The sequence below is a fragment of the Ascaphus truei genome, chromosome 4, assembly GCF_040206685.1.
Source record: "Ascaphus truei isolate aAscTru1 chromosome 4, aAscTru1.hap1, whole genome shotgun sequence".
NCBI classification, from domain to species: Eukaryota; Metazoa; Chordata; class Amphibia; order Anura; family Ascaphidae; genus Ascaphus; species Ascaphus truei.
The window spans coordinates 258,673,646-258,817,824 of record NC_134486.1 but is presented as its reverse complement, the minus strand read 5'-3'; the positions used below and the strand labels follow the sequence as shown (position 1 = coordinate 258,817,824).

Genomic DNA, 144,179 nt, shown 5'->3' with positions numbered 1-144,179 from the left:
GCAATGTTATATGTTGGAGGGGAGTTGTTCCCTACCTGTCTTCTGGGTTAGGGGGGATTCCGATGTCTCCCGTGTGAAGCTCGAGAGTCATATCTGGAAGAAAGCAGTATAGGTTATTTCGGTGTAGGTATAGGGCAGTTAAGATATACAGGGTAAATAAGATATCCAGATCCAGAGTGTGAGAGAGTGTGGGTGACAGAGAGAGAGAGAGAGGGGGTGACAGAGAGAGAGAGAGGGGGTGAAAGAGAGAGAGAGTTGGGGGGAGAGAGAGAGTGGGGGAGAGAGTGGGGTGACAGAGAGAGAGAGAATGGGGGTGACAGATAGAGAGAGTGTGGGGGTGAGCAAGAGAGGGGCGGTGAGAGAGAGGCGGTGAGAGAGGGGTGGCAGAGACAGACAGAGAGAGGGGCAGAGAGAGGAGCAGAGACAGACAGAGAGGGTGACTTGGTGGGTGACTGACTTGACTGGGTGGGTTACTGTCTTGACTGGGTGGGTTACTTGGGTGGGTGGGTGACTTGACTGGGTGAGTGGGTGACTTGACTGGGTGGACTTGACTGGGTGGGTGATTTGACTTGGCTTGTCTGGGTGGATGGGTGACTTGACTGGGTGGGTGACTTGACTTGGGTGACTTGACTGGGTGGGTGGGTGATTGACTGGGTGGTTGGGTGGGTGACTTGACTGGGTGGGTTGGTGGGTAGGTGGGTGACTTGACTGGGTGGTGGGTGACTTGACTGGGTGGTGGGTGACTTGACTGGATGGGTGACTTAACTGGATGGGTGACTTGACTGGGTGGGTACGTGACTTGACTGGGTGGGTGACTTGATAGGGTGGATGACTTGACTGGGCGGGTGGGTCGACTTAGGTGGGTGGGTGAGTTGGTGACTTGGGTGGGTGGATGAGTTGGTGACTTGGGAGGGTGGGTGTGTGACTTGGTTGGGTTACTTGGGTGGGTGGGTGACTTGGGTGGGTGACTTTTTGACTTGGGTGGGTGACTTGGGTGGGTGGGTGAATTGGGTGGGTGGAACACACAGACACACAGACACACACACACACACTCACAGACACACACACTCACAGACACACACACTCACAGACACATACACACTCACAGACACACACACACACTCACAGACACACACACTTACAGACATACACACACACACGCAAGGGATGTCGCACTTTAGATAGGGTGACTTGACTGGGTGGGTGGGTAACTTGACTGGGTGGGTGCGTGACTTGACTGGGTGGGTAACTTGACTGGGTGGGTGACTTGACTGGATGGGTGGGTTGACTTGGGTGGGTGGGTGAGTTGGTGACTTGGGAGGGTGGGTGTGTGACTTGGGTGGGTGACTTTTTGACATGGGTGGGTGACTTGGGTGGGTGGTTGACTTGGATGGGTAACTTGGGTGGGTGACGTGGGTGACTTTGACTTGGGTGGGTGGAACACACAGACACACAGACATACACACACACACAGACACACACACACACACTCACAGACACACACACACACTCACAGACACATACACTCACAGACACACACACACTCAAGGGATGTCGCACATTAGATAGGTACTGAGGGTTTGATCTCCCCGGGGGCCCGGCTGTAATTACCTGCCCGGGGCTCTCCTCTCTCCCCTTGTCCTCCTCTTCAGAAGCACTTCCATCTGCCTGTGTGATGCTAGTGCCACGAGAGTGAAACCGACCCCCCAGGCAGCCGCCACCGCTGCAGCCCCCACCCACGAGGTGGACACCACCGCCGCAGCCCCCCCCCGAGGTGGACACCGCAGCCGCAGCCCCCCCCAAGCGGACACCACCGCCGCCGCCCCCCCCCGAGACGGACGCCGCAGCCCCCCCGAGGTGGACACCGCCACAGCTGCCGCCCCCCAACACCCGGCCCGCTCACCTTGGCCCAGGCCGCCAGACGCCCACCACCTCCTGAGAACTAAACGGAGCCGTGGCGGGAGAGCAGAGGTGCGGCGGTGAGGGTGTCCGGAGCAGTGGGCCTGAGGTGTTGCGTCCTGTATCAGCCACTAGGCTGAACGTTCCGGTCGCAAGGGGGGCCGCAAGGGTTGCCACATGGGGGGCAAGGAGGGGCCGCGGGACGCAATGGAGGCAGGCAGTGTAGTAATAGTAAGGCAGTAACATGAGCAGGAAGGAACAGGAAGGGCTGATTCAATGCGCGGAAGGGCTGGTTCAATGGCTGCTGGCCAAAAATATTTTTTTTTTAACACAGAACCGCGTGTGCGGCAGGGACGGCCACGAGTGAGTCGCCAGGGGGCAATATCCAGTCGCCAGGGGCGACCAGGGAGACTGGATTTGTCGAACACTGCTTATTTGTATTTGACACCATGTGAGTGTATTTTAACTTTTACTTACCTTAGATAAAAAGCTTTTATCAGTCTGCACCATTTGGCTTTGTTTACCTTATTCCACAAATGTTCCTACACCTGTGGATCTACAGAGTAATGATATACAGACACCGCAAAGACACATCATTGCCATTAATTTTGGATATGCAATAAAAACTTTGTGTGGAATTTGTGAGTACAAACTCCGCTGGACTCTGAAAATCAAGTTTCACACATTACCTTAGTCATATTGCACTATTTTGTATGTTTCTTTCTTTTTCATATATCTGCGCTCCCCAAAAACCTGGACTACTAAGGTTCATTGGGAATGACAGTTTTATTTACCTAGATTATAAACCTTCAAAATTGGGTGGCAGTGACCCACTGTTGATGCCAGGAGTGTGAAGTGCATATATGCTCTAGTCGATCATGTAGTTAGGATGAAGGTTCATCTCGTTGACGGAGTTTGCTGGTAAGGATAATGGGACAGGTAGCCAGACAGAAACAGATAATCAGCTTGAGGCAGGTACTCAGGTTGGGGCATGGAGCTGGGATGTAGGTTAATCTTGTTTTCGGTGTTGGTTGGCCCATACTGGTAATGGTATTTGTATTGCAGCAGACACTCAGTTTGGAGCTGAAAACTGAGTGCTTGCAGATTGGAGGGACCGGCTCGGGAACTTTTATTATTCAATCTCTTCATCCCAATCGCTATCTTTCTCCTTCAAAAGTTGCCATGATTGAACATACCCACCCAAGATGGGTGCAGTGACCAACAACCTCCCTTCTTGCTACAACGCGGAGGTGTTTGAATAAAATTATTATTCAAATTTACGTTATGGTACTTGCTACATGGAGTGACAATGGAGTTCATGGAGTCACCGGGAGCACTTAGATATAAGTCAGGCTACAACTGTATAAGGGCCACAAAAGACATTCTGAGACCAACAGAGGGAATAGCTGTAAGCAGAATTCCTTTTGGGCCAGTATTGTCATTGAGTACCTTAATACAAGTTTCAGTATCATATAAAGACCACTCTACATTTTTTTTTTTAAATAAAAGGGTTCTCAATTCACTAGACACAAAGACTTTGTATGTAAATTATTACAATTTACACTATTAAGAATTCCTTAGATATCCAATGTAGAGTTTTTACAACAATTGGAATGTGATCCTATAAATAATATTGAATTAGAAATCACACATACCAGTATTTTAAATAGAGCTATAGTGAAAGAAGAGAAATCAAGTGCCAGCAAATTGGAACAACCACACAAAGGATCTAAATACTGGAATGAAATAATAGACAATATAGACAGGGTGCTAAAGTCTTCACTATAATGGTCAAGACAGAAAATCATATAATAAAGCTAAAGTCAAGCACACCAAGGTAAATGACAAGTCAAGTTATTCACATCATAGTCAATTTAATGACAGAATCAGAATACGTAGCATTCAACATTTCGGTGCATACATTCACTTTCATCAGGGAGATACAGCTATAGAAAATAAATGGTTAACTACAACCATGGCAAATAAAGTGTGAGTAAAATACCCAATAACGGTGGTATTTTATACTGTACCAAAGGGACGGTTCTCCCGCTGGTGTGGGGGCTACTAGACTTTTACAACTATGCTAATGATAAGTTTGCTGGTCTAAAATATTTGTTACAATATGATACTAAAGTACTAATGTCTGGATATTACAATTACACTAAAGGATGGTATATGAGAAATATCAATTTATCGCAAACCAATGACAATAAATTCTGCATTACATTTTGATTCAGCGCATCCACTTCATTCTGGATGAAAAATAATATCCCTAAAGTGTAATTCAGCAGATTAAGATATATCTGTAGTATAGAGGCAGAGTATGATAAATAAGCTTCAATCCTCTCGTGGATGTTTATAGAGAGGGGATATCCTTCAGATTTATTCAAGAAACACAGAGCCAAATAGTCATGACTGCAAGATAGTCCTTATGGGTTAAAAAAGTAAAAACATGTTTGCATACACAACATTTGGTTAAGAGAAGTGATTTTCTTTCTATCTATACAAATGATTCCCAATATTATAAAGCTATTCTTCTTAAACTCTGGGACCTTTAACTGCCACTGGCTCTGGCTGGAACCGGTTGGAACTGGCTCTGGCTAGAACTCCCACTAGAAATAAGTAACAGGAACCTCCCTCCCCACTTTTTTACCCCATGGCAAAACATAGATACATATGAGGGAGGGTTAAGGCCAGGTGCCTTCAATATGACCCAGCCCCTGATTGGTGGGTTAACATGCAACATTAAAAGAGTTACATAAAAAGTATTACATTGAAATGGTCACTGGCAACTTTCAACATTTCTAGCTGAACACAGAATTAACCCCTGTTCCCTGAAGTGCTAGAACCAGGTTTCACAACACAGAAATATATATATGCAGCCCTCCGTTCCGTCGCCCGCCCCTCAAGGCTCCCGGACGGCAATCCCCCCCCCTCCACCCCCGCTCTGCGGGTAGGTAAGGCATTCAGCTGGATAGCTGGATGTTTTAACGGTTATACTGTATCTCTTATTAAACATATATTTTGTGTGTCCACTAGATGGCACTTTTTTAGCTGATCAGTGGTTTTTGTTTAACCTGTGTTCTGTTGAACACTGGGGCTACCAGGCATTCTCTGAGAAAATAATTGTATTTGTGGATATTTTACTTCTTAAGAACATCAACAATATATATAGTTGTTGCCATATTGTTTAATTTAATCATTCAAAGTTATTAAATATTATAAAGCCATTTATTGGGACTGGAGTTCTATGGAGTCATAAAAATATTTTAAGGAGTTCCCTGAAGTCCACAGCTCTGAAAAGGTTGAAAACAAATGGCACATTAAATCTTGATGTGTCAGAGTCTTCCTAGACATCCTGCTCCCTGCCACAGTTCCCTTGTCTGTCAACCGGGTATGCTGCTGTTTCTGTCTGCTCTGAGGTTCCTATGTCTGTCCCCTCTTGTTGCTCCTGTCCTCTGTCCTTAAAGTTTCCTGTTCCTCCCATGCCTTTGCTTTGTGTCCTGACTCCACATGCCCATGCTTCTGCGTCTGCTTCTGTTCCTTGTGGAGTCCTGATTCATATTAAAGGCCCTTGCTAGTGTTCTGGCTTGTCCCCGTTTGTTTCCTGCTTGTGTGTCCCGAGTCTCAGTTCCTGCTCCCCTGCCCTGCTCCTGCCTTCCTGCTGCAGACCCCTGCCTGGACCCCGACAATCCTGCTTGCCACCTACCACCGACCTTAGCCTGTGACCCCAGCAATCCTTGCCTCCCCTGTTGTTCTGGCAACTGAGGTCCTACTGGCTCCTGGAGTCCCCATGACAGAAAACAAAGACCATCTCTGGACCTCGCTGGAACAGATTATTTTCCTTCCTGTTTCAGCAGACCCCATCTGTTTGTATTGGTGGAAGATAAGTACTTTTGTTTTGGTTTTTAGGGAACCCCATTTGGGATCTTGAAGGTTTTTTTTCCCCCGCAAATGTTCTACAGAATTTGTTGTGCATTTTCTCCCTGAGAAGAATTCCCTTATTAAAAAAAAAAGTACCTGGTGTCACCAATTTAGACTCTCAGACTTTAGCCAAGGCGTGTCTCTCTTTGCATTTCCGGGTGGGCCACTGCAGATTTGTAGATTTGCATTTCTTAAAACAGACTTGCTTTTGATTTCTTTGCTTGGGTATACCACTGCTGGTTCTCAGAACCATTTCAAAAAGACAAAAGTATTTCAATTTGTTTGTATTTTTTTGTCAATGGTTTCCCCATGCAATTATGATATTTCTATCACTTATGCTAAGGTATCAAATCTAAAAGTCAGCTCTCCTAACATTTTGTCTCCCTGTTTATGTCTATTTCTGTTGTTTATTCATATGCTTCTGCTTTAAAGACACATTTACTCTTTACTGGTTTTCATGGGAAGTTTGGGGAAGTTCCCCATGTCTGAAACTATGGCTCCAACTTTGAAAACAGTCTTGAGCAATACATGTGAACACAGTACCCCTTATTCTTCAGAGTTTCTCAAGGCAAAGAGAAAGGTAAAGAAGAAGGGTGGCTGTTCAATTATAGTGGAAACTGCAGAAGGAATTAAGGATGTCTCTTTAACCTCAGGAAATCCTGCATTAGAAGGGAACAGAGATATGATGCATCCTAAGGCAACTCATAGAATTGTTCCAGAGATAGTGGAAAAGAAAAAGGATGCCTTTAACCAAGGTAAAGATGCCTTAAGTCAGGCACTTCAATCTGCATGGAACTAGATTGATTGCCTCTATGGATGACTTGATAAAGAGCAAGAGGCCAAGGCTGCACTACAAAAGTGTCTGTCCACAGCAAATGCTAAGTGTGTACTCCAGGAGAAAGAAAAGGATCAGTTGGAGAGTGACAGGGTGATCCTGTCAAGTAAGCTGGAGAAGGCATACACTGATTCTGCCCCAGACCAGAGATTCATTGACCAAGTTGGCACAGTGCTGAAACCATCTCAGAAGGAAGTTCACAGGCTTAGTACAGAGCTGGAAGCCTCTAAGAAGAGGAGATGCCACTTCACCACAGAACTATGTTCAATGAGAGAGATCTTCGAAGGGTTAAATAGTGGTTTTGAAACTGTAACCCAAGAGTGCACACATCTCCATTTCCGAGTCAGTGAAAGAGATAAAAGACTCCATGAATTAGAAGAGGAGAAGAAACAATTGACCCAGGATAAGTTAGACGTACAGGCAGGCAGAGAGAGTTCTGCAAGCAGAACGTGTATCCCTGGAGCAGCGCACACAAGCAGAGGACATGCTGCAGAGCCAGCTGCAAGAACTGCGTGTGAGACTGCAGGACGCCAATGAGAAACAGGTGAATGCTGAGGAGAAGCAGCAAGTTCTGCAGAAAGAAAGTGTCCAGACTGCTAACAAAGTAAAAATGCAGCAGGAGCATTTGAGTACCCAGTGAGTCCCCAGAGAGCAACAGGAGGAGTTGAAGGCCACACTGAGTATAACCAGAGCCTTGCTGGAGGAGGAGCTTAGAGGCCAGGTAACTCTGTATGAGAGGGAGCACAAGGCGGTCCAGAAACTGAAGCAAGAGCTAGAGGATCAGAGACACTGCTTCATCCCCAACAGTCAGTATACTCAGTGGAAAGACACCTGGAAAATGCAAGCTGCTGGGACCCTAGTGAAGGAATTGGCAGAGCTCCAAAATGTAATGAAGGATGCGTGGAAGCAAGCTCAGAGCAAGCATAATGAAGAGATGAAGTCCCTGAGAGGAGAATTGCAGGATGAACTCAAGAAACAGTGGTCTCTCGTTGAGGAGTGGAACTTGTAGCAAAGCCTAGAAGTGGAAGCGCTAAAGCTGGCAGCTGAACACACATCCCAGAAACTTACAGCTCTGCAGGCACAGATCACTGAGCTCAATATACAGCTTGCCAAAAAGGAAGAGAGGGAGGTGTCCGTCGGTCAAATGGCCGGTCTGACATTGAGCTATGAGGCCAAAATGGCTGATGCGTGCAATTTTCTGGACCAGACAGCCAGTGAGAGGGCTGGGCTGCTGCTGGCTGGAGCTGGACAAGGTACGGGATGAACACCGGCAGCTGTAGATCAGAAATAAAGAAAACAGATTTAAGCCTTGATCTGAGTCAGCTTGGGAGATATGGAATTGCGACTAAACTCCAAAGAAGCTACACTGGCAACTGCATTGAGTGGGAAAAGAAGTGCAGAAGGACAGCTTCAAGAGCTGAAAACTCAAATAGCTGGTCTTAAATGCACTTTAAATTATACCACGAAACAGCACGAGACTCGAACAGTAGAAATAGATTCCGGACATCAGACAGAATTCAAAAGCAAGCTGGCAGAGACTTTGCAAGACCTGAGAAAGTGTTACAAGGTTACAATTTAGTGCTAAATTGGAGTCTGAAAAGATGAAGTTGGAGAAAGAGATTCCAAAGTTGGTCACAAAAGGAGACCATGGAAATTGAACTCAATTCCCTCACTGATTTTTATGAAGAGCCTGGTGGACCAGTTGCTGGTTCCTGTACCATCACTGTGAGGACAAGTAGTTTGCCCATCAACAAACCTCCAGAGGTAGGTCACCCCGAGTCTATCTTTGACCACGGTCTCCCTGAAAAGCCTAGAGGATCGTCCGGAGAATGCTCCTGTGAGGGGGGAGTAGTGTCAGAGTCTTCCTAGACATCCTGCTCCCAGCCACAGTTCTCTTGTCTGTTTACCGGGTGTGCTGCTGTTTCTGTCTGCTCTGAGGTTCTCCTATTTATCTATTTCCTCTTGTTGCTCCTGTCCTCTGTCCATATAGTTTCCTGTTCCTCCCTTGCCTTTGTTTTGTGTCCAGACTCCTTATGCCCATGCCCGTGCTTCTGTTTATGCATTTGAATTTGCAATGCATATTGAGTTTTTAAAAAAATATTTAGCAAAGCTAATCTCACCTGGCCACAGTAACTCATAGCCCTCAGTACATATTATTACTTTGTGCTTGAAGTTCTTTCAAGGTTCAATAAAGTTGATATCCCTTGGAGATATGGAAATAGACTGTGACAGTGCCATCAGCTTGTTTAGGTCACGCTTCTAAAGTTTATGGCCAGAGTAGCAGAGGTTGTGGGATTTAATCCTGTTAGGTCTGATCCAGTACATCATTCTAGTCACTAGGTGCCTTAAGCTTAAGCTTGTCAACTCAGTATAGTTGTTATGGAGAGACTTTTAGGAAGTATGGGATCATGTGATGCATTTAAATATACATTGCTTATCCATAAGCATATCTCCCAGGGTACCTCAGGTTTGCGCCTTTTTCAGCACAGACATCTCCCGCTAACTTATTTGGAGGGAGGTTTGATGGGATATATATACAACTGGAGACACTACTAAATTGGAAGTTACTCCTCCTCCTCTTACTTTTTAGTACTCAATCCGCAGACAGGTTTTGGTGTGCAGATCGGATTGGGTCGGGTACATCTGTGGATCAGATTTTGACAGGTTCACACATCTCTAACTATAGTCATATTGCCAGCGGTGAAACAGTGATAATGGGCTTTTTACTGCAGCAATATATCTGCAATCATTTTATACGGGTGTATTTATTTATTTATAAAATATTTGACCAGGAAGTAATACATTGAGAGTTACCTCTCGTTTTCAAGTATGTCCTGGGCACAGAGTTAGGACAAATAATACATGGTTACAAATACAGTTACATAAATGAACAGGGTATACATTATATACAAGACATTGCATGCACAGTTAAAGAAAATATATATTATGGGCGAATGAAACAGTTACAGACCAGATTAAAATGTGAGACAGCCTTAGATTTGAAAGAACTTAAACTGGTGGTGGATGTGAGAGTCTCTGGTAGGTTGTTTCAGTTTTGGGGTGCACGGTAAGAGAAGGAGGAACGGCCGGATACTTTGTTGAGCCTTGGGACCATGAACAGTCTTTTGGAGTCTGATAAGGGCTGCATGTGGTAGGAGTGAGGAGCTTGTTCAGATAGCTGGGTAGCTTGCCCATAAAGAATTTAAAGGCAAGACAGGAAAGCTGAACTTTGCGCCTAGACTCTAGTGATGACCAATCTAGTTCTTTGAGCATTTCGCAGTGATGTGTGTTGTAGTTGCATTGGAGAACAAAACGACAAATTGAATTGTAGAGGGTGTCAAGTTTGCTAAGGTGGGTTTGAGGTGCCGTGCCATATACTATGTCTCCATAGTCAATAATTGGCATTAGCATCTGCTGTGCGATACCCTTTCTGACCAGGAGACTTAGGGAGGATTTGTTCCTGTAAAGTACCCCTAGTTTGGCATAGGTCTTGGTTGTCAGGGTATCAATGTGCATTCCGAATGTTAAGTGGGAGTCAAACCATAAGCCCAGGTATTTAAAACTAGTGACAGGGGTTAGGGTGGTGTGGTGTTAGCGTTGGTTCTAATCTGGAGCTCAGTCGCTGGAAGCTTTAAAAATGTAGTCTTGGTCCCAAACGCCATTGTTACAGTCTTGTTAGTGTTTAAAAACAGTTTGTTTTGGGAAATCCAGTTTTCCCCTGGAAATGCAATGGAGATCAACAACACATGATAGTACAAATTACCTGAAAAAAACAATATCTACACAAACCCAAGTAAACACAGAAAAAAGAGCAACAATGAAAATATAATGAATGAATACCCTAAATGCTGTGTAGCCAGAAGGTGGTGGCTAAACCCTGGCAGTTATAATAAAGAGCCAGAGAAATACAGAAAATAAATGTCTAAAATGTGCAGAGGTGGGGTCCCCTCAAAGTCTGAAATGTAAACAATGAGTCAGCAGCGAAAACAATGGAGAAAAAAACATGAGAAAATGACTCCCTAATGCCAAAGTTAGGGGTTACTGATATAAGCTATGGCAAACAAAAATGATAGTGTCCAAAAGGCTACCGTGGAGCAAGGAAATGTCCAGATACTTGCTATGACGCTGCACAAGACATCCAGAGGAGAAGGGGAGTCCAAGACAGAGGTAAGTAAGAGGCAATGAATGCCCCCGGGATCCCGCTCACTGTTAGCATAAGGCAGCGATCATACAGCAGTCACAGAACCGGACAAAACAGCTTCAGCAGTAAAGCTCCAAACAAGGAGATGGTCAGCACGGTGCAGCAGTGGGACACAGGAAAGTGAGTGGTATAGATACTCCGACGGCCGAAGCCTTACGGCGAAACGTATGCATTCTTGTAACTTTTTGCATTTGTCTTTGTCCCAGTATTATGGCTTTGCCCTCTGTCATACTTAGTGAATTGCTCAGCTTAACTCATTAGTGTTCTTATAGTGGAAGCTCTTAACTTTCTGTTAGCACTGGCAGTTTATTTGTTAGTGGATTTTTTGTGATTCTATTGACACTGGCAGTGTTGCATTATTCCCCCTCTTTCCTTGTATGTCCATATCCTTGGTTTGATTTTAACATTCTCTCTCATATGTTATAAATAAAATTAAATTTCAGTAGAGGTTGAGTGCTCTAAGTAGGGATCTTTTGTATTTGTATGTCATGTTGCCCCATTCCCTCATAGCACCCCTCTAGTACGTTAAAATATAATTGAATATTTGCTGAGAGAGGACTATTCTCCCCTTACTAATACAATGTACGGTTTTGCAAATATAATATTGCCTTAATGATTGTTTCAAGAAGTGTGGCATCCCAGAACTGAACGTGGGGAAGGGACATAAATCCCTAATGCATATATTGTATTTTCAGGTTCCACTTGCGTTTCACATTTAGCAGCCAATTAAATGCTTCCTCTAAATGCTGCATTTTAGGGTGTATTTAGTAATCTTTCAACTGGAAAACTAATAAAATGGCAAAGACGACAATTTTCTTTATCAAAGGGAAGGAATATTATGTAATTGTAACTTTTAATTTAATAAATAGGGTTCTGCTTCATAGTTAGGAGATTTTGATAAACAATCCAGATAGCAAAATAATCAGCCCATAAAAGAACTAAACTAAAACTAACAAACAAAACTTTGCAAGGTTTTCCATGATAGTTTTGTGTGGTGTCATCCCCTTTTGCATTATACTACAGTAGAGCATACAGTACTGTATAAGAAGAGACCTAGCCCACAATCATGGTTTTTGTTTGTAGTTGTTGATGGGATGAAGAGGCAATAATACATTGGGATCTTACAACGGGCATCATCTATGGAAGCTCTGGAAAGTGTTAAACAACATTTCTTTGGGTTCACTGTATGCCATTTAAAAGGTTAGTAGTAATGCACAGTATTGCTTTATATTACAATTTCCCTATTATTGTTGATGATTACTGTAGATGGACGTTCACAGAGGTACACAATTGGAGACTTTATAAGGTGAAATTATAATTGGCTTTATTGTGCCTTTTCCTTTTCATCAGGAAATCATCCAAACACAGGGGGGGGGGGGGGGGAACACAGCTTCCATTCACTTGGGAGTATTTCTAGTGAAATCCTATGCAATTAGTTCACATCTCCATTAGTTAAGCATGTCTCGCAGCCCCAAAACATATAGCATGAAAATAAGCAGATATAAGCAGTCTCTTAAGAATAAAAGTCTTATCTGTTTCTTGAAGGGAAAATCTTCCCACTTCCTGGTTCAGCTTCAGGTGTAGTAGTTTTCCCTGTGTCTTGAAATCAGCTCTGCTGTGCAGAGCTCAAGACCGGTCAGCTCCAAAGGTCAGCTCTCAGTCAGAGCTAAAGAGAGTCACTTCCTGTCTCAAAGGCAGGCTTTTGTAAGCAATCAGGCAGGTGGTGTTTAGTAATTAACTACCACACTGCTAGATTAAAGGCACATTACTGAACAGGAATAAGTCCCTGTTACATACCTCCCCTGTTTGTGGGAAGCTCGGGCTTACCACGGCCAGAGCCCATCCTTCCACTCTCATTCTAGATATCTTTCTGTGACTTGAATGAGAGTGGATGGAGGAAGAGAACCCTCTGTCCCGCTGGGATTGGAGCCCTTTCTCCAATTTATTTTTGTCTCCTCCCGAAGGTGCTTGAGTTCAGCACTCCTCAGTCGCTCGAGGAGGACTTTTTCCACGTAAAGTCTTTTTATCGCGTGCGCGGTCATGAGATTTCTGTTGCGTCGGGCACTCCGCTTTTTGTAGACAAAGTGTATGGCAACAGTTGTAGAGCAGATAGGACTAGCCCTTAGAGTTTTCTGCTCTTGACGCGGTCTTTCTGCAGTTTCTCCACACCACGGAGTCGCCAGTTCAGTTTCTTTGGGACTGAGTTGCACCTCCACCTCCTTTTCCAGAGAACTTCCTATTTTTTCAGCTTCCTCAGCTAAGGATTCTTCTGGCTTTGATTCTGCACTCCTACCTCTGTTTGTTGCCTGTTGGGCAGCTGTAGGTTTGGCTAGTGCTTTCTTAGGTGGCTCAAACTTCGTAATTTTGTTTAGAAGTTGCTTGGAGTCCCCAACTCTCACTGTACCCTTGTGCTCACGGGCATTAGTTAATGTGGGATACTGGTGCTTGGGCAGAGCCAATACCTTTTTCCGTATTGGAGGAATCTGTAAGTTACTGGCCTGCAGAGTCTCAACCTGTTTGAGTGCGTCTTGCAAGTCTCTTCTCAGGGAATCTATCTGCGCACTTTGCTTTATCTGAGTCTGTATCAGAGTCTCCTTCATATTCTGAAGCTCTGTAATTTTTGTCGTCAAGGTTGCCGCTGCGTCTGTTTTCTCCTTGGTGTACTGACTCAAGGGAATGGAACAGTCTCTCTGTCTCTCCAGCTCTTGCTCCAGTTTCTGAGCCTTCTCATGCTCCCTCTCATACAGAGTCACCTGGTATCGAAGCTCCGCTTCCAATGATGCTCTGAAGACATGCAGCGTGGCCTTTAGCTCCTCATACTGCTCTGTGGGGACGTACTGGGTATTCAGACGTTCCTGCAGCGCTTGTACCTCTTTAGCAGCCTGCAGTTTTTCTTCCTGTAGTGTTTGCTGCTTCTCCTCAGCATACTGGAGGTGTGTACACAGACCTTGCAGTTGGTTCTGCAGTCGGTGCTCTGCTTCAAACTTTTCCTTGACTTCTTCTGTCAACTGAAAATTTTCTTCTTTCAGTTTTAAGTTTTCTCTTTTTAATCTTGAATTTTCTCTTTTTTCAGTCTCTGTATTCTTCAGGGCTTCTTTGCAGTCCTCCTTCCATTTACGCACATCTGCTTTGAGAATGACACTCTCCTGGCGTGAGACTTCCTTCTCTAGGTTGAGGGTCTGAAGCTCCTTCTGAGAGACTTTGAGATCTGTATCAAGATTACCAATAGTTTCTTTGGCAATGTCCAGCTCATCAGTGAGACTGTGTAGTTCCTTTCTGGAAACTTCCAGGTCTGTGCGGCAGCTGTTGGTCTCATGATGTGAGGCATCAAGTGCTCTGCGGAGTGTCTGAACCTCTTTCTGAGATACGTCCACTTCTATCCGGACACTGTTGACCTCCTGTTGTGAGGCATTCAGCTCTATACGAAGAGTGTGAACCTCTTGCTGGAAGACTGTCATCTGCTTCAGTGCCTCCTCATACTTCCGCTTTAGCGTAGCCACCATTTTATCAGATTGGCTCTGCTTTTCATCCATGGCGGAAATAGTAGCCTTTGCAGTATCTAGCTCAGTCTTGAGATCGTCCAATTCTGTCCTGGCTAAAGAGTAAATTGTGAGCACATCTTTTTGTAGCCTCACGTTATTTTTCTGTAGCTCTGTGTAACCATCTTCCTTTTGTTTCAATTGTTCACAGAGCATCTCAAAGTCATGCCTGACATTTTTCAGGGCATCTTCAGGGCTGGTCAAGGGATCGTCACTCACTGGTTCCGGCTCCACTTCCCTGGGATGGTTGGTTGAGGGTTCCTCACTGTTGGCACCGGACAGACACTTCTATGGGGTACACGACTTCTATGGGGTACACGACTTCTGCCTTGGGCGGGACTTCTGCCTTCTGCGGCGGGACGAATTCTCCATTTTCTCTAGGCTGCAGGGCAACTCGGTCCCCCTTTTCCTCCACAAGATCTGCGGACGTGTCTGTTCCTTCCACGGTAAGTGAAGAACCGCTTTTCTTTTTCCGCCTTTTTGATTTGGATGACACCGTCCCTTCAGGGATATTGGGGTCTCCATCTTCATTTGAAATTTTAGCAGCTTCATTATATACGCCAGGCTTTTCTTGCAGTTGCTTTAGCTGACAGAAATATTGGGTGATCTGCTGCTCCCGCTCTGTCTCCTGTTGATCATATTCGTCATCAAAGGGAGCGGTCTTTTCTGTTCGTGCCGAGTTCAGGCACCCCCACCATTCTTGGGGTGTTTTGTGGGTGTGACTCGGTTCGGGTTCCCCTTAAGAGATGTCTACCTCTTTATTGGACTGGAAGGGCCACTCTTCCGTGGGGTAGGGTTCATTACAGGAACACTGCATCTTGTCCTCCATTTTTAGGCTGTCATGTGTAATTTTCTTCCTGACCTCAGGAGGCACTATTGCAGCTGTTGCCACTGTATTTGCTAGAACCCCCCTTTGTGGTAGTCCCACAGATGGGCATATTTTGCTTGTAGAGGTCGTAGCTCTCACAGGCATCTCTGTAGACTTTTCTTTCTTGGGTAATTTTTTTTTTTTTCAATATCAGCAGTACTGTGCATGCATTTTCTTTTATCAGGTATTCAAGTTGTGCAGTTGCTAGGTAAAAAAGTCTATTTGCTATACACCATTTACTCTGGAGGTGTGTGACTGAAATAGTTAACAGCACTGTAATTTCAAAAGGCAGTTCATCATAATAATTTGATGAATAAACCCCCAAAGACAACCCCCAAATACAGTACATAAATGGTTAGAATTGCTGTGCACTTTAAATGTTACAACATTGTACAGTATTTGTAAATAAATGTTTTTGTACTGACTCCACCAATAAAAGAACATGTTGAATTGCCTCACATTGTTTCCATTTGCTCATTTGACAGTGTAACAAATGTAGAGGCTTGCTGCACTGTTTTTTTACTGCCTGGTCGCGCAATTGGCGTAGGAACTACGGCAATTGGCGTGGGAACTAGGTCAATTGGCGTGGGAACTTCTGTTCTAGGGCACCTAAAAATAAAATTCATTTTGCCCCTAGATGTTAGGAACCCCCTCACTTGACCCCAACAGGGTCCGAGCAGTAATGGCGGCGAAAAAGGGTCACGCCGGCGAGGAGGGTCCTACCATTGAGCGTAATGGCGGAGAAAGCTTTGAACCGGCTAAGTCAGAATAAGCAGAAACCTGGAACCCACAACTCCGGTTCTGTTCGACCCAGAGGGCTCCGATTGGTCACCATGTAATCCTAGTTGCGGCAGGATTGCATGGCAAATTGTGACCCTCTCGTGGAAACAGAACGGAGTCAGGGTGATGTTAAAGTTCAGGTTTCTGCCATTGACTTGCATGGCAGAAAAAAAGCCACTTTGGTAATGTGCTTTTAAACTGTCTTTTGGTACCTCCGGTTCCGGGGGTCGTGCAAGGCTGATATTTTGCCACTATTGCAAGGGTCCTCCCGCATGAGGACCAGGCAAATTTCAACCCGCTCAGACCCACAGAACGGATTATGTTACATTATATTTACTGTATATACAGGATTTATATATTTTTATTTTAAAGATATTAAAGAATGTACTGTATTGTATTTAAAACATGTGACTGTAAACCATAGTGACTGACAAATATTTTCACACCCTGATGAAATACAGTATCAGTGTACTCTCAATTCTCACAGTGCTTTGCACATCAGATTTACATTTCAAATTTGAGAGGGGATTTTCCAAAGCATTACCGTTCAAACAACAGGCCTCTAAGGGTTGGGGGAGGGGGGTGGTGTGATTAGACGCAGGCGTACTGAGTGTTTGTAGCTCGGCTATGGGCGGATTAAGAACACAATGGCAATATGCAGAAGGTTAACGACCCAGTGGAGAGAGGGGGTTGGTAGGATAGGGTGACTCAGCCGATTGACGCTTGGCTAGGGAGGGATTAAAAACTCTGGAGGTGTGTGGCTGAAATAGTTAACAGCACTGTAATTTCAAAAGGCAGTTCATCATAATAATTTGATGAATAAACCCCCAAAGACAACCCCCAAATACAGTACATAAAAAGCAAGTCACTTTAACTCCCTGTGCCCCATGCACCAAAAATGTTTTGTGGCAGAAGAATTTAATAAAGGCTGCAGTATGTATTATTGTGTGTTGATGGTTAGAATTGCTGTGCACTTTAAATGTTACAACATTGTACAGTATTTGTAAATAAATGTTTTTGTACTGACTCCACCAATAAAAGAACATGTTGAATTGCCTCACATTGTTTCCATTTGCTCATTTGACAGTGTAACAAATGTAGAGGCTTGCTGCACTGTTTTTTTACTGCCTGGTCGTGCAATTGGCGTAGGAACTACGGCAATTGGCGTGGGAACTAGGTCAATTGGCGTGGGAACTTCTGTTCTAGGGCACCTAAAAATAAAATTCATTTTGCCCCTAGATGTTAGGAACCCCCTCACTTGACCCCAACAGGGTCCGAGCAGTAATGGCGGCGAAAAAGGGTCACGCCGGCGAGGAGGGTCCTACCATTGAGCGTAATGGCGGAGAAAGCTTTGAACCGGCTAAGTCAGAATGAGCAGAGACCTGGAACCCACAACTCCGGTTCTGTTCGACCTAGAGGGCTCAGATTCGGTCACCATGTAGTCCTAGTTGCGGCAGGATTGCATGGCAAATTGCGAACCTCTCGTGGCAACAGAACGGAATCAGGGTGATGTTAAAGTTCAGGTTTCTGCCATTGACTTGCATGGCAGAAAAAAAGCCACTTTGGTAATGTGCTTTTAAACTGTCTTTTGGTACCTCCGGTTCCGGGGGTCGTGCAAGGCTGATATTTTGCCACTGTGGCAAGGGTCCTCCCGCATGAGGACCAGGTAAATTTCAACCCGCTCAGACCCACAGAATGGGTTATTTTACATTATATTCGCGCAATTGGCTTGGGAACTACTTAGGGCCGCGGTCAAGTTCACGGGCAATTGGCGTGGGAACTTCTGTTCTAGGGCACCTAGGAATAAAATTCATTATGCCCATAGATGTTAGGCACTGTATACCACTGTACAGTATACTGTAGAAGACACATAATGACACGATACTGAACATGTAGAATAAATGCATAGTTTTATTTATTCGGGATTATTACACAGTATACTGTATGGCCGGAAAACATCAGCATACAGTACAATATTATCCATCGAAATCCCCCTATTAGCCGTTTTCTTTTCTGATGAAAAACAAAAAGAAAAGTTTTAATGTACAGTAATGGTCAGCCCCCTAAAGAAGTACCCAGCCAGCCCCACCAAAATAATACGGCAACTCACCATTGAATTTCCCATTCAGCTGGCGCCGGCGCCGGTCCACTGCCAGTCCAGCTTTCTTCATCATCCACGTCGACAGTTTGCAGCGGGACTAGTCCACTTGTAGTCAGCTGGTGAGGCTGGAAATCGCTTAGGTACATGCAAGCTTCATCAAAACTGCACGCCAAATCTGACTCAGGCTCAGGCTCAGGGTTGTCACTGACAGTGGGACCATCATTGGAAGCCGGTGCTGGTGCTGGTGCATTGCTTGGCAGCGACTGTCGCTTCTTAGTTGGTTTTAACATGACCCTTCGCCATTTGCCGCCTCCATGATCATAGATACGGGAAAAATCCGGTGACACACACCAATACCCCCCAACAAATTGGGGCTCAATACGGTAAAAACAGGGGTAGCTACATAACCTTTTCCTTACTGCACGCTTCCACGTATGAGGAGTTGGCGAAAATTTGTAAAAGTCATAGTTTTCGATAAAATACTGATAAATTTGAGCAACTGTTGCCATCTTATCATATGTTGCATTAATCGCGGCCCATATTAAATACGCGTAACTTCTGTCAGGTTTTTGGAAAGCGGGCTGCACTTGAACACTCATGGTGGGTCTCTGCAGAATAGTGTAACACAAACTGAAACTGGTCTTTGTCTTTCTTTAATATGAAAAGCCTAAATTGATACATTTTGGCAACTCTTCCTTCAGTCTCAAGGCCAAGGCCAAGTTACAATGGCACACTGTGGTACAGTATCTTTTTTAAATGAAACACCTGCAAGCCGACACATTACTGATTCGGCGCATTACAATTCATGAATTTCTGCCATCTGGCGGACACGCGAAGCATTGCAGCCTATTTAAATCTGAACCATTATCAATAAACCCATCAACCGCGCGTCAGCCGGGCATGACCCCTGGCTGGGAATGCAAAAGGAGTGCGGCATGCTCCAGGTGAACAGCGTGGCATTCCAGGAACAAGCCAGGTAAAAGCCGGTGATTTGTAAGAATAAAAGCTGCCGCAACAGTAGTTCTATTTAGGTGTAGCCATGCTGTAAAATGGACTACAGTCATCCCTCCTGCTGGCAGTAAGGCCTGGTAAGTTATGGGAATGCCAGCAGTAATTATGGAGGTTTGCCCTCATACTCTGGTGAGGTGCCCTATGTATGGATGGGAGTGGCCACATACTCTGAATCCATAATTAGTGATGTCAGAGTTGTGCCTGCCCCCAGAGGATACATAAGGCACAGCACTGCTAAAAAGTTAGAGTTGGTTGTAGTAGTTGGAGTAAGGAGCAAGTCTGAGTACAGACTTGAGTGGAGGCAGCTCACTAGACTGTGACCAGGGACCTGGCACAGGGAATATCTCCCTGAGGGGAGATAGGGAATCCACCAGATTGGGAAGACATACCTTTCAGAGGGCAGTGCAGTGAGCATGAGCGGCTGAGCACAACCACTGTGAGGGGCAGCTGGCCCACCTCACTTCAATAAAGATGACCTTGTTCAATCATACCCTCGTGTGTAAGTGTGGAATGATTACACAGAGGGGTGCACCACAGAGGAGTTCCTCACCAGGACCATCCACAAGCGGACGCTGGGATCCGGATGAGGTGGAGGCGCTGAACTGGAACTATGTAGGACTCAAGTACACTACCTCAGCTGCCTGTCTGGGTTGGCAATCCCCACACATCATCATGCGGGAGACTCAGGAGTCCTGTTGCCAACAGGTGCACCACCAGACACTACACTGTAATGGGGACTGGTTAGACCACAGGGGCCAATATGAGATTGGGTGGGTCAGGCTAGGCCACAAAATCCGTTACATAGGTACAAACATACAGTATTCCAATTGTCTGTCTATCCTGATATCCTCCCCTGCTGTGTATTTAGTTCTATTTAGGTAAAAACATATTCCAATTGTCTGTCTGTAAATCATCCCCCTAGTGTCTTAATTTAATTCAGCTTTCACACTTGTGCAAGGCAAGGCAAGGCAACACCCACCTTAGAAAAACCATTTGCTTTAACTACCCTCACATGTGCTAATTAAGTTTGTTGTGCCAACCAGGTGACTTTCTAAAAGTATATAAGTAAACTCCTAACAGCCATTGCTGCTAGCAGCCATGCTTTAAGCAGATATGCTTTTAAGTAGAAATGTTTCAAGTAGAATATGAAGTTTAAAAAGGAAGTTCAAAAAGAAGTGGAAAAGTGGACATCACCTACTGCTTCTGATTCCTGCTTTTGATCTACGTTGGAAAAGAGGATATCATCTATCAAAGACTGCACATCTCAACACTTAACTATTGCTGTGATGCCGCCTTTATTTTTTATATTTGCTGCAACCTCACTTATTTTCAAATTATGCACTTCCTTCCACCAGTCTCCTTTTGTCTCTAACTCTATTCATATAGCTCCATCTCAACCTTTCTTCCCCACTTCTCTGTTCACATGAACTCCTTTCTTACCTGCGCCCTCTGACACCACACAGCTATATCCCCTGCACTAAAAAACACCCCTATAAATCATCCTCACACATCCTTTTTCTATCCATGCTTCTCCTCCTTGCTTCTGGGGATATCTCTCCCAATCCTGGTCCCTGCCTTATTTCTACTTGCTCTCGTCCTCGCCTCCCACATACAATTTCTTCTCCTTCTGGTGTTAACCCCTCCAACCTCATATCCATCCCCTGCCACCCTCCCTCCTCTCTCCCTTTCTCCTATGCCCTTTGGAATGCTCGCTCCCTCTCTAACAAGTTCCTCTCTGTGCATGACTTCTTTCTCTCTCACTCCCTGCTTCTCTTTGCTATAACTGAGACCTGGCTCACTCAGTCTGACTCTGCTCTTGAAGCTGCCCTCTCTTATGGTGGCCTTTCCTTCTCCCACACTCCGCGCCCTGATGGCAGGGGTGGAGGTGTGGGGCTCCTGCTCTCCTCTCTCTGCCGTTACCGAACTCTTCCTATTCCCCCCTCTCTTGCCTTTCCCTCCTTTGAGGTTCACACTGTCCAGATCTTCTCTCCTCTCCCTGTTCATGTGGCGGTCATCTATCGCCCACCTACCTCTACTCATCCCCCTTCTGCCTTTCTCTCTCACTTTGAATCCTGGCTCTCTTTCTTCCTCTCCTCAGACTCCCCTGTTCTTCTCCTTGGGGACTTCAAATGCCACATTGATGACCCCTCTCTCCCTTGGGCTTCCCGCTTTCGTTCTCTAACCTCTTCTTTTGGCCTTCAACAGTGGACTGCAGCCAGCACCCACAAGGATGGCCACTACTTAGACCTGGTTTTCACTAAAAACTTCTCTCTCTCTGATTTCTCCATTTCCCCTTTTCCTCTCTCTGACCATCACCTCATCTCATTCTCTCTATCTCGCTTCTCCCCTTCTCCACCTCCATCTACCCCCCGGATCTGCAGAAACCTGCGCTCTATTCACTTACCTGACTTTGAGTCCACGTTACACTCCTCCCTCTCCTCTCTTAGCTCTGCTACAGACCCTGACAAACTGGTCAGGAACTACAACTCTGCCTTGTCCTCCTCTCTTGATCTACATGCCCCGCTTTCTCTCTGCCGCACTCGCCCTTTTAACCCTAGACCCTGGTTAAATTCCCACACGCGCATGCTGCGTTCCTCCACTCGTTCCTCTGAACGCCTCTGGAGGAAATCTCATACTCTCGAAGACTTCCTTCACTACAAATCTGTGCTATCCTGTTTCAACTCTGCCCTCTCGCAAGCTTCAGCAAGCCTACTTTTCTTCACTAATCAACATGCACAAGTCTAACCCACGCCGACTGTTCTCTGTCTTTGATACTCTACTCAAATCACCCTCAGCTGCCTCTCCTTCCTCCATCTCCGCTCAGGACTTTGCTGACTATTTTAAGTAAAAGGTGGAATCCATACGTCAGAACATCCCCTCTGTTTCTTCCTCCCATCCTACACCTCTTCCTAACTCTCCTCCTGCCTTCCTTGACTCTTTTTCCACTGTCTCAGAGGAGGATGTGTCACTGTTGATCGCCTCTTCTCCCTCTACCACTTGCCCTCTTGACCCCATTCCCTCCCATCTCCTAAAACCTCTTGCTCCTACTATAATACTCACCCTTTAATTATAAATTGCTTTTATAAATATACTACACTATGAGGTTTTTGTTTTTGCGCTGTTCTTTCTCTTTTTTTCTGTACTAGCCTGGAGTGCTGAGCCTTCCACTTGAACAGCTGCATCAAACCTCATCCCTATAAGGTCGTATTCACTTTTTTGCTTTAGAATCACTTCACCTATTATTTTATCCATATATCAGCGCAGATTTTTGTTATTTCACCTTATCCTACTATAATCCCTACGCTCACGCACATTTTTAACTCCTCCCTCTGTTCTGGAACCTTTCCATCCTCCTTCAAGCATGCAACCGTTATACCATTACTCAAAAACAGCAAGCTTGACCCTACCTGTCTTTCTAATTATCGGCCTGTCTCCCTCCTGCCTTTTGCCTCTAAACTCCTTGAACGTCTTGTATTCGCTCGCTTGCTCCATTTTCTCAACACCTATTCTCTCCTAGACCCTCTACAACCTGGCTTCCGCACTGCTCACTCCACGGAAACAGCCCTCACTAAAATAACTGACGACCTCCATGCTGCCAAAGACAGAGGTCATTACACTCTGCTCATATTACTCAACCTCTCTGCAGCATTTGACACCGTGGACCACCCTCTTCTCCTTCACATTCTCCATACTCTTGGCATTCGGAACAAAGCTCTATCCTGGATCTCATCCTACCTCTCCCATCGTACTTTCAGTGTCTCTTCTGCTAATACCTCCTCCTCCTCCTCTATTGATCTCTCTGTGGGGTACCCCAGGGCTCTATCCTGGGACCTCTTCTCTTTTCTCTGTATACACTCTCTCTAGGTGACCTAATAACATCTTTTGGGATTAATTATCACCTCTATGCTGACGACACACAAATATATTTCTCAACACCCGACCTTACACCTGCTGGACAAACCAAAGTTTCTGAATGTCTCTCTGCTATATCATCCTGGATGGCCCTCCGCCGCCTTAAACTCAACATGGCCAAAACAGAGCTCCTCATACTTCCTCCCAAACCTGGCCCTACTACCTCCTTCCACATTACTGTTGGAACTACGATCATTCACCCAGTAGCCCAAGCACGCTGCCTAGGGGTCACACTCGACTCCTCTCTCACATTCGCCCCTCACATTCAAAACATTTCTAAAACCTGTCGCTTTTTCCTCCGCAATATAACAAAGATACGCCCTTTCCTCTGTTGCTCGACTGCTAAAACTCTGACTCAGGCCCTCATTCTCTCCCGTCTTGATTACTGTAACCTCCTACTGTCCGGCCTTCCTGCCTCTCACCTGTCTCCCCTACAATCTATCCTTAACGCTGCCTCCCCTACAATCTATCCTTAACGCTGCTGCCAGAATCACTCTACTCTTTCATAGATCTGTCTCAGCATCTCCCCTCATGAAATCCCTCTCCTGGCTTCCAATCAAATCCCGCATCTCACACTCCATTCTTCTCCTCACTTTTAAAGCTTTACACTCTTCTGCCCCTCCTTACATCTCAGCCCTAATTTCTCGTTATGCACCATCCAGACTCTTGCGTTCTTCTCAAGGATGTCTTCTTTCTACCCCCTTTGTATCTAAAGCCCTCTCCCGCCTTAAACCTTTTTCATTGACTGCCCCTCACCTCTGGAATGCCCTTCCCCTCAGTACCCGACTAGCACCCTCTCTATCCACCTTTAAGACCCACCTTAAGACACACTTGCTTAAAGAAGCATATGAATAGCACTGTGAACATTCTGAACACATGGCACATAAAGCTTGGCCCCCTGCAGATGCACTTACCAGAACTCCCTCCTGCTGTCTCTGTACGTTCTCCCTACCTACCAATTAAACTGTAAGCTCCTTGGGGCAGGGACTCCCCTTCCTTAATGTCTAAAGCACTTATTCCCATGATCTGTTATTTATATTATCTGTTATTTATTGGATTACCACATGTATTACTGCTGTGAAGTGCTATGTACATTAATGGCGCTATATAAATAAAGACATACAATACAATACAATACAATTTGTGAAGATATTAAAGGAGGAAGCCAAGTCGTTTTTTTTTAATACAGGTTGGAAGCAGGTGGTCTCCGGAGCTGAACCCTGTTACTTTCAGCTCCGGGGCCCCTTGTTTCAAGAGATACTAACCTCCGAAAAGGGTGCCGTTATCACCTGCAATTTCTACCCCGGTCACTTGGGCCAATAAGAAGCCGCATCAGATGACATCACAGATTCCCATTGGCCTGCAGGGCCCGGGAGCATTGAAAAGCAGCCATATAGTGAGTCCTAGAGTGGCAACCAGAACCCACCATGGAGGTAAATACCTCTGGAATTGGGGGCCAGAGAATAAATAAAGGGGGTTCACAAATACTAATTATGTTTTTATATAAATTAAAACACTACAAGAAAGTCTTGGATTGCTTCATTAAGCCACTGTTTAATATTTATTCACCCATGTCCTAAAAAGAACAGCATATGTTTTTCTAATGCCAAACAAAATACAAAAATGCCTTGAGGTGTGTCAACAAGGGTGATAATGGAAGACATTCGTGTATGTAATCACTACTACTCTAATACACAAAGCAGCATTATGGAGCTGTTTGCATAATATGCACAGCTACAGTACTCTAACATTTACAGATCATATTTTGCTGCCAAAACTAGGACTCTATGTACCAGAAAAAGGATTGAACTCTTTTTTATTGAAGGTACATCTCATTAATTTCCAGTGAAAGGTATTACAAAATGTGTTCCGTATTCTTTCTTTATTTTTAGTGACATCTAAAAATAAGTATGTTAATCTTAGAGACATTTAATTTCATCCTGTTCACAGTTCCAATAACTCTATCTCTCCATTGCTAATCCACTCAGATATAGTAGAAACTCCTCTTAAAGCATCTTGCACTGTAGAAGAGTGCATGTCCTGTATATTGTACCAGACTTATGGATCTTGCTCTGGCACCGTAGGCCACTGGGCTCTCCAATAACATTGTATTTAATAAATATTTCTTAGATATATTAATAGTTAATAATATTTATCATGTATATATTATCTATCTATCTATCTATCTATCTATCTATCTATCTATCTATCTATCTATCTATCTATGGTTCTGCTTCATAGTTAGGAGATTTTGATAAGCAAACCAGATAGCAAAATAATCAGCCCATAAAAGAACTAAAGTAAAACTAACATACAAAACTTTGCAAGATTTTCCATGATAGTTTTGTGTGGTGTCCTCCCATTTGCATTATACTACAGTAGTACATACAGTACAGTACTGTACAAGATATATAGAAGAAACATAGACACAAGCGCAAATAAAGAAACAATTAGATGGGATATGCATCTATAAACTAGCTGAAATAGCTATCTGAATGAAGCCAAAAATCAATGTGATAAAATACAATGTAACTGTAGCCATGCATGTAAAATGGTCTGCAGTTGTCTCCCCTGCTGGCAGTAAACCTGGTAAGTTACAGGGATGCCAGCAGTAATCATGGAGGTTTGCTCTCATACCCTGGTGAGGTGCCCTATGTATGGGTGGGAGTGGCTACAAGCTCTGAGTCCGCAGTTAGTGACATCAGAGTTGTGCGAGCTCCTGAAGTATATAAGGCACAGCACTGCCCAAAGTTAGTGAGTTGCTGGGTTGCTGAGTTGTTGGGAAGGAAGGATCCACTAGTGCAGTAACTAGTGGTCCATTTCTACATTAATCTTGATAAGAGCCACACTGTGTCCAGGGACCTGGCACAGGGGTGATCTCCCTACGGGGAGAGGGGATCCCACTCCATTGGGAGGGCGTACCTGGCAAAGGGACAGCAGAAAAATATGTGCAGCTGAGACAGCTGGCTGTGAAGGGCAGCTTGCCCACCAAGCAACAATAAAGATGTCTTGTTCAATGATACCCCCACTGTGTGAGTGTGAAGTTACTCTCCAGTGGACGGCACCACCAAGAAGGAGTTCTTCATCAGGACCATCTCCCTGCGGATTCATAGACCCTGATGAGGTGGAGGCGCTGCACGTGATATAAGTAGGACTCGCACACACTACCTCAGCTGCCTGTCTGGATTGACAATCCCCGAATACCATCATGCGGGAGACTCAGGAGTCCTGTTGTCTACAGGTGCACCACTAAAACACGACCATTTTATGGGGGCTGGTTAGACCACACGGGCCAATATGAGATTGGGTGGGTCAAACTAGAGGGAGTACCCATTACATAACATTAGCAGGAAGGCCTGCCTGGATGTATGTACCAGTGGTAGTAATGTAGGATCTGCAATCGTGGTAAAAAAAGTCCGCGGCCATGGGCTCCATGCTGCCGAGCTCTGTAACAGCTGACAGAGACCCGATATCAGGCGCGTTTGGTGGTTCCCCTTCATCATCAGCCGATGATGTCAGAGGAATTGAAAGCGTCCATGCACCATACTCTCCAATGGAAGTCCCACAGCTGTGTGTGCCATGGAAGCCGGCAGGATTCTGCAATTCTCAAACACTGTGTCAATGTGTAACCTCACAATGGGTCTGAAAGGCAACTCAGCAGGCAGCCCAGTTAACCCTATGTGTTTAGTCTCAATGGAGCCTTCATCAGGGGTAGATCTGGATGGTCGCATAGTTGTCCAGTAAACTGCAGATGGCAACTTCCTGACAACTGACTGCTCCTGGAATCCTAGCGACATGACTAATGGCCCATCAGGATTAACACAGCGGGGGTCACTGCATCTAAATGTGACTGATTCTGTAAACTCTCACTGCACGTCTCTTCCAGACTGATGCAGCAAGTAGGATTCACACTGCGGGAGTTCCATTCAGAAGCAGAGACCCCCGATGTGGTAATCCTGATAGGCCACCCCCATCTGCTATGCACTTTGCCGTGAACGCTCCACGTTTGGTCTGTGGCAGGTTGGAGATACAACTAACTGCATCTGTATGATAAGACAAACAGTTAAGTATTTAACTACAGTACCGTGTATCTTTTTTGTCATATCGGATGTACAGATGCAGCGGCCATTATTTTAACAAATCACGCGTTGTATACCTCAGAATATCAATGTCATGACGCGGGATTGCTTCCAACCGTACCGCCTTTAGACGCGAGTGCAGGCGAGTGCATAAAATTGCATTTTAGTGTTCTGGCTTTTAAACACCTGAAATTGACACAGTAGCACAGTACTGTACACATTGCAATTCATTCATTTCATTGCATTTAATTGCACACAATCCTTGAAATTCAAACAAAGTAACCGCAATAAACATGTGTGCCTGGGGCGATTGGCCGCGTTAATGCAGCGTGGAGTACAGCAGCGCACACGAAAACAGCGCTGTGATTTGTTCGAATAACGGCAGCTGCATCTGTATCATTGGGTATTTTTGTCTTTTGTTGTATACATTTGGTCACATCTACAGTAGCAGCACTAATTTTGACACCAATATATATGATGTGGTGGATGTTAGGGTTAGAGCTTGCAGAGATTGTGTGTGTAATATATATGTAAAACAAAAAGAACGATTCCTGCGCTCCTACCAATTAGGCTAAAATAAAATAATAATCTCATGAAAAAGGGTATTTTGTTAAACCCTTTGACCAAAGCATTTGTAAGCCTGCATGCCACGTCAAGGCATACCCGTTAATGCAGGTACCTACAATATTTATAAAAAGTGTAAAAGCCCTAAATAAAGCATGAGCTTATGTGAGTAGTGCAATTAAAATCTGGCTAAAACCAGTATCATACTTACCTTTACTATAGAGGTAAACTGGGTACATAAATTCTCTGGTGTGAATATAATAAAACTTACACATATATATCTCTCTGTCAGCCTTACACATTCACCTACCATTCAATGGAGGGTGATGTCCAGACTGACAAGAAAGCTATTGCTGCTCTAAGTCACCCTGAGGCTGGTAGTCGGGATGCCTAGTAGGGGGTGTAACTGGAAAACCCAGGAGCCTCTGAAGGAAGGGTCTACGATGCTGGCAGCCAAGAGGAGGTGATGCTCTGTACTGTATAGGGAAGAACCCAGAGTACTACTAGCCTTTAGCCAGACTAAAGAACCAGAGAGTGCTGGTGATGGACTAAAATTGTGTACAGCATATCGAGATGGAGCTTTGCTAGCCGGGGGTACAACCTAATCTTGGTTGACTGCTAATCTATGTGCTGTGAGGAACCACAAGGAATGGGTTCTTTCCAGAATTGTGGTCACGGCATGGTCTGTGAAGGAATTGTGCCCAAAATGGAGGTTCCTTTGCCCAGGAATCCGCCACGTGAGTTACAAGTAAGATGGCATCTCCCGCCAAGCCTGGGGAGCTCACGTGCTTCTTGCAAACAGGCTGTACGTGAACTTTTTGTAGAGTCCTGCAAGGGTTTGGCGCAAAAGCCAGAACCCCAACCCAAGCGATGTGACTGGCTCAGCCAGGAGTCAGAGTCATGCCCCGTCTACGTCACTGAGTGTCCCTCCTCTAATCTCCACCAGAGAGAGGGAACACAGTGACAGCCAATGCCTAAAGACTTCAGGAAATAAGGGAGGTACCGGATGCAGCGGACCGCACCCTCAGTTATTCGGAGCCTGGCGAGTGAAAGGAGTGAGCAAGCCTTTGATCTTGTGCCCTTGTGTTCAGAAAACAGTGAGTATGTCAAGTGACATGGAATTTACCCACTACCGCCTACCAGGAGGACTCCTGTTGGTAACCGTGGAGCGAAAAGGTACCTCAGATGCCTATGTCCCAAATGCAACTTCCAGGTGGTGACCTGGTCTGGGGAGCCCAGTTTGCCTGCTGCGGAGCACCATTCCTGAGGCCCACGCTGTTGAGGCCTATGGAGTTTGCTCAGAAATATGCAACTGACCCCAATACTTGGGTGGTCAATACAGCTGCTAACCCAACTACCTCAACTATGGTGGCTTTGGAGGGCCCATGTGCCCGAGATGAGGCCCAAGGGGTGTTCCGATGACAATTGAGTAGGTTGAGACAAAACCAGACCCGGTCCCCGCAGAAGAACCAGAGACGATCGGTGAATCGGAGCCAGCCCATGAGATGTCGGGTAAGGTGACTGTCTGGGGTAATGAGGCACTGTTGTTCTCAGGGGTGCATGAGCCGGGAACGGCCTTGCCTGCAGCCACTGTGAACGCAGAAATGATCCAGCGCCTTTCCCCTGCGGACGTGTCCCTTCTCTCTTCCTGCACCAGTAGCCACTGATCTTCGGTGGTGTTACCTGCTCTAGAGAAATCCATTCCCATTCTTTGGGGAAGAATCCCCTCCAATGCACAAGGTACTGGGGTCTCCCCCTTGATATCCTAGAGTTGAGGATAGCCTGATCCTCAAACTCCTTTTGGCCGTCCACTAAGATTGTTCGAGGTGTTACATCCTGAGCAGAAGATTGAGGATCTGGAATAAACGGTTTCAGAAGTGAGACATGGAATGCTGAAGGAATCCTCATCATTGAGGGTAACTTTAGCCAGTAGGCGACTGGGTTAATCTTTTCTAATATGGATAAAGGTCCGATAAACCTTGGCGCCAATTTGGGCGAAGATACTTTAAGTTGGATATTTTTTGTGGAAAGCCAGACCTTCTGTCCTGGAATGTAGGTCGGAATCTCTCGGCGGTGGCGGTCTGCCTGTCTCTTTTGTACCTATATGGCACGTCTCAAGTTTCTTTGGATATTTTCCCAAGACTTCTGGAGAACTTGGACTCTCTCTCTTCTGCGGCAGGAACCCCCGAGCTGATGACTGAGGAAGGAAAAGGGAGGGATGAAAACCATAGTTGATAAAAAAGGGAGATTGTTGCGTGGATTCATTGTGCAAATTCCTCCCACGGGAGAAGATCCACCCAATTGCCCTGGGCGTCGGATATGAAACAGCGGATAAACTGCTCCAGCGATTGATTCGTTCTCTCCGTTTATCCATTGGTTTGTGGATAGAAACCGGATGAAAAATTTAATTTGATACCTAGTTTTAGGTAGAAAGCCCTCCAGAACTTGGATACAAATTGCGAACCTCGGTCTGATACAATGACGTGCAGAGTCCCGTGAAATCTGAAAATATCCATGAGGAAAATCTCTGTTAAACTGGCGGCACAGGGTAAACCCCTGAGTGGAATAAAATGTGTTTGCTTCGAGAAGAGGTCTATTACCACTAGAATAGTATCCTTCCCCTTGGATTTGGGCAGTTCCACAATGAAATCCATCGATAAATGGGTCCAAGGCTGTTCCGGAATAGGAAGGGGCTGTTGCGGGGCGTTTTTCTCTGTGCGCATATAATACAAGATAAGACGAAGTCCCTGATGTCCTTACGCATACCAGGCCACCAGAAGGTGTGTTCCACTAGGTCGATAGTCCTCTTTGTGCCGGGGTGGCCTGCCATCTTGGATGCATGAGCCCATTCCATTACTTGTCTGTGGAAAGTGGGAGGAGTGAACAGGCATCCCTATGGTACCCTGAGGCCCTCTGGAATACTGCTCTGTGCCTTTGTGATGTCTGGAAGAATACTGAAGATGTTAGCTGAAAGGATACAAGCTGGAGGGAGTATAGTCTCCTGGTGATCCTCCAATTTATCCTCCACCAGGAATGCCGAGAGAGTGCGTCCGCTTTTATGTTATTGGAACCAGGTACGAAATTATGAAATTAAAAAGGGTAAAAAACAAGGACCATGTGCTTGACGTGAGCCCAAGCGGCGCGCACACTCAATATAGAGCAAGTTCTTGTGGTCCGTCTAGATGGTGATGGGGGTCTCTCTGCCTTTGAGTAGGTGTCTCCATTCCTCCAAAGCCATTTTAATAGCGAGGAGCTCTCTATTTCCCACATCGTAGTTTTTCTCAGCGGCGGAAAATTTCGTCGAAAAAAATGCACACGGGTGAAGCCTAGACTGAGGCTCTCTCCTTTAGGAAAGTACTGCCCCTGCCTCCGACATCGGAAGCGTCTACTTCGAGAGTGAAGGTTAGTGCCAGATCTGTATGTACTAGTACAGATGCAGATATGAAGGCTTTCTTAAGTTTTCAAAAGCGTCTACTGCCTCGAGAGACCACTGGGCCGGATCAGCTCCCTTTTGGGTCAATGCCGTAATGGGCGCTACCTCTGAAGAAAAACCCTGGATGAACCTCCGGTAGTAGTTCGCGAAGCTGAGGAATCTCTGCACAGTCTTGAGTGATAGCGGGCGTGACCAGTCTATGATTGCCTTGACCTTATCTGGATCCATGGCAAGTCCTGTGTTAGATATGATATACCCCAAGAAGGTAGTAGAAGTCTGGTGAAACTGGCAGTTTTGCAGCTGAGCGAAGAGATGATTCTCTCGGAGTCTTTGGGGGACTTGCTTCACATGATCCGGGTGCTCGGAAGTGTCTTTTGAAAAAATTAGGATATTGTCCAGATATATGACCACTTGTAATATTCGTAGTGGCCATCCTGACTGTTGAAGGCCGTCTCCCACTCGTCCCCCTGACGGATCCTTATCAAATTGTATTCTCCCCATAGATCTAGTTTCGTAAAGATGGTAGCCACTTGAAGCCTATCGAACAGCTCAGAGATTAAAGGCAAGGGTAATGGAACAGACAAAGGATAGGAGCAACCCCTGGGTTGAGTAGCACAGGGTAGAAAATCTATAGGACAGTCGTAGGGCCGGTGAGGTGGTAGTTCCTCAACCTGCCTTTTATTGAAGACATCCCGGAAGTCTTTGTACATCTCTGGCAGCTGATTCCCTGCTTCTGGCAACTGTACTCCTGCTAGGTTTTTGGAAGAAGACAGGCACCTCCCTTGACACTGGAAGGTCAACGGATAGGCAGGGCCCCTGTCCAATCGATTTGGGAATTATGACGCTGGAGCCATGGTTGTCCTAGGATAATATCCGCAGACGGGTGTGAATGACATCAAATTGTATGCTCTCGGAATGTCCTCCATCGGTATGCAGGGAAAGAGGTAAGGTCTGTAGTGTGATAAAGGCAGGTTAGAGTGGGTGACCATCGATGGCTTCGAGACCTACAGGACGATCCTTATCTGTTAGGGGTATATTGTTCCTCTCTGCAAACCCCTGGTCCATAAAGTTGCCCCCCAACCCGGATTCCAGGAAGGCTCATGTGTCAGACTTAACGTTGTCCCCGCATAGTCTGATGGGGATGTAGATTCTGGTTGGGAGTTTGGGGGGAGGAGAAGTGATGGTTCACAATGTGGTCCTCCTGACTTTCACTGGGCGGTGGCATTTCCTGTCTTCCTCAGACAAGTAGCAACCAAATGTCCAATGTTACCACAGTACAAGCACAATCCAGAGAGACGTCTCCGCAATCTCTCACCTGTGGACAAATGGGTGAGCCCCAGTTGCATAGGTTCATCCATAGCTGTTGGTGGAGGATTTCCGCTTGTGGGTGGCTGGGAGAAGAATGCGGGTGTACACTGTTGGCGACCTTCTTCTCTCTATCCTTCTCTCCTGGATACATTGGTCCATCTAAATGCAGAGGGCCACCAGGGCTTCCAATCCAGCAGGACACTCAAGGGCTGCCAGCTCATCTTAGAGATTCTCGGAGAGGCCCTGCCAGAACGCCGCCATTAAGGCCTCATCATTCCAACTCGTCTCAGTGGCGATGGCGCGAAACTCGAGTGTGTAACGAGCCACGATACGATGCCCCTGTGAAATGTTTAAAAGAATAGAGGCTGCCATTACCTTCCTCCCCGGTGTGTTAAAGACTCTTCGGAACTCTGAGGAGAACCGGTTGAAGTCGAAGGTCAGCTCAGGTCTCTATTCTCAGATTGGCGAGGCCCATGCTAAGGCGTCATCTGTCAGAATAGTAGTGATGAAATGTCCGGGAAGCGCAATATATGTAAAAAAGAGAATAAAATACAATGGTGATAGTGCAATATTGTTAAGGTGAAATGGATAAACTCAAATAAAGATGACACTGCTCTCAATATATATACTCACAAACGTGTGAGGTTATGCAGGCACATAAAGGTATCTTTTAGGATATTCTTGTTAGTCCCTCAGTCATCAGGAGATACAGCAGTCAATGCAGCCCCATATAGATGTACTCCCAGGAACCTTATTCAAAGATACAACTGGACATAGTGCATAGTGCAAAATGTATAATTTATAAAAGGTAAGTAAAACGAGTTTACACTCACATAGTTTCAGATAAAGGTAAGCATTTGGATCTCAATGGATCTCTCCGGCCGGGTGAATGGTATCTCAGCTCCCCCTCTCTCGTGGCGTGCGTTCCACCGGTGCGTTCCAAACACCGGAAGTGATGTCATCTGCCGCGTCCACTTCCTGGGGTTCCGGCCGTCTCAGGGATAGAGCGTCACTCTACGCGTTTCACCACATAGGTTTCATCAGGAGTGACATTCTATTGCTTAGTAGGGATATATATACCCTAAATTGTGTTCTCATTGGCTGATAAGTCACCTGATTCTATTAGGGTTGATCATACATGCTTAAGACTATAATAAGACTTGAACCGGACTCTCTTCATATTACATATACTATAGAGTCATCTACTAACAGTGTTCTAGTGTGAATCACAGATTATTATTACAATTCATCATAAAATACACATCTTTTATACAATCAATTGAAAATACATATATTTATTTCGTCCTCAGACCACAATCAATGTTAAAAAAGGTGTTAAAAATATTTGTTAATAAAATCAATTTAAAATTCAATATCAAAATTACTATATTAATTTAAAAATAACACTAATCAAAATATTAAAATATTAAAAACAGGTATTAGAAAGGGGATGTCCCTATTCTATATGGAAGGATATAAAGTGCATAACATTATTTGGTTTTGGCAGAAGGCAGTTTCTAAAATGAAATCGAAAACAAAGTGTTAATTCATTTACAGTCACAGAAAAGGTTTCAAATCGAAATCTAGATTCAAACCGGACGGAGACATGGTTTTTAATTCGAACATCCAGAATGATTCTCTTTTAATTAATGCTGTGTGTCTATTTCCCCCTCTCCAGTGGGGCATAACTTGCTCTATAGCTTTAAATTTTAACCCTTTAGTATCTGCGTTATGTACCATCAGAAAGTGGTTTGGAACACTATGGGTTGTCATTTTCCTTTTTATGTTACCTATGTGTTCCAAAATGCGTGTTTTCAAGGGTCTTATAGTTTTCCCTATGTATTGTAAGCCACACTCGCATTCAATCATATAGATAACAAAATTGGATCTACAGTTTAAATTAAACCGGTGGAACGCACGCCACAAGAGAGGGGGAGCTGAGATACCATTCACCCGGCCGGAGAGATCCATTGAGATCCAAATGCTTACCTTTATCTGAAACTATGTGAGTGTAAACTCGTTTTACTTACCTTTTATAAATTATACATACAGTCTGCACTATGTCCAGTTGTATCTTTGAATAAGGTTCCTGGGAGTACATCTATATGGGGCTGCATTGACTGCTGTATCTCCTGATGACTGAGGGACTAACAAGAATATCCTAAAATATACCTTTATGTGCCTGCATAACCTCACACGTTTGTGAGTATATATATTGAGAGCAGTGTCATCTTTATTTGAGTTTATCCATTTCACCTTAACAATATTGCACTATCACCATTGTATTTTATTCTCTTTTTTACATATATTGCGCTTCCCGGACATTTCATCACTACTATTCTACATGAGGATTGACCGAGCAAACCTCAACTGGGTCACAGCTGCATCATATATCTGTATAAGTATCACTGTATTATTTATATCATTATTAAGGGTCATTATCTGATTATCTAGAGCGCCACATTTTGATAAGTTTCCTTTGTATGCACGTCATCTGTCAGAAGGAAGATTACATAGGCCACCTTTGAGCGTTGTGAAGGAAAATGATTTGGTAACAGTTCAAAACGAATCGAACACTGGTTGAGAAAACCCCGACATCTAATGGGGTCACCCCCCATAGTGATTCGGGGTAAGTTAGCATGGTTCGGAATTGGGGATCAGGGGAGCAATGGCAGGGGCTGATGCTGCAGGTGCAATGACGATGGGGTTTAGGGCTGTAACTCGGGTATCCAGGTCTCCTAGAGCACGTTGGGACCCTTCAATACACTGGTTATTCTGATTCAGGCACCCTTCTACCTCTTTGAACATTGCCTCAATTTTTTGAAGTTGTCGACTCACCTAAGCGGAGTCCAGGTTTGTTGGGCTGAACATAATGCCACGGATGCTCATTTCCACCTTGACTAGACCACAAGGCCTAGATGGGGATGTATATATACCGCCGCCCTACAACCACGGGCCAGGTCCGGATAGAGGAGTTAGAGATGAGTAGCTGGTTCAGGGTAGGTGCGTGTAGGTAGTTCAGATTACTTGCCGTTGTCCGATATTGAAGAGAGGAGAATAGTCGTAGTCCGTAAGCCATGGTTGTGGTGTGGAGAGAGCAGAAGTCCAATAACACGCCGAAGTCCAGGGATGTAGAAGAGACAGGTCAGGTACAGGCAGGGGTCACAATGGAGATCAAGACAGGTTCAGACACAGGCAAACTCAGGCTGAAATGAGCACAGTGCATAGACAAGGGTCTATGCTCAGCAACAAGACAGAGAACTGGGTGGATACAAATAGGGAGAAGAACCAATGGAGAGGAGGCAAGGGGGAGTGTACTAGCAGTTGTAAGAGAACTGATAGGCTGTAATTACCTTAGATGCAGGTGTAGTACAGCTGAGAATGGTCCCGTCCCTGATTCTACCTCTTGTGCACGCACGAGGAGCGTGAGGTGCGCAGGAGGCACGTGATGCGTGGCTGGAACGTGGCGTGTGGTGGGCGAACCGCCAAGGTTTCGTTCCTGGCTGCAGTGGCTGGCGCGCATCCGGGAGGCTCATCCACTCTGCGGACGTGCATGCGCTGATGGGAGACTGTGCATCCCTCCGGAGGATCGGGTAAGCATGTCACGTGTGATCCTGACACACTCTTACTTATCTGCTCCAGATATATGGGCCTCTTTGTGTAACTTTAAAATAAATTCTGCTTATTAAAATTCAGCACAGATCCTCAAGATAGAAGTACTTGTTAATTTAAACCATTACCAATTCATTCTTTTAAAGTTCATTACACCGTATATTTTAACTATAAGATGGAAGGCAATAGTTAACACTAGTTTCCAGATGCCGTGTTAACAGAGTATTTAAGAAGTGGCACAAGGCAAGAGCAGAGATTAGTGACTGTAACTGAATACAGGTCTAGTGTGGTTTAAGGGCCACCATATAGGGTGTTTGCAGTAGATTATAAAGTGCACCTGACTGCAGACCACAATAACGAGGAAAACATTTGTCAGATAGTTATAGAACTTCCACAACGCCTGCATGTCAGAACAATAAAGCAGCCTTCATTATAGTTTGTTCGAAGGCATAAAACTATAGCCTTAGCCACCATCAAAAGTTCACATACAGTTGTGTAGAGTTACATGTGTACGGCAGTGTACCAGCAGTTGTGTCATCTGTGTAGCTGATTAAATATCCTCTGTAGTTCAAACTGGTACAGAGGCGTCCCAACTAACAGGTTACACCTTTGGACAATAAAATTATTACATTCAAATGGACACACTGTATCTATTTAACCTCCTCTCTACCAATGCAGAATGTAAGAGTCAAGCAATGTTAATCTGAAAATCTGTTGATTACTGTGTATCCCCCTTCGGTGACAGTGTGTAACGGGTGCTCACCACAAACAGGACGGAACCACTAGGCTGAGGTGGGGATGTTAAGGTACACCGACCTCCAGCCGTGAGAAGGCATCTGGAGTGCAGAGTGATAGTCGTGTGGCCAGGTCAGGGTTGGAGAAGGTAGAATGGTCGTGATACTTGCCGTGGTCAAGGGTTGGAGAAGTCAGATGGTCGTTGAGGGTAGCCAAGGTCCAGGGGTAGAGAAGGTAGAGGTCCAGATGCAAGCCGAGGTCAAGGATTGGAGAAGTCGGGGGTCCAGATACAAGCCGTGGTCAAAATACAATGAGAACAAGACAGGAACAGAATGCACAAGGCAACAGAATGTTTGGGTAAGCACTACGTTATGAAATGAAGATTATGCTCAGCCAATTTGCAACAGGGATTCATGAGCATATAAAGGCCTGATAGCCAATGAGCAGGGTGCATGCAGCTGCCACTGCTAACATCCTCTGCCCACTCGATTTTCATTAGCCCAATTGGTCATCAGGGGGCGGAGTGTGGAGCAGGTTCAAATGTTGAGGTGATCCTGGGTCAGCGTTGCATGTTGGAATTAACCCCACGCATGATCCTGGTAGCGCGACGTCTGCGAGTTGTTTCCTCCATGTGTGGCACGTCACCCATGTCGTCACGGGACGTGTCACGGGGCGGAGCCTAAGCCTGAACCCTATGGTATCCCCTTGCCTGATAGGGCAGCGCTTGTGCATATCTTTCTTGGCTTGAGGTGCGTCACCTGTGTCGTCACGGGACCTGTCACAGGGGGTGGGACATAAGACTGATCCTAACAGAGTGCACTCAGTCAATGCTATACTGGTGATGGTGTAGTAGTCGAGTACATCACTATAATAAGGAAGCATGTTCCAAAAGAGAAATGTTGTCAGAAGCAGGATACTAAAAAAATTGGTTTAAAATGTTATTAAAGTTCAGCAGAACATACTCTGCCAATTCTCCATACCATGTTTTCTTTATAATTTTTGTCAGAGTACATATATTGCAGTCAGGTTATGCTCCGTCCGTGTGTGTCAGTGAAAAGTCTGAGATTGCACTATACACGAGTACAACCTGACTGCATTGTCCTTCTGTGATGGTGCTCGTCTCCGATCAGGAAGCGGACCCGCAGGGCTGAGGTAGGGATGCCAATTAACCGACCAGAGCCCAGGGACAGAGTCCTGTTAGAGTATCCGTAGTCGGTAAGCAGGCAAAGGGTCAGGGCAGGCTGCAGTGGTGCAGAATCCAGGCGACAGGCAAAAGGTCAGGGCAGGCGGAAGGCAGCGAGGTCGGTGTCACGGTCTGGGGTCAGCAACAGGGATTCCAAATGAACAGGCTAGTCACAGTATCAGGCTAGCCTCCAGAACAGGGAAGCCACAGGGATAGGCTAGCCTCAGGGACAGGCTAGCCACCGCAGCAGGAACAGGGAAGGCTCACGAACAAGGAAGGTTCAACAACTAGAACACAAGGTGGCCAGGAACACAGGGAAACATATACAATGCTCAGGCCGGGGCTGTAAGTCACTGGCTACTATTTAAGCCCTTGAACAGGTGCAGCCAATAACAAAGTTCAGGAGGAGGCTTGCCAACAACCAAGATGTCAACAGCAGCCAGGTAGGGTAGACTCCAGCCAAATCCTGGACTTGAACCCTTACACCTTCTCAACCTTCCCTAGTCTCTCTCTTCAAAAACCATGACACACATGGGAAGGCATGAGAGAAGGTGACACATAGGGAGAAGGTGACACATAGGCAGGTTCGCCAACAGGGGGAGTCTTCCAGGGTTAGCGTCCCGGACCTGGTGAGTCGGGGGGCCGTCCAGCCGGCAATACAAGTTGGGCCTGACCTCTGGCCAGGCCTGTCTGCCGGTCCTATCACGGCCGGGCCCCGGCTTTCCCTTAGCAGCTGCCTGCATGACTTTATCCCTCTGTCCCACGCCAACAGGCCTCTCTGACGTCAGTGCGCTGGACGTGCTCTGATGGTAGCACTATCTGCTTCTGGCGCGCGACGGCATGAGAGGGAGGCCTGTCAGAAGCTCGGCATGGGACAGAGGGATAGAGGAATGCAGGCTGAGGGGAGAGTCGGGGTCCGGCAGCGAGATCACTGGCAGCCGGGCCTGGCCAGAGATCGAGCCCAACTTGCAGTGCCGGCCTGCCGGGCTCCCACATCCACTGGACCCTTCCTGATCATCCACAAGGTAAGTCTTTTCCTTATATGTATTGTGGGGGTCTTTTTAATATGTTTTGGGGGGTGGGGGGTGGGAGTCTTTTTTTATATGTATTGGGGGGCTCGGAGAATTTGTATATGTATTTGGGGGAATTGTTATATGTATTGGGGGAATTTTTATTTGGGTTGGGGTATTTTTTAAATGTATTGGGGAGGGTTGTTTTTTTTTATGATGTGTGTGTGTGTGTGTGTGTGTGTATATATATATATATATATATATATATATATATATATATATATATATATATATATATATATATATCTATATATATATATATATATATATATATATATATATATATATATATAGATACATATATATATATATATATGTATATATATATATATATATATATATATATATATATATATATATATATATATACAACAAAAAGCAGCAGCCAGCACTCCAAGCAACAAATGTAAAGTCAAGGTGCATGCTCCATAGAAATCAATATATAAACCCTGTCTTCCCATAAGAGAAGGCACAAAAGCAGCAACACTCAGATAAAGCAAAAAGACACGTATTAGCAGTTACAAAACAGCACACTATAAACCCAAAGTTTCGGTCCTAGGCAGCCCCCTGAAGAAGGTCCTGCCTAGGACCGAAACGTTGGGTTTATAGTGTGCTGTTTTGTAACTGCTAATACATGTCTTTTTGCTATATCTGAGTGTTGCTGCTTTTGTGCCTTCTCTTATATATATATAATATATATATTATATATAAATATATATATATAAATATTATTGATATAAATATATATATATCTATATATATATATAAAACGAAAATAAAGAAAGCGCCTGAGGTCGTTGGTTCCTTGCAGAGAGCAGCCGGTATCCAGACTAGTGGGCCATCATCTATATTCCTAATATATCAACAGGACTATTTATTTTTCATGGTTTTTTATTGATTTGTATTTTTTAATTGTTTTTTTTGTCTGCAATTTTAATCATGCATATTTTTGGACACTAAGTCATTAGCTCACACTAATTTACTTATTTATTAGTAATATTTTTTAATTGTGTGTCATTTATATAATTTGGATAATTGCTACTGATATTCATTTGGTAATATATATATATATGAGTTTATTATACTTATTATATTTACCACTAATGTGTTAGGTGAGACGGACACCTGAGGGGCGCAGTGTCAGGAATCGGCGTTCTCCTCGCTTCCCACACAGATCACTCCCTCTCCGCAGGGAGCCCCTGGACACACAAAACAATCCTGCCTTACCGGCCTCCACGGCTCCTCGCCCCTGCCGCCTTCGCGGGATCACTCCCCTCGGCGATTCCTCTGCTCAGCGCCGGGCGCGCCCACGCCCTCCTGCACGCACACCTACACGCACGCCAGCCCCAGACGTTATGTGCATGCATTCCCAGCTTACAGAGCACACGCCTAACAGAGCACTTTTAACCACTGCTCCTGCAGTGAGGCGTCGCCCCCAAGCATCACACAGTTCCATGCAAATCAAGGATTACATTCAGCTGGGCTGTAACACCTCCCTCCTATCAGGGAAGACTCCTTGCAGTCCTCCAGGCCTGCCCCCTTTTCCCATTGGCCTGCCCAGCTTTATTATGCCTGTGCTTCCCATCACTCGTCGCTCGACATAGTCTCTGTATGGAAGCATTTGACTACTCTCTCAGTGACTCCTCAGGTATTGACGCGGATTGGACGACTACCCCCTCTAGCTCTCGACTTCGGCTCTACTTGGACTTCGTGACTTCTGGCTTCCCTGTAACACGGCTTATACCTTCGATCATCTGCAACTCTCCTATCCCTGATATTGGCAACGGCAATAACTACTACTCCTCTACTACCGGTACCGGCAAGTATTGTCTTCATTACTATACCTGGCCTGGCAACACTAACACCACACTCCGGACGCGCTCCCTTTGCTGCGGGTGCGTGTATCCTTACGTCCCACCTCAGCACAGGGGACGGGTCTGGTCTGCGGGAAGCACCGGCGTAACACGCAGTCTTTTTGTTTGTTTAATTTTATATATATATATATATATATATATATATATATATATATATATATATATATATATATAAAAAAAGACAGAATACAAACAGCGCAAATTCCAAATACTTAGTGGGATGCAGTAAAAAATATATTAACTACACCTGGCCAATCAGTCAAACAGGAGGTGTTATACCTTACAATCTAATCCTGCTTGGATGCTGCCAATTAGGTCTGCGGCTCCACACTTGCCGCAATGGATAATGTAGAGAAGAGATGACCTAGGCGCAGATAAGCCAGGAAAGAAACAAAGAGAAAAATATCATAGGGCATTATGTCTATAACTTTCAGAGTCAGGGTGGTGAGATATACACTTACACTTAGTCTGCCAAGTAAAGCCTTTAATCCACCACTGGGATTCAGGAACTCTGCTACTGGTTTACTTTGCAGTTTGTATAGGTCTCAGACACTCCACATGTATTGCTTGCTCCAGAGGTCTTCTTTAAGATCACCATCCGTCTGCTGCTGCACGTCACCTTTACATAGGATGAAGCTCCCCGGGAGGGGGGGGGGGGGAAGGGACAGTAGAACAAAAAATAGTATAAAACCTTTTATTGTAAAAAACTATCTAAAAAATAACAAACAATATCTCACTCACATGTTGTGAAATATTTTCAAGCAGTTGAGAGTTTAAATTGAGTCTCTCACACTCGTAGAGCTGGGTCTCCGGTCCACTGCACTGATGCTGTCCTGGTTTGCTTCCGCGTCACGTGCTCCGGCTCCAATTCTCGCGAGACTCCGACCTTCGATGACGTCAGAGCGCTACCTCCACTCCGTTCTGCAGCGCGTCTCGGACTGCTCGGTCTGCAATGTCTGCAGTGTCTGCCCTACGCGTTTCTCCTCTAGGGCTCTTATGCCCCTGTGGAAGAGATGGCCTCTCGCTTTCTAGAGAGGGGATATGATCCCAAAGAAGTCAATAAGGCACTCATCAAAGCCAGGATCCCAAAGAGGGAGGAGCTGCTGTCACCAACAATGAGGACCACTGATTCTGATCGCTGTAAGGTGGTCAGCACTTATAGCACTGCATCTGGACATATTAAAAGGTCTATACAACAACATTGGCATATATTGGCTAATGATCGCAGGATTGGGAAAGACTTTAATGCTCCACCCCTTTTTTGTTACAAAAGAGGCAGAAATCTGGGAGATCTGCTTACACATTCTGATCCCGTTGACAAATACATGCCAGCAAAGACCTGGCTGGCGAGAAAACCGGGGTCATACAGATGCCATAGCTGTACCAACTGCCAGTTTATGCAAACAGGAAGTACTTTTGCTCACCCTCAGACTGGCAAATCTACAAAAATTAAACAATATTTAAACTGTGAGTCTAAATATGTAGTGTACTTCATCAAGTGCCCATGTGGGCTCTACTACGTCGGAAAGACGATGAGAATGTTAAAGGAACGTATCAGTATTCATCGATGTACAATCAGGAAGGCACTTCTGGGTGCTGAAGATGACGATGATTTGAAACACCAACCGGTGGCACGACACTTCAGGAAACACAGACACAGTTTAGCAACTCTAAGATGCATGCCCATTATACAGGCTCGTGCCCCTACCAGGGGTGGCGACAGGAATAAACTACTATTACAGCTGGAAGCTAAAGCTATCTTTGATTTAAGTACAATGACCCCAAAAGGGCTTAACGAGGATTTTAAGCTAAGTTGTTTTCTTTAGGTCAGATCCTGATGATACCTATGGACATGTGCGTGTGTGGACAATCACATTAATTTCACTGATGTGCTTCATGGTATAATATCCTCTGTTGCTCTCCTTTGGTTAGAAGTATATACATATTTATTCATCATTTGTTTACATGCAAGTTCTACTTATTGTGGTATTCCCATATGCACTTATGGTTCATATGACATAGTCTGGTTCTGCCCTCTAGTTATGTCAGTACATGCCATCATGATCCCCACCACTCCCCCACACTCCCCCACACCTATATGTCCCTGGTTTAATTATGTTTCACTTATGTATGGCACTACCTGCTTTACTTCTTTAAAAACCCTCTCCCTGCTGCCCCTGACATATCAATCAGAGCTCAGACCCATTGGTAACCATGACAATGGATGCAATACACAGCTGGGTGATTAGCAGTATGGAGGTATCTTATGTAAGTGTAGCGGTCATGTAAAATGCCTACAGTCATCTCTCCTGCTGGCAGTAAGGCCTGGTAAGTGTGGGCATGCCAGCAGTAATCATGGAGGTTTTCCCTCACACCCTGGTGGGGTGCTCTGTGTATGGCTGGGACTGGTCACATGCTCTGACTCCATGGTTAGTGATGTCAGAGATGTGTCAGCCTCAGAAGCTTACATAAGGCACAGCACTGTGTTCTAAGTGGTTGGTTGCTGTGGAGTTGTTGTTCTGCTGAGAAAGGAGTTCCAGCTCTTGTCAGAGCTGAGGAAGGAGTTCAAGTTCTATCAGAGTGTCAGTTATGTTATAGTAACTCCATGGGAGGCTGTGTCCAGGGACCTGGCACAGGACAGTGATTCCTGCGGGAATAGTGAATCCCTGATCTAGGTGATATACCTAACTAAAGGGAGCACTGGCGAGATGAGCGGCTGAAGATACTCCTTGTGGAGGGCAGTTGCCCTGCCGTGTCAATAAAGATGAGTTCAGCCAGAAACCCTCTCGTGTATCTATCTGAAATGAGTGTACAGAGAGGAGCACCACGGAGGAGTTCCTCGCCAGGATCATCCCCTTGCGGACGCAGGGACCCTGGTGAGGTGGAGGCGCTGCACTGGAACTAGGTGAGACTCAGCACACTACCTCAGCTGCCTGTCTGACGGGTCCTCCCCACACACCATCATGCGGGAGACTCAGGAGTCCTGTAGCCAGCAGGTGCACCATATGACATATCCACACTGTAATGGGGTCCGGTTAGACCACAGGGGCCAATGTGAGATTGGGTGGGTCAGGCCGGGCCAGAAATACCGTTACATAAGCTTAATCAACACATGACATCAGAGCTGCAGGTTTCTTGTGTTATTTTAATTGAGTGATGGTGATTCGTTAATTGACTTTCAGTGTTTGATATATATGTCCCTGGTTTTATAATGTTTCACTTATGTATGGCACAACCTGCCTTAATTCTTTAGATATCCTCTCCCTATTGCCCCTGCCATATCAATCAGAGCTCACACCCATTGATAACCATGACAATGGATGAATGCACAGCTGGGTGATTAGCAGTATGAAGGTATCTTATGTAAGCTTAATCAACACATGACATCAGAGCTGCAGGTTTCTTGTGTTAATTTAATTGGGTGATGGTGATTGGTTAATTGACTTTCAGTGTTTGATGTATAAATATGTGGTGAACTGTGTCATTCTCCCTTTGTATCCCCCTGAGGAAGGTCCCATTCTGTAGGACCGAAACGTTGGGTTTCTGGATGTATTTTTGCTTTCACTAATACACTTTGATTTTCAACATTGAGTGCTGTCTCTTGTTTACCAATCCTTGGAACGGCAACATATAACTACATTCTCTATATGGGACTTGCACCTATTGGAGTGCCAACTGCCTTATCTGACTATATATATATATATATATATATATATATATATATATATACTGTGTATATATATAATGTATGTACAGTATATGTATGTATATGTATGGGTGGTTATATGTATTGTTTTTTTTATATGTATTGGGTAGGTGGGTTTTTTGTATGCTTTTTGGAGGGTGCGGGAGGTTGTATATTTTTTGGGGTGGGAATTTTTGTATGTATTTGGGGGTGGGAGGTTTTTTTGTATATATCTTGTGGGAGGAATTGTGTGAAGGGGAGGCAATGAGTGAGCGAGGGGTAATTGACGGAGGGACAGGAATGAGGGGGCGAGTGAGGAAAAGAGAGAGTAAGAGTGAGAAGCAGGGGAGAGAAATACATGCGAGGCGGGAGAGTGAGAGAAGGTTAGACGGAAGGGAGAGCAATACTTGGGATGAGGGTAAGGAAAGAGAGGGGTCTCGTGAGGTGTGAAATGGGGGGCAGCTTGCAATACCATCGACACAGGGTGGGGGGCTGCTAAAAATTTTTATCCTGGGCCCCATGATTTCTGTTGGTGGCCCTGCACATAGGGAGAGGGGGGAGAGAGAGGGTGACACATGTGGAGGGGAGGAGAGGGGCTGACACATGTAGGGGCAAGAGAGGGTGACACATGGGGAAGAAAGGGGGGATGAGAGGGTGACATGGTGGGTGACATGGTGAGGCTTGGGAAGAGAGGGTGTCACATGGAGGGGCCGGGGGGAAGAGAGCGTGACACATGGGGAGGGAACTTATTTTGGAGCCATATCATTAATGTATTTATTTTGAGGATTTATGGAGATCCTCTAAAAACAGATCCTGTAAAATGTTCTTTTATAGGTTATTAAAAAGTAGTTCCATATGGTAGTGTTGGGCAATAACGCATAGAGGTGAAGAAATACAGTTCTACTTGTTTTTATTCTTTGGACATATTGCCAAGATAAACATAACCCATCTGTTAATATTGTTCTAATCAAAGAAGACCTAGACATTACTTACAAATCACTCCTTCGTGGGAAGCTTAATGCAGCAGTAAATACTGTAATAAATTCAGCAATATATGAACATCAAATAAATGTTATTAACAAATTGCCTTGTTGGCATGCCATAGGTTGGTTGTAAACCAGTAGTATTTTGACTCCATAGTATCAATAAAGAGTAAAGTATTTTTAATTCCCCTTTATATTACACCTAAACATTATTATGAACATTTTCTTTTTGTAGTAGTAGAAAGGATTTGTGACACAATTGTTTTTTTAATTAAAATGTTTCATTTGTGAAATATTTAAAAAATACAAAAAACATGACTAAATACAAATGCAGTATTTATGGGGTTGTCTGTAGAAAACAATACATTTTTCAGATATAAGGTTATGGTGGATAATAAAGCAATAAGCAATAAAGCAATACAACGCATTCTCTCTACAAGGTAAAGTAAGGCAAACAATAATGAAGTCCCCTTGGGCTACTAATTCTCTGGCCCCTCTAGCAGTGTGAGTCCCAGTAAAGAGTGGGCAGTGTTGGGAGCATTCCTGCAGGGCCTTGTTGTATTGTTATATGTGTGTTACAGTACCTAATAAAGTTCAGGAGTAGCCTGGTATTACAACGGGGGCCTATGACTGATAGGAGGCCGGCTTACAAGCCACTCCCCTGGGAAGGAGGGGGTTTCCCTCTGGAGATTAGAGCAAGGTTTCTAGGAGTTAGTTCTGTGCTGCCCTCCCTGCTATGAGGACGCAGCAGTAAGCCTCTCCTGGATAGGAGTAGGTAGAGTCCTTGCCCTGTTAGGGGGTAAGGCATTCTGAGGAGGGGTGCTCAGGGACTCAAGCCAGGGATACTGCCTTCAGGGAATAGAACCTGTACTGATGTGCTGAACCTAATAAACTCCAGTTATACCCTCTCTTGTGTGATATCTGGAGTGTGAACACTAAGAAGAATTGCCCCTGAGGTTCATCCTGGCTGCACCAGGATCCTCCTGAATTGGAGGCGCTGCACTGACCAATGAGCCATCCCTGATAGCCTGTCCTGATGTCTTCCTATACTACGCGGAGATCTTGGGCCTTCTGTTCTACCAACCAGGTATGCACCAGCACCAGAGTACACCAGTAGCTATACAGCTCACTTAGGGTGGGGGGAAAAGGTGCTACAATTAAAATAAATTAAGTTTTTTTGTTTTAATAAATCAATTGTTTTTGTTCAAATTTAGCTTTACAGTATTTTACAAATGGCAAATGTTTATCAAAAGCTAACTTGCAACAACAAGACAATGTTTCCTTGTGCCGGCTTTCTCAACTTTCTTTAGTGCAATATTTAGATTTCTATGACAATACGGTTTTATTTCTCAAACATATTTACATGCTATTCGATAATCTGTGACGACTTGCACCATTGAAAGTTATAGATAAAATGTTGCAGTTTTACCTGTGTATACAGACAAGCTAAGCATAAAGCTGGAGTTGAAGAAAAAAAATAGTTAATAACACTTCAACATCAATAGAGAAGGAGTGGCATAGTAAAGACACCGTCTGGCACTGAGTTTGAGCAGGGTTCAATTCCCAGTGTCGATTCCTTGTGACCTTGGGCAAGTCACTTTATCTCCCTGTACTGTACCTCAGGCATCAAAAACATAGATTGTAAGCTCCACGGGGAAGGGACTTGTGCCTGCAAAATGTCTCTGTAAAGCACTACGTAAAACTAGCAGCGCTATACAAGAACATGCTATTATTATTAATATTATTATTATTATTATAATAAATATTTGCACCTACAGTAGATTGAAATCTTGTTGAAGGATAAAAAACAGAGAGTTGTTGTAAATTTAACTTTTCAGGTTGGGCTAAAGTTGTGAGTGGATTACCTCAAGGATCGGTACTGGGACTCTTGTTTCTTAACTTATTTATTAATCACCTTGAGGTTGGCATAAAAGGCAAAGTTTCAATCGTTGCTGATGACACTAAGGGGCTTATTCACTAAACTTCGATAAGTGGCTTATACTGTAGAACTATAAATGCCCTTAAAGTGCGATATTGTCTGTGTTGCTATTCACAAAGCTCTGATAACAGGGCAATATCGCACTGAAACGGTTTTATAGTGTAAAGAAAAGCCGTACGATAAGCCAAAAAATGCCTGAAATCGCATTTTTTGCCAGAAACTGATATTCACTAAGCAGTGATAAGCATATCGTACTATAAAAACGTGCAATATTTTGGCGTCATCAACACGCTGTCACTAAAGATATTGCAAGATGCATAAAAGCAGTTTATATTAGTTTTACTGCACATGATTGATACGGAGGCTGGTGGGGACCCACCAGAGACCTGTGGGGACTTCAAGAGATCCGGGGGTCCCTGCGTTTTCCCGGGAGTTCCCGTGGGTCACTGCAGGTCCCCGGGGGTTACCGCAGGTCCCCACGTCTATGGGGTGCCCTTGGGTCCCCGGAGGTCCTTGCGGGTCTCTGGGGGCCCCACCGGCCTCCGGTATTAATCATATGCAATAAAAATTAAATTGCACCCAGTTATTTTACCTTAGCGGATAACTGTTAAGGTATTGAAAGGGTTAAATAGCAGGCACTGCTTTGTTGTTGGTTCAGGGGGTAGGTGAAGCTTATTGTTGCTCCAGGGCGGGTTTTTAGGCCTTGCGGGAGGGTGGCAGTAGAAGGAAATGAAGGGGTTAACCCTCCCACAAGGCCTAAACACCCACCCAGGGCAACTACCACCCTCACTGACCCCCTCTACCAACAACCGGAATGGGTAAAAGTTCTATTAACCAAAGATACCAATAGCACCAATACCAATAGCACAATAAAACCAATAGCACTTTTTCATTAAAAAAACATTACAGTAAAATACATAAATACAACCCCCCCAACCCCAAAACATACAGTACAGTAATGGGTACATTATAATAGAAAATAAACTAATGGCCACTAACCTCTTAATTAAGGAGTTAAACTTCCTCCCCTGCTACCCACCCGGGTCACCTAACCAACCTCCCCAGGACAACTACCCCGACCCTCCACCCCCGCTACCCATTGATTGGCACAGTGATAAACATTATAGAAATGCATGGGCAATCTAACAATAAAAAAAAACAAACACCGAAAAAAATTTTTATCTTTCAATACAAAAGAGCCAATAAACCAATTGATTGGCACAGTGGTACACCATGCTCATATAATATGGGCATGGTTTGCCACTATGGCAGTCAATGGGCAATCTAAAAAAAAAAAACAAGAACCAAAAATAAAATACATTACAATTAAATAAAAACAAGCACTTGGAAACAAATCATTGCTTGTCACTTTGCATATCTATATCCCAAAAGGGGCATAGATAAGCGCATTGACAGTCAATGGGTAACCTAAAGAAAAATACAACAACAAATACAATACATTGCAATTAAATAAAAACAACATTTGAGTAAAAATACATTGTCACTGTGTTTATCTATACCCCGAAAGGGACATTGATAAACACATTGGAAGTCAATGGGCATCAAAAAAAGGGAAACATCGCCTTCCTAATTGGCTGACTTCCCTCACTTTGGATAACATCACATCCTTTAAAAAATAAAAAATAAATCTGTCACATGGTACACCAGCCAATTGGATTGAGGGTGTACCCTTTGACACTCAAATGTGATGTCACAGGCCTTAGGCTAAAGCCCCGCTGCCTCAGACCACGCGCCCGCACTGCAGACAGGCGGCATGTGGAGAGGGACTTGACCGCTACCTGCGGTCCGTAGGGAGCAAAAGCTGGAGCGGGAGGGGGGGGGGCGTGGTTTGAGGGGGGCGTGGTTTGAGCGGAGGGCTGCAGCAGGGGTCTCCCGGGCTGCAAGAGGGTGCAGCGAGCCCCCACACATGCCCTCTCCTGCTCCCCCCTTCGTCCCCCCCGCCCAACATATACATACACACACACACAGCCGGAGCTGGCCGCAACCACCCCAGCACACGAAGCCTGAAAGCCGAGCACCAGAGAGAGAGGGAGGGGGTGGGAGGGGGGGGATGCTGCCGTGGAGTGCAGATTTTGAATCGCAGGCGTGGGTGTAGAAGAAGAAACTGGCTGCTAGGTTTGTTCCTTTTAAAGCTGCTGTTTCTTACACTGAAAGTCACCAGCTGCCCGTAAAACGTCTGTATCTCCCATGACTATATCGTGATAAAAAACAAAATCAATATTGTCTCATGTCTATATTGCCCAACTCTACCATCTTGTGAATGTGTAATGAGAGAAGATAAAGTAGCTGGATACCGGTGTGCCTGACAAATTTCATGTGTCTTTCGCCCTCAATCTGCAGAAACCCACAGTAACTCTTCTGCCTTCACCTACTTTTCTGCATTCTCACACCGGCTCCTATTCAGTATGCTACAAACATATACACATCAGACCTCCCTCCCATAGCTTTAGACTCCTCCCCTCCTCGCCTCCTCATAGGCTCCCTGCCGCACCACGTGACGCGTCGCCGCTTGGGATCACGATTCTCGTGTGTCCCCTGCTGACTGACGTGTCACAGTGCGCAGCGAGCCTTGCCGCGAGGAGGGACTGGGGCCAGCTCGGTCTGGTAAGTGATGCGGCCGTGTGCGCCGCCGGATGCAGCAGGACCCAGGCCTTATATAAGGCCTGTCCGTCTCATTTGAAGTCATGAAGATGATGGGACAACATCCGCCGCTTATTGGATTGGATTACAAGAAAAGAAGAAAAGAACTTAACAGAAGACCATCGGCTGTTGAGGAGCATTGCGTTGAGGATCATAAGGTTCCTGCTGCAGTCGGAATCGGACGCTGAAGAAATCAAAGGTAAGAAAAACATTGATTGTATTTTTGGTATTTTCCATGATGAAGTAGTCTGCGAACTACGAGACACGTTGGATGTTTTTGGACGTTTTATATCTTTTACTGGTCATATGTTCTAATACTCCACTTGCCATTACCATCGGCGTGCGACTTAATCGGGCTCCCTGATGTGTGGGGTAATGTCACTATTTGTGGCGCTATAAATAGACGTCATTAGCTGCCGCTATAATAGGTTTGGCTGGAGGTTTACTCTCATAGACTTTAGCCTCCGTACCGATCCATTTGTGCTTGCAGCTGCTACTGCGGTCTTCTGACAGATACCATATGGTCACAATCCAGTGACACTGTTTGCGATGCCAGAAGCCGCTGCTATTGACACTGGAGCACTGGGCTTTAACTCTGAACGATTCCCTTCATACTGACAGGGCTTCACTGCTGACAATACTTTCCAGTAATGCCCTGTTCTGAGGGGATTATTACTATTAAAGGCTAAATGTAGGCTTATTTTTAATTGTTCATAAAAAAGATAGACGCATGATTGTCTACATTTTTTTACTTTTACTGCAAGTTTATTAAAAGGAAATTGTACATACACACAGCCCAACACACCAACAAAACAGACTGCTGCCCCCCTCTACATCCACAAAACACACACCAGCAGCCCCCCCACTACACCCACTGCAGCCCCCTTGTAAACCCACACACTGCAGACACACACACAAAACTCTCTGCACCTCTCCTCCACCAACAAAACACAAACTACAGCCCCTTCTGCACCCACAAAACACACACAGCAGAGACACACAGAAACCAACAAAACAGACTCTGCCACGTCTACATCTACAAAACCACACCAGAAGCCCCCTCCCTGCACCCACTGCAGCCCCCCCCCCCTGTAACCCACATAGTGCAGAAACACACACCAACAAAACACCCTGCACCCCTCCTCCACCCACAAAACACACACTGAAGACACACTGCATCCCCTCCTCTATGCACCCACAAAACACATACAAATCCACAATTTGTCCCCTCTACATCCACAAAACACACCAGCAGCCCCCTCCCTACACCCACAAACCACACACACAGCAGACACACACCAACAAAAACAGACTCTGCTGCCCCCTCTACACCCACAAAACACACACCAACAGAAGACACACACACCAATAAAACACTCTGCTGTCCCCTTTACACCCACATAACACACACAGCAGACACACAAACAATTCCCCTCACTCTCCTGTGTGGAGCTCTCTTCAGGCAGGGTGGGGGAGGAGTCAGTGCCTTGCTGCTGCCTCCTGTCCAATCACCTACCCTGTCTAAGAGCTGCTCTCACTATTTGTGAATGAGAACTCAAATCTGATTGGCTGAAAAACTTAGCACGGTGCCAAAAATTCCGGGCATTACTGATTGGTTAAAATTCCGGGCATTATCCAATCAGAGAGCAGGGATTTCAATAATGCCCGGAATTTAACAGCTTTAGCCTATAATATAAAATAATGCAATAAGAAAGGGAACAGATTAGAAAAGGCAGGACGAGGGAAGCAAACCTCCCATTAAGTTCAGCTTATTAAGTTTACCAACCTTCAAAAATGAGTTTGAAACCTTCAAGATGATGTTTTTGTTTGACATCATCTAACTTTAACTTAAACATGTTACAATACTTTCATTTGTTCAATTTGGTGCACTTTTTTCTCTGAATTAAGATTCTAATTATCCCATTATGGGGGCTATTTAGCAAAGACGCCCAGCTTAAATTCTGATGCATTGTATTGATTCTGATCCCTTTGAAAAGGGATTTGTAGGATGTATTTATTTGTTTGTCCACAAAAGTCGGTTAGAAGTGATACCTAAACTATAATTCAGCCTGAAGAAGGTCCTGAAAGCTTGCACTCTTTTTAACCATGAGTTAGCTATTAAAGGTATCCTTCTGCCTAACACAGTACCATCCTCCATTTTTTTTGCACTCATTTTAACCCAGTTTTGTGACAGACAAACTTTAATAAATGTACCCTTGTTTCTCTCTTCATATGAAAACTGTATACAATTAAGCTTTAAACTTCTTAAACAATCCCAACGTCTCTTTTTTTCTTTTCTTTACCAGAACATGGTGTATGGGCCATATTTCTAGTCATATCATTAAGCGAATCTACCTATTTTATAGAATTTAGCAATTGGCTTATTAGGTGAAATTGCAATGCTACAGTAAGTTAATACTCGGAGAATCGCTTGCAAACTCTGACAAAGTCGTAATTTCTTTCACGACTGAAAAGGGCAAATTCTGCCTTGTTCATGTCTTTGGCAAAAGTTTCACACCTCTAGTTACATGGATGGTCAAACAAATTTTCATATTGAACCTGAATTAAGTTTGGGAGCCTGGAATAATGTAGGTTTAGGATACCTGTATCAAACTTGTCATTGCACTCATATTTATTAAACGGTGGCATATCAATAATATCAGGGCATATTTAGGTGTTAATTATACCTGGGATTGTTTCATGTAATTACAGTCTCTCTACAACATCTAAAATGCGTATTGAAAACAGTTACACCCATAACACTTAAATATGCCATGAATGTATCGCTGTTCAATCATAATGGAAAACTGTTCCTGAACTATTTTTACACAAACACTGTTGGACTTTCCCTCATTTATAATTTATTGTTATAATTTAGGACATGTTTTTATGTGATGGAAGAAAAACGGATGCACAGCAATTACCATAGAAAGCCATTGATTGGAGAAAAAAAGAAAGAATACTGTTTACAAAAAAAAGAAATGGTATTAAATTAGAATAGAAGTTTGATGTAGACATTATAATCCACTGCCAACAAAATGACTCACAGTGGGCGTTTCCAGGTCAATGGTATTGTACACTTCTCCTTGTTTGAATAGCTGATTTCCACAACCTTGGCTTTGGTTTAGCAAAAAAAAGCTTTCATTGTCTCGTCAGCATCAACCTGCCTGGGTAAAGATTTATATGCTGCTTATCTTTTCTTAAATGTTTAATGCTCACGTCATCAGTTAAATAGATTAGATTAAATGCATTCTTATGAATTTATACAGTATTTGAACCAGCTGAAGATATTCTGCTAGGAGTACCTGCCTATTGCTGTACGGTTTAGGAGATGGTGATTATTTATGATAAATGTACCACTGAGAAGGTAGGCATGGAGTTTTATTCTTGTCTGTTCTGTACAGAATGTGTTCATTTGCACTTGTGTCTCTATTCAAAGGTTGGGCAATTCCAGTCCTCAAGGGCCACCAACAAGTCAGGTTTTCAGGATATCCCTGCTTTAGCACAGATGGCTCAATCAGTGGCTGTCCCCAACCTGAGCCACTGATTTAGCAATCTATACTGAAGCAGGGATATCCTGAAAACCTGACCTGTTGGTGGCCCTTGAGGGTTGGCGTTGCCCACCCCTGCTCTAGAGATTTCTCTTTGGCAACAGTACTTTAATTATATTTAAACTGAATACAGGATAATTTTATGACATTGTAAACTGGTTATATGGTGTTTTTATTTATTTCAGGATATTTGTGGTGATATTTATCACAAATATATTGTATTTTTAGTTAGAGCTGGTGGAATAAACAGCATGTAATCATATGAGGTATTTTAAAATTGGGCTGAGGTCAGAACTTTCATCTACAGATGAATAATACAATCTTTACTGGATTTGCATTTCATATAGTTTAGCACAAATGTCTGACCTGCTTTGCATGTAATTTCCTCTTGGAGATGTTTAAACTTTTAAGCCATCTACACAAGAATATTGTAAAAGACACAGAACATATGCAGATATTAGATGTCAATCAGTGAACAAGTATAAGCAAACCCTCTTCCTGGTGCCCTGTTGAGTGCTCAAGCACTGATTGACATCTGATATCTGCATATGTTCTATGTCTTTTACAATATTCTTGTATCTACATTTATTGTTTGATATTTGATATCTGCTTATGTGATTTGCCCTCTTTTAGACTTTAGATTTATATCATTAGCTGGGTGTGGGATTATTTGACAGTGGGGAGGGAAGGCTTAGGGAAGTACCTCTGGGACCCTTTGGGACCAGGGGGAATGGGCCAGATGAAGAGGTCACCCCTCGAAACGTCGCCCCCCTAGTTTGCTTTCCTTTTACCATTTTTGTGATTTTTTGCTTTTCTTTTGTGTTTTTTCCCCTTCTCCTTCTTTCCCCTCTACCCCCTTTAATTTTTGATTTTCTCTATGGTGATATTTATTCTTGTATTGTCGTATTGGCTATTGTTGCTATATTTTCAGTTTATTATTAGTGTTATTAAATTATTCATATTCCCTACACTGGTATTTGCTTATATCTGTAGCTGTGAGACAGAGAGTGCTGGTACTATCTTTTTATCTTTTGGTTTGTTAGTACGTCTGAAGGGAATTAGGGTCCCTTCCTGTTCCGTGCACCCTGCAACCTTGCTGAGTCATTGTGTCAGAGTGCTGTCTATCACCCCCCCTTTCTACCATCTAAATGATTGTACAGACTTAATTTAGGAAAATGTGTACCTATTGAACCATACTATATGTGGTCCATGGGCAGATAATGAAGCAGGTACAACACACAGTTGCTGACTTGCTTGAGAAATTGTAATAACTCATAGAATTAAAAATAGAATGTATCCAATTATATCCAAACATAGACACATAGACAAACCTGCTCCTCGATCTCAGGAACCATCATGCAAAATGTGGTTACGATATCTTAAATGGAGTCCAAATGCATAACGAACAATATGCAATGGAACAATATGCAACAATATGGAATGCAAAACAAACAATTTTCCAACATATTCAGTAGATAAACTACATTGCATTGTTAGCCTGGTTGCAATTTATGGTAAATGGACGTGAGTTTACTAGAAATAGGTGTCCTCCTGATGAATGCAGATAAGATATATGCACATTGAATTTTAAATGTTTTCACTGCAATTAACAGGCATATTTAAGCAATTTTGCACTGACTAGGCAATTTGATGAATAGTGTTACAATATGTAGATTTATGTTATTATTTACATATCAATAGCCATCAATAATAGCTTTGCGGTATGATTATTGTGAAATCTCATTATATTGCACTAACCATATTATTAGCACTAACACACGGAAACTCCCATTCAAGTCAAAGGGATTTTCAAGGAACATTTTGAAATGATGATGCAGATTGATGTATTTTTGATCCGGTCAACAGAAATGTTGATATCTCACCACCACCAGGATAAAGTAATTTATCACTTAGGATCTGTGAATAATGAGTTCTGTTACAATATCAAAAGCATTTTAGTTTCAATTGTCTGCTTTCTTGTATGATGGTAATACCATATGAGATTAGTTTTTTTGGCAGATAAAGAGTTCTTGGAGTGTAAATGTTCTGAGCAATTAGAGGCAATTTGTCACTATGTTTTTTTCTGCTCAGTGCCAAATATCAATTACATTTAAAATGCTCACATAATTTTATAGAACAAAAGGCTGATTTTTAATGGTGCAATAGTAATATGCTAACACAAAGCCAGCAGAAATTTAAATTGTGATAAGTCTATTATGCAGCAGAACAGGGACCACACCAAATTGTCCCAAAGTCTGTTAGGTGGTGTATTAGAGTGCAGATGATGCTCAGTGGCTCTTATTACCTTCTCTCTCAGGGTGTAGGCATCCGTGCAGGCTGGTGTGGTAAGCAAATGAATGGAGGGTGCCAGGAACTTTTCAATAACTTTATTTTGTGGATACAGTTCAGTAGCTTCTTCTTTGGAATGCTCAGAACAGCATTCCCAAAGAGGCACACATCTTTCCATTTTCTGTCACTTTTATGGCAATACATTTGCCTAGCGAATAATCGCTCCCACCTCCACTGGGATCCATTGGCAGGGTGCCCTCTTCCTTAAGGATACACACTCTATCCCCCTACAATAGCTAACTGCTTACCCTCTGAGTTGAGGGCAGCAAGGAGTCTATCCCTTCTGGCAGTTATGGAGGGATACTCTAAGGCCCTATCACTGAGGAGCCTATAGTTGAGTCTCTTGCCATCCCCTCTGTGGGTAGAACACACCCAAGGGTCATATAGGGGGACCCTAAAATTGGTAGTAATTGGTAATTAGGGTAGAAGCCCATTTGTTATTTTCCAAACCTAAAACTGTGTACATATATATTTAAAGGCAAGATCCCCTCTTCTGGTTCCTCCTGGGATTTGAGGGCCAAGTTCTTCTCCCCTGCTATTTATTAACTTCTTTTGCTACCCCTGTCTCTAGGCAGAAATGGGGCAGGGCTTAGCCTCTGCTGAGTCACCCTAGACCAGGTAACTCTTCCAGCATATTCTAGAAATTAAGTGTGGCCAGGCCCCTGCCTGGTCACTTTGTAAACTATATTATCTAAGGAAGATTACTAAGAGTTAACTCTTTAAATCACTCAACAAAGTAAGAATCCCAAAGGGGTGCTACATTCACTCTCCAGTAAAAATCCATGTCGTCTCCGTGCCAGGTAACATATAATTATTTCCAAAATACATAGAATATAATAAACTGTTGCATCTACTTAGAGCACTTGAATACAAGATTACATATGTAAATATGTTATGATTATCTTAATCCTAACATTTATCAAATTCACAGTATATAATAAATGAATAATGCACATACAGTACACTACTCTGTGTCTATTATATTGCCATCCTCTAGTTAGCCGCATACCCACTAGATGCTATGGATTTATACAAACAATATACCCATAAAGGTCGATGATTGGAATAGTTACTTTCTGTGTGTAATGTGGCACAGAACTTAACACCTAAAATGGAAGTTGTATATATAATTACACAGAAATATATCTATTCACATTTTTTAATATAACCACAAGAAATGGAGACACACATACAGTATTCAACCTTCATGGTTGTACAGGTTACCGCATACAGCTTCCTCGACCCACTCTTGCCAACAGTACTCAACAGCTCGCATCATTCATTCGGTAACGTATGGATAATCATATAACTCTAATTTACACACTCTGTCCTGTATGACCCTATCTGTTTGACTAAGCCTAGTCAGACAGGATGAGTAAGGAGCCAATCAATGATTCCTCCTTGGGGGGTGGAGCAAGGGTCATATTACAGAGAACGTCCTCACTGAAATACAGCTTATCGTCCATCTCCTCAAGCCTTTTAATCATTACTTTATTCTCCTCCACTTCAGTTAGTTTACCATTTTCAATGTTCTACCCTCCTGGGATCTGAGGGTGGAGTTGTTCTCCCCTCCTATTTATGGATCTCTCACCCTACCCCTGTCTCTAGGCAAAAAAAGGATGGACTTTGCCTCTGCTGATTCACCCTAGACCAGATGACCCTTCCAGCATATTCTAGAAACAAGGTATGGCCAGGCCCCTGCCTGGTCACTTTGCAACATATTATCTAAGGAAGATTAATGTGTGTGTGTGTGCGTATATATATATATATATATATATATATATATATATATATATATATATATATATATATATATATACATACATATATATACAGTGTTCGACAAACCTATACATTTGCAAGCCCCGGGCGAGTGGATTTAACATCGTGGCGAGCGCCTATTGGCACAAGCAGCACACGTTTGGTACTAGGTGGCGAGTAGATTTTTTTGTTCGGCGAGTAGATTTTTTGGTGATTTGTCGACCACTGTATATACAGAGGTGGCACATTTTATTTGAGTGCGGCTAGCTCCGCAAGCCTAGGGATGCCCCGGCATGCTAGCCGCACTCCCTCGGCGTGCCGCGCGTCATTGACACGCGGTCACGCGTCATCGGGTGCCTGCGCCCCCTGCACGCGCGTCCAGGGCTCCCCGAGGGAGCCCTGGTGTCCCGCGATGTGGGGGACGGCGGCAGGGGGTTCCGGGGCACCCGGCGGACCCGGCAGCGGGAGGGAGAAAGCCCCGATCGGAAAGCGCTCCTCCGCGGCTTCGGCGCGCGCCAGGTTACTGCTGCGGCCGAGAACGGGCAAATGCTCAAATAAACTCGGCCGCAGCAGTATATATATATATATATATATATATATATATATAGTGAAAAAGAGAAACTATACTACAACCAAGCGCTCAACCTATTGTGAATTATGTGTACAATAAATTTTAGTGAACAACAAGTGAAGATAAATTAAATAAATGTGACAATTAGTGTGTCCAAACTTGATAAGGATAACCACTAAACACAATAGTCCACAAACCACCAAATTGGAGGAGGGTATGGGAATGGGCTGCCTAGGACTATAAACAAGCTATTCCATATACTGTAGCTATAAACAGAAGTGTTAGTATAGAGAGCAAAGTCCTTGGCGCACTATCAAGTGCGTGAACCTGATAAAATAGTCCTGTTGTTGAAGAACTAGTTGGAAAATGTCCACAGTCTGACCTCCTGGTATCCTTCTGATATTTGTTTATCTGCAATCAAAGAGAACAGGAGACCATTGCGCAGTATCTCATGTGAATTGAAGCCTCATCCACACAGCTGCTAGATACTTACATCTAGATGGGTATATGCAGGCCTTGAAAGGTATCTTTAGACCGGAGGTTGGTATCTCTCACCGGGTTCTCCACTGGTGATGCTCCCGCTCCACAGATGGCCGATTCGCCCAATGGTACACAAAAGATAAAATGCCAAATAGTGTGGTACAGTACAATTTAATAAAACAATAAAAAGACCAACATTTGATGCACTCACATGCTAGATGATCTAACTGCACGATTTACAATGTGCCGTCCGCAAGCATGAGGGGCTGAACCGTGGTGTGTGGAGGCTGGATCCTGCGTGTATCTCTTCCTCGCGGCCGCAAATCGGAGCGCCAGGTCCACCTCAGATGACGTCACCTCCAACAGCAACCTCCTCAGCTGGTACTGGCACGTAGCAATGCGTGCAGCTAAGCTCCACCCTACGCGCGTTTCGTGACCTCTGACATCACTTCCTCAGGGGTAATGGAGCATTGATGCTGTAGGGTGCTATTTAAGCACAACTAATTGGCCCTAAACTTGCCCTAATAGGATGATTACTCCCAGAGGGGTGTTGGGCTAATTGACTGGAGTGCTGATGTTAGCATTGCAAACTCCTGTCATTCACAGTGGCTGTATCACAAACTTACTATAATAAGACTGTAACACAACATTTTAAAAATACAATTCTCACACAGTACTACATATGGTATATCAAAAAGCACAAATAATACAATTGATAAACTTTGATACATAAAAATAAATATATATATAAACATTCATGTCTGGGACCATTAATACAGTGATATTTAATTATATAGCTATAATGAGCTTTATTTAAAAATAATGGAACTACAAAAAGTATCCATATAGTGTATATGGGACAGATTGAGCAGAGGACTCAGAGGAAATTAATGATGTTGGCTGACAGATTTTATATGTCTTTATATTTGATATCAATCAACTATCCCTCAAAAAAGATGCCAGGTCAAACTCGATGTTTAGACCTTTTGGGGTTAATGTTTTTAGGGTGTATATCCAATAGCTTTCACGCCGCGATATTAGATTGATTTTATCTCCCCCTCTCCAATTTTGTTTGGGACAATCTATACCCTTGCAGACCAATCCCTCGGGGTTTTGGTTATGTTTTATTTTAAAGTGATTCGAGACACTATGTGTCTCGAGACACCATCTGATATTATAGATATGCTCCGCAAAGCGTCTCTTTAATGGTCTACCTGTTCGCCCTACATATTGTAGCCCACAGGGGCATTCTAACAGGTAGACCGTAAAGGAGCTTTTACAATTTGTAAAGGACTTAATTGGAAATACAACACCTGTTGTGTTTGATTTGAATTCCCTACATTTGGTACTGTATTTACAGCCAATACATTTCCCACATGTGAAGAACCCATTGAGTTCCCTTAGCCATGTGGTGTTGGATTTTTTTGCTACATCAAATAGACAGCTTGGAGATAGTTGCAGTTTGAGGTTATTTGCCCTTTTAAACACTATTTGTGGACTTTTTGGTAGAATAGTGTTTAATGTTTGGTCTCCCTGTAAGATTCCCCAATGTTTTTTTAATTATTTGGGTAATTTTCGGAGCCATGGCATTATATTTGGTGATGAATGGAATGAACTCCCCTTCTTTGGATTTCTTTTTATTCGAATCCATTACTATTAAATCTTCCCTTGGGATGTTTTTTACAGATTCCAATGCCCTTGTTACCTTAGTGTAATTATATTCCCTATCCATAAATTTATCCATTAGTTCTTCTGCCTGTATATTAAATATCCCAGTTTTTGAGCAATTACGTTTGGTTCTTAGGAATTGGCCCTTGGGTATATTGTTTATCCATCTTGGTTTGTGATGACTTGATGCCAACAAATAAGTGTTGGCATCCACCTTTTTATAGAAGGTTTTTGTCTCAATGGACCCTTCTTCTATATATAGGGTTAAATCTAAGAAGTCTATGGTTTGGGGACTGGTACTGAAGGTGAATTTTAAATTTAATTGATTTTGATTCAGGTACTCTTGGAATTTAAGTAAATCCTCAACACTTCCCCCCCAGATATATATACTTATACATATACATACACACACACTAAAAGAAAATCGACCGTGCCAAGAATAAGTGGCAATAATGGAGTGCTAACAATAAGTAGATGTAAAAATATATGCCATATAAAAAAGCTATAGTATATGAACTACATTCAGTATGAAGGAGATAACGAACTTGATGAAATCTAAATAGTGTTAAATACTATTGTAAATCAACCAATAGCAATATGTGACAGGAATTGGGAAGGGTTAAGAGGTGATACAAAAATAGAACTATATTGTGGGGTTGCTTCTTACGGACACCAATCCAAAGGAAAGATACAATTCACAGATAAAAGAAACACTCGCTACAATAAACATTCAAAACAATCGCAATAGATTTCATAAAAACTATCAAATAGCAATTCGGAATACAACAAATGCACTTAAAAACTGTAGATGACAACTGTCAACAGAATCCAATGTACAGTATACATTTTCAATGTTTCACTATATGGCAGAAGAATAAAGTCTATCACAAGATATGGGAGGGTAAAATGTGTAATTTTGATCCAATGATGTAATAAAATCCAGGTTTACTCTGGGTCAAGTAACTGAATAACCACTGTTATAAATGCATGAACCTAGGTGATGTGAGGCGCCACAATGTGCGGTCTTAGAAAGCGGTCCTTACCCAAACTTGTTATGAGAACGGACCTGCAGATGACTGCCCCAGCATCAGACGTGGCTCAGGGACTGCGTATAACTAATCCCCGCCTCCGGAGCACACCAAACAGCTCACGGGGTGAGTTTATAGATTAATAGTCCTTACCCGAGTTGCTGGACCTCTGCATACCAGATACTGTAAGAGTATGGACAACAGCTGATACCATAATGAAAGTGGCAGATGTTTTATAGCCTAGAAATACCCAACAGATGAACCTTGTTCATTCAAATTATGCAAATGACGGGAAGTGACAGAAACACAGACAATTCTGAAGATACATACAATTTAAAACCTGTGACTAAACACATCTTTAAACAATAAAAATGTACAGCCAAATAATATTTAATTGATTCTTGAAGAGAAAGCAACTATAGTCGTGTATGTCTAAATCAGGGGTCTCCAAACTCAGTCCTCAAGGGCCGCCAACCGTCCGGCTTTTATTGATATCCCTGTTTCAGCACAGGTGGTTCATTCAGTGGCTCAGTCAAAGACTGAGGGACCATCTGAAGTTTGAGAGACCAGAGCTGTGACTGCATTGGACAGAACTGCTTAGAGACTGTGCTGGGCAGAAGAATAAACTGGTACCTGATATAACATAAACAAACCTTATTAAAGAATAAGGGAAAAGAGATGCCCCTATTGTAGCAAACCTAGTTCTAATGTAATGATAAATATATTGAAATCAAACTTTAATTGATATAAATAATATAAAATAATGTTGGACAAACTCACAAAAATAGCTACAATCAAATGATACTCCTATTCTGGTATGCCCTGGGGCTACTGGGATATCAGCAGTGATATGTTCAAATAACTGGTACTGGCACTAGACAGGATATGTAATATTGGAAATCAAATGCCATACAGATACATACTAAGCTGTCTCCATAAAGATGGATGCTCTGTGTACCATGGAGTAAATGCCAGACATACTGTATGCCCCAGAAGCCTGTCCTGCAGTCCCCACAACCATCGGCGGACAACTCAGCCTCTTGTGAACCAACAGGTAGCATGCACCAGACACCTGGTAACAGGGGGATCTCCCAAGGGGTGGGGGAAATACCGTTAAATAAATAAAAAAATATACATATATATTTTTTTAATTTGTCCCCCAGTGGATATAATAGAATACTAAAAAATTACGAATAACTGAAAGTGAGTAATTGGAAGGAAAAATAGTGGCTGGAAGGAACAAGAGTAAACAAATTCCAAATAGAACACCAGCTACACTAATGTGCTGGTGTCCATACACTCATTTAACCCTTTAGGTGCCTAGGCAATAGATCCAAAAAGATTAATTTTTATGCAGGGATTTGAATCACCCCCTAATATCGTGGGGGGATTTTCTCTATATCCATTATTTTAAGTGTAGTAGGATCTTTGTTGTGTAAAGCTTAAAAGTGTCTTTAGACACTCTGTGTACCTAGCCCTTTTGTATTGTGTCTATGTTCCAGAAATCACGTATCTAATGTTCTGGTGGTACGTCCCACATATTGTGGTCTACAGGCGCAATACTGCATATAGGTAATATAGGCGCTGTATAGGTGCTGAGGCAGTTGATTCTGCCATGCCCATCTATGTCTCCCTATACTGTACTGTATGTGAAGGACGTAAACCTGTTTTCATCCTTAAAATGTTTACAGGTTAAACATCTACTTCAGGATGGGAACAACAAAGGTGTGGAAGAAGAAGCTCCAAGGGGTTTTAATCTGCTAGGTGGTACTGGATTTTAATATTTATTAATATTTCTGGCCTTCTTGTAGTTGATCTGTGTTCTATTGGGTAAATGAGAACCCAGAAATTGGTCACAAAAAAATCACACCCCAATGTTTATTCAAACTCTTTTTGATAGACTGAGTTAATAAATTTTGTGAGAAACTTTGGTGCTTCTCGTAAATCACCCTTATCAGATCCTATATGATCCCGTAATGAATGTGTAACACCAATATTCAATCTTTTCAACTCACTGTTTTTAGATTGTGCTAAAAGGGTTTCTCTATCCATGATGTTCACTTGGTGAAATGATTACTAAACTTGTACACCATGATCATGGATTGATTAACAAAGTCATTCTCTATAGAACAATTCCCTTTAACATGATGGAATTGTCCTAGGGGTATATTCTCTAACCACCTTTGGTGGTGGTAACTTTTTGCATTATTGTTACTATTAGCGGCTACAGGCTTGATATGAATACTGCTCTTAATGAAACAATATTTTTGTGCATTGAGCTCTAAGTCCGAGAAAACCAGTTTCATTGAAATGATAGATGCAGTAAATTCCAGACCTAAATCATTAAGATTGAAAGCGTCAAAAATATTCCTGAAGATATCCTCTTCACCATCCCAAATTAAAATCAGATCATCAATGTAACGACCATAGTAAACATGGCCCCATCCCAGCCTGGCATTTGCCCAAACATGCCGTTCTTCCCAAAATCCCATAAAGAGATTTGCATAGCTATTTTATTGCAATCAACGGAAATAAGTAGGGCTTATGTTCAAAATATGGTATTTATAATACTTAATTGCTAGTTCTGTAATTTAATGTATTTGTTTTTATTTATAAGTAGATAATAGGTGGATTCTATTTGGGGAGGTAATAAGGTGTTAAAGCCTGGTATCCTGCTCATTTGCACAATTAGACATGATAGTACTCAAGGGGGGATAATTGAAGGTGTGAAGTCTCCATAGCTTTCAATGAATCATTAACTCACATAGGGCAATAGATCAAAGGTAAGCAAAATCAATGAAATAATCATCAACTTGGAAAAGGTGGACAGCTATTCACCAGCCAGATGGGTATTTCTTGCTTTCATTGTTTATATACTTTGTTATGCACCATCCAAGGCAAAACACTCCCAGCACAATAAAGCAACATGTATCCTACAAATTATACTTTAGACAAACAAAGCGATGGTACATACTAAACAGAAGGAAAAAAAAACAAATATTTTTAGTGCTCATACTGTTTGAGACTCTCACAGTACCTAAAGTATATTAAGAATAATAATACTGCAGCACTCCAGTATTAATTAACAATATTAACTTTTACTTGATACATTATTTTAAATCTAAACATTTTTGTCCCAGCTGCTTTCTATCTCCACTCCCTTTAAATATAAGAAAACTTTTTTTTTTATCTTAGTACTAGAGGTGGGTGACATGTTACTGTGGATTTAGATTGTTCGGTTCCTTTGGTCCACGATTTTCTGAGGATCAGTTTTGAAAAGGGCGATCTGCCTTTTTTGGATTTTTGTTTTTATCACAGGCAATACTGATAGCGGATTAATTGAAGCACAGTCTAATTGTTACAAGTTCTGTACTCAGAGCGAAAGCTATTTAAATTGAGTCCCAGTCAGGATCCGTGATCAGCGGCGCACTCAGCGCATCCGCCACATACCCCAACCCGCGATAGGGTGTCCTGCTGCTTCTGCCGTCTGTGACGCTCTTCTTTCCCCTGCCAGTACCAGCCGCCATCTTAGGGGCGCGCGCGCATCCCGCGCTGTAGGTAATACAGCTCCTTCTGGGCCCGCCTCCAGGTTGTGCCTGTCCCTCATTGGTGCTTACTCCCTATATATGTCTTGTATATAATGTATACCCTGCTCATTATGTAACTGTATTTGTAAACATGTATTATTTGTCTTAACTCTGTGCCCAGGACATACTTGAAAACGAGAGGTAACTCTCAATGTATTACTTCCTGGTAAAATATTTTATAAATAAAAAAAAAAAAATATGCTCCTTTTATTCAAATTGGCTGAGCATAAACACTCCTGTGGGAAACCTTGTCTGTCCGCTGTCTTGTCTTGACTGACACTGCTTGTTCTCTGGACTCGCTCTTCTATACTCCTGACTCCGGCTTACCATGACGATCCGCACCTCTCCAATCCTGACTACGGCAAAGTACATGCAACAATCCGCACCTCTCCAATCAAGACCCCGGCAAGTACCTTTGACTATTCTGACCTCTCCAACCCCGACCCGGCTACCTCGACCAATCTACACTCCAGACGCGCCCTCGTGGCTGGAGGTTGGTGTTATATCAAATCCCCACTTCGGTCACGCCTCGTTTGTGGTGAGCAATCCGTTACAGTCCCAAGTTGATTAATTATATATGTACGTCCTCAAACACACCTTTATACAATATGTGGAGCGATTCGGTACCTGTGCACAAAAAGCAACACACCTTAGATATACAGGTGCGCAGACGCACTAACACTTGCCTTAAACGTGCCTTGGAAAATCTGGGGCTATAACCAACAAGATCCAGGTACATTGTCTGTTAAGCATACCCCTCTGGAAAGTCCAAGTAGGAAGATGGAAGATGGAACCTGAAAGTTCTCTTGTCTGGCCCACTTCCTGATGTTTTCTCCTGTAATATAATAAAAGGCACACGATTGCGCAGTACCTCAGGAAAATAGTTTCTTACCTATCACTGTACAATGCCTACTTACAGGATAGATCTTGTTGTAGTGTAGTGAGAGAATCTGTTCTTTGTCCCCTTCTTTGCTGTTACCAATTATCCCACGTGTAATTCCTCAATCTCAAGTGCACCGGGTGTTTTCAGATGTTTCCAATCACACGTAGCCCCATGGAGAGAGTGAAAGCAAGAGATGGTGCAGACAATACAACAATTTATTAAAACAACTTAAACAGCCAATAGCACACTCACTTGACAAAATGAGTATAAAAATGATCTTAGAATGCCGTCCGCAACTTGCATGGGAGTCCTCCTTGCACTACAGGTGTATAAGCATTCTCACTTCCTCTTTGCGGAGGAGACAGTCTCACCTCCCTCCGTGGCGTGTTCCGGCACTGTCCTGGATGACGTCACTGTGTGCGCGCTGCCTGTGACTGTGGTGATTCCCTTGCCGACGGTACTCCTAAGCTCCTCCTACCCTAACGCATTTCGTAACGTAGGGACGTCACTTTCTCAAAGAATTGTGGAGCTTACTCAATGCGATCCCTATATATACCCCTCAGGACGATATTAACCCCTTAATGGTACACCCATGCTATATACAATATACTGTACACAACGCAAAATACACTTGAAAAATGCATAATAAAACATACTCACCTACACTGTGATATCATGTCCCTACAGTATATACATTTGAATATGCAAAGTATATATATCTCTCTCTTATTTTCAGAGTGTGAATCACATATACAAAACATTAGAAATCAAATGTCTACACATTTGTGGGTGGATATTACAGTATAATATTCACAGAAAGGGAGGGGTAAAATGAAAATTATGGTGGTTCACACATTTTTTACAGTCAAAACCACCTTCTAATGTCGCACCGCGAATCAAATGTTGCTAGAAAATCAGTAAAACATTTGCGACTCAAATTTTTACACATTCACCAATCTTTAATTAATCATTATAATCACATAAGAAAATGTGCCGCCATATAAATCTCAGCAAGACCAAAGTGATGCTCAAAAAATGTGTCAACTGTGCAAAGATCGAAATAATTATAAAAGATGTAGAATAAGTCGAAGATTGTCTACCGTGGCCAGCAAATATCAATATATGAGAGCCTTTCAAAAGAACTCAATAGGAGAAAGATAATAGGGTGGAGAGCAATAATCTTTCAAGGTAACCTTCCACTGTGCCTCAAAGGAAAGATTTTCAACAAGTGTATTCTGCCCATGCTCACGTTTGGATGTGAAACTTGGACCATAAATTTGAAGACAATTCAGAAGCTTCAGACAACACAAAGAAGTATGGAGAGATGCTAGGTATTACCCAAAGAGATAGGAAAAAGAAGGAATGGGTTAGAAACTTAACAAATGTCTATAACATCATCACAAGGGTTTTGTAACGCTTATGCTCTCCACAAACCGGGAACGGACCGCAGGGCTGACGTGGGAATATATATACACCGACCTTATACCAGAAAGCCTGGTCCGGATTGCGTAGTCCGTAGTCATGCGTAGCTGGGTCAGGGTTGGAGAAGGCTGAGTAATCCATTGGCAAGCCGTGGTCAAGTCAGGCAGCACAGGAGTGAAGGTCGAGGTCACAGGCAGAATTCAGCAACAGGAAAAAATTCAGCAAAGGCGCTTCAGCATAGGTGCTGCAGCGCGAAGGGGTACTGGAAGGGGGAAAGGGAACAGGGTGTAGACAAGGCCACAGGTAAACCAGGAGTGTAGACACGCCACAGAAACACTAAGGACATCAATGTAGCCGCTTCAGCGCGGCGAAAGGCGAAGTCTGCCAGGAACAAGAACAGTAGCACCGGGGCTACTGTGCAGGAAAGCCTTAGGATGCAGGAGGCTTCAGGAGAAAAGGACAATGCACAAGAAGGCCGAGTCAGGCCAAACAGAGGTGCTTGTGGCAAGCACAGTTACTTGGAGAAAGTCTATGTTCAGCAGCTTTCTGGGGGGAAGGTCAGCAGCTAAATAGCACAGACAGCCAATGGGGCCAGAGCTGTATAGGACGCAGTACCAAGCAGACTGCAGTGTAATACCAAGAGCAGGTGATTCTGATTGCAGGTTCAGGGAGGTATTTGTCTGGAAGCTCTATAGCGCTGTAAGGATGAGTTCCAGCCAAACCTAGGAGCGGATCCCTTACATTAAGTAATTAAAACCACAGTGGGCAAGACATATCACAAGAAGAATTGACCATAGTTGGACAAAGATGGTACTTCACTGGATTCCAAGAGAAATTAAAAGACCAAGACAACAACCCCCCAAAAAATTATAGGAAGATGGAATCCAAAAATTTGTTGCAGCAATGTGGAGAAGAGAGACCTACATCCATCAGTGAATCAACAAGGACTAAAGATGATATACACAAATATACACACACACACACATCTATATATATATATATATATACAGTATATTTATACATACATACTATCATACATACATACATACATACATACATAGTTGCGATAGTGCAGAATAAATTAGTTCTTCGGTATTAGGTGATACCTTTTTATTTGGACTAACAATTTATGTCATAGGACAAGCTTTCGAGAGTTCTCCTCTCTTCTTCAGGTCTGCAATACTGATATACAAAGGAATCTATGGCTAAAACAGATATGTACTGTAGATAAGATAGGGTGTTAAAAGTGTTTGAAGCCAGGGGAGGGTGACAAGTCAAAACACTTTTAACACCCTACCTTAACTACAGTACATATGGGTTTTTTTTCCCCTACACTCTTTTAGCCATAGATTCCTTTGTTAATCAGTATTATAGACCTGAAGAAGACAGGAGAACTCTCGAAAGCTTGTCCTATGACATAAATTGTTAGTCCAAATAAAAAAGGTATCACCTAATACTGAAGAACTCATTTATTCTGCACTATATATATACAGTATTATACTTATACTTATACATACACACACACACTAAAATAAAATCGACCGTGCCAAGAATTAGTGGCAATAATGGAGTGCTAACAATAAGTAGATGTAAAAATATATGCCATATAAAAAAGCTATAGTATATGAACTACATTCAGTATAAAGGAGATAATGAACTTGATGAAATCTAAATAGTGTTAAATACTATTGTAAATCAACCAATAGCAATATGTGAGAGGAATTGGGAAGGGTTAAGAGGTGATACAAAAATAGAACTATATTGTGGGGTTGCTTCTTACGGACACCAATCCAAAGAAGAGATACAATTCACAGATAAAAGAAACAATTGCTACAATAAACATTCAAAACAATCGCAATAGATTTCATAAAAACCATCAAATAGCAATTCGGAATACAACAAATGCACTTAAAAACTGTAGATGACAACTGTCAACAGAATCCAATGTACAATATACATTTTCAATGTTTCACTATATGGCAGAAGAATAATGTCTATCACAAGATATGGGAGGGTAAAATGTGTAATTTTGATCCAATGATGTAATAAAATCCAGGTTTACTCTGGGTCATGTAACTGAATAACCACTGCATGAACCTAGGTGATGTGAGGCGCCACAATGTGCGGTCTTAGAAAGCGGTCCTTACCCAAACTTGTTATGAGAACGGACCTGCAGATGACTGCCCCAGCATCAGACGTGGCTCAGGGACTGCGTATAACTAATCCCCGCCTCCGGAGCACACCAAACAGCTCACGGGGTGAGTTTATAGATTAATAGTCCTTACCCGAGTTGCTGGACCTCTGCATACCAGATACTGTAAGAGTATGGACCACAGCTGATACCATAATGAAAGTGGCGGATGTTTTATAGCCTAGAAATACCCAACAGATGAACCTTGTTCATTCAAATTATGCAAATGAAGGGAAGTGACAGAAACACAGACAATTCTGAAGATACATACAATTTAAAATCTGTGACTAAACACATCTTTAAACAATAAAAATATACAGCCAAATAATATTTAATTGATTCTTGAAGAGAAAGCAACTATAGTCGTGTATGTTTAAACCAGGGGTCTCCAAACTCAGTCCTCAAGGGCCGCCAACAGTCTGGCTTTTATTGATATCCCTGTTTCAGCACAGGTGGTTCAATCAGTGGCTCAGTCAAAGACTGAAGGACCATCTGAAGTTTGAGAGACCAGAGCTGTGACTGCATTGGACAGAACTGCTTAGAGACTGTGCTGAGCAGAAGAATAAACTGGTTCCTGATATAACGTAAACAAACCGTATTAAAGAATAAGGGAAAAGAGATGCCCCTATTGTAGCAAACCTAGTTCTAATGTAATGATAAATATATTGAAATCAAACTTTAATTGATATAAATAATATAAAATAATGTTGGACAAACTCACAAAAATAGCTACAATCAAATGATACTCCTATTCTGGTATGCCCTGGGGCTACTGGATATCAGCAGTGATATGTTCAAATCACTGGTACTGGCACTAGACAGGATATGTAATATTGGAAATCATATGCCATACAGATACATACTAAGCTGTCTCCATAAAGATGGACGCTCTGTGTACCATGGAGTAAATGCCAGGCATACTGTATGCCCCAGAAGCCTGTCCTGCAGTCCCCACAACCATCGGCGGACAACTCAGCCTCTTGTGAACCAACAGGTAGCATGCACCAGACACCTGGTAACAGGGGGATCTCCCAAGGGGTGGGGGAAATACCGTTAAATAAATAAAAATATATACATATATATTTTTTTAATTTGTCCCCCAGTGGATATAATAGAATACTAAAAAATTACGAATAACTGAAAGTGAGTAATTGGAAGGAAAAATAGTGGCTGGAAGGAACAAGAGTAAACAAATTCCAAAAAGAACACCAGCTACACGAATGTGCTGGTGTCCATACACTCATTTAACCCTTTAGGTGCCTAGGCAATAGATCCAAAAAGATTAATTTTTACGCAGGGATTTGAATCACCCCCTAATATCGTGGGGGGATTTTCTCTATATCCATTATTTTAAGTGTAGTAGGATCTTTGTTGTGTAAAGCTTAAAAGTGTCTTTAGACACTCTGTGTACCTAGCCCTTTTGTATTGTGTCTATGTTCCAGAAATCACGTATCTAATGTTCTGGTGGTACGTCCCACATATTGTGGTCTACAGGCGCAATACTGCATATAGGTAATATAGGCGCTGTATAGGTGCTGAGGCAGTTGATTCTGCCATGCCCATCTATGTCTCCCTATACTGTACTGTATGTGAAGGACGTAAACCTGTTTTCATCCTTAAAATGTTTACAGGTTAAACATCTACTTCAGGATGGGAACAACAAAGGTGTCGAAGACGAAGCTCCAATGGGTTTTAATCTGCTAGGTGGTACTGTATTTTAATATTTATTAATATTCCTGGCCTTCTTGTAGTTGATCTGTGTTCTATTGGGTAAATGAGAACCCAGAAATTGGTCACAAAAAATTACACCCCAATGTTTATTCAAACTCTTTTTGATAGACTGAGTTAATAAATTTTGTGAGAAACTTTGGTGCTTCTCGTAAATCACCCTTATCAGATCCCATATGATCCCATAATGAATATGTAACACCAATATTCAATCTTTTCAACTCACTGTTTTTAGATTGTGCTAAAAGGTTTTCTCTATCCATGATCTTCACTTTGTGAAATGATTACTAAACTTGTACACCAGGATCATGGATTGATTAACAAAGTCATTCTCTATAGAACAATTCCCTTTAACATGATGGAATTGTCCTAGGGGTATATTCTCTAACCACGTTTGGTGGTGGTAACTTTTTGCATTATTGTTACTATTAGCGGCTACAGGCTTGATATGAGTACTGCTCTTAATGAAACAATATTTTTGTGCATTGAGCTCTAAGTCCGAGAAAACCAGTTTCATTGAAATGATAGATGCAGTAAATTCCAGACCTGAATCATTAAGATTGAAAGCGTCAAAAATATTCCTGAAGATATCCTCTTCACCATCCCAAATTAAAATCAGATCATCAATGTAACGACCATAGTAAACATGGCCCCATCCCAGCCTGGCATTTGCCCAAACATGCCGTTCTTCCCAAAATCCCATAAAGAGATTTGCATAGCTATTTTATTGCAATCAACGGAAACAAGTAGGGCTTATGTTCAAAATATGGTATTTATAATACTTAATTGCTAGTTCTGTAATTGAATGTATTTGTTTTTATTTATAAGTAAATAATAGGTGGATTCTATTTGGGGAGGTAATAAGGTGTTAAAGCCTGGTATCCTGCTCATTTGCACAATTAGACATGATAGTACTCAAGAGGGGATAATTGAAGTTGTGAAGTCTCCATAGCTGTCAATGAATCATTAACTCACATAGGGCAATAGATCAAAGGTAAGCAAAATCAATGAAATAATCATCAACTTGGAAAAGGTGGACAGCTATTCACCAGCCAGATGGGTATTTCTTGCTTTCATTGTTTATATACTTTGTTATGCACCATCCAAGGCAAACACACTCCCAGCACAATAAAGCAACATGTATCTTACAAATTATACTTTAGACAAACAAAGCGATGGTACATACTAAACAGAAGGGAAAAAAAACAAATATTTTTAGTGCTCATACTGTTTCAGACTCTCACAGTACCTAAAGTATATTGAGAATAATAATACTGCAGCACTCCAGTATTAATTAACAATATTAACTTTTACTTGATACATTATTTTAAATCTAAACATTTTTGTCCCAGCTGCTTTCTATCTCCACTCCCTTTAACTATAAGAAAACGTTTTTTTTTATCTTAGTACTAGAGGTGGGTGACATGTTACTGTGGATTTAGATTGTTTGGTTCCTTTGGTCCACGATTTTCTGAGGATCAGTTTTGAAAAGGACGATCAGCCTTTTTTAGATTTTTGTTTTTATCACAGGCAATACTGATAGCGGATTAATTGAAGCACAGTCTAATTGTTACAAGTTCTGTACTCAGAGCGAAAGCTATTTAAATTGAGTCCCGGTCAGGATCCGTGATCAGCGGCGCACTCAGCGCATCCGCCACATATCCCAACCCGCGATAGGGTGTCCCGCTGCTTCTGCCGTCTGTGACGCTCCTCTCTCCCCTGCCAGTACCAGCCGCCATCTTAGGGGCGCGCGCATCCCGCGCTGTAGGAAATACAGCTCCTTCTGGGCCCGCCTCCAGGTTGTGCCTGTCCCTCATTGGTGCTTACTCCCTATATATGTCTTGTATATAATGTATACCCTGCTCATTATGTAACTGTATTTGTAAACATGTATTATTTGTCTTAACTCTGTGCCCAGGACATACTTGAAAACGAGAGGTAACTCTCAATGTATTGCTTCCTGGTAAAATATTTTATAAATAAAAAAAAATGCTCATATATTCAAATTGGCTGAGCATAAACACTCCTGTGGGAAACCTTGTCTGTCCGCTGTCTTGTCTTGACTGACACTGCTTGTTCTCTGGACTCGCTCTTCTATACTCCTGACTCCGGCTTACCATGACGATCCGCACCTCTCCAACCTTGACCTTGTCAAAGTACCTCGATGATCCGCACCTCTCCAATCCTGACTACGGCAAAGTACATGCAACAATCCGCACCTCTCCAATCAAGACCCCGGCAAGTACCTTTGACTATTCTGACCTCTCCAACCCCGACCCGGCTACCTCGACCAATCTACACTCCAGACGCGCCCTCGTGGCTGGAGGTTGGTGTTATATCAAATCCCCACTTTGGTCACGCCTCGTTTGTGGTGAGCACTCCGTTACAGTCCCAAGTTGATTAATTATATATGTACGTCCTCAAACACACCTTTATACAATATGTGGAGCGATTCGGTACCTGTGCACAAAAAGCAACACACCTTAGATATACAGGTGCGCAGACGAGTATTCTAACACTTGCCTTAAACGTGCCTTGGAAAATCTGGGGCTATAACCAACAAGATCCAGGTACATTGTCTGTTAAGAATACCCCTCTGGAAAGTCCAAGTAGGAAGATGGAAGATGGAAGATGGAACCTGAAAGTTCTCTTGTCTGGCCCACTTCCTGATGTTTTCTCCTGTAATATAATAAAAGGCACACGATTGCGCAGTACCTCAGGAAAATAGTTTCTTACCTATCACTGTACAATGCCTACTTACAGGATAGATCTTGTTGTAGTGTAGTTGAGAGAATCTGTGCTTTGACCCCTTCTTTGCTGTTACCAATTATCCCACGTGTAGTTCCTCAATCTCAGGTGCACCGGGTGTTTTCAGATGTTTCCAATCACACGTAGCCCCATGGAGAGAGTGAAAGCAAGAGATGGTGCAGACAATACAACAATTTATTAAAACAACTTAAACAGCCAATAGCACACTCACTTGACAAAATGAGTATAAAAATGATCTTAGAATGCCGTCCGCAACTTGCATGGGAGTCCTCCTTGCACTACAGGTGTATAAGCATTCTCACTTCCTCTTTGCGGAGGAGACAGTCTCACCTCCCTCCGTGGCGTGTTCCGGCACTGTCCTGGATGACGTCACTGTGTGCGCGCTGCCTGTGACTGTGGTGATTCCCTTGCCGACGGTACTCCTAAGCTCCTCCTACCCTAACGCATTTCGTGACGTAGGGACGTCACTTTCTCAAAGAATTGTGGAGCTTACTCAATGCGATCCCTATATATACCCCTCAGGATGATATTAACCCCTTAATGGTACACCCATGCGATATACAATATACACAACGCAAAATACACTTGAAAAATGCATGATAAAACATACTCACCTACACTGTGATATCATGTCCCTACAGTATATACATTTGAATATGCAAAATATATGTATCTCTCTCTTATTTTCAGAGTGTGAATCACATATACAAAACATTAGAAATCAAATGTCTACACATTCGTGGGTGGATATTACAGTATAATATTCACAGAAAGGGAGGGGTAAAATGAAAATTATGGTGGTTCACACACATTTTTTATGGTCAAAACCACCTTCTTATGTCGCACCGCGAATCAAATGTTGCTAGAAAAACAGTAAAACATTTGCGACTCAAATTTTTACACATTCACCAATCTTTAATTAATCATTATAATCACATAAGAAAATGTGCCGCCATATAAATCTCAGCAAGACCAAAGTGATGCTCAAAAAATGTGTCAACTGTGCAAAAATCGAAATAATTATAAAAGATGTAGAATAAGTCGAAGATTGTCTACCGTGGCCAGCAAATATCAATATATGAGAGCCTTTCAAAAGAACTCAATAGGAGAAAGATAATAGGGTGGAGAGCAATAATCTTTCAAGGTAACCTTCCACTGTGCCTCAAGGGAAAGATTTTCAACAAGTGTATTCTGCCCATGCTCACGTTTGGATGTGAAACTTGGACCATAAATGTGAAGACAATTCAGAAGCTTCAGACAACACAAAGAAGTATGGAGAGATGCTAGGTATTACCCAAAGAGATAGGAAAAAGAAGGAATGGGTTACAAACCTAACAAATGTCTATAACATCATCACAAGGGTTGTGTAACGCTTATGCTCGCCACAAACCGGGAACTGACCGCAGGGCTGAGGTGGGAATATATATACACCGACCTTATACCACAAAGCCTGGTCCGGATTGCGTAGTCCGTAGTCATGCGTAGCTGGGTCAGGGTTGGAGAAGGCTGAGTAATCCATTGGCAAGCCGGGGTCAAGTCAGGCAGCACAGGAGTGAAGGTCGAGGTCACAGGCAGAATTCAGCAACAGGAAAAATTCAGCAAAGGCGCTTCAGCATAGGTGCTGCAGCGCGAAGGGGTACTGGAAGGGGGAATGGGAACAGGGTGTAGACAAGGCCACGGGTAAACCAGGAGTGCAGACACGCCACAGAAACACTAAGGACATCAATGTAGCCGCTTCAGCGCGGCGAAAGGTGAAGTCTGCCAGGAACAAGAACAGTAGCACCGGGGCTACTGTGCAGGAAAGCCTTAGGATGCAGGAGGCTTCAGGAGAAAAGGACAATGCACAAGAAGGCCGAGTCAGGCCAAACAGAGGTGCTTGTGGCAAGCACAGTTACTTGGAGAAAGTCTATGTTCAGCAGCTTTCTGGGGGGAAGGTCAGCAGCTAAATAGCACAGACATCCAATGGGGCCAGAGCTGTATAGGAGGCAGCAACAAGCAGACTGCAGTGTAATACCAAGAGCAGGTGATTCTGATTGCAGGTTCAGGGAGGGATTTGTCTGGAAGCTCTATAGCGCTGTAAGGATGAGTTCCAGCCAAACCTAGGAGCGGATCCCTTACATTAAGTAATTAAAACCACAGTGGGCAAGACATATCACAAGAAGAATTGACCATAGTTGGACAAAGATGGTACTTGAGCCTGAGGAAGCCGATACGTCGGCGAAACGCGTTGCTCTAAATCACCAGCTGAATTTGACCCAAGGAGGCTTCCGTAGCCAGATAGCAGAGCAGCCTTTGCAGCCCAGCAGGACAGGTTTTTCTCCCTGCATCCCGGACGCGGGACGGGCGCAAAACAGCTGCTCACACTCGATCCTGGACTACGTGAGGAGGCCAGGGGTCCATCCTTTATGTATGTGAGTCCCGTTGCTGTTTTTAATTATTTAATAAATGCAATTTTCTTTGATCACTAAACTGAAACCGTGCCTCACTTGTTTTCCCACCCCCCCACGCATCACAACACTTGGGGGGAGAGCCAGGCTGACGCCTGGGATTAGGGATTGAGTCCTTTGCTGACCCGAAAACTGAGGAAAGCCCCCATTGCGTGGCAAACAGACGTGGATGGGTTAAATTTAACCCTAAAGTAACCAAACCCCTGCAACTGCTCACACTGGGCCGTGTGAGTACAGCTATATATATTTATTTCCCTTTACCCTATCAATACACATTTGCTGGGAGAGGCGGAGCTCGCCTTCAGAAAGCTACCACTAATTGTGGTTGCTTACACATGGCCATGTAAGTACTATAACAAATACTACTTACCCCCCATCTCACCTAACCATTGGAACTACTGTCAACATTCATTGTTATTGTTTATGCCTGTCTAACCCCATGCTCCCCCATTGCTTGTTTGTTTCTAAAGATGGTACTTCACTGGATTCCAAGAGAAATTAAAAGACCAAGACAACAAACCCCCAAAAAATTATAGGTAGATGGAATCCAAACATTTGTTGCAGCAATGTGGAGAAGAGAGACCTACATCCATCAGTGAATCAACAAGGACTAAAGATGATATACACAAATATATATATATATACACACACACACACACACACATATCTATATATATATATATATATATATATATATATATATATATATATATATATATATATATTTATACATACATACTATCATACATACATACATACATACATACATACATACATACATACATAGTTGCGATAGTGCAGAATAAATTAGTTCTTCAGTATTAGGTGATACCTTTTTATTTGGACTAACAATTTATGTCATAGGACAAGCTTTCGAGAGTTCTCCTCTCTTCTTCAGGTCTGCAATACTGATATACAAAGGAATCTATGGCTAAAACAGATATGTACTGTAGATAAGGTAGGGTGTTAAAAGTGTTTGAAGCCAGGGGAGGGTGACAAGTCAAGACACTTTTAACACCCTACCTTAACTACAGTACATATGGATTTTTTTTTTCCCTTACACTGTTTTAGCCATAGATTCCTTTGTTAATCAGTATTGCTGACCTGAAGAAGAAAGGAGAACTCTCGAAAGCATGTCCTATGACATAAATTGTTAGTCCAAATAAAAAAGGTATCACCTAATACTGAAGAACTCATTTATTCTGATATATATATATATATTATATACAGTATATCTTCTATATATTTCTGAAACCACTGTATGCCTGTCTGTCTGTCCTCTGTCCCTAGGGGAAATCGCATTGGAGCTTTGGCCCGTCACTCCGCCTCAGGCCAATGAGATGGCTCCCTTGGCCCTCCCGCCCCCGCACACCTCTCATTGGCCTGAGGCGGAGTGACGGGCCAAAGGTCACACACACACACCCCCCCCCCTTCCTCTTCCTCACCCCGAGGCCTGGCCCTCTGGATCCCCCCCCCTCACCCAAACCTCACCTCCCCCCCCCTCATCACCCCCCCTCACCCGCAACTCACCTCCACTCGCGGCGCCCTTAACGCTGCTTGGCCGCGCTGGTGGGGGGTTTAGCGCCGCCGCTGCTCACATCACAACCCTCAGGGGCGACGCAGCAGCCCTACCGCCTCCTTCCACCCTCCTCACAGCCTGCAAACCTGCTTGCCCGCGCACTGCGGAACATGCTGGCGGGAGGAGCAGGGCAGTGGCGTCCGCGGCAGGGACACCTCACCACGTGACACCCACCCGCCTCCCCAAAGATTCCACTATGGCCGCCCGCTATCTTCAAGCCGCCGCGTGAGGTATGGGGGGGGGGGTTGGAGGGAATGGCGTGACGCCCGCTATCTTCATGCCCCCAAAGCCGCCTCATGGGGGGGAGGGGGTGCCAGCCTGAAACTAGCTTCATGCCGCTGCAGGGGGGTAAGATGCAGGGGGGAAATGCAGGCCTGCCCAACCACTATCTTAAGGCCTCCGCCTGAGGTATGGGGGCTGCGGGGGGCGGGGGTAGGGGGAAATGTCACTAAATAACCCACCCACCCAGTCGCTAAATAACCCACCCACCAACCCAGTCACTAAATAAAAGTCACTAAATAAAAGTCACTAAATAAAGGTGTCACTAAATAACCCACTCACCCACCCAGTCACTAAATAAAGTCACTAAATAACCCACCCAGTCACTAAATAACCCACCCAGTCACTAAATAAAAGTCACTAAATAAAAGTCACTAAATAAAAGTCACTAAATAAAGTCACTAAATAAAACCCAGTCACTAAATAACCCACCCACCCAGGCACTAAATAACCCACCCACCCAGTCACTAAATAATAGGTCACTAAATAACCCACCCACTCACCCAGTCACTAAATAACCCACCCACCCAGTCACTAAATAAAAGTCACTAAATAAGGGTCACTAAATAACCCACCCAGTCACTAAATAACCCACCCACCCACCCAGTCACTAAATAACCCACCCACCCACCCAGTCACTAAATAACCCACCCACCCAGTCACTAAATAAAAGTCACTAAATAAAGTCACTAAATAACCAACCCACCCACCCAGTCACTAAATAAAGTCACTAAATAAAACCCAGTCACTAAATAAACCACCCACCCAGTCACTAAATAACCAACCCACCCACCCAGTCACTAAATAACCCACCCAGTCACTAAATAAAAGTCACTAAATAACCCACCCACCCACCCAGTCACTAAATAACCCACCCATCCACCCAGTCACTAAATAACCCACCCACCCAGTCACTAAATAACCCACCCAGTCACTAAATAACCCACCCAGTCACTAAATAACCCTCCCAGTCACTAAATAACCGACCCAGTCACTAAATAACCGACCCAGTCACTAAATAAAGTCACTAAATAACCCACGCCCTCCCCCCCCTTGCCCCTGCCTTCCCCCCCTTGCCCCTGCCTCCCCCCCTTGCCCCTGCCTCCCCCCCTTGCCCCTGCCTTCCCCTCCCCCTTTGCCCCTGCCTTCCCCTCCCCCCTTGCCCCTGCCTTCCCCCTGCCCCCTTGCCCCTGCCTTCCCCCTGCCCCTTGCCCCTGCCTTCCTCCCCCTTGCCCCTGCCTTCCCCCCCCTTGCTCCTGCCTTCCCCCCTCCCCCTTGCCCCTGCCTTCCTCCCCCCTCCTGCCCCTGCCTTTCACCCCCCCGCCCCTGACTTTCACCCCCCGCCCCCCTCCCGCCCCTGCCTTTCACCCACCACCTCACACCCCTTCCCACCGTAGTGGGACCGCCACACCGCACTCACCAGCCACTCGCCAACTCACAATAACTTTACAATAAACCATTTTTAAACAACATCCGATTACATTTTCTTCCATGTTTCTTTTCAACATTATTATACAACCTTTCCACCAAATACTCAACCTATTCTTACCCTATTTAGAAATACTACCTATTACGGATTTACATCTTGGGCAACGCCGGGTATATCAGCTAGTATATAATATAATATATTATATACCTACTTTCCTAGTTGAACTGCGATAACCCACATTTTGCAAGACTACTGACTTATTCTGAAGGTCAAGCTGGTTTTAAGCCTATAACTCCCCTATATATCACATATTTTGTTTAAATGTTATTATTGCTATATATACAAATTCATTTATAACAGGTAATCTTTATATACTGTAGCTGTTTTGGACCTAAAATCAGCATTTGATTATGTTAACGAGGTTAAATGATTGCTAATTTGTGCAAGTCAGGTACAGTATGGCTCCATAAATGTCATCATTAGAATTTGACATCAAATTAATCAGACATATATTAAACTAGCTCAGGGACAGTCATTACATTACCCGATGTTTATAAATAAAGGAGTCATGCAGGGCTGTCCACTGGCCCTTACACTATTTCTTATATGTCAGGATAAACTAAGCAAGAGAACCATAGTCAAAGTGAGAAAAATAATATGTAATAATAACACTAAAGGGGATATTTGGGGTGAAGTACCCCACATCAGCCCTTAGTGAATCCTCACATTCGAACCCTAAATGGCTCTAGCACCTTAATAATATGGCATTGGTAATTGTTCCAGTCTGAGTATTTAGGCTCCTGGATTGTACTGAAGAAATGTTGGCAATTTCATGATAATATGAAATCATTAGTCCTTGTTTCCTCATTAAATAGTGTACAATGAGTTCCTGGGTATTTTGGTCATCATGGGCTCATTTGTTATATGCATGCAAACTCATCTTGGGCTGATAGCCCAACTGATATTATTTAAAATAAAATGTAATTACATGTATGCCATTTTATTTTTGCCCTAATGGAAGATCTCACAGCTTGATATTGGATACAAACTAATGAACATGAATGCAGAGAGGTTTGCACACCAGTCCTGGATAGTATTTGAAAGGGGAACTGTATGTGTCAGCACTAACGTGCTGATGATTTCTATGCATACAAGCACTTGCATTTGAAACTTTTTAGCCTCCATAATGTCTCCAGAGCTATTGGCCTTAGACAGTGGGGTTTAAAATCTGATGGTAATCCATGGGATTTTGTCAGAAATGGCCATTTATAACCAAAGCAGTGAAATATTATTATAACTTCATCATACTCACATGTGGGAACATGAGGCTATATTCAAACTCCAATCATAAAGCTTACATTAGGTTAATAATGAAAAGGAATTGTTTATTGTAAGTGAGGATGTTTGCTTTTGGAAGACGTCATAAAAACATTTGAAATACACTTACCTTATCAAGTTCCTCATGCATTGAAATAAAAATGCTTATGATTTAACTAAGTCAAACATTGCATTTTGAAATGGGAAGAACATTGTCAATTATATCTTTTGTACATGCAGACGAGCAAAGAAAATTATAGAAAATAAATATATGCAGTGTATTCAAGTGCACTTTCTATTAATTATACACCATGTTACGCTTCAATAACATCTACTGTTGGTCTGTTTGAGGTAAGTTTAGGTCATGCTGTAACTGGATATATATGCACGATAACAAAACATTGTTTGTGATGACGTCCCTTACAATGGCTATCTGTTTTATGAATGTGTTTAAACAAAAAAGTGTTGTTATGATTATATGATGTTAGACTTTGATATGGATTGATTTAATGGAGTTAATTGTATATAAAAACCATATCAATTATCCTGATTTCAAGTATTCTCGGCAAAATGTTCTTTACTGCATGAAAAGGTAATCTTTTATATTATTATATTTATATTATTATACAACAGAGCTTGTATATATTGTTATTTAGCTTTACTATATACCTTTTTGCCTAGCATTCTCACCAATGTATTTAGGTCATAGAAATCACTGGGCAGTTACAGTTTAGGGTAAATGGTACAGTAGATGGTTGTTGGTAACAATAATTGAAAAAGTTACACAAATGAATACATACAAAATGCAGGGGATATTCTCTCTATCAGCAAGGGAATATCGGAAGAACTGTCTTGATGGGATCAATAATAAATACTTTGGTAGATTTTACCCGCCTTTAGTTATAAGACACCTGCAGCAAAATACTGCACATATGTCCCTTGTTGCATAGTAAAATTGTCTATTTATCAATCGTCAGTGAGTTTTTAATAACAAGCTCTTGCTTAGTAAGTCCCATCCTTATAATAAGTTGGTAGAGCTTTGCATAAAATGGAATAACCCTGTGTAGAATTTCCTTTTTTAGAATAAAAATGCCACTTAAAACCAAAGCCAACCCACTCCCCCTAAAAAAAAAAATTCTTCTAATACTTTACCAGCATTAAATATGCCACACGAATGATGATAGGAACAAGGAAGCACATACTGAAACTACAATGCCATGATAATCAACATCTTGTATGATGGAAAATGGTTAACATTTTACACTGTTGCTGAATTATAAATGTTTGCAATACGTAATTCTATATTTATGCTTTAAATGTTATGGTCTATGATGCTCATTTTTTAATACAGTGCATTGCGATTATTGCTAAGGTTGTTCAGGTAGAATTTCCTAGCACAGCTGAATGGCATTTAGTGACATTCGTGGCATAATAGTGAGGGTTTTGTTCTGGTTGGTTAAGTGTATGGTGTATTTTCTACTGTTAAAATGAGCACTAGGATCAGAAACATTTGCTGGTGCAACTGAAAAAAAACAATGTTGGTTTTGATGACATTACTTCAAATCATTTCTTGCAAACACAATACATACTGTACCCAAGATGTGAACACATCATGAGAAAAGACTAGTGCCCTAAAGGGCAGTGCATGGAATATGAAGCACACTGCCTGATGATGGTCCATTTGGGAACTGAAACATTGACTTGTATGGTGTATGAAGAATATATTCATTGTTTTCTAACTAAACTCTATGCTGGTGTATTGTCTATAGTGCTTACTGAGACTGCAGTATTGCAATTCTGAAAAAAATATGGACGTAGTTAACTGAACAAAGAATGCTAAAGTGGTTAAATATTTGCCATGATTTCTGACAAAGGATTATGCATTTCTAAAATTGACAGTGATGGTCGTGGTTACAACCCCCCCCCCCCCCACAAAAGATTACATCACAGTAATATATCTGTAAAATTAAAAAGAAGGATTCTAAAACGAAATGAACTAATCTGAATGGAAAAAAATAGGAAGAGCAAAGACAATTTCTAAAAGAAAAACCATTTTAGAGCAGTTAAATGGGAGTGTACGGTATCTTGTACTTTTTGGCCTGAAAGTGTTTACACTGCATTGAGCAATGTTCGTATGTACAGTAGAGGATGAGAATATTTTTCCCGAAACAGTGATTGCTCTTTTGATTTCTAGAGGCAGTATTATATGGATTTATATAGAGTAACTACATTTCAACTAGATAACATATATGCCATGGACAGATACATGATTGATAAGCACTATTCACAATGTTTGTATAATAGAATAAACATAGCAATGGAAGTAAATATGTAACTGTCTGTAAGGTTCTGTGAAATACATACAGTACTTTAATAACAGCTACTAGACCCCAGTGTTTACCATCAAGCATGGAATACTGTACATTATGTACCATGCTTGAGATTTACAAAATATAGGTTTGGAGAAAATCAATCCCTTCTTCTCTATTTTAAGGAGTGGGGGAGGGGCTTTTTTGTATGTATTTGGGAGGTGGGATTTTTTGGTATGTATTTTGTGGTGGGGATTGTGTGTGTAGGGGGAGGGGCAGAGGAAATGACTGTGAGGGGTGATTGAGTGAGGATGTTGTAATTGGAGGGGGAAGAGTGAGAGTGAGAGAGGGGGTATGAGGAGGGAGTGAGTAAGGAAGGGAGTGAGTGAGTGAGGAAGACAGGGAGGAAGAGTGAGGAAGATAGGGAGTAAGACGGAGGGGGGAGAAATACATGTGAGGTGGGGGGGAGAGATTGAGTGAGAGTGGGGTAATTGAAAGAGAGGGGGAAAGAGGGGTGAGTGAGTGAGGAAGAGAGGGAGTGAGATGGAGGGGTGAAATACATGGGAATAGGGGGGAATAGAGGAGGCTCATGAGGTGTGAAATGGGGGGCGGGCTTGCAAGACCACCGACACAGGGAGAGGAGGGGCGTGGACGGGCGTAACTCTAGTCACGGGCCCCAGGAAATCTGTATGTAGCCCTGGTGACATATAGGGGTAGAAAGAGACATGATGGCTGAGAAAGTGATGGGGGTAGGAAGAGAGGGATATTTGGAAAGGGAGAGTGACATGCAGGGAGAACGTGACGTGGGGAGAGAGTGACATAGGGAAGGGGGAGTGATGTGCGGGGAGGGGAAGTGATGTGCGGGGAGGGAAAGTGATGTGCGGGGAGGGGGATTGAGTGATGTGGGATGAGGGGGAGTGACAGAGACATAGGGGAGAGAGAGTGACAATAAGGAGATAGATTTACATGGGGAGAGAGTGACATGGGCGAGAGAGGAAGTTATATGGAAGCAGAGAGAAAGTGGCATGGGGCAGAGAGACTGACATGAGAGAGAGTGACATGGGGAGGAGAGAGGGTGACATAGGGGAGAGAAAGTGACATGGGAAAGAGAGTGACTTGGGGAGAGAGACTGACATTTAGGAGAGGGAGAGGGGGGGAGAGGGGGGGAGAGAGTGGGAGAGAGGGGGAGAGAGGGGGGGAGGGGGGAGAGGGGGGGGAGGGAGAGGGGAGAGAGGGGGGTGAGGGGGGGAGAGGGGGGGAGGGAGAGGGGAGAGGGGGGGAGGGAGAGGGGAGGGAGAGGGGAGGGGGGGGAAGGGGAGGGGGGGAGGGGAGGGGGGAGAGGGAGATGGAGGAGTGTGGGAAACAGACGTGGGACAGAGAGAGAGAGAGAGAGAGTGCCGTGGGCGACAAGTGATGAGCGGGGAAAAAGTGACTTGAGGGAAAGAGATGAAGTGACATTGGGCAGTTTTTCTCAACGGGGGTTCTGTGGCACCCTGTTGTGTCATAATAGGATTGAAAGGGTGCCACCAATTTCTCCAATCTCCCAGAGCTGGGAGAAAAAAGCAGTGTTTCCCCTTTCAAATGTCAGATTTCCTGATCCTAAGCCTACATTTCTTGTTTTTTCGTGGTCAAGAGATCACATTTTTTGGTGACATTTTATTGTTCAAAAACATATTTAAAAGGCAATGATTAGTATATTTAACAACAGCTTTAACTAGCAAGAGGACAAGAGACATCACTGTTTGATTTCCTGATGTCTATCTTTTGTTCTGCATTTAATGACCCTGCTGCAGTCTCTGAGTCTCCCCTGTGGGTCAGCTAACTAAAAGTGTGTGACATGTAAGTGCTAGCCCATCTCATCATTGTGATATATCAGTTATATATCCAGGACTGTGGCTGTAGGGCATTTTTATTTAGTGGTAAAGTACTCGACACCAGAGCAAACAAGTGATGACCTGGCATTGCACCAATACAATCTGGCTATATTGCATGTCAGTGTATACATTGACTCCTAGTATATAACCAGACGGCACTATACACCGACACAGACTACAAGCTGGAGGGGGAGAGATGAAAAATGGATGACAGATGTGGGAGCGGGAGAAGGATGAGACAGGGAAGGGAGAGGTAGCACAGGGGGGGAGAGAGAGTGGGTGAAACGGGGAGGAGGAAAAGCAGTTACACAGGGGGTAAGTGGGAGAAGGGATAACATAAGGGGGAACATGGAAGGATAGTGAGTGACAGGGAGAAAGTAAGGGCAGTGTGTGACAGGAGGGGACAGTAAGTAAAAGGGGGGTAGGGAGTGACAAGTGGGGGAGTAGGGGGTGACAGGTGAGGGTAGACAGGGAGTGAAAAGTGGTGGGGCAGGGAGTGACCAGTTGGCAGGGAATGAAAAGTGGGGGGAACAGGCAGTGATACGTGGGGGTGGAGGGAGGAGAACAGGGAGTGATACGTGGGGGTGGGGGGAGGAGAACAGGGAGTGACAAGTGTGAGGAGGCAGTGGTTGATCCCCACCTTCTATGTACTCCACGACCAGCAGTCAGGATATTTCAGTGAGAGGCAGCTGCATCCCCGCCCACATTAGGGCCGGCACATGGGAGGAGTGGAGATGGGATAGCAGCCCAGCTAGACTTTATTACAAATGGGGGGCTGCTCCTCACTCCAGCTCAGGGCTCCATAGCAGCACTCCTATCACTGCAATTGGACTTCCAGGTCCTAGTGTTTGAATTGTATGGTATTTTTGAATTTTTGTGTGTTTGAAATTGGATCCCGATGAGCGTTCAAATTTCCCAGAAATCGAGACATTTCAACCATAAATAGAAACACTGGAAGGAAGGGCAGTTACTAGGGGGCAGGGCAGTTTGCTCCATCCTGATTGGTTGCTGCAAGGCAATGCAGCTAATCAGGAGGAGGTGTCAGAAGTCTAGGAGGCAGATCTTTACCACTTAGGCACGTTCAATAGTGCCGGGCACGTGCTACGCCGTGCGCGCGGAATTTTAGTTGGCTGACGTTAGTCAGCTTTCTATACAAGAGCCGCGCGCACACGGCAGGGAGAGGGGAGACGACAGATAGCGGCAAAGATGAGGAAAATCATCTTTTCGTGCCGCTGCCTGCGCTCAAATGTATGTATGTGTGTATGTATGTATTCATGTATGCGTCGATATGTGTGTGTGTGTGTGTGTGTGTGTGTGTATGTATGGATTCATGTATGCGTCGATGTGTGCGTGTGTGCGTGCGTGCGTGCGTGTGTGCGTGCGTGCGTGCGTGCGTGTGTGTGTGTGTCAATGATTGCAGAACTAAAAAAAACGTATTTATTAAACTTTTTTTTTCTTTAAAAAATCTTATTTAGGACTTCCTTTCACTCACACAACCCATGCACACACATACTCACACATACACACACATATACTGTACATTACCTGCAGCTCCCGGCTCTATAGACAGGAAAAGCATGCGGCACATGCACGCGTGTTCGCATAGGAACGCGCCGCCGCACGGCCGCATGCTGTATACTGTATAACAGTCCTTATGAGCAGCGGTTTGTCATGTGTATGTCTGTGATTATACCAAGAGCTACAGTGCAGCAGTGCTCTCCTGTGACTTCATAAGGCTAAGTCCATAGTGAATTTAGCCGTGCGGTGGTGCGCTGAGGCTGAGGGAAAGCGAGTGCTTTCCCTGGCCTTAGACCGCGTGCCGTCCGGGGGCGTGTCGGGGGGGGCTCTGTGATGTCACGGAGCTGGTTCGCCCTCATTGGACTCCGGCGAGCACAGAAACGAAAAATTTTCTAAGACACACGCTTCTGCACGCTTGCGGAAGCGTGCGCGAGCGGCTGCAGGGGCTCACTGCCAAGCATCAGCGCGCCTCGGCACGGGTCAGTGCCTAAGTGCTGACCATGCCCGAGGCCTTAGTAGCGACGCTGCAGAGCTACATGTGCACATGCACAAGAGATTTAGCAAGCGACTGCAGGGGAGACATGCTCAAAGACATGCTCAGATGTCACTTCCTTTACCACACTGCCTGGCTTTCCAACACCAATCCAATGAATTCTTCAATTCAAGATTTGTCCATAATAGTGATTGAGTAATTAATTTTTAATAAAATAATTTATGTAATTTAATTACTTTATTTTTTTAAATAATTAATTAAGTCAGTCAATAATTATCTATGTTCTTCAATGTGTATGGTACGTTCTTCAAGGTATATATGGCTTTTCAATAACGGAAAACTGTATTTTGTATGAAATCCTGAGGTTCATTTTTTCTAGGATTTTCATTGGTTAGATTTTGGAGGAACATGATTGGTGCACTGAACTTCACTTTGATTGGACGGCTGCGTCATGTGATGTGGCTGTCGCTGCTTTGAAACAAATTTGCCCATCTCCTCAACTGTCTCCTGCTTTGTAGCAAGCGGGGAGACAGTTGTATTTAGTAAGCAGGTATGTACAGACGCAGCGGCCATTATTTTAACAAATCACAGCGCCGTTTTTGTGTGTGCTGCTGTACTCCACACGGTATGAATGCGGCTAATCGCCCCAGGCATATGTGTTTATCGTGGTTGCTTTGTTTGAATTTCATGAATTGCGTGCAATTAAATGCAATGAAATGAATGAATTGTAATGTGTACAGTACTGTGCTACTGTGTCAATTTCAGGTGTTTAAAAGCCAGATCACTAAAATGCCGTTTTCTGCACTCGCCTGCACTCGCGTCTTAAGGCGGTACGGTTGGAAAAATCCCGAGCCATGACATGGATATTTTTTTTTTTTTATATATATATATTCAAACGTTTTTTTATTGTTTTTGTGGTATCACATCAAAACTTTGAAACAGGAAGAACAATGTACATAAATGTCATCTGAACAATAGAACTATCTTTCTTGGTTTTTAAACATATATTCTGACCATAAGGTCTTAAGACATTTCATTAAAGCCAAAAGAAACTCCATCTTTAGAACATTTAAATACTTCTGGGTCTCAAATCGGAAGGCTACTACCTTCAAAGTTTTTAAGTGCTTTATTACTTGAAATATGTGAAAAAGAATAGAAGAGAGAGAGGGGGGCTATAGGAAAGGGTAAGAAGGGAGGGGGGAAGGGAGATAAGGGAAGGAGCTCGTCCCCTTTATCTCCCCAGCGTCGGCTCCGGTATTAGGTTTTACCTTTGGTTGAGATAGATTCCTAGGCTCTATTTTTCTAGTTCTCAGGCCATGCGTCCCAGACCTTATAATGCTGGTCTGTTTTCTGGTTTAGGAGGGCTGAGAGGAGCTCCATCATTTTGACCTCCTTAATTCTGCGGATAACCTTTTGCTTTGATGGGGCTTTCAGTTTTTCCCATGCAGCTGCTATTGAGCAGCGTGCTGCAGTGAGAATGAATTCCGCCAATTTCCTTTGAGGGATCATGAGTCCTTCTATGGGTTTGGCTAGTAGAAAGGACAGCGGTTCCATCTCTATGCTTTCCCCAGTGACATCTTGAATCATATTTCTAATCATGTTCCAGAAAATCTGGAAATGGGGACAAAACCACCATATATGTACCAGATCTCCTTTCTGGCCACATCCTCTCCAGCAGAGGTCGGGTAGGCCAGGGGAGATCTGGCTCAGCCTACTCTGGGTAAGGTAATATTGAAATAATATTTTATATATATTTTCTTTTATAGTAGTACAAATTGAAGTTTTTGCTGCTGATTCCCAGATATCCTCCCAGTCATCTTTATCTATTTCCATATTAAGGTCTTCAGCCCATTTTTTCATATATCTATGAGTGACGGCTACTATTGGCAGTGATATTCCCGAGTAGATCTCCGATATCAGACCCTTCTTATATATACCGCTTGCACATAACTTTTCAAATTTTGTTGTTTCTATAAATTTCGTTTTTTGGGATATAGCTAATATAAAATGTCTGATCTGAAGAAAGCTAAATAGCGGAAAGTGGTGGGGGTGGAATTTCTGTTGAAGATCTTGGAATGATATTATTGAGCCTTTATCTATCAAGTCTGCCACCTTTTGGATATTGACTTTTTTAAAATGTTTAAAATCATTAGGGTTGCAACCCGGAGGGAAATCCGGGTTACCAAAAATAGGAGTCAACATGGAAGGAGAGGTTGTCAATTTGTGTTTTTCTTTATTCTTGGTCCATATCTTCCACGTACACCTCATTGCTCCCAGGTATGTCTTGCTCGGGAGAGGGAGAGTGTGCCATGCGGGGAGAGAGTGACATGAGCATGAAGGACACAGAGAGACATGGTGGGAAGGAGAGTGTGCTTTGATCCACATCAGCAATGTCTGCACCCCACTCTGCACCCGTGGTAAAATTATAGCGTCACCTGTGCTAGGGCAGGGCACACCCATTGCTGGGACTTTCACTGTCATCCGTCATGGACTCTTTAACCCCTTAGACATAGCCTGCATATCCCCAGGGGTTGAAAACCTCTAAATTAGTATTGTACTTAAAGGTTTGCATGTTGGAGGATTGCTATCTTGAATGATGGGTTTACTGTGAATTGGAAAACATTTTTATCAGAGTACAGCTAAGCATATATATTAGTTTTATTTGCCAGGTTTGTAATTGTTGATAAGGCCTGGGTTGGATGTATGAATAATGGTAATAATACAACACAGTACATACAATAATGCAAATGTTTGCTCTGTCGTTTTTCAATAGATGTGGACAGTTATTTATATGAAGCAATTATTTCCTGGCTAAAGTCTATATGGATAAGGGGTGGGGGGAGGAGGGGGGGGCGGGGGGAAGTAACTACAACAATCCTGTTTTTTAAATCCCTTGTCTGAGCATGGCTAATTAATTGCACCTATGATTCATTTGCCTAATACTACAGCATTTCTCAACTTGATTGCTGAACTGAATAGAAAAAATTTGCCCCACTCTCTTCATTTTCTTTTATGTGCTGGCATACACTAAAGTATACCAGTGTTTTTCAACCAGGGTTCATAGGAACCCGTGGGCTCCCCGGGCATCCCTAAAGGGTTCCCTGAAATTTTCTAGTCATTTGAAGATGGTATCAAATACAGAAGAATCTACAATGCATCTGATCTCAGACAGGCTATTAAAGATGGCTGGGGTGCCTTACAATGCATCTGATCTCAGACGCGCTGTTAAAGATGGCTGGGGTTCAGTACAATGAATCTGATGTCAGACTTGCTCTTAGAGAGAGTTGGGGGTTCCTGAAAATTTCACTTAGGATTCCTTAACCAAAAAAAGGTTGAAAACCACTGCACTATACACTACCCTTAATTCACTAGGCTGGGCAAGAGAAAAGTCAAAACTACTGTATGTAATTAATTAACTGCTACTTTTTGCCTTCTTAAAACCCATGGCAATAATCATGTATTTAATGTAGCCCCTTTCCCTATGCTTAAGGGAACTATGCATGCTGCTATACCTGTTTTCTCACAGGAGGCCTAAGCCTCCGCCTCAGGGAGCCTGGGGTGAGCTCTTTCTTCATGCAGTGCAGTGCCTCCACCTATGAGGATCCCAGCATAGGTGGGATTGACTCCTCATAGGATTCAATACCATCAATAATAAACCGAATCACGCCGGGTTATATATGTATAACTTGCATTTACTGACACAACATATAACCATAACGTAATAACAACCACACCCAAGAGTGAGTCCCCCAAAGTACTGAGGGTGCCCTGGGCACCTGTAATCCGATGTCCGCATGAGCAATCACACTCAAAGTGTGAGGTAGCTCTACCCCTGTGTGAACCGTTGGTGCATGTGTGATACCTGCCTGGGTACTCCAGTACACCAGAGGCAGCTTACAGGCTTGGCAGAGACCGGTCCCATGCAGCAGGGCCTCTGACAGCAATCCTCTCTCGCCTAAGGATCCTGGCCTCCACGCGGTGCAAGCTCCAGCTGGAGTGTCTCACACAAGGTCTCTGAACCCTGCAGTCTCTAACATAAGGGGTGATCCCTGTATTATGGCAGTCCCTACAATACTCAACTAGAGTGTCAGGGGATATATATGGGACTAAGGAGCAAGATCTGGCCTAGTCCAGGAAGCTACTGCTCCCTGGACACTACCTTCTCCTTCCTCGGCTCCCTCGTGACTGTCTGCTTACTGGTCCCGCGGAGGACTCCCGAGACCCAAAATGGCAGCTCGTGCATTTTCTTGCAAGGCCTTCTGGGACTTGTAATCTCTGGCGGCATTTACATCCATTTTAAGATGACCACCCCTCTGGCCGCAACTGCATATGCACGCTGATCCAAAAAGGCCGCCTCCACCACCCCACTCGCGCGGAGCTCCGGCGGGCAACCCAGCAGTTCCCCCTCACTGGAGGTAAGGAGGGGACTCTGCGAAAGTACATCCTTCCCCTGGTGGAGAATCCAACTTCCCCACTTGGGAACAACATATATACAGGTACTTTATATAATGGAAAATGCATATTAAACACACAACAACTTTTACAATACAATCTAAACCATTAACTTTTACAATACCATCTAAACCATATTAAACACTTCAGTGAGCATGGTCAATATAGAGGCCAACAACTCCGAGACTCATAGTGAGGAGCCCCTAGCAAATCATACACCACTCAAGTTGGAGGGCGTCTCACTCTCTGACTCCGACAAGTCTCTTATTCGACGTCTTCTTGGGTGGAGAGGCTACCATCGGCTTGAGGCCCTGGTCCTCTCATAGGGTGTGACTCTTGAGCTACATAGGGGGAATGAAACTCTTATTCCTTGGGTCGAGTGGTCGGCTTATTGAAGCCACTGGGGAGGGTACATGGAGGCCAGGTCCAGTACCCGCTACTTCTTCTGGTGGTGCCCACCAGTCTCCATTTGTGGTGGCAGAGGTTGCTTCCAAAGGATCCTGATTATTTTCCGTTACAGCATCTGGCTCTGTACGCTCCGGCCGCATCTGCGCATGCGCACTGAACCCAAAGTGGCCACCACCACCTCTCCCCACTTGCGCAGAGCTCCGGCGGGCAACTCAGCAGTTCCCCTCACCGGAGGTAAGGAGGGGGACTCTGCTACATTAATGTGGTAAGATATTCAAAGAATATAAATATAGTGATTTGTGAAAATTAGCCATTTTTATAATAAAATGTAACTCTATAACAATTTCAGGTAATTTCAGAAATTGATTTCAGTAAAAACCCAAGTACAGTATATTTATAATTTAAACATTTACTTAGAATTAGAAGGTTTTTATAATAGAATTGAAATGTGCTATCTTCCTGTGGATTTCAGTGTAAAAGGGGGTGGAACAGATACAGCAGCAATCTGTACTAAACAAGACTTTGTATTTTATGTTCCATATCAATATTTACAACACACAACAGGCTTATGTTATAAATAGCAAGAACGGCAATAATATACAGTAGTTTTGATTATCTCTATTGCATTTTAGAATAGACACAGTAAACAATCCAAAATTGAGGTAAATGGGAAAGAAATGTGATCACTTTTTCTATGTTTGAAATTAGTGATGCAAACATTTGCAACAACCACCAAAATTAAAAAATTACCTCAATCAACTCACTGATAAACGAGAGAAAAGCAAGAGCAGCCTGTGACACCCTTCAAACGAGGTTTTTAGCAGGGATAGCATTCTAAGCCTCTTTCATTACAATTCACCGACAGAATGGCTGCTTGCAATAAGACAAATAGAAAAGGTACAGTATCCAAACCACCACCATCAAAGCCAAATAAATGATGTATTCTAATATTTGCGAGAAGAGCACTTTTACTTCAAACATTGATAAGTGTTTATGTAATTGTAATTGCCAGTCATTCCCAGCATATGTTGTACATTGTGACAGTCTATTACACATTAATCTGCTGTAAAATAACTTGAGAATATACCGTATGCTTTTTTTATATAGTTTATTCGGGTGCATTTAAAGGAGCAATACAAGCAATATATTGTGTGTTTTGTTTTTTCAAATAAATTAGTTCTGTAGTATTAGATAATACTCACAACCTTTTTTTTATTTTAAATTTCAACTGTTAATGCCATTTTTTAATGAGTTTTAATATACTGAGCATCTTTTGATTTCTATAGCAGGTTTTAGCACAACTCCACAGCAGTGCAAGATCTTTGTAACACTTTCCTATTTGCGTTGGTATGTTGCCCATATTCCCAGCAGTTGAGCTGTAAACTGTAACACTAGATAATTTTACCTTAGTAATATAAAAATACAGTTTAGCTGCTGAGTTACACTGACTGAAGGATTGATTTGAAACTCAAAGGCAACCAATTAGTGAACCCTGGGAAAACAGTGTAGTGTAGCCACTAGTGTAGCCATGTCTGGTTTTGGCTACTACCCTTCCCTGCCTAACATGTAAGTCCTGGTACAGCGCAGGCAGTGTTAGGGCCAATCTGGGGTTTCCCCAGCAATGAGCAGCTCACTTGAGTGACAGGGGGGGTTGGGTGGGGGCAGGACAAGGTCTGTGTTCTGCCCTACCCTGGGATCAGACCTTGGACCCTCCCCCAGCGTACTTAAGGGGCTGCATTTCCTAAATGTAGCAGTGTTGTCTCTCCCATGAGAGAGACTGGTCCCACAGAAGAGTATGTACAGGCCATTGGCCACCTTATATCCCCTCCATTAGGGGAGTGGGAGTGGGGACTATACATCTGCTCCATCAGGGAGTAGGGGAAGAGCATGGACCGACCTTTGGGGCCCATGCCTGGGGGTTGAGTCCAGGGACCATAACGAGGCTGGGAACAAAGTGTATGTAGTGTATGCAGTGTATGCTGTTTGTTGCTGTTGGACAATAAAGACTGTTCCTGTTATAAAATATACTCCTGCCTCTGAGTGCAGTCTATCAGGGGGAGTATCTGAGTGTTCTCCTGCTGGAATTGCCTCTGGCACTCCTGGAGCCTGGAGGGGATGGAAGCGCTGAACCAAGAGTGAGAAAGAACCAGCTATTACCCCAAGAGCCTGTCCTGTCTTCCCCAATAATAATGGTGGAACCTCAGAGCTTTTGTTAACAGGTACTCAGCACTACACACCTGGCAACAGGGGAATCTCCCAGAAGTTGGGGGAAACTGTTATATTTGGAGACGCTGCTGAGATGCTTTTACAGCAAAAGCAAGCCAAAGAAGGAGTGAAAGGTACATTTTCAATCTGAGTATCAAAGAAGGATGTGGAACCAGGTGTAGTTCCAGGGGACTCCTGTCTACCATAGCAGGGGCTATACTTCCCCACCAGGGAGCTGCAGCCTGCACTGCCCCAGTGAGGAAAATTGTGCTGAAGCAACTTGCTATTGCACTGGTTCATGTCATCCTGAGGACTGATATGTGTAGGACACCTGGAGGGGGTGTTGTGGTTGCCTTCGAACCAGAAACCTTTGGAAAGCGACTACAATGTCAGGGCCAGATGGGGTGGCGTTAAGGTATTGCTGGGTAGTGTCCAAGGGAGGGGGGTCATGAAAGTAAGGATCGCCAGAACCTCCGTTTGAGGAACTATCACAATGCTACTAGCAGCTGAAGCACATGGAGCCACAGTGTACTCAGATTGAACTTGCAGCGTATGCAGCATACTGGAGGGGGTTTTGCCTAGCCAGTGGTATTTTGCCTACCAGACCTCTGCAGCATGTTTGGACCGGTTTCCCGCCAAAAACGGGAGACTGTGTGGAAAATTTGCAAAAGTTGCAAGCTTTTCCTTTGCAAAATTGTGCAGGGCTTGGCGCAAAGCTAAACCACACCCTGCAAAGTGAGTGGCTCAGTGCGAAGCAGGAGTCGTGCCCACCTACTGTGAGTGGCTCGCATGAAACCCAGGGCCATGCCTTGTTATATTGTGCCCCGTGCTCCTAAATCCACCAGGGGGAGGAACACTGTTACCAATCTACAAAGACTATCAGCACTGAGGGAGTAGCCGAATGTGAACTACTGCACACTCAGTTCTTGTTCCAGGCTGTACAGAGCTCTCTTCCCTATGCTGCTGAACTGTATTACCCAGTTTAGTACTGCCATGAGTGGATGCAATGTCTCCTAATATTGGCTACCTGGTAGTGGAGGTCAATGGGGAGATCTACCTCAAATGCATCTGCCCATGCTGCGACTTCTCCAGCGGAGACGCCAGTTTGTCCTCCAAGTACCCTCAGTGTGGGTCCTTCTATCTAAAACCTGCGGTGTCGCTGCAATGGCAACGAAGAGAAAGAATTGCTCAAAACATCCAGGGGGAGCATAGGGGAAGATAAGAGAACAAAATATACATATAAGTGCAGACGTTATGTGATTAAATGAGTATTTCAGCAGTGTCTTGGCTCGTATGGCTATTCTACTCACAGGAGCAAGGTATATTCAAAGCAGTTGGCAAATTGGGTTGCCACCCTTGAAGATGTCTGTGATCTGTGCCCCCCTGGCGATACTCCGTCAGCGGTATGTGTATAGAGAGAGGGAAAGACTACATAGTGCGATCAGTATGAAAAATGTTTATATATAGAAAACACAATAAAAATGCGCACTTACAATTTGCACAAAGATAAAAAGCATGTATCACATAATGTGAATGGAGGATGTCCCGAAACAGCTCACCGCCTCCTTCAGGTCAGTCTGCTGGCTTCCGCGGCTCTGTGTCCTGGACCGGAGCTTCCTTCTGCGCGCCCGTCTGCAAGGTGTGACGTCACTGCATTCAGAGCTGGTTTCTACGGATCCTCTCCAAGACCAAAATTGGTCCGCAGGTAAACTCTACGCGTTTCGCCCAGCTACCAAACTGTTTCTCGGCTTCGTCAGGAGTGTGTTGTGTGTTCTAGTGGTGGCTATTTATACATGTTGTTCAATTAAAAAAACGACTCAGTTTATTCAAAAATTCAATCAATTAGTCTAGATTGCACAAGGGAGTAGGTGTTGGAATCAGTGTTAATCCAATGAACCTGGGTACATAGGTGGCAATAGGACTTGGGGGATTATATTCTATTCATATCATGTATTGTGTTTAACAAATTCTAATGGGTATCAACAACAATTCAGCCCTTAATGGGTTTTATGATATGTCACCTGGCAAATGCTCATATTTCTAATATATGACAATGGATATTGAAGTGTGTATAGCAAATACACATTAGGTATAACCATAATACAGATCGAGGAGAAAATAGGGATATATATTACAATAGATGCTAATAATGACCCTCTAATTTAAAGGGAATTATTGACAAGTTAATACATTCAGAAATTCTGTGTGTGATTTAACAAGAGTGGTGGCATTACATCTTATCTGTGTTAGATTTTTAGTCACAGGTCAAAAGGAGACTAATGAGGCTTTAATTCAAAAGGTGTCATGGTTCATCAAAAAAGGCAAAAATTGAAGACAACAATTTTGAGGACACTCTATGACACATTACAGGGTGCTTGACCCATAATATTAAGGGTGGGAATAATGGTACTATAATTCCTAATCACACATAGAAAAATAGAAAAATATTTGTACTGCAGTGATCAAGAAGATGGCGTGAGGATGATCTAATAAGCAAAAGACTATAGTGACATATCATTTACAGTAAATGGTGCATATAAAGTGAATATCAATGGACATAGCTGATATGCAAAGACATATTTATACATAAAGGTATCCGAGACAGAAAGCCATTCTTGGAGGTAGATCTGAAACGAAAAGCAGGTGAGAGCAACAAGAGAGCAGAGGCGAGACTTAACTCCTACAGAAACTAATATACATATTGATATTTAATTCAAAAAAGGGGTGATGTCTATCTCAGCGTTTAATCCTCTAGGGGCTAGTGTTTTGAGACGGTGAATCCAAAAAGTTTCCCGTTTCAGAAGTTCTAAACCCCTATCACCTCCCCTCCAATGAGGTAATACATGTTCAATGGCTTTAAAGGTTAAGCCTGTCAGTTCCCCACCATGAAATTCAGTGAAATGATTGGGGATACTGTGGTTGGTTAATTTCCTTCTAATGCCACTAAGGTGCTCTATGATTCTAGTTCTTATAGGCCTGATTGTTTTGCCAATATATTGTAGCTTGCATGAACATTCTATCATGCCGGTCTTCTACTTCCTACCTAAGATCCATAAAAGTGTAGTCAATCCCCCAGGAAGACCTATAGTCTCGGGGATTGACTCACTTACTGCTAACCTCTCCCTTTACATAGACACCATATTGCAACCTTATGTAGTTAAACAAAGGGCCTATCTGAAGGACACAGTTGACATACTCAATCTCCTCAGTGGGATAAAATGGGAAAATCATTACATACTAGCAACTTGCGACGTTGCTTCGCTTTACACCATCATCGAACACACACAGGGATGTGAAGCAGTGAGGAATGTTCTACAGGAAGATGGCAGCTTACCAGAATCACAAATTGATTTTATGATCGATAGTATAAAATTCATATTAGAGCACAACTATTTTTGGTATGCACACACCTTTTATTTACAGAAATGTGGGACGGCGATGGGGACGAGATTCGCACCAAGCTACGCCAATCTGTTTGTTTCAGATTGGGAAAAACATAACATCTTGAAGGAGGGTGAGCTTGGTGCGAATCTTGTCCTCTATCGCCGCTACATAGATGATATTATTTTTGTTTGGAGAGGGGGTGAAGACACTTTGTTAAAATTTATTGACAATATGAATGTCAATACTTACAACTTAAAATTCACGAGTGAATGGAGTCACCAACAAATTAATTTCTTAGATTTGAATATATATATTGAAAATGGAGCAATAAAAACAAAGACATATTTCATAGACAAAAACAATTTTATTAGAAGAGACAGCTGCCATTTACCAAGATGGATGGACAATGTCCCATCCAATCAATTTACCAGAATCAGAAGAAATTGTACAGACATTGAACAATACCATACTCAATCAGAAAAAATAAAGGACAGATTTCTGGAGAAACAATATTCTGAGGAGAAAATAGAATTAGCTAGGAAGAAGGCTGAGAGAGTTCATAGAGGCGATTTACTGATACCCAAACAAAAAGACACAGCTAGAAACAACAAATTTGACTATGCATTCCTGACAGGATACAGTAGAGATGCCGGGGAAGTAAGAAAGATTATTACAAAACACTGGGAGATTCTCAAAAATGATCCCATTTTGGGCCCTAACATTCCAGAGAAGCCCAATGTAATCTTCACCAAAGCAAGCAACCTTAAGAACAAACTAGCCCCCAGTGCACTCAGGGACAACAAATCTAAGGATAATGTATGGTTGAACAAGAAAGGTTTTCATGGCTGTTCCACCTGTAGGGCATGCCAGTTTAAATCATCTGAACATACCAAGTTCCATTCTAATGTCACGGGTGAAGTCTTTAATATTAACACCTCTATGACTTGCAGAACAGATCATGTAGTTTACATGATAGAATGTTCATGCAAGCTACAATATATTGGCAAAACAATCAGGCCTATAAGAACTAGAATCATAGAGCACCTTAGTGGCATTAGAAGGAAATTAACCAACCACAGTATCCCCAATCATTTCACTGAATTTCATGGTGGGGAACCGACAGGCTTAACCTTTAAAGCCATTGAACATGTATTACCTCATTGGAGGGGAGGTGATAGGGGTTTAGAACTTCTGAAACGGGAAACTTTTTGGATTCACCGTCTCAAAACACTAGCCCCTAGAGGATTAAACGCTGAGATAGACATCACCCCTTTTTTGAATTAAATATCAATATGTATATTAGTTTCTGTAGGAGTTAATTCTCGCCTCTGCTCTCTTGTTGCTCTCACCTGCTTTTCGTTTCAGATCTACCTCCAAGAATGGCTTTCTGTCTCGGATACCTTTATGTATAAATATGTCTTTGCATATCAGCTATGTCCATTGATATTCACTTTATATGCACCATTTACTGTAAATGATATGTCACTATAGTCTTTTGCTTATTAGATCACCCTCACGCCATCTTCTTGATCACTGCAGTACAAATATTTTTCTATTTTTCTATGTGTGATTAGGAATTATAGTACCATTATTCCCACCCTTAATATTATGGGTCAAGCACCCTGTAATGTGTCATAGAGTGTCCTCAAAATTGTTGTCTTCAATTTTTGCCTTTTTTGATGAACCATGACACCTTTTGAATTAAAGCCTCATTAGTCTCCTTTTGACCTGTGACTAAAAATCTAACACAGATAAGATGTAATGCCACCACTCTTGTTAAATCACACACAGAATTTCTGAATGTATTAACTTGTCAATAATTCCCTTTAAATTAGAGGGTCATTATTAGCATCTATTGTAATATATATCCCTATTTTCTCCTCGATTTGTATTATGGTTATACCTAATGTGTATTTGCTATACACACTTCAATATCCATTGTCATATATTAGAAATATGAGCATTTGCCAGGTGACATATCATAAAACCCATTAAGGGCTGAATTGTTGTTGATACCCATTAGAATTTGTTAAACACAATACATGATATGAATAGAATATAATCCCCCAAATCCTATTGCCACCTATGTACCCAGGTTCATTGGATTAACACTGATTCCAACACCTACTCCCTTGTGCAATCTAGACTAATTGATTGAATTTTTGAATAAACTGAGTCGTTTTTTTTAATTGAACAACATGTATAAATAGCCACCACTAGAACACACAACACACTCCTGACGAAGCCGAGAAACAGTTTGGTAGCTGGGCGAAACGCGTAGAGTTTACCTGCGGACCAGTTTTGGTCTTGGAGAGGATCCGTAGAAACCAGCTCTGACTGCAGTGACGTCACACCTTGCAGACGGGCGCGCAGAAGGAAGCTCCGGTCCAGGACACAGAGCCGCGGAAGCCAGCAGACTGACCTGAAGGAGGCGGTGAGCTATTTCGGGACATCCTCCATTCACATTATGTGATACATGCTTTTTATCTTTGTGCAAATTGTAAGTGCGCATTTTTATTGTGTTTTCTATATATAAACATTTTTCATACTGATCGCACTATGTAGTCTTTCCCTCTCTCTATACACATACCGCTGACGGAGTATCGCCAGGGGGGCACAGATCACAGACATCTTCAAGGGTGGCAACCCAATTTGCCAACTGATTTGAATATACCTTGCTCCTGTGAGTAGAATAGCCATACGAGCCAAGACACTGCTGAAATACTCATTTAATCACATAACGTCTGCACTTATATGTATATTTTGTTCTCTTATCTTCCCCTATGCTCCCCCTGGATGTTTTGAGCAATACTTAATCCTTGGAACCCGTGAAACAGGTCCCACCAGTGAGGTTTGAGCAAGGGGTTGGGTCACCCATTTCTCCCAATCCCTTTTCCATTTACTTTTTATTGGTTTCATCTGACTAGTAGCGCCTGTCTTTTACCTTTATCTACACAACGAAGAGAAAGAATGCACCCTTCCTACGGAGAAGTGCGACCTGGCTGAGACATCGGGAGCGGTTGCTCCGGGGGCCCATGTATCCCTGTTCCAGATTCGGAACACAAGAAAGACAAGAAAGACTTACCGGGAAAGGTGACTGCCCAGGGAGAGGCTGGGACTCTTCCACTGGTGGCACAGGACAGCTGCCTGCTGATCGCCACCAGCGACTGCAAAGTGTCCCAGGGCCTTTCCCATGCGGACGTGTCCCTAGCTTCATCTGATGATGACAGCAGCGGATGGAGATCCATGGGGATGCCCCAGCCGGATCATCATGCCAGCAAGGTTGTGGCGGAACCACCCACCTTCAAAGCCGAGCAGCAGCGGAGTCCGGTTCAGGTGACATCACAGCTTAGTGACAGTGTGCCCCAAGCAGTTGAGGAGTGCGGTGCACGTGGAGGCTCCCAGCGAGACGGTAGTGGATGTACCTGCTTCCGATCGAGGAGGCCACGCTACTACCAGGAACCAACGGAACAGTGAGGATGATCCATCTCCTTCCTAGGCTCCAACGGAGGCATCCGGTGAAGAGGTAATGGCCGGTGGTTCTTCCAACATGGAGAATGGCAACACCCTTCCGGTGCAACCGGAAGACATCAACGCTAGTCTGGCGCAACCGGAAGATGGCGTCATCATTGAGGCGACCGCCGGGGTGGAGAAGGATGCTACCGTGCCCGCTCCGGTGAGTACAGCCCTATCTGATTCCAGTCTACAGTGGTACTACGACAAAGTCAAGGGCCGTAACTGCAAGGTACCTATGGACCATGACACCCACAGACACAGACTGTAACAGGCCGGGGTAGGCCTAAAACCATTGACTTACGCAGAAACACTGAAAAGCCTAAGGCCTTGGACAGTATTACCCATGATCTTCCATGATCTGTTGCTGTGCCTAAGACTATTACTACCCGGTCCCAGGGCAACAAGGAAGTCCCTTAAACCCTCTCAGGAATGGAGAGACTGGGTGTATTTTGAGGACTATTTCGATGGGGTAGTGATGGCCGAAAGTTTAATTTCCTTTGGGGGAAATCAAACACCTCCATTAAATCCGGGACATTGGGGGTATCATATAGGGTGACCTCTGAGACCTCAGAGTCTGATTTATCAGCGAAGGCTGTACCTGTAGGGAAGGTATTGCCATGGTGGGACCCAATGTTCTAGGGTTATGTCCCTTATATGAACCGGACCAGGTTCCTGCTATTTAGTTGGGACATAGTTGATCATTGGTGGGAAGAGGGGGAGTTCTCCGCAGAGGAGACTGCCGAGGCTATTAGGAGACGAGAGCAAGATATCAAGTTGGTGGCCATACTACCCACAGGCTTAGTTATATATTTTTACGATCAACCCTCACAGGTGCCCTTATTCTGAGTACTCCGAGGCCAGGCCTGCGGCCGAAAACCGACCAAGCTCAGCCGGGCTGACCGGTTGATAGTAACATGATTTAGGCAGTCCCATGGGTTTGATTTTCCCAATGTCCCAGAGCCCATCATGCGGGAGATAGAGGCTAATAGGGCGAGTTGGATGGAGGATGCTATATGAACCTATCTGACCTCTAACTATCATTACTCCATCTTCTACACTGAAGGCCGGGTCAGTTACTTAATGGGGATATGGCGGATAGGCAGGGGTATCTACTTAGATAGGGTAGAGTACCTGTCTGAACGAGCTCTGAAGAAGGTGTATTCGGTCACTGTCCCTGATCATACAGCCAAGCTGGTTAAAAAGCCTAACCCTTCTCATTATTAGTGATGGGGTAAAATGTTCTCCATGTTGGGAGGGATCTGGGCCTCATCAATGTTATAAGAGGGTATGCGACCAATTGTATATTGTCTTACTGTGTTAAATGCCCAGACAATTGTTATGTATTTGTCCAGGTGTTCCAAGCTGAAGGATGATACATGTAAATTCGGTTCCAAGTGGGCACATTGGTTTTTCCACCAGAGGGAGAGTGTAGCCATGTCTGGTTTTGGCTACTACCCTGCCCTGCCTAACATGTAAGTCCTGGTACAGTGCAGGCAGTGTTAGGCCCAATCCACGTTTTCACCAGCAATGAGCAACTCCCTTGTGTGATAGGGGTGGGGTGGAGAAGGCCTGTGTTCTGTCCAACCCTGGGCTCAGACATTGGACCCTCCCCCTAGGTACTTAAGGGGCTGCATTTTCTAAATTTAGCAGAGTTGGCTCTCCCCTGAGAGAGACTGGTCCTACGTAAGAGTATGTACAGGGCACTGGCCACCTTCTATCCCCTCCCTTACCTCCATCAGGGATATGTGAAGAGCAAAGACCGACCTTTGGGGCCCATGCCTGGGGTTTGAGTCCAGGGACCATCACGAGGCTGGGAACAAAGTTTATGCAGAGCATGCAGTGTATGCTGTTTGGTGCTGCTGACCAATAAAGACTGTTCCTGTTATGAAATATACTCCTGCCTCTGAGTGCAGTCTATCAAGGAGAGTATCTGAGTGTTCTCCTGCAGGGATTGCCTCTGGCACTCCTGGAGCCTGGAGGGGATTAAAGCGCTGAACCAAGAGTGAGAAAGAACCAGCTATTACCCCAAAAGCCTCTTCGGAACTTCTGTAAGCCAACAGGTACTCAGCACTACACACCTGGTAACAGGGGAATCTCCCAGAAGTTGGGGGAAACACCGTTACACAGGATTAGTCTGATAGATCAAAGGAGAACAAATTGATTGGCAGCTTAAGTAATTATTTTTCAGTAAAGCTAATCAAATGTTGCATACAGATGCAGCGGCCGTTTTTGAAACACTTCACGCAGTGTCCACCTCAGAATACCCATGTCATGGCGCGGGATTGCTTCCAACTGTACCGCCTTAAGACGCGAGTGCAGAAAATGGCATTTTAGTGTTCTGGCTTTTAAACACCAGCAATTGACACAGTAGCACAGTAGCACAGTACTGTACACATTACTATTAATTCATTTCATTGCATTTAATTGCACACAATCCATGAAATTCAAACAAAGTAACCGCGATAAACACGTGTGCCTGGGGCAATTGGCAGCGTTAATGCCGTGTGGAGTATAGCAGCGCACACGAAAACGGCGCCGAGATTTGTTAGAATAACAGCCGCTGCATCTGTATATTAAAAAAATTATTTTTATTTTTTTAAGCTGCTTGGATTGCTACTTTAAGCTGAATAGTTATTTTAACACGTGAATCTCTGGAAAAACATTCAATGTTTTCTGAGGAAAGACTAATTAAACATATTTTATCTAATATTTTTTTTTTACTTCATGCAGTTTTCCAGACTGGGTAACATTCATGGAAAAGAGAAAATCACCAAATGCCGACTACTATAAATGTAACTTGCACAACCGAGGTACCCAGGCCACAATAGATGCTCAATAACACAAGTCTCAGGAACAATGCAGGTACAATACTGTTATGAATCCATGAACAGATCATGTGAAAAGAATGGGTGGTCGAATAGCATAAAGATTCCAATGTATGTTTTCATGGCAAGCACAATCGTAACCACTTTGGCTGGTAATCTTGCTGTCATCATCTCCATTGCTCACTTTAAGCAACTTCACACCCCAACAAATTACCTAATCCTCTCCATGGCCACTGTGGACTTTCTACTAGGAAGCCTTGTTATGCCATATAGCATGGTGAGATCCGTGGAGAACTGCTGGCATTTTGGGGAACTGTTTTGCAAAATCCATACAAGTATAGATATTATGCTTAGCACAGCATCCATTTTCCACCTCTCCTTCATTTCTGTGGACAGATACTATGCAGTGTGTGATCCTTTAAGATACAAAACAAGAATAAACGTATTTGTCATACTTCTAATGATCTTCACGAGTTGGATGGTACCTGCTGTTTTTGGCTTTGGTATGATCTTTTTGGAGCTGAATATTAAAGGCTCAGAAAACTATTTTTATAATCAAGTCAGTTGTTTTGGAGGATGTGTTGTCTTTTTTAGTGCAACCTCAGGTGTAGTGGCCTCTATGGTATCTTTCTATATCCCTGGATTTGTTATGCTCTGTGTTTATGGGAAAATATACATAATAGCCAGAAGACAAGCAAGATCAATTAAAGATGTGGCCAACCAGATCCAGTTCCAGATTGGTCTTGGCGAACAGCAACATGTTTCACGAAGCAAAGAAAGAAAAGCAGCAAAAACATTAAGTATAGTAATGGGAGTATTCCTAATGTGTTGGTCCCCATTCTTTTTTTGCACAGCTACTGATGCATTTATGAACTATGCCATCCCGCCAATCGTTATTGATGCATTTGTATGGATTGGATATATGAATTCTACTTTTAACCCAATGGTTTACGCCTTTTTTTACACATGGTTCCGTAGAGCACTTAGAATGATCCTATTTGGTAAAGTTTTTCATCTAGATTCTTCAAGAACCATGTTATTTTATGAATAATTCCTCAAAGACATTTTGGCTGGGATTGAATTTGTTACTAAGAACTGCAAACCCCGATGTCATATGACTCATCAGAAAGTAGATTTCAGTGTTTTGTTTTGGAAACCGTGGTTTCTATTTATAGTATTGTACCGGGTAAAGCTATTGACGTGTATTAATGAATGCTCTTCTTATCACACGACTGTAAATGTTTCCTTTATTTTCATTGTAAAGAGTAATAAATATCAAGAGATTACAATGAGAACAACATTTGGAGAAAAGGAAGACTCAGATTGCTAGTGTGGTGGCAAAAGGGATATATATATACCTACATATGAATGGGGAGAAAGAACAGTGGGAGATTGAGGGCACAGTACATTAATATGCCTATACAGAGACATTTGGTGCGGTTCTGTAACCTGGCATATATAATGTCATATCCTATCACCTGTCATCAGTGCCAAATAAGAATAATTCAATAAATATAGCAATAGCTAAGATTACAATAATATTTTTTTATATAGTATTATTAGACAAGCACAACATCCACAAGAATAAGTCTGGATAATCAATCTCTCTTTATATACAACCGTTTACTGACTTATAACTAAAGAAATTAGTGAAGATTGTATATATACACCACAGCATTTAGTTGCAATGGATACATTAAAAGTTTTACAGTATATGAACAAGTTCAAAGGAGATTATTCAATAAACCAAGAAAACAAAACCCCCCATTGACTTGAATGGGAGGAATTTTTTTCTGGGGCTTAATAAATAAGTCTCTAAAAAGAGAACAGAAGGGCTATAATAATAAAGAACTCGAAATAGATAAAGAATTATTATTTATGCATCTCTTTACAATGCGAGTTTAGGCTTAGACATGTCAAATTTCCTCTGATATAAACAACATTTTCTGGTCATAACATTTATATTATTTGTTTAGCTTAATAACTTCAACTGATTAATAAAGAAAAATGTGTAATACTTTTTCATTGCTGTTTTTTTTACTTTGTAAACTACTTTTATTTCACATTGTAAATACTAAATATATATTTTGGGGATTTTACTTTCTCTAAAAATGTATTACGACATTACTTGTCTATTTACCCAGAAATTATTAGTTATTAGGTGTATTCAGGAATACCACCACGTAAAAATCATTTGCACACAGTTAATCCTTTTGGGTCATAGGTGACAAAGTAATGCATAGTTCTATAATGCATTCATATATGGAATATGTTATAAATGTAATCATATACTGTATATGTTATACACTTGCTTGTAAAGTATTCTGAAATAATAATCATCCCGACCTGAGTGATCTCCTGTGGTTCAGCAGGCACAAGGTAAGGGTCAGGGTTAAGCTCGGGATCTACAGTATTCCATCTGAAATGTGATGAGTGACTGCTATAATGTGCTGAATACAGCAAGCTACTATGATATCACAGACTCTCTCAGGTGAGTATTGTAGCACACCATCGGACTTATTCATCTGATAGAGAGGTGACTTGGGGGAGAGAGTGACATAGGGAGGGGAGTGGGTCACAAGGGGTGGAGTGGATGTTATAGGGAGTCGGTGCCATGGGGGGAAGTTGGTGACATGGGGGAGAAGAGGGGATGACATAGGGGAGAAGAGAATTAATGACATGGGAGAGTATGAGTTACATGGAGGAGGATAAGAGGGACATGGAGAGGGTGTGTGACATGGGGAAAGTGGGGACATGGTGAAGGAGTGGGTAATATAAGGAGGGAGGCGAATGAGATGGGTAGGAGTGTCCCTACCTCCTCTGGTGTACTGTCTGAAGGGATTAATGTCAGATCAGAGCAGCCCCTGTCTGCTTCTGGCTCCGGCTCTTCTGATGATAAATCCCCAGTATCAGAGGAGGCATGGAGAGCAGGAGAGAGAGAGACTGTGGAAATGAGAAGAGCACAAACAAACATCCCTATTCTGTGGTGCTGCATTCAGCACTAGGACTTAGCATTTTGTTTTTACATTGTCTGGTGTCGGCTTTCTCTGCCGTGCCTCTCCTGTCTTCTCCTGTATTTCCCCTCCTTCATTCGCGCTCCTATGCCTGGTCAAGTTCTTCTGAAGTGGTACCGAAGCACACTTATCAATATTAACGAGCTCCAACGGTGTGTCCATACCATCATACCAGTCCTTGATACTCATGATTGGGTGGCCGCAGCACCAGACACTGACTTACACCCATGCAGCATTCAGGGGGCATGTTATGTTGATGTGTTATCTAAATGTATGTAGTTATCCTTAGTTAAGGATCACATGTTACCATACTGTTCATTGATAACTACTTTATAAATAAGGTTATATTATAAACATTACTGTAGTCTGTTTCTTGTTGTCTGACCTAACGTGTGGCACTTCACCTAGCACGGGAGGACCCCACCTCTGCAGCAGGTATCAGTCTGAGGCAAAATAAGAGGGGTTATATTAGATTTCTGCATACAAAAAGTTAAAATTACCCTCACAGCTATAGAAAATGATTTAAAGTAATATTCAAGGATTAATAGCCCAATCATATTTGAACAGGCAGAAGAAAATTGGAAATTTCTTGACAAATAAACACGTATATGATATAAAATGGTATTTAGGTACACAACTTAGAGATTAATACAATACGTTCACTTTGGAATTAGATAATTGGATGTGGGTGATTGGAAAAACCCTGTTCATTCATTTATATAAATTTAGGTATAATGTCGCAGCTTAATTTTTTAATAAATACCCAAGAAACTCACATGGGTGAAAACTGAACCTGGTGGATTCAATTTCAAACACTAATAAAATGACCACAAAGATGCTACTCATTCTCTGCATAATGAACTCACCGTCCCTACAAGCTCAAATCCAGAACCCACCACATCTTGTATGAATATATATATATATATATATATATATATATATATAATATATGTGTGTGTGTATATATATATATATATATATATATAGAAAAGAAAGAGGAGAGAGCGCACGCCCCATAGTGTAAAACTGTATATTTATTGAGGGGAAGGGGAGGAAAGGGGGTAAGAAATGCACTCACAAAGGTACAGATTAAAATAGCATTATGTGATAATAATCACCACCATCCGGTTGCTGGGCTCCGTCCTATGCATCATTTCAATCTGTAATGTCTCGCTTTATTCGTGGCATATTCTTCACTCTTTACTATGTGTCAATTTAGATTAGACATAGATCTATATTACATATTTAATGTTGACAATATTCTCTAATATTCTCTTTTATTCTATTTTAAATTATTGTTGTATTATATGATATTAACTATTATGATATTTTCTGATCTTCAATACAAAAAATACTGCTGTATATATGATATCTTTTAATGTTAATATGATTTTACATTGTATTGTATGGGCCAACTCTATATATGGTTTTTATCATGTAGTCTTTTATATATCAATTTCAGTGTTGTGGCATGAGTTATATGGGTTGTTATTTCTTTCAGTCTCCTCCAATATAATTTGGCCAATTTTAATGTGTTTATTTGTAGTTCTATTAGCTCTGATTACATTAAGCACCTTTAGCTGTGTAGGGGCGGTCCACGGAACAATTAGTATGTGTATATATATCATGGCCGTGTTACTCCTCCCCACTACCCTTTGAGAAAGTCACCCGAGAGTGACGAAACACGTCAGGGAGCGTCATCATGTTGGACGCAGTGACATTACGTCATCAGGGAGCGCGGAAGTGAACCGATCCAAGCGCTGGCACCATAGAGGCTTGTAAGCAAAGAGCTACTTTCCATGATCTTTGGACAACAATATTGCACCATCCACTTGCCCTGGACATCTGCTGGGACTGTGGCCTATCCTGTTTGTGGTCGGGGGTTCCCCCAGGACGGAGCGCAGCAACCGGATGGTGGTGATTATTATCACATAATGCTATTTTAATCTGTACCTTTGTGAGTGCATTTCTTACCCCCTTTCCTCCCCTTCCCCTCAATAAATATACAGTTTTACACTATGGGGCGTGCGCTCTCTCCTCTTTCTTCTCTGTAGATTCCTATGGACGTGGTTTGTCCATTCTGAGAGCAGCCGGAGACCCCTTGCACCAACCTCCATTTTTCATCATTGGACTATCACTTTGAGGACTGGTTTTTACCCTCTTTTTGCTCGTATGTGTTTTTGTATATGTATTTTTATATGTAATTGATTTTGACTGTTATGATATTCCTTGTTTTTGTTTTTGGTTTTCCCTTGTAATTGTGCACAGGCATTCAGTTAGTCTATTTGCTATCACATTATTAGAGCAGTTTATTATTTATTATTCATTTTTATATATTTTTTTTTATTATTTGTAATCATTCATTTGAGTCATCACTAGCACTTAGATTTTTCTAGATTTTTATTCACTTATACATTTCAAGAGGCGCTGCTTTTTTTCTTTGTTTGTCCTATATATATATATATACACAGTTGTGTGAAAAAGAAAGTACACCCTCTTTGAATTCTATGGTTTTACATACCAGGACATAATAACAATCATCTGTTCCTTAGCAGGTCTTAAAATTATGTAGCTCCTCCATCCACCACTCCTCTCATTCCCACTCCTCAATCCTGCTCCAGCTACCACTCCTCCCACCCCCACACTCTTCACTCCTCTGCACCGTATCACTCCTCTCATGCCCGCCACTCCTGTGCTCCTCACTCCTCAAGCCACCCCACTCCCCTCACCCCACCACTCCTGCACTCCGCACTCCTCACTCCTCCAGCCATCACTCTTTTCACCCCCACCACTCCTGCACTCCTCACTCCTCCTCCAGCCACCACTCCTTTCACCTCAACCACACCACATCACTTCTCTCAACCCCCACCACTCCTGAGCGCCTCACTCCTCCACCCACATCACTCCACTCATCCCCCAGCACTCTTGTGCTCCTCATTCGGCTTCACACCCGCACTACTCACTTCACTCTCAGTAGTCAGTCCACTATCCTCCATCTTTCATACTGACAGTACACAGTACAGAAGCACGCAATAAATATGAACACACAAGACAAACAAATTCTACATGACAGAATAATATTCACACAAGCACCCACACAGACATACAACAAATATTATAAACTTGTGAACACTTGTATGGACAAACCAAAAGGTTTTTATGGGTGCATAATGTCCAAGGCATGTGTCCATAGAGACCAAGAGAAATTAATATATACATTAATTTCAAATCCAATAGAACAGCGGAGATATTTACAATAGAAAGTTACATCACTGTAAAACCACATTTGTTATATATGTACTGGAGTACCCATGTGGCCAATACATTGGGAGGGCTACCAGACGCATACGAGTTAGAATTTTAGAGCATTTGGGAAATATAAGGAATGGTTTTGTTACACATCAAGTGTCCAATAATTTCAAACTTAAACATCAGTCGCACCCCAAATACCTAAAATATAAGTGTATTGATCATATACCCATTAATTGGAGGGGGTAACAGACTCAATACATTAGCTAAACGTGAAACCTATTTGATTTATAAAATGGACAGACTGTCCCCCATAGGTTTAAATATGGACATTGACATTGGAGCTTTCTAGTATACAGGCATACCCCGCTTTAAGGACACTCACTTTAAGTACACTCGCGAGTAAGTACATGTCGCCCAATAGGCAAACGGCAGTTCACGCATGCGCCTGTCAGCACGTCCTGAACAGCAATATCGGCTCCCTACTTGTACCGAAGCTTTGAGCAAGTGGGGAGACTATAGAGCCTGTTACAAATGTGTTATTTACATCAGTTATGCACGTATATGACAATTGCAGTACAGTACATTCATCAATAAGTGGAAAAAAGGTAGTGCTTCACTTTAAGTACATTTTCGCTTTACATACATGCTCCGGTCCCATTGCGTACGTTAATGCGGGGTATGCCTGTAGTCATTTTGGATGCATCGTTACCATTGCAGATTAATAAACCCATCAGATCATATCTTTATTAACTTAAAAAAAAAATATATATATATATATATATATAAAAACAAGATACAAACAGCGCAACTCTCAACAAATTGTTAATAAAAACCACACAGCCAAAACCCTTAAAATCAACTAACCCTACAGACTGCTGCCACTTAGGTCCACGGCTCCACAATTGCCGCCTGGAAATTGTACAGGAAAGATTGACCTAGGCGCAAATCAACAGGGAAAGAGAAAAAAAGGAGAAAAGAAGAAGAACATCATAGGGCAGTATATCTATACAATTCAGATGATTAATTGGTAAGATATGCACTTACACTTAATAAAGCAAATAACAGCCTTTAATCCACTCAGGGATTCAGGAACGCTGCTTTCAAAACTTGTATGTTTCTGTCTGTGGTCTTTCTTTCTTCAGGATCGTTGATTACACGGTGTCCCAACAGCAATCGCGGTGTATCTGTATTGCAGATTGTACATTCTGTGAGTTAAAATATAAGCTGTTGAGAGTAGTAGCGAGTCTCTCACACTCGGTTATCAGAGGACGCCGGTTACCAGCACAGTTCACTTAGACGGTTACTTCCGCATCACGTGGCCCGGCTCTCGCGAGATTCTGTCTCTGAAGTTAAGGATACACTGCCTTGGCTCCGTGGTGGGGAATCAATCTCTCGGCTTGTCTCTCCACTGGTCCTAAAAATGCCTGCCCTACGCGTTTCTCTGCTTCGGCTTCGGCAGGGGCTGCATACAGTATGTTATGACTGTTAGCGAAATTGTATTAATTCTATGTTCTCTCTCATATTTTCCCTTATTTTAGTAATTTCCTCTTGTTTAGTATTTTATTTTGATTATTAAAAACATTTGTTATCATTTTAGACAATCATTTATATTAAATTGGTATTTCACTTAATTCTAATATCATGCAGTTAGATTGCTCACTATTGTGTATATGAATGGTAATAATAGATACATACAGTAGAGTCATATTTGGGATATTGCTATGTAAGAGCTACATTTTTAAAGTATGTTACATGTATCAGTTTTGAAGTGTAATTGTATATTGTATATACGAATGCCAGACTAGTCATCTTAGAGTATCTTGAGGAAGTCAACTATACATTTATATCTTGTGGAGATTGGCAATTAAGCACTTTAGCAAATCTTCTATATATATCTGATGATAGACAGACAGAATTAGACTCCTGAAGAAGCAAATCAGCGAAACGCATTGAATCTTGTCCGTATCCAGTCCGAGCAGTGCAGAGGAGTCCAGGCTACAGTACTAGCGCATCCTTCCCCAGTCCCACCCAGAGACGAGTCGTCACAGGAAGTGATGGAGGGTCTTGGAAGGAGAGATGCACGCCGGCGATAGTGACGCTGGACGAAATCCTCAGCACTCATACAGTGTTTGGTTCTTATGTACAAAATGTGAGTGTACTATGATTACAACATACTGTGATTCAGAATACAAAAGTGGATATATTATATATTGAGAAGATCGCCATTGATTTCCTAATATCCTGTTCCCAAACATCTCCCGTTAGAGAGGGTACTGTATGTTTATCTAACATGCTTTAATTCAAAGAAGAATATGTGAGTGGATTATTATCACCTTCTATTAATTAAGACACTTCACCATACTGGTCGCACTATGTTCTTTTAATTTTATTTTCCACATATGCTGTGAACCATCTGCGCTCCCCTCACCTGGAAGAAAAGAATACAACAAATATACCAGGACAACTCAATCAGATATCATATAAATCAATCAAACCACCAAATCCCTGCAGCCAATTTGTTCTCTCTACCTCCCAACAGCACTGACAACGTGTATGACGAAATGAAGGCTTTATATACTAATGATATGAACGAACATACTAAAACATTTTTTATTAAACTAGATAAATGTGTCAGTTTTTCACGGCTTGATGTATCCGGGCCAATACAGGTATGTTATACACTCCATGATACCATGGCAAGGTGAAGAGAAGATGATATATGGATTGTGTGACAGGGTGAAGTCAGGTACTGATAATTATGCCTGGGAAACATACATCTGAGTCCTCATCAAGCACTCAGTAGGTTAACCCAGTAAGAATAGTTGGACATCGGGAAGTAAGCTGAGACAGCTGACAACCATCTTAATAAGGAGTGTTTAGCAAGATCTCCCTATGTGGAGAAGGTGTTCTTTAATGAGCTTTGTTTTACCTTAAAGGGACAGTGTGCCCAAATGTTTATTTCTGTTGTGGAAAAATAAAACCACTCAACATTTGGCTTACCCTGAAACTGCACGTGTGGACTATTGTCTGACCTCGCCTACAGGTCATCCTGCCACAGATTGCAATAGGTATTCCAATAGGAGGTGCAGTATTTATCATCAAACTGGAACATAATTACTGCACCGACACACTTTATTCGAGCAAATACCCAGTATGTACCTGGCAGATACCTGGAATGCGCCGCTCCTCACCTCTGACAAGCCCCGTTGCGTTTGCCTTCCCAGCCTGGGTTCATGCCTGGCTGACGGGCGGCTGATCTGTTAAATGATAATGATTAGGATTTAATAGGCTGCAATGCTTCGCGTGTCTACCAGATGGCATAAATTCATGAATTGTAATGCAGTATATATATATATACTGTGCAGTATTGCAGCCAGCGGGAATAAAATGCTTCAATCCCTGCCTGGAAAATACCTCAATGCACTCGGGCAGAAAACAGTCACAAACCTCAATACACCCGGGTATACCCGAATTCGTGGGACTAGCCGAGCTCGAATAAAGTGTGTCGCCAGTGTAGCTTACAAAAGGGAATCATGTTTCATGGCACTTAGTACATTTAGATGGATGTCAACAAAATTAATATTTCTATTTGTGCCAACGGAGACCATATCAGGAGGTGATTGAAAGTATTCTACTACAGTATGTGTGAATAATAAGGATCTTATGCAATACAGGATCATGTGTACTGTATTATTTAGGTACCCAGAGAATGTGTTTTAACTTATGGAAAAATAATATTATTACTTTTGACAGTGCTGATGAACAGGATAATGTGGGGTTATTACGAGGTACATATTGTAATAGCTTGCCTATTTCATATGTAAATTCTATTAAATGGACATTTAAAATGACTATAATTGAGGAAATATCAGTTAACATTACTTATAAAGGATTAGTCAGTTATACAGAACACGATGTGCCATTAGGATTGGATAAACAATTATTTGACTGGTTGATGGATTGGTATGACAGAGGGAATGCTTGGGATTTTACTACAAGAAGGTAAAAAGGTGACATTTTAGTATAACATGACCAGATTAAAATCAAACAAATAATTGAATAATTAGAAAATGAAGTAACATTTTGTTGATGGGAGGGCCTTTTGGGATATAGTCCCACAATGACTGACGTTCTGAATACTGGTTTACACCCTGTTGTATTAATAGCTATTTCTTGGGTTTTCTTTGTAGTGCAAATTATGATATGTTATGTAAAAAAAATGTTTAGAAAATATGAAGTGTTGCAGGATAAAAACAATATTATGTCCAATTCTTTAAGGCTAGTGGTTACTATAGAACGGGGGAAAGCCATCTGAACCCCACTCTGATAGAACCATACAGATGCAACTGCCTGTTCTAAGCCAATGTTTGAGGAAAATCCCGGATACTGTAGTCCACAGCAGGCTGTAATGGACCATCGGATTAACATAGTGGAGCTCCCTCCTGGATTCACCTGTCTGTAATATACGCACAGTTAGAGATAGACTGAATCAATCACTCTATCCTGCATGCCCCTAACAGGCAATTGTGTGGGTATAATTTTATTTTAATAACATAATTTTGTAGGAGGAGGTTTCTTGAGCTGAAATGCATTTATTTCAGGTCTGGGGACACCCTGCTTCCCGCGTTGCAGGCTCTGTTATGGGGTGCCAGTATCCCTCTGCTTTTTTAAATCTCCCGATCACGTGGGCTGTGATTTATTTGAAGCTTGCCCATTGACTGCCATAGTGGCAAACCATGCCCATTGGGCATGGTGTACCACTGTGCCAATCAATTGGTTATTGGGGGTAGGGGAAGTTGCCCCATAGAGGGTGGTTAGGCATCCCGGTTGCATAGCGGGAGGGGTTTAACCCCTTAATTACCATAGTGGTTAATTACCGCAAAGGTGATTATAGGGTTAGAGGCCAGTAGTTAGTTTTTTTTATTTTACTGAATTAGTGGAGGATGAGGACGGTCTTCATCCTGGCAGGGGTAAATGCAACTTTAATTTACTATAAGATGGCTGATTAATGTTTTTTTTTTGTTTTTTTTTGTAACATTTTTTATTTTGAGTTTTTGAAAAACATAAGGGAAGGGATACAGAAATAGAGAAAGGGAGGGGAGGTACCACCAAACTAACACCAGTGTCATAAAAGAAACCAAAATCCAAACATACAGAAATACAAAAATACAATGACGCCGTACAATCCCAACTCCAGATATCATATAAAGTTACCAGCTCTGAAGGGGAAAAAATACAGCCCTCCCTCCACATTGACTAACGAGTTCATCTATTCCCCATAGAGTTTCAGGGCTCCCAAACCTTTTGGAATTTTCTTGAATTATGCCTAACATACGCTGTTAATCTTTCCATAGATTGCACCTCATTTATTCTCAAAATAATCTTTCTCCCGGAAGGGGGTATAGACTTTTTCCAGGCCCAGGTCATTGCACGTCTAGTCATGGTCAGAATATGAAACAATACTTTAGATTTATTTTCGTATAAATGATGTAACGTTTACCCAGAACCAGTATAAACGGTCTAGGGGGATCCTTATCCCAAAAGTCTCTCTACTATATTCTACACTACTCTCCAGAATCTCTGTATTTTGGGGCAGAACCACCAGATATGGGCCATATTTCCAACACCACCACAACCCCTCCAACAGAGGTTCGTGGTCTCGGGGTTGATCTGCCTCAATCTCTGGGGCATCAAATACCACGTTATAAATATTTTCCTTGGATATTGTACATAGGGATGTGTTCGTTGTATTAATCCAGATAGTTTGCCAGTCCTCCCTCTACCTGAAAATCCTGGGCCCATAGATACATATAATGGGGTTTTGCAGGGGGCTATAAATTCACGAGAGCTAAGAAATTGGTAGATAGTTGAGATACGACGCCACTGATAATTTCTATTTCTACATAGTTCTTCGAATACCGTACACACTGGAAAAGACCCACCTGGGGACAGCTGCCTAAGATAGTGAGAAACTTGCAAAAATCTGAACATCTCAGCTCCCGTGAAGGAGTATCTCTGACAAAAATCACTAAAATTGAGTAATTTACCTCTTAGAATCATGTCTCCCACATCTCTAATATCGTTAATCATCCATAAATCAAAGTCCGGGTTATCAAAAATAGGTGTACATCTCAAAAGAGCTGAGGCTAACTGATAAGATTTGGCAAAAGGCCAAAATCAATTAATAGAACATTTTCTTACTGCAGAGTCAAAAAGGTCTGGTTTAAGGCCTTTGGTTGGCTTGTTATTCCATTAAAGAGCCGAGAGTGCCCAGGAATTAATCATTCTATTTTCTATAGACATCAGCATTGACCCTCTTGGGAATGCCAGATAACCACTTGTTTCAAATGGGCTGCTACAGTAAATAACATTTCCTGATATCAGGAACCGCCAGACCCCCTCTTTCTCTGGGTACAAGCATAACTGATCTCGGCAATCTTGGTCTTTTGTTACCCCAAATAAATTGCATCATTTTATTCTGTAAATCCCTTAAATATTTCATCGGAATAGAGACCGGACAGTCTGGAAACAATAAAACAGTTTCTGGAGAATATTCATCTTAACTGATATACTGTAATATGGCCTATCCAGGAGATTTGGTGGCTGTTCCAGAGTAGAAGATCCCGTTTTAATTTAGTTAAAAGCTCTGGGTAATTATTTTTATATAGAGGTTGATTTTTCTGAGGAAGATCCCTAGATATTTCAATCTCATTTTATTCCAATGGTAATTTATTTTTTAATGGCAAATGAGCTATTATCCAGATATGGATAATAGGGATTTGACCATTACTGTACTGTATGTGTTGGGGGCGGGACAGGGGTTGGGGGGGGCATTGTTCAATGTATTGTATTGATGTTTGTATTGTAATGTTTATTTGGGGCAGAGGAGATGGGTGAAGGGTGTAGTTGCCCTCAGGTTGGTGCTTACGCTTCTCGGGTGGATATAGGGAGGGGTGAACCCTTTAATTACTGTAGTGGTTACTTCTGCTAAGGTAATGAAGGGGTTACCCTTCCCACAACCTTCCCGGTAGGCCTAACCACCCACCTCTGGGCAACAACCCCCTTCACTCACCCCCCCTACCCCCAATTAACCATGTAGTCTGTCTTAACCCCTTCATTGCCTTAGCAGTTACTTGCTAAAGTAATGAAGCTGCTTTATTTTATTTTGATAACATAGTATTGTAACAGGGGGTCTCCGGATCTGAACCGCATTGATTTCAGGTCAGTGGACCCCGTGCTTCCAGAGTTACAGGAAAATGTAAGAAATATTTACTCTCTATATAATACAGAAAATGCTCTGTGTGACAAATTTCGACTGAAACATCTATTACCATTTTTGTGTTCCTTACTGCTGATTATCTGACAATAAAAAGAGAAGTTATGCTACAGCAGTGGTGAGCAAACTTTTTATGCCGAGCCCCCTTTTCATCCATGAAATTTCTCGGGCCTCCCTTGCCTGATGTAATCAATCACATGAAAAAAAAAAAAACCCTTTATTAAACGGTATACAATGTAAATATAAATATGTCTAAATACTTATTTCAACAGCTCGCGCTTGCAAAATTAGGCTGCGTCCACGCTGCCGCTGAGAGCAGTGACATCACCAACTCTCCAAGCATGAGCACAGGGTGTCCTGCATAATTTTGCAAGCACGAGCGGGGGGCATGGATCAGGGCTATTTTTGTGTGTGTGTGTGTGTGTGTGTGTTTGTGCATTGACTGCTGCTGAGTGCGCTTAAAGTCCATTTTGTTTGAGACCGTACTCCCCCCAGTTTGCGCACCGCTGTGCTACAGGATTTTTCAAGATAAGTGGAAGCGGTCCAATAGATACTACTGTATGTGCCTTTCAAAGATAAAATGTGATACTCTCTTGATCTACTGTACATGCCCCGCTTTCTCTCTGCCGTCCTTGCCCTTCTAACCCCAGACCCTGGATAAAATTCTCATACACGCATGCTGCGTTCCTCCACTCGCTCCTCTGAACGCCTCTGGAGGAAATCTCATACCCTCGCAGACTTCCTTCACTACAAATGTATGCTGTCCTGTTTCAACTCTGCCCTCTCTCAGGCTAAACAAACCTACTTTTCAACTCTAATCAACACACACAAGTCTAACCCATGCCGACTCTTTTCTGTCTTTGACTCTCTACTCAGACCACCCTCGGCTGCCTCCTCTTCTTCCTCCATCTCACCTCAGGACTTTGCTGACTTTTTTAAGGAAACGGTGGAATCCAAACGTCAGAACATCCCATCTGTTGCCTCCTCCCATCCCACACCGCTTCCTAACTGTCCTCCTGTCTTTCTTGACTCTTTTTCTGCTACAGTATCTCGGAGTAGGATGTGTCACTGCTGATCTCCTCTTCTCCGTCTACCACCTGCCCTCTTGATCCCATTCTTCCCATCTCCTAAAACCTCTTGTTCCTTCTATAATCCCTATGCTCACACAGATTTTTAACTGTTCCCTCTACTCTGGTACCTTTCCATCCTCCTTCAAGCATGCAACCGTTATACCATTACTCAAAAACAGCAAGCTTGACCCTACCTGTCCTTCTAACTATCGACCTGTCTCCCTCCTGCCTTTTGCCTCCAAACTCCTTGAACGTCTTGTATTCTCTCGATTACTACATTTTCTCAACATTAATTCTCTTCTAGACCCTCTACAATCTGGCTTCCGCACTGCTCACTCTACTGAAACAGCCCTCAATAAAATAACTGACGACCTCCGTGCTGCCAAAGACAGAGGTCATTACACTCTGCTCATATTACTCAACCTCTCTGCAGCATTTGACACCGTGGACCACCCTCTTCTTCTCCACATTCTCCATACTCGTGGTATTCGTAACAAAGCTCTTTCCTGGATCTCCTCTTACCTCTCCCATCATACTTTCAGTGTCTCTTTTGCTAACACCTCCTCCTCCTCTATTGATCTCTCTGTGGGTGTACCCCAGGGCTCTGTTCTGGGACCCCTTCTCTTTTCTTTTACACACTCTCTCTAGGTGACCTAATCACATCTTTTGGGTTTAAATATCCCCTCTATGCTGACAACACACAAATTTACCTTTCAACCCCTGACCTTACACCTGCTATACAGACCAAAGTTTCTGAATGCCTTTCTGGAATATCATCCTGGATGGCCATCCGCCGACTGAAACTTAAGATGGCAAAAATAGAGCTCCTTATACTGCGTATAAAGTCGATCCTCACACAGTCTCCTGACTCTCCGGGCCCGGAACGTCAACACTGGCTCTCCCCCCCTGTGTACTGTACACAGAAATGGTAAGGCCAACAAGCTTTTTATTGACTGCATCAAAGAGCAACTGCTGGTAGTCCGCACTCAGCACTTCCATGCCCAGGATGAAGCATAGGGAAGAGTTTGAAGAAGTACAGGAAAATGAGCTACTGCTAAATTTAGACGACCTGGGTATGGGAAAAGTCTGTAGCTAGGGAGTTCATGCTGAAGTGGATGGATTATCAGCATTAAAAAAAAAGGGGATAAGGGAAAAGAGGAGAGAGAAGGGTGGGTTACAGGTATAAATGTTTATACAACAACAGTAGCACATAAGGTGAAGATGAGAGACAGCAAAAACAGCAGCTTAGTCTGTAATTAAATACACAAAAAGTTAGTAGGTTTTCATGAATGGAAACTCGAGGCTACTGACTGGCTGCTAACTTGCAACAACTACTAGGCAATAGAACCAATCCCTTTACTTATTTACCTCCATATACTCTACATGGGGAGATAAAAGATGGGGTGGACATATCTGAGAAAGAGAGACACCTGTGAAATATGCTAATTAAAAGCAAAAAACACAAGATCGCACATCTAAATTTGCTTAACCATGCATTTCCTTATTATTAACCGTTCTTATCTATATTATAATTCTAAATTGGATGCCGTTTGTTTGTTTCTTTGTATGTCCGAAGCATCGAAATCTCAGAAACGGCACCACGTAGCACAACAAAATTTTCACTGGACATTCTGCTGCAGACTTGTAGGTCAACATAATGTAATTATTTTGAGCTTCCAATGTGACTCACCACCCAAATTATGGACATTCAAAGTTTTCCTCGGCTGTCCAGCAAAAATGTTAGAGCAGGAGCGGGGGGTGGGGGGGGGGCTACTAAGGGAGGGGGGTGTCCTTGCCTGGATCAGGTCTGTGTGTGTCTCTGTGTCTCTGTGTGTGTGATGTGAGATGTGTAGGAGGGATGTTACAACGGGGGGGGGGATGTACCAGCGGGGGTGGAGTTGTGCCAGCTAGTGGGGGGAGATGTACCAGCGGGGCGGGGGAGACATGTTGTGCCAGCAGCGGAGGGAGATGTACCAACCGGGGGGGGGGAGGGGTGGGAACATTTGCCACCAACGAGGGGAAATGTACCAACAGGGGGGGGGGGGAGGCAGAGAGATGTGCCGGCAGCGAGGGGACATGCCACAGCAACGTGGAGTGATGTGCCGCCAGTGTGGGGGTGAGGGGGTCCGGGGACCTGTTCCGGCAGTAGGGGGAGACACACACATATACACACATAAACACACACAAATCTCATCCCGCACTACATCCAGCAGCGGGAGGGGGGGGAGGGGTGGACCGGGGAGATGTGCCAGCAGCGGGGGGGGGGGCGGGGGGGTGTGATATGTATTCAATATTACATTCCCCGGGCGAAGCCGGGCACAAAAGCTAGTTATTTATATAATGCCGCATAAAATAATGTATATATTTTTTGTATAATGATTTAAATTGAGGGCAGCTCTGTTACATTCAGTACATTTTAATACAAATATAAGGATAATTAAAGGGAAAACACCTGCAGTCAAAAGGTTTAACCCAACGTTTGCCACAATGGACTTACATGCCTCTATGACTACGTGTATATCAAATTACCCACCCTACTACTTTGTGAAAAACTAGTATTGCACTATTGTCTTTCCTTATCTCTCTTTTTTTAGTACTTTCGCTCCCCAAGTTTCTGAATATTTCTATGTTATGTAAATGTCTAATTTGCATATCGTTTGCATGTCATCACTAACGTCTGTTGTAGTTAACTCTATGCACTTTAGAGGAGAAAACATGGCATAATGTGATGTTATTGTCCTTTGAAGATACACCGTTAGTGTTAACATAATGTTAGGTTGGATTTACAGTAGGTAAGATTCTACTGAAAGTCTGTGCAATACACAAAATAAATACAAATTGAGTGATTGCTTATTTATTTTCTTACAGTTCTTTGGTAAAATTCACTTTTCTTTACAAGCACTTTTTCATTAATAAATTTTTTTATGGCAGTTCCAAAGTACAGATATAACCATTACTTTCCCAATGAAAACACAACTGTGACACCCCCTCAGCTCTCACATTCCTCAATGGCACGGAAATATGCTTTTTTTGCAGCAGCTCTGGGTAAGGTGAGTCCTGCTACATCTGTATATGCGCCTCTTTATAATAGGACATCGAGTACACTTGGAGGCAACAGATTCAATTTGTGGCAAGTACAATATTTTACAATGAAAAGAAAGTTGAAATTTACAAACATTACATATTTTATGAGTTACACTAATAAAATTACCAGGGACGTTCCTGTAGCCCGGGGAAAGCCTGGTGGCCTCTGCTCTTGGGGGCCCGCTCGGCAAACGCCGGTCACGCTTGCACTCAATTTTGCCCGGTTGAACCAGCATGTTTAGCTATGCCACTGAAAAGGACCCAAATAAATCTTTAAATATTTTTTAAAACATACAAAATATAGGAATGCAGTTTTATATGTACACTCTTTATTCATAACAATGTCAATGTTTGTCACAAAACCTCCCCTATTGTACTATACGATACCTTGCACCGCAATGCACAACTAAATTAATATAACATTACTTTTATAATGATAGTGTGTTTATGCATTACAGATAGTCATTGCAAAACATTTAATTTATGTCATTATTTGCTTTAGAAAACATCAAAACACCTTGTAATCCTAACACAAACCCTAATTTCCTGAAACTTAAAAGGTGCAAGAAAGTGTTGCTGTCTGCCGCTATAAGCGCAATATAATGCCAGTTCTATCATGCGCCTTACCTTATTATATTGTTTAGTTAAATTATGCTTTATAACCTCAGTATAGCATCACTCACTACATGGCTCTGCAGTGTATTGTTGGCCTTGTTTTGTAACTAAGAGCTTTAGAGCACTTATGACTTTAATTTAAAAAAAATATTATCTTTGTTTTAGCAATTATGCTTGTCTCTTTTTAATGCTTTATTTTTATACCTTTACATTTTCATCATTAAAGCAAAAGTAACTGAAAAACAAAAAAACTGTGATCTTTGAATAAAGCTGAAAAAGTGGATTGTGTGACTTTAAAATTACCTTGAAAGCATCATTTAGAGTCCGCCTTACTGTATACAGTACTGTATATACATAAGACACCTGCATATTTTATTCTAGAATATAAAATATCAGCAAAGAAAAGTGATCAAACAGGCAATTTAACAGCCCTATTTTGTAGACATATTGAAAAAGCTGTCTATTGCTCTAAAACTTCAGGCACAAATGCTCGTTTAGCTCATCATGTAGAAAAGTCCTCTGATTGAGAACCCCTATGGTATCATAAAAATCTTGCAAACACTTTCATAATAACATCACAATTCCACAATTACTCGAGTAGCTGGTAGAGATCCCACTGGAACTGCAGTAGGGAATCAACACACTAGTGTCCAGACATATATGCATGGATGTGGATAAGCAGTGAATGGTGTGTAAATAAACAGTCAATGACTCACATTTGATTGCAGTATCCTGGTGAGTCAATACAGTGCCTTCATCCTGGGATGTGGGTGTGCCTCTGTTTTCACAGCATATTCTCCTTTTTATTATAGTTATATAGTAATTAACCCATTTATCAATCAATTCATCATCATACTTTATTATATTGATTATTTATTATTGATAGTGTATACAGGCATACCCCGGTTTAAGGACACTCACTTTAAGTACACTCGCGAGTAAGTACATTTCTCTCAATAGGCAAACGATAGCTCACGCATGCGCCAGTCAGCATGTCCTGAACAGCAATACCGGCTCCCTACCTGTACCGAAGCTATGCGCAAGCGGGGAGACTATAGAGCCTGTTACACATGTGTTATTTACATCAGTTATGCCCGTATATGAAGATTGCAGTACAGTATATGCATCGATAAGTGGGGAAAAGGTAGTGCTTCACTTTAAGTACATTTTCACTTTACATACATGCCCCGGTCCCATTGCGTATGTTAATGCGGGATATGCCTATATATATATATTTACTGTGGAGGGTTTTTGTCACTTTTTTACCCACCATAACCTTAATGACAGTGGTGATTACCTAGTCTAGTCTCAAACCTGCTAGCCATTAATACCAGCCTCACACTGATGATACCCATCAAGGTTGAAACATGTATGTGAGTAGGTCTAATGGCTTTGCATCTCATCCCAGCCTCTGTTTAAAAGCTGTGTTTAAAACAGCATACATTGGCTTGAGGATTGGCTTGTGTAATACGAGCTTGAGACAAAAGGTGGCACTGAGTGCTCATTTGCATGTCATTTCCCAGAATCCCTTGCTGCAGTGGAAGTGCTGTATGCTGGGTGACAATGGGGAAAGACAGGGTTGCAGACCTGTCTAAGACATGCAAATGAACATACAGTAATATTTACAGTTGCTTTATGCTTTACTGTGGAGGGTTTTTGTCACTTTTTTACCCACCATAACCTTAATGACAGTGGTGATTACCTAGTCTAGTCTCAAACCTGCTAGCCATTAATACCAGCCTCACACTGATGATACCCATCAAGGTTGAAACATGTATGTGAGTAGGTCTAATGGCTTTGCATCTCATCCCAGCCTCTGTTTAAAAGCTGTGTTTAAAACAGCATGCATTGGCTTGGGGATTGGCTTGTGTAATACGAGCTTGAGACAAAAGGTGGCACTGAGTGCTCATTTGCATGTCATTTCCCAGAATCCCTTGCTGCAGTGGAAGTGCTGTATGCTGGGTGAAAATGGGGAAAGACAGGGTTGCAGACCTGTCTAAGACATGCAAATGAACATACAGTAATATTTACAGTTGCTTTATGCTTTACTGTGGAGGGTTTTTGTCACTTTTTTACCCACCATAACCTTAATGACAGTGGTGATTACCTAGTCTAGTCTCAAACCTGCTAGCCATTAATACCAGCCTCACACTGATGATACCCATCAAGGTTGAAACATGTATGTGAGTAGGTCTAATGGCTTTGCATCTCATCCCAGCCTCTGTTTAAAAGCTGTGTTTAAAACAGCATGCATTGGCTTGAGGATTGGCTTGTGTAATACGAGCTTGAGACAAAAGGTGGCACTGAGTGCTCATTTGCATGTCATTTCCCAGAATCCCTTGCTGCAGTGGAAGTGCTGTATGCTGGGTGACAATGGGGAAAGACAGGGTTGCAGACCTGTCTAAGACATGCAAATGAACATACAGTAATATTTACAGTTGCTATATATATATATATATATATATATAATCAAAGGCTCCTTACCAGGCAGACCAGAGAATCCAGGGAATCCAAAGCAGGCACAGCAAGGAAGAGACAGCACACTTGTTAGCAAAAAGGTCCTGTTTTTAGGACCGAAACGTTGGTGTTTTGTGCCTGCTTCACTAATACAATTCTTTTTGCTAACAAGTGTGCTGTCTCTTCCTTGCTGTGCCTGCTTTGGATTCCCTGGATTCTCTGGTCTGCCTGGTAAGGAGCCTTTGATTATATTCATTTCATATGGGACTAAGCACCTGTCTTCATCTGTATTTGTGTGCCATCTGCTCTGTTACCTATATATATATATATATATATATATATATATATAACACAACTGAAGGAAAAAAATGGCGCTAACCTAAACCACTACATAAATACACAAAAAATGATAAAAAAAAAAAACCTATACTATACAAAGTGGAAAAAATAATAATACATAGACAATGCAATAAAATAAAAATATAAATAAAAATAACAGATGAAGAGTCCAGAAAAATATATATAAATAAAAAATACAAATCCTAAAAAATGCTCCAATTGCTATCCAAAAGTGTCTCTGCAGCCCGAATGAAGGGAACACCACTTCCTTGAAGATATCTACAAAAACACAGAAAAAACAGGCGCACTCATAGCGTAAAATTGTATAACAATATATTTATGGAGTCAAGGATTTAAAAATGCACTCACAAACACAGCTTAATAAAAAGCATTTTTGAGTAAAACTCAGCCAGCCAGACGCAGGAACCCGGTAACGGATCACTTCAGTGTAATGTCCGGTGTAGATACACTGCAGCAGCCTCTGTGAACACTTCCGGAGCCCGGGGAGCACGAGGGACGCTGCCTTCCTCTCACTCCGGCGTCACACAGTGGGTTCTCAGGTCCAGGTAACGCGAGAACTCAGTGACGTCAGTGAATTCAACCGGAGAGAGTTCCCAAGGAAAAACCGGGTGGACGGCTGAGATAAATGCTTCCAACAAAGCAATAAAATGCTGTAGCACGCCAGTGAGTGAAAATATGATAAAACTGGGCAGTACACCTCCACAACACTCCACCCGGTTTTTCCGTGACGCCGGAGTGAGAGGAAGGCAGCGTCCTTGACTCCATAAATATATTGTTATACAATTTTACCCTATGAGTGTGCCTGTTTTTTCTGTGCTTTTGTAGATATATATATATATATTCTTTCTAGCTCTTTGAATCACTTTTTCTCCTTTTAGGATAATGCAGTTTAATTTAAGCACATATTTTTTTTTTTCATTACAAGCACAGTTTACATCTTTCTCACCTTAGTCTACTGTATAATGTCAAGTTGCGTTTTTTTCTCAAAAACAAAAAAATGATATCAGGTTTTGTCAGAGGATTGCTTGTACAAGTGTTTATCATCAAGATTTATACACTTATGTTTCATCATGTTTTGCAATCTTTTATTTTCACCCAAGCACTTTCTCATCCGGAGTGTCAATGTTTAACATATGTGTGAATAAAGTGTTGTTATTTTGGTATTTTGTCATTGCGCGTTGACGTCACAACTTCTGCGTCACTCCTGATGGTTTCAGGAAGTGGATGGGATTGGAGACCTTGACACGCAATGCCGGTATTTATTCCCCCCAAGGTGAGTACTATTTTCATCACCTTGATAAAGAGCTTAGCTCGAAACGCATAGGTGGGTGTCTGTTTGCCCCATTATGTTGCTTTTTTAAAGATCCAATAAATGTGTCATTTTTTTCTATTTTTTACTCTACTTGACTTGACCTAATCCATCTGCTTGGAAGTAGTGCTCTGTTTTCTTATCTTCTTCTATTTTGTAGGCAGCAGTTGCTCTCTTGATAATATACTGTATGTAATAGGGGTGGGCAGTTTCATTTATATTTTGGCTTTTGGTTCTAAAAATATTTTGTGTTTTAGGTCGGATGAAGCAAAAAATTTAATTTGTTTGGTTTTAGATTTTTTACCAAATTATGAAAAAACTATAAACGAAATAATTATGAAAAAAACAACTAAATAAGTGGTAAAATTCTGAAATAGCAATAAATAAGAATGGGCACCTTAGCTGTGGATTTGTAAAAATTGATTTTGTTTGGTTTACTTTTCTACCAAATTATGGGAAAAAAATATCAGTTGTTGCTATCTGAGAGAAGGAGTGGCTGAGTGAGTAAACACACTGACTGTGTAAACAATGACAATGAGTTTGAATCAGAGAAATCAGGATCAAAATCCAGAGTCAGCTCCTTGTCACCTTGGGCAAGTCACTTTCTGTCCCTGTGCCTAAGGCACCATAATCATAGATTGTAAACTCATCAGACTGTGTCTGTAAAAAAAGAAATTCCTATATGCTGTGTAACGTGCACTATACTGTAATTGTGAAGCACTTTGAGTCCCATTGGGAGAAAAGTGCCATATGAAATAAAGTTATTATTACCTTTTGACACTATTACTGATCATTGACAAGAGTTTATAAAAAAAGTATTTTTCTTAGGTAGCACTCCACAAAGAACTAAATGTGCAGATATAAAATGTAGATAAATTGGTGCACAGCGGTAGGGGGGGACCTTTGACCCCCCGATAGAATCAGATATATATACAGAAGGGCACCAGCATGCAAATAGATACAATAGACAATTGTCAATTTGACTATATATGGCAAAATGTGTAGCAGCTGTACAATATACCCAAATGCAGGGTCTGGAGATCACATCTTGTGAAACAACAACTGCAATAATGTGGAGGGAAAGGAGTGGTTGGGGGTGAAAAATAGGGGATGAAGGATAACAGCAATGTGACAAGAAATTGTGTCACATTGTTGTTATCCTTCACCCCCCTTTTTTCACCACCAAACACTCCTTTCCCTCCCCATTATTGCAGTTGTTGTTTCACGAGATGTGATCTCCAGACCCTGCATTTGGGTATATTGTACAGCTGCTACACATTTTGCCAAATACAGCTCAACCCGTTATAGTGCGGTCCTCGGGGGCCACCCGATCCTACCGCGCTATAACCGGGGTCGCTCTATATATTTTTTTAAATGGCCACCGTGCGCCTGATCGGAGGGAGGGTGGAAGAGGTGGCCGGCAGCCCTACACGTCCCCCAGCAGCCCTACATGTCCCCTCGCAATTCCCCTAGCAGCCTCAGCTAGGGTGCTGTGAGTGTGTGCAGTGTGCAGTGTGTGCAGTGTGTGCAGTGTGTGCAGTGTGTGCAGTGTGTGCAGTGTGTGCAGTGTGCTCAGTGTGCAGCGTGCAGTGTGCATTGAGTGTATGCAGTGTGTGTACAAAAACAAAATATATATTTTTTAAATATTTGGGGTCCATGCTCAAACCGCGTTATAAGTGGATCCACGTTATAGCGGATCGTGCTATAACGGGGTTGAGCTGTACAGTATATCTTTATTGACTTATTCAAATTGACAATTGTCTATTGTATCTATTTGCGTGCTGGGGCTCTTTTGTATATATAATTGATAAGAGTTTTATTCTAACATATTGTACTGCATCAACAAAACATCTATCTAATTAAACTTTAAGTATCACATTTAAGGAAGAAGAATCTACATTAAATATATTGCCTGTCATGATAAATACAAATGATTTGCGAAACCATGGGTAAAACAAAGCATAGATTATGGGGTTAAGTGTGGAATTGATATAGCCCAGCCACAGAACAGCATTGTATATATCTTCAGAAGTTGAGAAATTAAGAAAAGGGTCTATAATAAAAAACGGTAGCCAGCACAAAATAAACACTCCCATAACTATACTTAATGTTTTTGCTGCTTTGCTTTCTCCCTTTTGGGAGCTTCTACTCTTTGTTTGATTATGTATTAACTTGGCTTGTTTTCTTGCAACTGAGAAAATGTGAATGTAAATCCCTATCATCAGAGCACCTGGAATAAAGAAAGCTATTAAGGAAGAAATTGCTCCCCACAGCTTGTTAAAGATTAGAGAACAAGACCCGATGCAGGACACTGAAGCAACATAATCCTGTATTCCTTCAACGTTTACATTTGATAAAACAACACCAAATGAATAAATACAGGGAAAGGACCAGCTAATAAATAAACATACCCCTATTACAGAAGTTGTTATTTTTCTAAAATAATGAAGTGGGTGGCACACTGCATAGTAACGGTCGACAGAAATAAAGAATAGGTGAAATATAGAGGTTGTACACAGCATCATATCGAAGCAACTGTGTATTTTACAGAATATATCTCCAAAATACCAGCATGAGGTGATAGATCTCACCATACTGTAAGGCATAACTAGCAGCCCAAGAAGGAAATCTGTAATTGCCAAAGACAAAATGAGGAAGTTGGTTGGGGTGTGGAGCTGTTTAAAATGAGAGACTGAAATGATGACCACAAGATTTCCCACAATTGTGAGGATTATAGCTCCAAACATGACGAAGCACATAGTTAAATAACTTGGAAGAGATCTGTTACTCTTAGGACATGAGCTATTCACAAAGTCAAAGCAATTGTTCATATTCTGCTGGCTCCAAAAATCAAATGAATTCATGATTTTATCATTCCCAATTCAAAGCACTGTTAGGAAAAAAAAAGGAAAAAATATTAAGTATCCAAAATCTCATAATTTATTAATCATATTAGCTATACATCTACATGACAAACCTTGCTCCATAACTTAAAGCAAAAAATATTTTTTACATTTAAAGTATCACTCGAAAGTGTGTTATTTGAGGTTTTTACACTGGACAATGATCACTAGAGTGAGATTAATTCCACCTTCGACTTGGTGTATTTAACTGATGAAAAGATAAAGGAAAGCTCCACCACGTGAAGTGCAATGTTGGAAATGTATTTTCATTAGAATATTACACTTAACAATACTATCTCCTACAATAACCACTCCCCAAATTGTTCATTGACATAAGCAGAACAAAGTTGATGCAAAGCTTCTTCATACACTTATGCTACGTAACATAAAATTGATTCTTTTAGCCTCAAATTAATGAAATTATGCTAATTGACATATATGCACTTTGTTGCAATTAAATTTCAATAACCTCAAGTAATGTCAGTCACTCTCCTAGATCTAATACAAGAAACGAGTCAATTTACAATATGTCCTAAGGGCCTCATGCAGAGAGCAGCGCTATTTGAAATTGGAGAGGGGAATAAAAAGTAACTGTAATGGAGAGTTTTTTTCTCCATATGCAGAAAGGGCATAAAACTGCATTTAGAATCCTTTCTGCATATGGAGAGTTTCAACCAGCGATATGAGCGCTGTTGAAACAAGTGGGGAAAAAATCGGGGTTTTTTTTGCCGCGAACAGCCACTAGATGGCATTCGCTGCTCTCTGAATACGGCCGTTTTCAACACTGGAGAGATTTCTGTTCTCTCCAGCCGCGCGGCGAGATTCTGAGAAAAAAAAAATGGCGCTTTTTTTAAAACTCGCCATTATCTGCCTTTCTAAAGGCAGATTTCGCCAATACATGCCACTTTCCCTGTTAGCGCTGCTCTCTGCATGAGGCCCTAAGATTTAAGAACACCATATAAAACATAGTATAGACTAGGCCAGGGGTGTGCAAACTGGGGGGCGTGAGATTTCCTGGGGGGTGGCGAGATTTTTTAGGAGGTGTGCAGCAGTTACAGAGGCCCCGCTATTCCCCGAAAGGCATTTAAATTAAATACCAGGGATCGCACAAGGTCTTTGAAAATATACTTACCTTAACTTTCCAGCAATCCGGCGCCATGGGTTACGTGACGTTGCAGTGACATGTCAACGCGACTTCACATGACCCTGCGGCGTGATTTGACGCTGGAGCTGAGCAAAGGGTGAGAGGAAGCCGGGGGGGGGCGCAGGGAGAAGAGTTTGTGCAACCCTGGACTAGGCTATTAAATGCAAAACACATAAACAGTTATGACGTGTGCTGCATTTAATGCATCTACTGTATGCACTATGGAATTTTCTTAGCAACTGTAAATTTCTGGAAAAACACAGTTTACAGTATTAAACAAATAAAATACCCTCTTACGGAGTAGGGAAAACTCATCATGCTCTACTGTGTGCAACATTTATGATTATTGTGTTCTTCAATTTGTATACACATACTGTACTTGTCATGGGAACAGTTAATGATTTTTATATCATATACTGTATATTGGTTGTAAACTGCGATAGTATTGGTGTTTTGAATATATACTATGTAATCAAAATTGCACCTTTAATTGTGCCTCACATTTTCTAATGAAGATGATATTTATTTCTCTGTATCAATCAGAGCACATTTGCAACTGCCTTTCACTGATTGTTTGGTATTAATGATAAATACGGACTGTGATTCTACTTTCATATAGTGAGCAGTAGTCACATACTGTAGTACAGTGGTACAGCTTTTGGCTACTTAATGGTTATTTAAAATGCAGGGTTTGTAATGTATGTCCCCTGTAATGTATATAATATAAATAGATCCACAAATAACATTCTAATACCCCTCTACAACTTTATCCTACTTTCATATTTGTGATCAGACAAACTAATAGGTCAAAGAGATTTATTTTTTTATTTTTTTATAAAAAATGTTTTAGCAGGAGGTAATACATTGAGAGTTACCTCTCGTTTTCAAGTATGTCCTGGGCATAGCTTTATGATGACAAATACATGGTTATAAATACATAGACATTAAGTGAACAGGGTTATACATTATATACAAGACGTATGCACAGTAAGAGATACTATATTTTATAGGCTTATGTAACAGTAACAGATTATTTTTACCACCCTTTTGGCATAGTAAGATAAGTGATGCCAAAGTGTACAGTATGTCATTTTGTATACCTCGAAAGAAGGCATATGTTGATATCGGAAAAATAATGTAATAGTATAATGGCTAGTAAACATTTTTTTTTCACTCATTGAAAAGTGTTGATTGGGGATTTATTTTGAAGACTTTAATATTGTTTTAAAAAGAAGATAAGAACGTACCTTTGTGGAATCCCATTATTTTCCTGTAACTTGATTTGATAACTGTTAAGACCATCTATTTTCAAGTCCATGTAGCTGCAACTTATCAATCACTGAGGACTGGGCATCTACTTTGGTTAGAAAAACAAGGATTTATATGAACAAAGTGTTTCCCAAAAGACTATAACGTGGCTCCCAGATGAGATGGAAGAAACATACAACCAATTTCCTTCAATTTACAGTACAGTTCACTCCTGTGTTCTGAAGATGTGTTGATTACATGTTGTCATTTCAAATTACAGCAAGGTGACCTTTTTAGCTCTAGCCTTTCCTTGTAAAGTAAGATTAATCAGTCATATTCATTGCTTTTAACACAAGTTTATGTATTTACACTGGCGACACACTTTATTCGAGCTCGGCTAGTCCCACGAATTCGGGTATACCCGGGTGTATTGAGGTTTGTGACTGTTTTCTGCCCGAGTGAATTGGGTTATTTTCAAGGCAGGGATTGAAGCATTTTATTCCCGCTGGCTGCAATACTGCACAGTATATATATATACTGCATTACAATTCATGAATTTATGCCATCTGGTAGACACGCGAAGCATTGCAGCCTATTAAATCCTAATCATTATCATTTAACAGATCAGCCGCCCGTCAGCAAGGCATGAACCCAGGCTGGGAAGGCAAACGCAACGGGGCTTGTCAGAGGTGAGGAGCGGCGCATTCCAGGTATCTGCCAGGTACATACTGGGTATTTGCTCGAATAAAGTGTGTCGGTGCAGTACGGTATTTATCCAATTCTATCAGATAGATTTAAAAAGCTGTACATAGAAGATAAAATAACTCCGTTCCTTGGCATGCAATTACATGTACGCTTCTGCATTACAAGGATATAGAAGACTTGTTTGAGGTCATAGTGGGGATAGTAAACTTGCTTGTGGTTACAATTTGATTAACCTCTACCACTTGGATAGACTCCATATAAAATCAATCCAGAGTATCGCATGTATTTAATCTCTACTCTAATCAATCTATGAATTCTACAAGTAGACGGAGATGACTAGTGAAAGTATAAATTAGAGATGCTCATTTGGCCCTGTTTTGGTTTTCAGGGAAAAAAAATCTGCATGTTTTTTTCGCATTTTGGGGAAATGTTTAGAAATATCGCACGGTGCAAATTATTTTCAATTTTTTTTCTCTTATGAAATTGCAAACATTTACTGGCAAGCAAAAGTTCTCCATGCAATTACATTTTGGGGTATTCAAATAAAAAATAAAAAAAACTAGTGAAGGGAGGAAGAGAGTTTCAACTTTCTTCCACTGGATTCAAACTGCAGTTGTTGGCACGCCACTGAGAGATTCCTCAAGTGGGCAGCATCTACTAAATACTGTGAGTAACATATCTCCTGACTGAAGATTTTGTTTTGGAAGACACCCCCAAAGAAGTTCTGATCAAGTGTGGGGTACCTCACTATTTTCAAACCTTCAGGAGACATATGTCAATTATATTCATATTTCCAAGATATCAGGACTGCATATATGTGCTATATTATTCGGTGGTACCTGCTTTGGAACTGTCTGGTCACACTCCACATTCATTTTGTTTTATCCAGTTGCTAGAGCACCCTTATACCTCTTTTACTAGTAAAGGGAGGTCACTGGAGACCAGGCAATGTACACCTTTTTATCAGGATCATGCATTGAGCAAAACGAGTTAATTAAATAAATTGTAAATGTATTCACAGTAATAGGCAAACACACAATGTTACACAAAATACAGCAAAAATACACACTTACTTTGGAATGGTGGTAACAACCTAGACTCTCCTATCTGCAGGGAATCCTATCACTGATCACAGTTGCAAAAACAGGACATAAAATATTCCAGTCAGCTTTTTGCTGAAGCAGCCCTTTTCTTGCTGGAGACTTACAACTGGAAAACTCTGGAGAACACTTTGGAGAACCTTCGAGAACTAACTATCTCATGGCCGCAAGGGGTTATAATACATCTCACTTTAATTACAGATTACTGCCCCCCAATCAGGAGCGTGAGAAAAATCTCTGCAGCTAATCAGAGACAAGATGGCAGGACGCACAGGGTTACCTGGAAATCTGAATGAACAAAGGTGTACTTGACTTCTTCCCTCCTGTCCAAATGGTTTTGATACCTCAGATTTCCTCTCTGGCTTTTGATCCCCACTGGATGAGTAGGCACAGTGGCACTAAGAGTCCCAGCTCATCATACTGTGCACAAGCATATGTTTTAAAACACAAGTCTTTTGGTTATGGGAAATAGAATAAGAAGCTGACCCTTATTTCTTACTAGCCATATTCCCCACACTCTATACAATACTTACTTACCTAGGGTTCTTTGGACTCCACTACGAGGATTCTATATTACGATTTTAAATATTTGAGTGTACTATTTTTATGATGTATTAAAACTTTATTATTTTTGGTTTTAGCCCATCACCTCTGATTGCTATATACCTATCTAGCAGTTAATTAAGCCAGAGGCTAATTTTAGCCATCTCGTACTTACTAGGCAATGAGTGCATAATCTAGGGGTGCCTTATGACCCTATCTCTTTGGGTTTTTTGTTTTGTTTAAAAGAAAGAAGAACTCTTAAATAATATTGATAATGTAATGAATCTCTCTGGAACAGAGTTGTCGACAGTTGAGATAGCACTTCTCAATAAGGGTCTTATATATGCACTTACAATGGACTTCGACTTATTCAGTACAGTAGTCGATATCCACAAATTTATTCGCAAACTCACTTTGAAGAAGTTTTTCCATCATGATCATACCCTTGAGAGTGAGTCTACTCTGTTTGACAACTCTGTCTCTATGTCTCAAGTAATTTTCCAATTCTATGTCAGCTCTTTCTCATTCTCTAGGTCTTTCTCATTCTCCAGGTCCTCCTTTGCCTCCCACAGATCGCCTGTATACCTTCAGGAACACTTGTGCTTTTAGGGATATGGACGATCTTTGGGAGGAACAAGGTGGTGTTCATGACAACTCTACCATAATAGCATTTGGTGAGTGGACATCTAAACGTAAAGAAAGTTCAATTTTTTATCCTACATATGCAAAAGGTCCGTACATCACCATATTTGAAAATCTAGTAATTCGTGATCTGCGTACTCTTGCACAAGGTTATACATTTTCTCATTCTTACATTGATAGTGACAATCTTAACAGGGAGGAAAGCTTAGCCCTTAAGAAATTACAGGATAATCATGATTTGGTGATCAAAAGTGCTGATAAGGGAGGGGCTGTGGTGGTCCAGAGTAGGATGGCCAGAAGAAAAGACGAACTTCGGGATTGTTCGGGATTGTTCCTCCTACTCTGGCCTAGCACAAGACCCCACCAACCTTTATCTAAAATCCTTGCTAGATTTAGTAGATCTGGGATTACTCACCAATGTTCTTTCAAAAGAGGAGGTGGGATACTTTGTTAATCTTAACCCGGTTATCCCCATATTCCACCATCTCCCAAAGATCCATAAGACATTGGTCGACCCGCCTGGCCAACCAATAGTCTCAAGCATTGGATCTTTGGGATATGGGCTCTCAAGTTATGTGGATAGATATCTACAGCCGTTCGTTAGACAATTACCATCTTTTATTCTAGATTCAGGAGATCTTCTCAGTTTATCCTCCCTTATATTTAGATTCGCATTTGCATCTACAGGTGTAAGCTTTAAGTATGAGATACTATTCAGTCAATGTTTTTGTAAACCACAAGAGGGAGCCACACCCATCTGTATACAACATCTCCATAAATTGTTTAACAATCATATTTTAATTAATTTTTAATTATTGTATTCTTATTTGTTTTTATCTTTTTATACCAATGTACATTTTATGACTTTGAAGTAGTAGAAGAGTCCTTGCAATAATATGCAACAATTTGTCATATGTATAAACTCTGTGTTTAGTTATGCTTAGTAATTTGTACCATGAATGTATACATGATTAGATGTACATTGAGATAGATTCTCTTCTCCTCTGTTTGTAGGAGTATTAGCAATGACAAGCAGTTCTACAGAGAGCAGCATGACAATTGATTTTAACACATCATGAACATGCTTTGAATTTTTATTGTTAATTGTTATGTGGCACACTTGCTCAATATACCAGGTATAAAGAGAGCCTCCGTTCACACCACCAACAGGACCTGACGAAGAGAGACTACCCTCGAAACGCGTAGCCCTGTGTTGGTGAAGCTGCAGTATTTTGATCACAGAAGGCCACTGTAGTTCTCGGGTGAAAGCTTCTGTCACAGGCCCTGCGACCGGACGCGAGAGCAGGGAGATCCCTTGAGGAGCTGACACAGAGGATCCAGTGGCTGTAAGTTTTGTATACTTACCTTTTTGGTTTAATAAAGTATTGCTTCTTATGTGAGCATATGTGGATGTCGCCCTTATTCTTGAGCAACAAAAGAGGGATTGACTTGTGACAGCTGCCCTCAGACATCACTCTACCCCAACAAGCTGACCCTAGAGGTGACAGGGATCGTTTGGAGGAAAGAGCTGAAAGACATTGTGATAGGATTTGCTCACACTTGCCCGTGTGAGTAGCTGTTATCAGCTTTATTTTATTTATTACACATCACCCTGCTATTCCCCGTGTGCATGGTTATATGACTGATTAGTTTACAAATTATACTCATTTATGTATCCTTATTTGTTGGAGAGGAATCTATCAGAAAGGACTAATCACAAAAATATACTTTTGAATGGAAGCCTCGGTCGATACTCCCGACCACAACTACATGCTAAAATGGGAGGCCAATCTGAATATAGATATAGATGACATCTGGGAGTTTTGCGGCAAAGACCTCCATATGCACCCCAACTAAAGAAAATATTTATAAAATTTTATTTTACTGGTACCTTACACCAAGTAGACTGAAACAAATCTAGAGACATCAGATCTGTGTTGGATAGGTTGTGGACAGAAGGGTGATATGGTGCATATTTGGTGGGCCTGCCCCACAATTCAGAAATATTGGCTATCCATACAAGTCATTATTGAAGACACAACAGAACTGGCTATCCCTCTTGATCCACTGGTCTATCTACTTGCAAAACCGGTAGAGGAGATAGGTCGCCCCCTGGGATTTCAAATCTCATTTAACTTAACCGCAGCCAGATGTGCTATCGCTGCATCCTGGAAGAAACTACCCCCTCCCCCCCCCCTCTAGGCAAACAGTTGAAAAAAGAATAAATGAGGGAATGATAATGGAAAGAACAACGGCCTTCCTTAAACACTCAACTGAGGAATTGCGTAGAACATGGGACCCATGGTTGGGAACTTGAATATAATTTCAAGTAAAGTTAAATAAACAGATTACCCGGGTTGAATCCCCCGGTATGAACCAATGAGGGGTAAAGGAAATCCTATGTAGAAGGATCTTTGATCGTTTATGGCGGGCGAAGGGGATGGGGGCCACATACCCCTCTCTCCTCCCTTCCAGTTTATTTTTTCTCTTCTATTTATTCATCAACTACTGTACCTTTACCACAGGATATTGATCTGACAGTGCTAGTTGGTTTTCTCTCGCCAACTGAACCAAAAGTCTATAAGCTGACTTCTAAGCATATAGACCGAGCAACAACTTGGACCCTGTGTCATAATATCATACACACTGTCTCCCCACTGTACCATTACCATTGAATATGTAAATGTATGCTTTTTTTTCAATATCCCTGGATGTTGCTAATTTTCAGACTATTCAATAACAATATTTGAAATAAAGTTTCACATTGTCTGCAAAAAGTGAGAGTTTATATGTTTGCTGACCAATCTGTATTCCTTTAATATCCGGGTTTTGTCTTATCTTACAGGCCAATGGATTGATAGTAATGGAAAAAAGAAGGGGTGAAAGTGGACATTCCTGCCTGGTCCCATTTAATTTTTTTATTAAACCTGGATCCACACCTGGTAGTTTTAGGGAGGCGGTCGGATTTTTATATAAAGCTAGGGCACCGGTTAGAAAAGGGACTCAGAATCCAAATTCGTCTAGAGTTTTATTTAGGAAAGACTAACTAATTCTGTGTTTTCGGCATCCAGGCCAAGGACAAGGGTTTTGATTTTTTTTTTTTTACATTCACCTGCTTGATTAAATTGATTATTTGCTTGGTGTTATCAGTGGTTTGTCTATCCTTAATGAAACCCAAATGATCCATATGGATCAGTATGGGTAGAATAGAGTTAAGACGATCTTGCTAAAAAAAAATTAGGTCTGAGTTGAGAAGTGAAATTGGCCTGTGACTTTCGCATCGCATGGGGTCTTTCCCTTCTTTAGGGATAACTGTGATCAATGCTTTGGACATTTGGGTGGGAATTTATTCACCTAAGAATTAATTGAATAATTTGAGCATGTGTGATTTAAGTAGCCCTCCAAATGTTGTATAATATAGATTGTTAAAGCCATCAGGGCCTGGGGTTTTGGCTGGTTTTACATTTTTTATTACCTCAGCTATCTCTTTTACCGTCATTTTTACATTTAATTGGGATAGTTCCTGCGTTGAGACTTTTGGGAGGTTACAATCCCTCAGGAAATCCCAGGGTAGATATAGAATTGTTTTGATATTTCTGAGGGATTATATGATATTTTACCATCTTTATTTTTAAGGGCCAGGATATTCGAGCGATTCTTTATATTTTTTAGTTTATTCGCTAGGTATCTGTCAGTTTGTTGCCTTTATCATAAAATTGTTGTTTTTGACCATTTAATGGCTCTTGCAATGTGGTTTCTGTCTCTGGAGGACTTTCTTTTTGGGTGTGATTTTGTGAATTTGTTCTATTTTTTTTATTTTGTTTTCTAGGTCGAGAATAAGACCCAATTTCTGCTTTTTCTTATGGGAGGCAACGGGTAGCAAAGGTGGAGGTAGAGACAGAACCATTAATTAAGTAAAAAATAGTCTTCATGGTTAGAATGAATTTCCTTATAAACTTCTGGGCAGTTCACTAAGGAGTCATTTAGTCTCCACCACATCAGGGAGGCACACTTCTGTGAGAGGGAGAAATCAATTTGGATTGGGACATGGTAAGACCAGGTGAAAGGTCCAATATTGGATGCAACAATGGAAGAAACTAGATCTGGGCTAATGAAAAAATAGTAAATTATGGAGTATGTATCATGGGGGAGGGGGAATAGAACGAGTAGTCCCTTTGACCTTGGTGTTGTGCCCTCCAGATATCGGTTAATGGGAATCTTTTGATGAGATCTTCAAGTTTTTTAGATAGATATAAAGTTTTGAGGGCTATAGCTGGGACAGGGAGTGATGATTTATCTATGTCATGGTTGAGGAGTGAATTAAAATCTCCTCCGAGTATCACTGACTTGGGATTCAAATTAGATAGTCGTGAATTATTTTTTTTTGGAAATCTTCTTGTTTATCATTTGGGGCATATATATAGATCAGTGTAAGATTATAATATATCTGCCATCTTCGTCTAATTCAAATTCGATTAGGATTGTAACATCTTTTTTGAATAGAATAGTTACGCTAGCTTTTTTGGCTGGCCCAGAAGCAAAAAAACTTTTAGGAAAATATTTGTTTAATATCGCCAGGGAAATTTTTTTTCCAAAATACATTTCTTGGAGATATATTCTATCACCCCATGACCGCTTAAGTTCAGAGAGAGCGAGACAGCGTTTTCGGTTTGTGTTGAGGCCTTTGGTATTTATTGAGATAATTTGGCACTTATTTTACCATTCAAGGGGTTCAGGATATTTAAGGACTCCCATTGGAGTATAACATTGTAGATCTACCTGTTTATGATTTAAATCAGTGTTGTAAACCTCTCTTTGGAAAAGGGGGACAGGGTGCAAAATAGGAATTGTGTAATAGGGGAGAAAAAGGTGGGTACATGAAAGGGGTGACCACTGAGGGTGGTCTAATAATTAGCACTGTGTGAGGATTCGCCATCCTGATGGCCGGAACTCACCTCTTCAGCCTTTTACATCTGGCACTCAACTATAGCGGCCCTGCGGAGGTTCCACTGCATGCGCACGTGGGCAATGCATGATCAGTCTGTCCCTTCAGACCTGTTCCCAGTCTCCAACCCCGCTCCGAAGACGGACATGCGCGGGGCGCGAGTAGCAGGCGATCGAGTCGCCATCCCTTGACGTCAGTGACACCCTACTTCCCGAGATACAGGCCCCGTTATGGGGTGCCGGGGATCCCTATGTTAAAATCCTGTGGGTCATGTGAGCATGGGATCTAAACAAAGAAGAGGGATACCGGCACCCCATACCGGGGCCTGTATTTCGGGAAGTAGGGGATCCCCGAGGCTGAAATGAACTTTGTCCAACTCAGGAGACCCCCTGCTCCCTCACACTAGTATCAAACAACCCCCTCCTCACCCCCCCCAAAATAAAAAATCATTACCTTAGCGGATAGCTGCTAAGGTAATGAAGCTGCTTACATTTTATTTGTATTCATAGTGTGCGTGAGCAGGGGGTCTCCTCAGCTGAACAAAGTTGGTTTCAGCTTCGGGGACCCCCTACTTCCCGAGTTACACACCCCGGTATGGGGTGCCGGTATCTCCTCCATGTTAAAATCCATGTGGGATGTAAACAAAGCAGATGGGTACCAGCACCCCATACCAGGCCCTGTATCTCGGGAAGCATAGGGTCCCCAGACCTGAAACTAATGTGGTTCTGCTCTGGAGACCCCTGCTCATCTACACTAGGAATACAATTTAAATGTAAAAATATTTACTGTAGTAAGTACCAATACCCCACCAACCTGTATTCCCCCCCATAAAACCATTATTTTACACACAGGATTAATACCCCAGGCTGACAGAAGTCCCAGGTTGGCTCGACGGGTGTCCGCAGGCCCCACAGTGCACCCCGGGGGTACCCACAGGTGTCAGTGGGTATCCGGGGCATCTCTGCTAGGCGAGGTGGGCCTCCAGGTGGGCCCTGTGGGTCACCGCGTGCCCCAATGTGGTCCATGGGTTGTCCTGCGGGTGTCTGGGGGTCCCTGAATCATCCCCACAGGTGTCTGGTGCCCTCGGATGGTTCCCACAAGGGTCTGGAGCCCTCGGGTAGTCCCTGCGGGTCCGCAGGGTCGCCACAGCTGTGGGGCCCCTTTTTCTTCCCTGCAGGTGTCCCCCATGGGTCCGCAGGTGGTACCCGTGGGCGTCCAAGGGTCCTCAGGTGGTCTCCATGGGTCCCCCAGCCCTGCGATACCAATACTGTATATAAAAAAAATAAAACAAGTCCTACACAAATAAATACACCCTCTCCTCCCCCCAACAAACACATACAGTACAGTACATACAGTCTTTGCACATTGACTGATAATATATTAATCAGTACCCCTTTAGGGTACAGATCAATACATTATTAGGCCAATAATGTGTTTTTAATTTCTTGCTTTGTATTGATGGTACACGTCTGCCATCTGCGGACCCACGGGGGACACCTGCTGGGAAGAACCAGGGGCCCCACAGCTGTGGGGGCCCCGTGGACCCCCTGGGACCATCCTAGGGCCCCAGACTCCTGTGGGAACCACCCGAGGGTCCCAGATCCCTGTGTGGATGACCCGGGGACCCTGCGGTACCAATACTGTATATAAAAAAATAAAACATGTCCTACACTAAATACACCCACTCCTCCCCCCAACAAACACATACAGTACAGTACATACAGTCTTTGCACATTGACTGATAATATATTAATCAGTATCCCTTTAGGGTACAGGTCAAAACATTTTAGGCTAATAATTTGTTTTTAATTTCGTGCTTTGTATTGATGGTACCACCTGCAGACCCACGGGGGACACCTGCAGGGAAGAACCAGGTGCCCCACAGCTGTGGGGGCCCCGCAGAATCCCTGGGACCACCCGAAGGCCCAAAACTCCCATAGGAACCACTTGAGGGCCCCAGACACCTGTGGGGATGACTCGGGGACCCCCAGACACCCGTGGGACCACCTGTGGACCCCATTGGAACCCGCGTTGACCTGCAGGGACAGCCTGGAGACTCACGGCGCCTAGCGGCGACCACCCAGAGACACCCGTAGGTACCCCCCGGGTTGTACTGGGGGGCCTGTGGACACACGTCGGGACTACCGGGGACCCCCGACGGCCTGGAGTATTAAATAATGTAAATAATAATAATAATAATGTGTAAAATAATAAATCATGGTTTTATGGGGGGGCTCAGGGGGGGGGGTATTGGTGCTTACTACCGTAAATATTTTTACATTTAAATTGTATTCCTAGTGTAGATGAGCAGGGGGTCTCCGGAGGTTTCAGGTCCAGGGACCCCCTGTTTCCCGAGATACAGGCCTCGTTATGGGGTGCCGTATCCCTCTGCTTTGTTTAGATCCCACGGCCACGTGACCCACAGCATTTTAACATGGGGATACCAGCACCCCATAACGGGGCCTGTATCTTGGGAAGTAGGGTGTCCCCGGACCTGAAACCAATGCGGTCCAGCTCCGGAGACCTCATGCTACATTACTGTAATGTTAGAATTTTAATAAAACCCCCGCGATCGGCTGTGAGAGGCGCAGTTAGAGTGACTGATTCCGCCTATGTCTTTCTGCACATCTATTACAGAAACGCAGACCCCGGTAGGACTCACACAGCAGGGACCCCTGCTGTGTTACTCCGGCAGGCCATTATGTCTGCAATTGACCATCTCGGGTTCACCACACAGCATAACGCAGGATGTACCCAGGTAAATGTTCGAATAATGGCCGCTGCATCTGTATGCATTATGCACCAGATGGAGCATTTCATCCATCAGATCTGGGATCAGTGAAAGGAACAGTCTGTTCTGTTAAGTTTGCAGATCGTCATTGAGAACGTTCTCAGGGATATTCCTAATATGGAGGTTTTGTCTCCTTTCCTGATTTTCATTATCCTCATTTGTGTTTTTGAGGGAGGATATCTCATCATTTAATCTGAGGATTTCGTCATCCACAGCCGCATGCCATTGCAGAGATTCATCCATTTTGTTTTTTATATTGCTGGTTCTTTCTTCCAGGGCATTTAAGTCTTTTTTAAATTCTGACATTGCCTTTTGTAATTCCTGCTAGAATGTATTAGTGATTCTCTGAAATAGGCTTTCTAATTCTTTTTTTAGGGACGATTGTGGCTGCTCTCCCTCCTGTCCTGTGCCTGAGGATGCAGGGGGAGAGGGGGGGGGTCACCATTTCCCTGGTTTGTAGTGGCGCGTTCACTTCGGGGGAATAAACGGGTTACCTCTTGAGACTCTGTTTTCTTTTGTTTGGGAGGCATCTCTCTGGTTGCCTGGTGGTCTCCGATGTTCGAATCAGCAGTTTGTTGGTATTTTATTTTGACGCGTTATATAGTTTGTGGTCGCTGGTTCCGGGAGCTGCCGAGTCAGTCAGTCATTCTTCTGTGTGTTACCTTTTTATGGTGTCTTCATATGTTTTTTATGAATTATTCTTTATTTTTTTCCCATGTATTTATTACAGTATAATATTTATATTTAGTAGTATTTATTATTATTATTATTATTTATTATTTATTTGTTGAAGGCACTTGTATAGTACCTTGGATAGGGGGTAGGAGATGGGGACTGCCAGCATCAGCAACCATAAACCTGTTATCTGCTGGCTAAACAGTTCTGCCTCAAAGACCAGCAACAGCCCTCTTTAATTTGCTGTGGAGGCACATGCTGGGTGGTACTTCACCTCCATTCCCTCGCAGCTGCTCCCAACAGTGCATGCCGCGATCTCTCAGCACGATGGAAGTCTGAGGTTCAGGGGGAGAAGCAAGTTGCGCTCCGATGGCATGAGATGAGGATGCAGGAGTAAAATGGCTGTTCTTCCCTCATAGGGCAGCGGCACCCATCTTGTTGTAGAGCCAGCTCGGGGCTTGCACCGGGGGGGTTTGGGGCCTCAACACTCGCAGGCGGCGCCTCCTTTCACTGGGGGAAAGATATATTAAGTCCATCCAGACACTCGGAGGATCCAAACGACGGCTCACAGGGAGGAGGGGGGAAAAACCCAATCGCTCCTGCGACACCGCAGTGGCATTTTATGTACCACTCCTTCTGTAGTCTGTAGAACAGCAGGGCTTCTCCAATCACCTTCGGGGGCTTCCACCACTCCCCCTACCCATCTCTACCCCCGACCCAGTCACCGCAGGTACCCTGTAGCCCAGAACTCTTCCATGTGCTTGTTTATATGCCCCACACGGTCCTGGCGGCTATTTTGTGCACTGGTGCCAGAGTCCTGGGCAGTA

General features: G+C 42.7%; 3 protein-coding genes across 3 annotated transcripts in view; 1 reads left to right on the top strand and 2 right to left on the bottom strand.

The window, feature by feature from the left end:
• RPS12 (ribosomal protein S12) overlaps positions 1-21,089 on the bottom strand; it is a 248,085-nt gene extending 226,996 nt beyond the window's left edge. Inside the window, exon 1 of the mRNA XM_075597349.1 lies at positions 21,079-21,089. The gene's annotated coding sequence lies outside the window, so the exon portion shown is untranslated. The remainder of the gene's footprint in view (positions 1-21,078) is intronic.
• A 32,269-nt stretch (positions 21,090-53,358) lies between these two features.
• On the top strand, positions 53,359-106,162 carry LOC142492067 (trace amine-associated receptor 1-like). The gene is made up of 2 exons (XM_075594788.1): positions 53,359-53,563; positions 104,125-106,162. Exon 2 carries the CDS (start codon positions 104,251-104,253, stop codon positions 105,268-105,270), a length of 1,020 nt encoding a protein of 339 aa, XP_075450903.1. The 5' UTR covers positions 53,359-53,563; positions 104,125-104,250; the 3' UTR covers positions 105,271-106,162.
• A 22,353-nt stretch (positions 106,163-128,515) lies between these two features.
• On the bottom strand, positions 128,516-129,520 carry LOC142492066 (trace amine-associated receptor 4-like). The gene has a single exon (XM_075594787.1). The coding sequence runs from the start codon at positions 129,518-129,520 to the stop codon at positions 128,516-128,518; it is 1,005 nt and encodes a 334-aa protein (XP_075450902.1).
• Positions 129,521-144,179: the final 14,659 nt, after the last annotated feature.

Excerpts from the sequence above, each read along its gene's own strand:
- LOC142492066 (XM_075594787.1), bottom strand. The coding sequence starts at position 129,520 with ATGAATTCATTTGATTTTTGGAGCCAGCAGAATATGAACAATTGCTTT.
- LOC142492067 (XM_075594788.1), top strand. The coding sequence starts at position 104,251 with ATGCAGGTACAATACTGTTATGAATCCATGAACAGATCATGTGAAAAG.